The following is a 105,493-nucleotide window of genomic DNA, read 5'->3' as shown; positions in this document are numbered from 1 at the left end:
CATAGTTAAACACTATTATTTTGATATAATGCAGACTGATGGCTTCGACAGAATCAAATACCATCGATTAACAACCTCGTAGCTCACAGAAGGTCTGTCTTTAAAGGTTTATAAGTTCTCCCTGTGGAGAAAATTAATGGAGTTTTTACTTCCGGAACCCGACTGCATCACTCTATTATGAAATATGAACTATATATATATATATATGAAGAGTTCAGATGCAAAAGCCTCTAAGTGCCATCGGAAATTTTCTTCTTGAATGATCATTTTTATCAAGCTCGTATATTTAAGTTCAGTAATTTCACTTAAATGACAATTAATAGGTCATTTTCATTGCTATTTAAGTGAAATTACTGAACTTAAATATACGAGCTTGATAAAAATGATCATTCTAGAAGAAAATTTCCGATGGCACTTAGAGGCTTTTGCATCTGAACTCTTCATATCTATATATATATATTCAGTCACAACTGAAGTACATTTGAATACAAAGCGCTTTAGTCTTAAGGTGCTTTCACATAGAAAATATCTCCATTGTCTATTGTCAATACCGTAGCGATGTATGAACCGCTCACACAGAAGTCACTTAAATCAAGCAGATTTCTGTTTGTCAATGCGGCAAATCCATGTTGTTCAAAGTCTCTCGCCCTCATGCGAAATTCCCGATTGCATGGATTCCTATTGAAATGACTGGATTTCGCCCACAAAAATTTGCCAAACTATACAGTGGGATTTTTTTTTACTTCTACAGTACTTCCATCCATGTTTTATGTCCTTTAAAAGTGCACTCAGTGTGTTTTCCTCACTGCATTGCACTAAAGTGTCAGTATAAACCAAGACGACTGCCATATCAGCCAGCGCATTATACACAAAAAATGACTGAGTGCACCTTTAAATATTGCTATTGTGCCAAACTTTCTGACACAGACAGTGTGTAAACCAAAGGAAAACCATGCGTTACACTGACATAATGTAGTTTACATGGCAACACAAGTTATTTTTTTTTGACAGGCTAACCACTACCATAAAGTGATTCCACAATTTATACTATTAAACCCATATTTATTATTATTCCTAACACTGAGCAAACACATACTGGATAAAGTTGTGGCATGTTCGTTGTCACACACACAGATTCTGAATATTCACAAGCCGCAAACCAAAGATAGGAACAATCTCACTCGAAGCGGCCAGTACTCTTTACATTTCTGTACAGATTCAATCATGGACGGCCTTATTTTAAACATCTCGTTCACACTGTCCTTCTCTGATTTCATCATTCCTCCCTTTGTCCTCTCTGTACATTGTTACTGCAAATGCTGCCGAGTCAGATTACAGTGTTATCTTTATTTTGTATTTTTCCTGTGTTTTGTAATATGATGATGATATTATTATGGAGAATGTTAACAATAAAATACTGAATGCGAGTCACACCTGATGTGTTTGTCTGATTTCTCGGACATACTAAAGCTCATGTAAAGTTTTGGATTATAATTGTAACTCTGTTAGTGTTATTCCAAATAATTAATGTTCATATATTTTAAATGCACTACATTGCAATGTCATCAATTACATGTATATATATAAATAGCTACATGGCATACAAGGTTCAGTAGAAGTGACAAACTACATTCAGCTTAGCATTATGAAATGACATATAGAGTTGTACTTAAGTCCAACTAAAATTCAGCTAATTCAAATTCATTCATTTTAATTTAATTGCAATAACATTGCAATTAAAGTGATAGTTCACCCAAAACGGAAAATTCTATCATCAAATTCTGTTGGACACAAAAGAAGATATTTTGAAGAATGTCGATAACCAAACTATGGAAGCTTGTTTCCGCCAATGAATAATAAATAAATAATAATAATTGCGACTTTTTATCTCACAATTCTGACTCGTTTTCTCACAACTGCTATATAACAAGTCAGAATTGTGACTTTTTTCCTCACAATTGCGAGATATGAAGTCAGAATTGTGAAAAATAAAGTCGCAATTCTGAGAAATAAAGTCGCAATTGCACGATATAAAGTCAGAATTGCACGATATAAAGTCGTGCTTTATAACACGCAATTCTGACTTTATAACACGCAATTCTGACTTTATATCTCGCAATTCTGACTTTATAACACGCAATTGCAACTTTATTTCACGCAATTCTGACTTTATATCTCGCAATTCTGAGAAATAAAGCTTCCATACCAAACAGTTGATGCTTTCCATAGTATATATATTTTTTTCTACTATGGAAGTCAATGGCTGTCAACTATACCAACATAATTCAAATTGTCTTATTTTGTGTTCAGAAGAAAGAAATTAATTCAGGTTTGAAACAACTTGAGGGTGAGTAAATGATGGCAGATTTTTTTATTTTTGGGTGAACTATCCCTTTAAGTGCTCAAAAACATTACATGGTTCACAGTTTCTGTAAGCTACTCTTTTTCTAAGTATGCTAAAGTGTCATTATTTTTCACAACGGTCATAATTCGTGAAATCTGTCGTCTAGCTGTATTTAGCGTCGTAGGACATTTTAAATGTCAAGAGAACCACTGAAAACTGTCAAAGTCAAGTGAACTCGAGCCTCTGAATCGGAATGCAGCCCAAAAATTGCACGCGAAGAAATGTTCAATGAATGGAGGAAATGCCACTCGAGAGTCTCTTCCGTGGGGAGTCACGTGGCATCCAGAGGCTACTGCGATTGGTTACATTGTTTTATAAGTACTGTCACACTTACTTTGAAGTCAACATTGAAATCCGAGTGATTATATTTCCTCTCTTAATGCACGTTACTGTTTTATTTTGCATGCTTCGTCAGTGCACGTTAATCAAATAATAATAATACTTAAATCTTGCTCTGTTATCAAAATATAAAAATCTTTCAACACTTTTCAGCAGACGTCATCAGTCTTATCTAATTATTTAACCCCTTCCCTCCAACGAACTGTCGTAAGTCTGGGTACATCTATATCATAACGTGTTTACAGTATACATTTATAAGAAAACAAATAGCACATATAATGACTCCAATAACAAAATTCAAATCTCCACATGCATCAATCTTAAACATAAAATACTATAGGTCATGTTGAATGTTATACGCTGTTGTGTATGTTGTATTTTTATATATTTGGGATTTTTTTTGTATGTTTTACTACTACTCTGTAATTTCATTTTTTATTTTAGCGTACTTCATTTGATATTTTATTGAAATTATTGTTTTACAAACAATATTGGCAGAGCAATAAAGTGTCAGTAATAAAAATAAAAATAACGACATTCAATTAAATTAAATAGAATAAGATACTTTGAACAAGAAATGTAACCCTTTAGTACGGAAGCCCATTTCTCCCACATAAAAAAAAAAAAAAAAGAAAGAAAAGATTATGTAGGTCATAATCATGACATAAAAAGTCGAAATTTTGACTTGAAATCCATAATTATGACTTAGTGTGTCAAAAATGCGTCTTTTAATGATCGAGATTTACTAAAACATATATTCTTCTGGTGAAATGGGTCCGAAACGCCGCACGCTGGTGACGCCTCCTGGTCAGAACAGTGTAAATGCAACAAAAACTCAGGACAAACAAGCATAAAAACCCCTTTTACAAACACATTGCAGATGTTTTATTGAAAGTAAAATCTATCAAATGCAATTATCTAATCATATAATTAGATTAAATATCAAGTGTCTGTGTAATATGTGTTCTTTCATCTATTTTCATGGCTTGTTTTGTTTGTTTCATGGATGGTGCTCAGCTAAACAAGCCAATAAGGGACTATTAACTACTATTATTCTTTTTAATTTGACTAATGTCTAATTAAAACGTGTGCAAATACAAATGTATCAAACTGACCAGAGATTGAAATTACGAAACAGTTATGACGCAACGAAGCCTCGTTTACTGAAACCACGTGACTTTGGCAGTTTGATACACACTAATTGGAAACAAAAGATTTGTAAAGGTTTCGAAGTTTCATGAAACAGTGTTTCGAAATTCGCCCATTATCACTACCTCGACGCTCGTGTGTTTCAGTCTATTTGTTTCAGTGAATGGTTTTCAGCAAAGGCTGCTGTGGACGCAGAGTGGCGCGTCTAGCTCGAGCAGAGTCTCTAGTTTCCTCTTCTGACGCGTTTCTGCTGCTTACTGGAAGATTACGGGCGCCATCTTGGATCAAGGGAGGTTTTTAAACTGCAAAAAGTCAAAGAGCAGAAAAGAAAAACAACTATTATACGTCTGCAAACCCGTCCGTTCGGGCCTGCGGTGAGGATGACACTCGGTTTAAATTCATGACATCGGTTTTAAAGTACTTTTAAAGGACTCGAACGGAAGTAAAACCGCACTGGAAAAAGAAACAAACATTGGACAGGGAGATTTTTCTCTGCAGCTGGGAAAGTTGTTTTGTATTTGTTCGCTCGCAAGAGAACACATTTACCTCTAAGATATGACATCAGCTAATCCAGGTAATGTATAAAACACATTTTTACACGATTATGCTGTTAAATGTCTGAGTTGTGCTCGTTTTGCCCAATATAAGCAGTTGGACTGGTTAGCTCGAGCAGCTGTTAGCTCGACTGATGTGACGTTAGCTAATAACACAAGCTCATGCTGTAAATACTGGAATAGCATGTGCCGTTCAGGTGATTTGCTGTGAGAAAAGTAGCATAGAGCAACACAATTCAGTAGCAAAGAGCAACAAGATCGGTGACAGTTTGTTCTGACACTTGTAGCAGTGTGTGTGTGTGTGTGTGTGTGTGTGTGTGTGTGTGTGTGTGTGTGTTTATGTATGTGTGCTCGCGCTTCAGCTGTCATTCACACACAGGCCCCAAACAACATTCCCATGCTCATAATGGACTGAAGTACAGGGAGATTTATGTTGATCTTGATTCAGGTCAGCTTTACTTATTCAGAGATGTATTGATTTGTTCTACACAACAGCATCAGAGTGCTTTAAAAAAATGTGGGACGGTTAATTATGTTTTTGATAGTTAAATGACTTAGTTATTACTAATTACCAGAACGTTCAAAAGACCAACATTTATTAATAGATGAATAGGAATCTTTTGTAAAAGCATAAATCTTGTGATAAATTTAATGCATCCTGAATAAAATAATTTATTTAAAAAAATCTTACTGTTCTTTAATTGATCTGTCCTGCAGGTACAAGGGTTGGACAATGAAACTAATGCCTTGTTTCGACCTAGCGGTACAGTTCAGTACGGTACGCAATTTTTAGCCGTTTTCATTGTCAGAAGTTGTGAATGGTACCCTAATGCCGAACCGTACTTTTAAGTCCGGTACTAAAGGGTGGAGCTAGACTCACTGCAGAACTGTGATTGGTTGACAGAGTATCGTCACTTGCGCGGACTACAAGGGGATTGACAACACAAAAGGTGCCATTTTTTTAACACAGTTAACACAATACCCTTTCTTCTTGTGACTAACAGCCACACGCCGAGAAGCAAGAACAAGATCTGCTGTATGTTCTCCATTGTTATTCTCCTGTGTTGCTTTCTTCTTCTTCACGCAAGAATGACATCGATTGCTACTTTCGAGATGGTCCTCACTGCAGAACACGAAATCCAGGGGGAGGACTTGGATCCAGATCCAACTCCTCCTACCTTACATATACCTAAACCTACCAATCTCCACCCCCTGATCCCTAAACCCACCCCTAAACCTATCAAATCTCCACCCCTTATATCTGGATCCAACTCCGCCCCCTGGATCTCGTGTACTGCAGTGAGGTGCTGCTGCTACTTTCCGCCATACACCACGCCTGTAAGGGTACTGTTGGCGTTTGAAACACAAGCCGGATCAGAGTTTACCGTCCCAAATCGTACTGAACCGTACTGTATAGGGGTGCTTCGATCAGGATTTTTGGGGCCGATCGCTGGAAGCTGGATCACTCGATACCGATTATAGTCCATTTGAAGCCTTCTATTTATCATGTAGCATTATTTATTAAACTATATTTAACAACAGTGTACATTAAGTATTTCAATTAAGAGAAGACAACGTAGCATGAATTGACAACTGTGTATTTATTTGCAAGCAACATGTCCAACATATTAACTTAGCAGCCTGTGCTTGGTTATTGGGAACAGCTTAGGGCTTGACAAATACAACAAACTAACAATAAATACAAATAACTAACAACTTCCACATCTGTATCTATCTATAACTTTAACTCAGTTCTCAGGGCAGGCCTAACAGGGCAGGCCCATTGCAAGTTCACATCTCTTGGGATGTCAAGAAGAAATGCAGTTGACACTAACAGAACCACAGCTGGCTTTTGCATCATGAGTGAATTCTACATTCTGGAGTAGTTGCTTTTTTCTGGGATGCTCAGTCAGATTTTGTGGGCATTTAGACATGAGGCTGTCTTTGAAACGAGTGAGTTGCTGAACTGTCTCGCTCTCTCTTAGCGCTAGCTAACTTTGAGAACTGCTCATGTTCCTTTACGTGACTAACCTTCAAATGTCTGATGAGGTTGGTGGTGTTAAAATGTTTTGTGTGCTTTCCGCCTCGTGGGATTTGCTTGGTACACACGTTGCAGATTGCTAATGTATTGTCTTTTTCACAAATCTTGTAGAATTGCCAGACCGGTGAAGCCATTTTAGCAGCGCGAGTTTTGCGTCATCTGATCGGCTCTTCTGGATCGGCCTTTATAGAGATCGCCGATAAAACATCCTAAAGCGATTATCGGCCGAATGTGATCGGCGACCGATCAATCAGCACCCTCAGTACTGTACTGTACCGCTCGGTAGAAACGAGGTATAAGGGTGTTCACACCTGGCATGTTTGGTTTGATTAAAACGAACCCTGGTGCGATTGCTCTGTTAGGGTGTTTTCACCCCTGAGCGCAAGTTTCGGAACCTGGTGCGTTTCGGTACGTTTGGTACACGGTTTGGTACGCTTTGAAAGGTTGCCTTGTGAAAGCGAACCGAATCAAGAAAAAAATGCAACAACGCTCACATTCAAACCCTGGTGTCACCAAACAAGCGGACCAAGACCCCTGAAAAGATGGATCTCCCAAACCATCACTGATCCACCCTGCGCTTCACTCTGGGCAGCAACAGTCTGTGTGTTGAGCCACTTTGGGGCTTCTCCACACTGTGACTCCCATGGGTGTGGGGGAAAACAATGAAGATGGACTGATCAAGTCAAGTCACATTTATTTATATAGCGCTTTTCACAATACAGATTGTTTCAAAGCAGCTTTACAGAGATAACAGGAAAATAGTGCAAAATTTTTTGTTTCCAGATGAAAATAGTGTCATAGTCCAGCTTAAGTAAGTTCAGTGATGTTTCGTTTTTGTTTTTAAAAAGTTATTAATTTAGTTCATTTATATATATAGCTGCAATGGAGTACACCGTGATGTCATCGTCCAGCTCATTTCAGTTCTTGTGTAATAGTGTCAATGCAGGCAGATCAATATTATTGTTGAATATAAAATTAAATGTTCAATTTAATGTCCCCAACTAAGGCGACAGTAAAGGCAGAATGGATAAAAAAAAATGTTTCACATTTTCCACAGCCCAAGATGTAAACTGTCGGCACCATTGAAACCGACATTTGGCATTGGCACGAGTGACCAAATGTTTGGCTTTAGCTAATTTAGCTATTGATCTGCTAATTCAACCTTCACACTCTCTGCTCTTACTGATGGAATGTAGATTCAGTGACGATTGGCCACCAGGCCGCGTATATTATATAGATGTGAAACCTCCAAAAAAATTAATGTATAGATATACAGTGTTTTTTTTCTTGGAAATACATCTGAAAAATAGGGTCATCTTATATTTAGGGTGTATGTCAGTAATACACCTGCAACAATAGGGAGCGCCAAATGAGTGTTTCCGCCCAGGACTGATAAACGCAGCGGAGTCATTAAACAACTCTCATTAAGCAGCCAAGAAATACGATGTGTCAGCATGTAGTGTTAGTTAAAGAAAAGAAAAAACAGTCAAAGAAAAGCTTACCGTGGTCCTAAAAGCGGCCGCTTCGGGAGGTTGATGAGCTGTTGTGTTGGTACGAGGCCAAAGAAAGAAATGAGGGGCTGGCCATAACCAGACCCATTATCCAATCCAAGGCACTGGATAACGCCAAAGAGCTGAACATACCCACCAGCGAGGCCCATCATTTCTTGTTTTGGCTGCGCGCTTGCCTGTTAGTTTCTTAGAAGCAGACACCTTGAACAAGCCTTGCTCGGGGCTTTCCCTCCGACTTCAGGGAGAAACTGCTGTCTTTTCAGCGCTAGCCTACGTGATTGGCCTACGTTTTTTGATATGCCAACATCTGTCACTACATAAAAAAGATGAGAAATCTACTGGAAATGAAAACTACAGGTTATTTTTTATGGTATGCCATAAAGTGCTTATTTTTAAATGTGATTGTTGGTATATTTTACCAGTATTTACCATTCCTTCAAAATAAAATAAATAAAAATGAATATGAATATGAAAAATATGTATATAATAAAATACTTTAATTAAAAAAAAAGACAAGATTTGGCCCTCAAAAAGCCTTTTTTTTCAAAAGGTAACATCTTGAAAAAGGGGTGTCGTCTTATAATCAGGGTCATTTAAATTCGGAACAATACAGGTGTCTTCGACTTGAAGTGTTGTGCAGACTGATCGGTCTCAATGACATCAAAGTACCGCAAAAGTGATTAGAAAGATTAAAAGATTAGAAAGTCTGCTCTCTAATCGCTCTCACACTGCTTTGATGTCATCGGTCTGTGCAGCACCGCTTCAAGTCGAACACACCTTATGTATATGAACCTACCGTCCGTTAGGCCTAATATATATTAAAACAGATAGGCCTATACCACAAAAACATCATGGGACACCAAATTACCAACATTTTTTAATGCCTGCTAGATTTAAAAACTGACACTAATTAACTAGCCTGGCCAATATATGTCAGTGTAATTTTTCTACACATTGAGGATCTGGAGATAAAGGCACAATACACAACTTTCTTATCTTTACCCTATTTATATACAGTATATATATAATTGATAGTTATCAGTCCTGCTGTGTGTGTGCTGTATTTTAGATATGACTGAGGTCTCTTCACTGGCCATGGCCACACCAGCTGTGTCGAAGGCCAACAACAAGCGACAAGCCAGGTAAGTCTTAGACTGAGCCCGTCTCTTTAAAAGATATAAAAGTACTAATCATTATTAAATTATGTTCATGTTCAGTTGATCTCCGCTGTCAAAAGGATCATTCTGTTGCCATTTTCAGATTTCTTACTTTGGAGCTCATTTCCTTTGATTGATTTAGAGAACCTTGAACATTTCTCATAACATGTTCTTGAAGGGTTTCACTGTGGAAAGAATGTCATAGGGGTTTGGATGATTACTGCCCCTTAATATGCTTCATATGTGAACGTAACAGTGGCTTTCCAGAGGCAAATTCACAGGAATGACATTTTGGTTTTGGCCAACAACAGTGTGCTTGTTAATTCAGTGTCTGTGGTCGATGATTCAGTCGTCAGTGTGTTTTGTTCTGGCCGTTGATCCGTCTGTCGAGTGGGTGGAGAAATATGGGAATGTTTGAATGCCTTTGCAGTTGTGCAATATTACTGACTAATGTGAATTTCCCTGTTTTCCAGCTCTGACTTTGAAGACGATGAGGGAAGTAAATTGTTCAGGTTAGTCATGATCTGTGACTCAAGGGTTCGACTTAGCTTGAACTTGTGATTGTGTTTAACAATTTCTCTTTTCTTTTGGTCTGGCTTCTCTTTCTTCAGGTGTGATGATGACGGAGGTGGATCGAATGACAAGGAGAGATTTGCCAGGTATTAACTGATTGAAATCAGTGTGCATGAGAAGTACAAATATGGTAATCTGATTTTCTGTAGATTCTCAAGAATCTCTTTAGGCTAATCTCTGTTATTGCTCAAAGTTGACTGGAATTGCCTAGATATGCTGGTCAAGTTTCCAAACCTATTTTTTTGGCCAATCAGAGATAGTCCTGTGATTTGTCTTCTTTCAGACTAGTGGAAAGAGAACCTCCAGATGCACATTTAAAGGGGCTTTCGCACCGGAGGAGCCTTTTCATAGTTCCTAGAACTATTGGAGGAAGTACCCGTTTTTTGTTCGCACTGCAGGAACTAGGAACTATTTTAGCTCTAGGAACTCTTTTGGAGGAACTAATGAAGCTCCTTCTTCAGAGTCGGGTCTAAACCAGCACTTATAGGAACTACCAGTGACGTTAGTGACGCTGATTGGTCGAAATCACGCGAAACACCAGCACCCGCCATTTTTTAAAAAGCTCTGTAAACACACAGATTATAGCCTATTTACTCCAGAAACTAACTCTATGAACATGGGAAACAGTGATAGATGGGGCTCTTAACCTTTACACGGAGGAGAAAATCCAACGCAACTCTGAGGGGACCAAGAGAAACATGATTATGTATTTCTGCTCAGCTAGCAACACTGGACATCAACCACACGGCATATGCTAATACCTTTTCATATACTGTCTTTCTATTCTACTGACGGCGCGAATGAAACCAGGAAAAGTTCTCGGTTCCTAGAGCTGCCCGGAGCGAAAGCCCCTATTGTGTTTATTTTATTTAGCTATTTGTGTCTGTAGATTTCAGTTAAAGGTGTTTTTTTCACACTGTACACGTTTAGCACTGCAATGCAGGGTTAAAATTGCAAAAGAGATGCTAACCCGGGGTTTCATAACTCCGGGTAAAAAGCAGTGCTTACCCCGCTTATGAATTGCAAGTGTGGAATAAGACCCAGGGTTAAAAGCGGGGTTTAGAACGACGATAACCTTGAAATCTACAGACACAAACAGATAAAGTGTAATAGAATAAACACAAATGTGTATTTTATTGTTTTCTTTCCACTAGTCTGAAAGAAGACAAATTAAAAGTAAAATAGCCCAAAATAGTAACTGACAACCAATCATGTGGCTCTTATACATGTGCTTTGGACAGTCACAGAAACATTGTATAAACAGTATTTCAGCGTTTCAGGGGGGAAAATGTCATATGGTGATGGAAAATGTGACAATTTGAGTGAAGAGGAGATTTTCATTTACCTTTTATAGCCTGAAAACTCCATTCAGGATAAACTTGGTTGATAGTACAGTCGGCAATATATAAAATGAGGATGCACAATGCTAGAGCCTTTATGTAAACTGGTTGCGTGCTGCATTAGCCCAAACAATGACACTGACACCGCAAATATGCAAATAAGGATACTAACCCAGGGTTTGGGAATGCATCGCAGGAACTAGGAATGATTTTAGTTCTAGGAACTCCTTTTGGAGGAACTAATGTAGCTCCTACTTCAGAGTCGGGTCTAAACCAGCACTTATAGGACCTACCAGTGACGTTAGTGATGCTGATTGGCTGAAAGCACGCAAAACACCAGCACCCGCCATTTCTAAAAAGCTGTGTAAACGCACAGATTATAGCCTATATATTTACTCCACAAACTAACTCTACGAACATGGGAAACGGTGATAGATGGACCTCTTAACCTTTAAGCTAAGGAGAAAATCCAACGCAACTTTGAGGGGACCAAGAGAAACATGATTATGTATTTCTCGATTATGCATTAGTCCAAACACTGACACTGCAAATATGCAAATAAGGATATTAACCCAGTGTTTGGGAATGTGCAGTGTGAAACGTCATTTTATGAATACCCTGGATTAATTGTTAACCCCGGGTAAATTATGACCATTGTGAAACGTGAAGAAAGATTACCCAGGATTCTGTTTACCCGGGGTTTAGATTGACCCAGGGTTAACTATTTCAAGTTTGAAAGGCCCTAATGAGTCCGAAATCGCCACTTTAGTAGAACTTACATACACCAAACTTTACGCTTTATTCCTATCTATATTCTGAGAGTTATTACAGAGTTTGTTCATATAACATTCGTCTGATTTGTATAATACTTTAAAAAAAAATGGTAAACATGTTTTTTTTTTTCTCCCTGTTGAATGTATTTTCTTACAAAAAGGTAATGTAGTATGATTACTCAGCTAGGGAAAGTGTGGTGATATCTAATTAGCTTTTACACTGTTCACATTAGTGGAGCGGCTAAGTGCTTATGTTTGGCAGAATCGTTCAGTTTATGATACAAGCGTGAAAATTGGCATGAGCAGTCTCCATGGGTCACTTGACAAGAAAATTGTCCGAGCCACTTGAAATTTCAAGATGGCGGCCATTTTTCAAGATGGCCGACACCTTAGTGGAGCAGTTAAGTGATATAGTGGTTTATTTGGTGATACAAGCATGAAAATTGGCATGAGCAGTCTCTGTGGGTCACTTGTTACCTTGTCGTGGTAAGGGAGCTTGTGTACCTCAATGAACCCTGAGAGCTATGCCGGTGGGAGGCAACTCCTGACAGGCTTTACCAAACTGGACAGGTCATGGGTGAGAAGTCAGACAAAACACAGTCAAACTACCTCTCTTGACAGAGTCTTTTGAGGAACCCAATATATTTCTATGAGAAAATGTATCATTTAAAGATCCACATGGCGGGCGGCAGTAATCCTGAAAAATTGCCGCCATCTTGAAATTTTATGTTGCTGTGGGTGGTTTCTTGTCAAATGACCCTTTGAGACAGCTCATGGCAATTTTCATGCTTGTATCACCAAGTAAATGATTTCTTAAGCCTAAGTGCTCCACTGGTGGTGGCCATCTTGAAAAATGGCCGCCATCTTGAAATTTCAAGTAGCTGTGGGTGGCTTATTGTCTAGTGACCATCAGAGACTGCTCATGCCAATTTTCATGCTTGTATCACCAAATAAACCACTATATCATTTAACTGCTCCACTAAGGTGTCGGCCATCGGCCATCTTGAAAAATCTTGAAATTTCAAGTGGCTCGGACAATTTTCTTGTCAAGTGACCCATGGAGACTGCTCATGCCAATTTTCACGCTTGTATCATAAACTGAACGATTATATCACTTAGCTGCTCCACTACATGTAGTGTCTTGACTTAAAGCCCTGATACATTTTAAGTGAAATCAAAGAACAAATATGTGTGATGTTATTTTTAACAAAATCTGGCCAAACTGAAAGTGTTTTGGAGTTTGTTTCGCTGGGTTACTTTAAACAGCTCTCCAGCATGAACTTTCCACCTTTGAACTGCAACTGGTCCATGATGATTGAACTTCGACCTTCCTTTTACCCCAGATCTTTGCAGAGTATATTTGAGCTGCATACTGTTTTACTCAGTATAAAGTATACACTGTGTAGTATGCAGTAAGTTGTTATCTAGTATTTAATTCTGAACGCAGCCCATGAGTCTGTCAGTGTCTTACACTTTATTTCAGGTGTTTTTTCTATCCCTCTCTTCTTTTCTCAGGCCGTTTGAAGAGGCTTTTTCTTTCAGCTTTCATGAGATCGTTCATACACATTTGTTTATCATGGAGATGCGAGTGTCGTCTCATTTGAGAAGCACATTGATGCAGTCTTTATTTGCTTATTCATCCATCTCTCTTTCTCTTTCTCCTCCTCGTTTGCTTGTTGTTGCTTTCTCTCGACCTTTCTCTGTTCCTGCTCTCTTCTCCCCACGCTTCCATGCCCTGCCCATCTCTCATACTCCTGCTCTGACCTCCTGACCCCAGGGAGAATCACAGCGAGATTGAGCGGAGGCGGAGAAATAAGATGACCGCTTACATCACAGAGCTGTCAGACATGGTGCCCACCTGCAGCGCGCTGGCACGCAAACCAGACAAGCTCACCATCCTGCGCATGGCTGTGTCACACATGAAGTCTCTCAGAGGGAGCGGCAACACCAGCACCGATGGAGCCTATAAACCATCCTTTCTCTCAGACCAGGTCCGATATGATCAATGTAGATTCCTCTTTGTATATACAAGTAAGAACCAGGTGTCGGATTCACAAAACATTTTTAAGAGCAACTGCTATTTTTCTTGAAGAGACTTTCAACCAGTATAACAAAAAGTGTTTATTAAAAAAAAAGCCTGCCCTTCCTTTAAAGGGGTGGTATAATGCCTTTTTCACAAGATGTAAAATAAGTCTTTGATGTCCCCAGAGTGTGTATGTGAAGTTTAACTCAAAATACCCCACAGATATTTTTATATAGCATGTTAAAATTGTCACTTTTTAAGGGTGAGCAAAAACGCACCGCTTTTGTGTCTGTCCCTTTAAATGCAAATGAGCTGCTGCTCCCGGCACAGAGGGCGGAGCTTCAAGAGCTCGTGTCCTTTTACCTCACACAGACACACACTGAAAATGTCAAAAACTTTTAGCCTTTTATGTTCAAACCGGAGTCAGACAATGATGGAGAGACTCAAGAAGAAGTGACAACATGTAGAATGCAACAGGACATTTCTGAATGGTTAGTTGATGAATTTATTTAGTTTACTTAGAAAAGTGAAATCATAATCAACCACCCCTTTAAAAGAAGTATTACAACTTTTTAATTCGCTTATTTAACCGCAAAAACGCATTCTGTGTGAATGCCCTCTTAAGAATGTTCTTATCTTTTTCTTTTACTTGAAAAGAATCATCTTAAACATCATTGTAAATAACCTCTTAACCCCTTAAGTGTCTGTGGGATGGTTGCCCATATATATTTAGAACAATAATATCTTAGTAAAAACCTAAAGTAATATTGACAAACTATATATCACTTGAAAGCTTACAATCTCTAGTTTTCATATTTGGTGGCTGTTTTTAAAAAATAAATTACAGAGGAGCAGTAATTTATCAATTTGCAACAAGAATATTTCATATTCATTAGGTGTGTTTAGGCCTTTATTTTGAAATAGAAATAAACATGACAAATCATGAAAGATTGGTAGAAGCCTCAGTTTGTTTTCATGCCAAGAGTTCAAAAGATAACACCAATTACATTTTATGAGAAAAAAAGGTCTGAAAATGTTTTGAATATAAAGAATAATATTATGGATTCTCGATTTGTGATGCGGCAGCGAGCTATAACGCACATATGTGCTCTTTTTATGTTTATTAGAGGTTGAAATCAAATAAAATACTGCCAAAACACCCATACTATTTCTGAATAGGATGTATACTTCATAAATTGTATGAAATTATGGAATTACATGGTTCAAATCACTCAAAACATATATGAAAATGGAGACGCCCTTATATGGTCAGTAAGGAAGCTTTTAACAGACAGTTAAAGGGTTAAAGCTTGTCTTTAATTTCCTATGCAGCCCCTAATGCAGGGTTGTCCACTCCTGCTCCTGGAGGGCCACTGTCCTACAGAGTTTAGCTCCAACCCCAATTAAAGGAGAACTCCGGTCAATTTTAACATTGAGCTCATTTTTTGGTAAATTTGGAGTGCTGTCAATACAGAGAACAACAACAAAAATCGGTGTTGCCTACAACGTGTTATCCTCTTTTTAAAATTTGCACCCTGTTGACTTCAATGGGGCAAGTTTTAAACCTGCTTTTAGCCTCTTAACATCCTTGATGTGTCATTACAAGTGCACAGCTAATGTGAGTGATTCCTTCAGAGTGATCACGGGTGAATCTGACTGCAGTAGATGTGAAAGATATTAATAAAAATGATGTTATTTCAGCCAGCGCACATACCTGTATTTACATCCTGTTTTCGGTCGAAGTCCATAGTAATCGATTGTCGAGTTCACGCGCGTGATCATAGGTACTAAACCTATGCGTGTGAACTCGACAATCGATTACTGTGGACTTCGACCTCTGTATTCTGTATTGACAGCACTCCAAATTTACAAAAAAATTAACTCAATGTTAAAATTGACCGGAGTTCTCCTTTAAACACACCTGAACCAGCTAATCAAGGTCTTATTAGGCATACTATACTAGAAACTTCCAGGGAGGTGTGTTGAGGCAAGCTGGAGCTAAGCTCTGCAGGACAGTGGCCTTTCAGGACTGATCAGGACACCTCTGCCCTAAATGGACACGGTGAAGGAAAAAATATGTCAATGCTTTTGCGTCCTCTCACAAATGTTTTGCGTTCCCCGAGAGCTTTGCATTCACTCGCAAAAAAACTGAAAGTTTTGCGATGGTTTCTTGGGGAAACGCAAAAAAGTTTTGTTAGAGAATGCAAAGATTTGGGACCTTGCAAAACTTTTTTTTGTTCCCCTGAGAAAGTTTTGAAATATATGTTTTCCTCCCATCTCATATTTTTTCCACCACCATGTCTCTTTAGGGTCTCCGTAAAGTCCTATAGGTACGATGTTTAATGATTTTAAGGGGTTGTTTTAAATATTAAGCATTACATTTTAAATTCTGTTAAGGGTTTCTCTGCCACCAAATATTTATGTAGCTTTCTTTCTGTAGGAGCTGAAGCACCTGATTTTAGAGGCAGCTGATGGTTTCCTGTTTGTTGTGTCATGTGAGACCGGACGCGTCGTCTATGTTTCGGACTCGGTCACACCGGTTCTGAACCAGTCACAAAAGGATTGGCTTGGATCATCACTGTACGACCAGCTTCATCCAGACGACACAGAGAAATTCCGAGAGCAGCTTTCCACCAGTGAGAACAACAACAGCGGTAAGAAACGGCTCGACTTCTTGCATCTTTCCTGTTGTCAGTCTTTCACAGTTTAAATGGTCCTCCTCTTTTCTGACTTTAGGCCGAATGTTGGACATGAAAACAGGCACGGTGAAGAAAGAGGGTGGTCAGACATCTGTGAGGATGAGTATGGGTGCACGTCGCTCCTTCATCTGCAGGATGAGGTGATGCATAGGGAGAACAGACAGACCTCTTTTAACCCTATAAAGCCTACTGTATCATATTTGATGCACATATTTCTAAGCCCTCTAAATTATAAACATGATCAAAATTTTGCTGCAAAACCTGTTGCACACAATCTACTACATGCCTTCTTTCATCTGATTGAAAGTTTATACTTTTTAAGCAAGTAAAAGGCCTTTTAGTGTAACAACACTTGCTGGAGTGAAGCAACTTTACTTGATTATACATGCATCATTTTTTTGAAGGATGTTAAAATGTGAGTATCAAATATGATCCATCAGGCTTTTGAGGAGTTTATTTGTTCATCTCTCAATCATCACTGTATTGCATTGCATTATATGTTTTAAAACTAAGCATTCAAAAATAATCTCACTTGGACATATTATTGGGCGATATAGAGTGATGACTGATATTGGTATCTGCTATAATGATTTACAGTTAAAGCTATCAGAATTTCATCTTATTTTTTTAGTTTTTTTGCAAGAAATTGCAAAGTTTGGGCCTCTGAATAAAATTGAAGTGTTTTTTTTCTCCTGATATATGAGCTCCATATTCTAACTGTATCATCCTATACGAGCCATAAAAGCCTGATTTATCAGATATGTCACAAAACATATTACACATATGCAAACTTTTTTTAATTATAATTTTTTTGTTCCATTTAAGGCGAGACACTACAGGTGAATAGGGTAAAAAATGTATCTAGCAGATCTCACCATGAAACTTTCCCAGTTGATTACCTACATTAAGATGAGAAAAAAATGTATTACAAGTTTTCTGTAATTTAATGTTTAAATATGCAAATCAGGCAATATCTAATCAAATATGCACTAATTTGCATATATTTTAAAAAACGAAATCTGAGTATTGGATAAAGCCAGGTTAAAAATTTGTTTTTCATTGTGTTCACATATTAGATGGGAAAAAAATTACAGAGGGATTTATGGATATCTACTTTTGTTATCCTGTAAATCAGAAAATACTGTCAATAGCCTTAAAAAAATAATTTTCGCCATGTTTTTTGGAATAAAATGTTATATAAATCAGGCTAGGAATAATATATTTACAAATCCCTCTGTAAATGTCATATAACTAGGTACAAGTCTGGAAAGTTTGGTGTATATAGGTGCTACTGAAGTGGAGATTTAGGACTTGGAGTTTGAGAGAAAAGTCATTTTGAGAAAACGGGCTTTAAAGATTTTTCATCAGCCAATGAGATTCAGCCCTTTTACTTTCACGATTGGTTGCTGATAAAAAGGAAATGACCATATTTGGATCCGACAGGATTGTACACAAGAGAGAGAGCTTCCTAGCGGTGCATGTGATGACAGGCTGATGGCAGAGATCACGGAGCAGCACGTTGATTAAGAACGGGAACTTTTGTTGAATTTATGAGAAATCTACAGACGCAAACAGACAAAGTGTAATAAAATAAAGACCTAAATGTGTGTTTCGGACTTTTTTTCAACACAAGTCTGAAAGAAGACATGTTACTGAAGACAAATATCCAAAAATCTCAAAATTGACCAGTAAAAAAAAAAATATGTTTTTGCCTGCCGTGTCTCGCCTTAAAAAAAAGAAATATCTTCCTGACTATTTCATAAGTTTCATCAAGTTATATGTCGTTTGCATGCACGAGAAACAAGTATATTTTTTGGAAAAAGTATTAAATCTTATTATCAAAATTTCTCAAATGCTACATTGATTGTAATGTGTGTGTTCAGATGTGGAGTGTGTCCAGTAGAACCAGTATCCATGAACAGACTCCACTTCCTGAGAAGCAGAAACAGGTAAAGCATCTCTCTGTCTGTAGATCTCAGTCCACAAACAGACATAGATGATGAAGATCATCTCTTCTTCTGCAGGAATGGATTGGGTCCTGCTAAGGACGGTGAACCGCAGTATGTGGTTGTGCACTGCACAGGCTTCATCAAATCCTGGCCTCCTGCAGGTAACACAATACACAGCACGATACACAGGAAGACCCTATTGTTCACTGTTATTACCAGAGTTCAGTCAGAAAACAGCTGGAACTGATATTGTCCTTTGAACTCTTTCTCTTTCTTTCAGGAGTGACTCTCGCTGAAGAGGAGGCTGATAATAATCAGGGAAATCGTTATTGTTTAGTCGCCATTGGAAGGCTACAGGTACTCTTTCCCTTCCATTTTATTTCAACTTCCAATGAATTAGTCTCGTCACATTCGAAGGAATAATTCTGTCGTCATTTACTCAAAACTTACCTCATATCTTCCTAAAAAGGGGAAGTTTAGCAGACCGTTCATGCTGCTTTCTCTTCACTTTGTATGTAAGAGAGTAACATCAGCATTCTACTAAACATCTACCTTTGTGTTCAAAAAGGTTTTGTATCCACCCTTGTGCCCATCTTTAAAACACATGAAACAAATTAAATGTAACTAAATTCAATGAAACCTGAGAGATTTCTGTCTCAAGTCAAGTCAAGTCACCTTTATTTATACGGCGCCTTTGACAATACAGATTGTATCAAAGCAGCTTCACAGTGGTAAGATGAAAATAATACAACAAAGTTTGTTTCTAGAAGAAAATTGCGTCATCGTCCACCTTAAGTAAGGCAGGTCAATAATATTGTTGAATATTAAATGTCCCCCAACTAAGCAAGCCAAAAGCCAAGGTAACAGTGGCAACACTTTCAATTGAAAGTCCATTCCACCAAAACTTGGGCTTTTATCCACTCAAACATTGATCAAAGCACATACATAGAGCTCATAAAATATGGAAACCGTAAGCGCAAATAAGCTTGCTTGACGAGCGAGAATCAATGCGGTTTGTCTTTGCGTTTGAGCTTCCATTACCATATTTGATAATCAATGTTTGAATGTGAATAAAAGCCAATAATCTGTTCAACATCTGAACAGACGCGGTCGCTTTATAAGACTTGGTTTAGACCAACTGATGCATATTTTAGTGTTTTTATGAACGTTTTAACTCGTCAAGTCTCGTTTGTGTGGACTTACGATGTTGGGACAGAAATCTCTCTGATTTAATTTTTAAAGGAGTCCTATTATGCTTTTCCACTTTTTTTTTATGTTGTTGTTTGAGCATAAAAAAGATCTGCAAGGTTACAAAGCTCAAAGTCCACTCCAACGGGAGATATTTTATTTAACAGATTCCACTTTCCATGAACTACAACGAACGACTTGTTTGGACTACAACGCTATATTTTCAGATCTTATGAAGTCACAGTGTTACTCATTTAAATAATATGCAGAAAGTGGACGAGGCCTGGTTGAGCTGCTGCTATGTCAGAGAGACCGTTTTTTTCCACAACGTTTTCAAAATTCATTTGTTTGACCTTCCTAAGGCTGATGAACTTACGAGTGGTTCATTTATATTAAACACTGTTCCTGAACGTTTATCTGTGCGCTTCACATTTTATGGAGAACAGCTTGTTTTCTGTAGCTTTTGTAAGCTCTCGCTTTTGTAAGACTGTTCACTGCTCCACAGGAAAATTAAACATGGCTTTGTGATCGACTACTGTTTCTATTACCTTAGTTTTGCGGCAAATATCACGATTAAATGGTGGATGACATTGTATCTATAATGTATAAGAAAATTACAAAAAACATATTACTCTGAAACGTCCTGTGAAATCCGTTCTGGACGATCCTCTTGTTTGTTAACATTGTCAGGGTCTGAATCAAGCTCGAATTGGTCTGAAATTTACGCCATTGTTAATATTTACACTAGAGTAAACCTCTGTTATGGAGGGGCGTAACATTTCCCGAACACGCGCTAAGCGGTCCCAATCACAACACACTGGGCCAGCTGACCAATCACAGCACATTTTGTATTTCGGAAGGAGGGGCTTCATCGAAATCGGCATGTTTAAGCCAGACTGGGGAGAGTGGTGCTGTAATAATGTAAATTATGTGAAAAATAATGCATTTTTTTGTGAACAATCAAGCATGAAAACATAGTCTAGTACACCCCAAAAACAAAATCAAGACTTCATAAAAGGGCATAACAGGACCCCTGTAATATGTGTTTCAAAGATGAATGAAAGTCTTATGGGTTTGGAATGAAATGAAGGTGAGTAAATAATGACAAAATGTGTGAACTATCCCTTGTAGTTCCTCTCTGACCTCTGTTTTTCATGCAGGTCACCTGTTGCCCAGGCGACAAAAACATAAATAACATCAGTGTTCCAGTGGAATTTATTTCCCGCCACAACTGCCAGGGCATGTACACCTTTGTGGATCACCGCTGTGTAGCAACAGTGGGCTACCAACCTCAGGTGAGTCAGGCTGGACCTCATGGCTCAAAGGAAGTCATTTCTGAAGAGCAGGGTGTTAAGATGCCTCTGCATTTCTGGAGTATAGCTGATCAGCTTCAGGTTTTCATTGCCTGTACTGAACATATTAAAATATCTATAAAATGGTTTTGGAGGGCCGAAATCATTGACTGAAACTGTGACACTTAATTAGCGCTTCTCCAATGCCGAGTTTTGACGGTGTCAGTGTCTATTTCATGCATGCAACGTGGATTTACTGCAACAAGTAAACATGCCAGCCGTGTGGACGCCAGGCCTGGGTTGACAAGAACGATTTCTAGTTTTTCATTTTGATGAACCGAGCTCTTTTAGTCTATTCTGTTTTCTGCCATCCAATAATATATGCACTATATGACATTGTATTTTTAATTAACATGTCTTCATTATTTAAGGAAGCAAGTTACAGCCACCTTTTAAATGGTTACATTTCATGACATGGAAAAGAAATATAATTATATAATTGAAACGTTGATATAAAAACTTCTTTATGTAAATTTTAAATGTTTATATATACAGTTTTTATTTGGGCGTTGATTATTAAATAAATTGGATGAATTAGTTGATTACTTCGGTTTCAGCTGAATGAAAAAGCTTTAATTTTGGTTTGGTGTTTCAGTCAACTATTCATTTCATTCACTAGTGTTTTGTGTTGTCATGTGACACAGGAGTTACTGGGGAAGAACGTTCTGGAGTTTGCACACCCAGAAGACCATGGCTTAGTGCGAGACAGCCTTCAGCAGGTGTGTGGGTGTGCGTGGGACATCACGCTGAAATATTCAACACGTTACAACACTGTAGAAAATTGTATGATCATTGTTATGACAGCGTGATTTCACAATGCTCATCAAAATGAGTTAAGCAATTTTCAACTTTTTTTCATTATTCATATAAGATTCAACAAATTTTGAATAAGAATAAGAAACAATATCAAGACTATAAAACTCGTCAAAAAACGCGCACACACTCAAACCACCTGACTGCACATCACATTTTTTACTTTATTGATTCTGCTTTTATTCGTAATGCAATGGACCGGTCAACGGGACATAAATGAATCCTTGAAGGATGGGACTTTATGGGACATTTGCACAAAAAGAATAAATAACTTACCGTAGCCTATTTTATAAGTCGCTCCGGAGTTGCATATCAGTCAAAAAATGCGCCACGAGGAAGAAAAAAACATGTATAGCCTAAAGGCCTGTTTACACCGGGACGAATTTCGCGCGCGATATTCGCCGACGTTTAACGCCTCGTGACTAAACAAAGGGCGCCAATGTGAGTGTGCACACCGGCGCGAAAAACGGCACGCGTAAAAGCGGCATTTTTTTAAAAACGCCTCGGGTTCGTTTTTTTGGTTTGACGCGCCGCGTCAAAAACTATCCGACCAATGAGATTGGCGCTTTTGCTCACGTGTCTGGAGCTTCTGAAGTTACAGTAAAACACAACTTGGGGGCGCTCAAACACAAACGGTCTTGCCGTGCACACGTACGTAACGGCGAAGAAGATATACACCAAGTAGCGTCTACACTGCCGGGAAGAAATAAGACGAGGAAGATGCAAGGCAAGATGAGTGTAGAGCTGCTGGTCTCGTTGGTGTCGGAACATAAAGAACTATATGACAAACGCGACAGCGACTACAAAAATCTTGATAAAAGAGAATTGTTATGGAGTGGTTTCTGTTTTACATTAAGCGCCATCTAATGTCAGGGAATGAATTTGCATGTTCACTCGGCTCATCGTCAGCGAAAATCGCTTGGGTGTGAACACAAAAAACGCATTGAAAAACGCTGGCGAATAACGCGCGCCGATATTCGTCCCGGTGTGTAGGGCCCTTAAGTCGCACTGGACTAAAGCGAATTTTTTTTAGAAATTTATTTCACAAAAAAAAAATAATGTTACGGACGTGAGCGCTCTAAAGCGGCACTAAAAGAATGTTTTAAAACTTTCACAGAGACCTCAAACTGAAAGCACAAAGCCTGTCTTTAAATTTAATTTAGTTTTGTATTAATTGTATCTTAATTTTAATCGATGTTTCATCAACCAATTGTCTGGATTTAATAAATAAGAAGTAAATATAGGCTATTAGAAAATAGAAAATCAGGACACGGAGGCGCTGGCGAACCTGGAGCTCGTCTCATAAATGAACCGAAACTCAGCGTAGGCCTATAAGGTAGCCTATTGCCTCACAGACCTGAGACATATAGATAGCTTGAAATGTCTACTTTTAAGCAGAACAATTCAAAACGAAAGAAAACAGACTGCGCTGCTTATGTAATTCGTATGAAATGTGCATTTCTCTCTGGCGCTGCGAAGATCGCGAGTCGTCAACTTCATTTGTCTATCCGACACTGACATAAAAAATAACTGTTTTATTAGTAAACAATTAAAATGTATCCTGCTATATTTAACATATTTGCCTGTTACTTACAAAACACTGACAGTGGGGTTTTTGACTTTTTTTTTTTTTTTTTTTTTTTTTTTGAGCAGCTGCGGACAAATTCTTTCGACACACACACTCAATATTACATAACACTCCGCGCTTATGTTTTAAAAAGATAATTTAACTTATAAATAACAATTTGTAAATAGCCCACTTAAAGAGTTTATTACAAATAAATGACTAAATGCTAAAAATTAATACATTTTAATGAACAAACATATGCGTTGCATTTACAATTCCGCGGCCCTGGCAGTTTTTTTTTTACAGTGAAGTTATTGTAATTAATATATTGTATTTTATGTGCATGGCTAGACATTTTTGCTTTTATAAAATGGCAGCTATAGCATACACCAATGTTCAATACATAATTAAATGTATTATTAATAACAATCAACACAATATGGTGTTTGACATGTAAATTGGCAAATTGACAAAATTCAGTTAATGTGCAATTAAAGATGTGCATGTATTGGCCATTAGATCTGAACATATTCTTTTCACAACACACTGTAGCTTTAAGGCCGGTCACTCTAAGGATGATAGCTATAACGGTAAAGATAATTCTGAAAATCACGTTCAGAACGATTATTTCCAGCTGATGAATGATGAAAACTTCGGTTTAAAAATACTGACAGCCAGTCAGAATCCACCCTTGCTGTCTCAAGAGCTTGAGCATTTAAAGCCACAGACGACAAAACTGCAGCGCACGCTTACGACTGGCGTGGACGCTAATATAGTTATTGTTATCTTTATAGTTATAGATCTTGATTTTAATGCTGGTCCTTATGTGTAAATGACCTTTGACCCTCGATGTAGGTGGTGAAACTGCGAGGTCAGGTGCTTTCGGTGATGTTCCGGTTCCAGTCTAAATCCCGTGAGTGGATCTGGCTGAGAATGAGCTCATTCACCTTCCAGAATCCTTTCTCTGAAGAGATCGAGTACATCATCTCCACCAACGCCAATGTCAAGTTAGTATTGAAATGCATCACGTAAACACACACACACACACACATATGAAGGTGATTAATTACACTTGTGTGAACTGACTTTATTGCAGAAGTTGTTTGCTGATATTATGTGCTATGATGATGCTGTGTACATCGTGACCTAAGTTTTGAAAGGTTTTTGGGGCCACTGTTTAAGTGCCGTGACATGCCAAGCCAACAGCAAATCTGTCGGGTCAGTCGGCTGTAGTCGGGGTCACACCTGGGGTGGCAACTCACCCGATCCAGCGTGTTTTATCTGCACTGCTGAGAGAGATCACTCTAAATTGGCTGATCAGTTTAGCGAAAGAACCAGTGCAGAAGCGAGCAAGTCAAGATGACTGTTCTGGTTTTACTTTGTCTTCCCTGAGCATCCCAATATGCAGATATTTTCATAACAGCCGCCTGGAATGAAGAAAGAGATGAGCGTGACTGATTTGTTTGACTTTGTTTAAGTCCTAGTTTCGGTTTTCCTTTTCGAAGGACAAATATAGACTATTGATGCCTGCTGATATAGACAGGTATTTCCTCACACGCATGCTAGCGGACAGTCGCCCGACGTGGTCACAACAACAGTCTTTTGTAGCCGTTAGTTCTTTGCCGCCGGCTCGGCTTGATGTGTCACGGTCTTAACGCTTTCAGATTGTTTTAGCCTCATGTTATTCAGTGTTGTCTAATGCAGAATGACTTCATACAATGTATAAAAGTGTTTTTAAGATCCAAGGTTAATTCCTGTTGAGGTAATCAAATGTAAATGTATCAGTTTGTTTGAAGGCATGTGTTCATGTCTGGGTCTTATTTCACCCCAAAATAATAATAAAGACACATAGATAATAGAATTTTTCTATAAAAGACAAATAATATATAAATAAAGAAAATTGTGCTGCTTTTATGTATTATGACATCGTGAAATGTGACATTTCGTGACAGTTAAGCATATTTACCTCCTCCCCAATTCTCCTTAATGTAATGCAGAAATATATTTGTTATATCAGTTATTAACACTACCGCGGGAATATTTGGGGTCGGTACGTTTTTGTAAAAGTCTTTTAGGTTCACCAAGGCTGCATTTGTTTGATAAAAAATACAGTAAAAACAGGAATATTGTCAAATATTATTACAACAAAATAACTCTTTTCTATGAGAATAATGTACTTTTACAGTGCAGACTGTAATTTAAAATGTAATTTATTCCTGTGATCAAAGCTGAATTTTCAGCATCATTACTCCAGTCTTCAGAGTCACATGATCCTTCAGAAGTCAGTCTAATATGATGATTTGATGCTTAACAAATATTTCTTAATATTTTCAATGTTGTGGTGCTTCATATTTTTGTGGAAACCATAATACTTTTTTTTTCTCAAAATTATTGGATTAGAAAATTCAAAAGAACAACACTCATTTAAATATAAATCTTTTGTAACATTATACATGTTTTTACTGTCAATTTTGGTTAAATTAACTTACTCAATAAAAGTATTAATTAAAAAAAATTCCATTTCCATTGTGAGTTACAAACAAAAATTAACATGAAAATTATGTTTATTAAAGGGGTCATATGATGTGATTTCTTGTTGTCCTTTTTCTTTAGTGTGTTATGTGGCTGTTAGTGCAAGTATAAGATCCGCATATTTACAAAGCTCGACGTCTCAAACCCACAGAGATATTCTTTATAAAGAATAAGGCTCAGCCACGCCGTCCTAAAACGCTTCGTTCAAACACGCCTCCACAAATCTACGTCAGAACACCGCCCAAATGCATATGCAAAGAAAGAAGCCGGAACTTCTTTTCTCGCTGTATTATTATTATTATTTTTTTATCCAACGCTAATAAAATTTAGCAAAAAAAACAAATTTATAAAGAACAAAAAACAAACATGTCAGAGTGTTCAAATTGATTAATTGATCAAAAAAACTGTATATTCATTAAAGGGTTAGTTCACCCAAAAATGAAGATTCTGTCAGTAATTCACCTTTGGCTAAGCCCCGCCCCCCTTAGTTACTGTTGCTACGTCCGACAACTTCATCTGGGCAACAAGGTGGCGGTAACGTTAGTCACCACAACAGCGTGTCTGTAACATTAACGTTAGGTGTTTGTATCTTGAATAACAAAGTTAGCTAACATCCAGCCTCTAGTCAAAACATACAATCCTGACTTACGTGATAACTAAACTATCGCTAAGCTTGCTTGCTAGCACCTTGATTCTTCATTAATTAGGGTAGAGAACCGAAATCATAACCTAAAACAGCATAAAACTGTCTAACTAGTATAACTTCACAGTAAGGTTAAAAGCTAAATTTACCACAAAAGTGTACTTGTTGATCCTTGAGGGGTTTAGCTGACTGTGAGGACGTCCACACAGTTTAATCCAAAGAAGGCACTTGTCAGGATTTGACTTCGGTTTTGGGAAGGGAAAAAAACGGACACCCCCCTCCAACCTCTCTGGGAAACGCGTATCTGTGTTACAAATGCCCCAGGCACAACGTTTAACCATATTTTTGATTAAACTACGACGGTAATAGCCTGCCGAGACCAAAAGTATGAGACGCCTGTGTTAAAGTCATTGGAGCGCTGTGAAAAAGTGTCGGACCTCTGTGGGAGCTCGTTCTTGGCTGCGCTGTGATTGGTCAATCTACATTCTAGGGTGTGGCTTAGCCAAAGGCGAATTACTCACCCTCATGGTGCTCCAACCCCGTAAGACCTTCATTCATCTTCAGAACACAAATTAAGATATTTTCGATAGGCTTCTATCAACAACAAAAAACCCACTTCATTCAACTACTCCTCTTCTTCTGTGTGGGCCTCTGACGCGAGTTCACGAGAGGTTTCGCATGCGTGAAAACTGAGAAGCTTAAATACTAGCATCCAAGCTTGTTTATGGAAGTTAGCTAAGTTCACAGGTAGTTTATCAATTTTAAAATCACATCTCAACAAAAGATTTATACCACCCAACATATCAAACACATGTTTTGGAGCTGTATTATTGTTCCCGCCGGAGACGCCATGTCGCGGAGATTTCACCTTGCATTAAACCAAACACACCTTTTAGAACCATCATATGACCCTTTTAGAATTAAACACCTGGACACCGTTATGAAGACAATTTTAGGAAAATGTGCTTAATTTTAAAACGCTGACACTTTTTTTTATGCAAAACATATTTTCACATTTGTTTTTGATTTTTCGGGGTGAACCATGATTCAGACATGCTCTGCCTAGATTGAGCCGTATGTGTCTGAGAGCGAGCGTGTTAATTCAGCTCCACTCTCTGTCTTCCACCAATCCCTCTGGTTTTGCGTGACAGTAGAGGTCCGAATCAGGATTCCCTGTCCCCCCTTTCCTCCCCGGGGGGGTCACTGCCCCCTTCACTGGGGCAGAGCAGTCCTAACTGCCCCTCCACACCCAGCCCAGGTCAAGTCACAGCCAGGTGAGAGCAGTGGGACTCTCTCTCTCTCTCTCTCTCCGTGTGTCTCGGGTGACCCTGTCGGTGGTAGATTAACCAGCATGCTCTCTCTCTGGTGTTGGCCGGTGGTGGGTCTGATGGTCATGGCGGTAGGACTGCACTGACGTCAGTGTTGTCTCTCTTCTTCAGGCAGTTGCAGCAGCAGCAGGAGATAGACGGAGGGATCGGCAGAGATGCAGCCTATGAAACCAGTCAGGTGTCTCTTCCTCAGGTGAACACACTCTCCTTCTGCACCAGTGGTTCTCCAACTCGGCTCTGTGTTGTCAGAATGTGTGTTGTTTCATGAAAGCACCAGTTGACTGATTATTCAATTCACAAGTTTAAAAAAAAATGGTCACACCTCGGTTGTTCGTAGTCTTTTTTGTTGTTGGTCACACATTTATATTAGTTTTTAACTACTGTGTACTTACATTAAAATACAGTTGTTAGATACAGTGTACTTATTATGTTGATGTTCGTTCTGCTATTGAGGAGGATGCGGTTACCCAGTTAGAGACCGGTTTGATGGTATGGGTAGGTTTAGGGTTGGTTAAGATGTAAGAGAACGGGATTACACTTTATTTTAAGGTGTTATTGTTACAGTGTAATTATATATTTAAATACTGAGTAATATTAAGCAACTACATGCACCACAAGGTTAGGGTAGGATTAGGGTTTGGTTGAGGGTTAGTTGCGTGTAATTATGCATAATTTACTGTTATAAGTACATGTAACAAGGACACTGTAAAATAAAGTGTTACCGAGAACGGTCAACAGTGTAATTACAGACATTAATTACAGCTGTAATTACATACAGGTATTTTTTTCAATATAAGTACAATGTAAAAACATGTATGTACACAATAAGTGCCTTGTATCAAATTATTAATTTAAATGTTAGTACATAGTAGTTAGAGGCTTAATATAAAGTGGGATCTTGTTGTTTAAAGAAATGTTATAACACTAACTTCCTTGAGGTTGTAACAATAAAATTATGCACTCGTGAGAATTTGTGAAATGGTTCAGAAATGGCCGAACCGCCTAAGAGGGTGAACTAATTACAAAACATTAATTTATGATGTGAACTGTTTCTGCTGTCTCACTTCAGTAACAGAAGTCTACTCAAAATGTTAGTCAGTTTCTTCACTAAAAAAATCATATTACTTTTTCATGATCATCATCCTCTCATAATTTCCACTCTCTCTCTTTAACCCTAAAATGAAATGGCCTTTTTTTGTTACAGTACCTTTAAGATTGTATGTAAATGGTGAGCACTATCAGATTTGCTAACCTGTTCACATAGTGAAGCGAGTTAACAACACAACCTAATGACTGTCTCCATCTGTGTTTCTCTCAGGTTCCAGTGCAGACTGTAGGAGTAGTCAGTGCTGATCACAGTAAGACACAAACACACACGCACACACACACACACACACACACGCGCACGCACACACACACACACACGCGCGCGCACACACACACACACACACACACACACACACACACACACACACACATTACTGGGGCCCGTTCTTCTTACCTCGCTTAATACATCTGAGATGATTTGACAGATGCCAGATCTTCTAACCGTGATAACTATCTCTGGCTAATTTGGTTCTGCAAACGAATGTGCAGATTTGATTAAAATGTCTGGATTAAGTTGTCTGAGATTACTGCCCGTTCTTGTGTTCATTGGAAAGGGTGGATATATGGATACTCAAAAACATGATCAGCAATGCAGCGATTGGCTGACGGCAAGACAGCAACGTAATGGCATCATATTATAAAAGAACATCACACACCTGTGACAGAAAACTTGATCAATTTCAGGACCTAAATCTCTCAATGAGTAAAACTGACTGTTGCTTATATTATGATAGACTACACAACATTATAATATCATTATTATTATTTTAAGTTATTATCGTCCCTGGTTCATTAGCTACTCTTGTAAGAAAGTTGCAGTGGCTGGGACAGACATTTAAAGTATAAACTCCGCTTAAAAAGATGCAATCTGGTCCAGTTTACATGAAATAAGATTTGAGTTTACAATACAAAAACAGGTTTGAGTTTATGGACCTGTTGCCATGACAGCAACTCCGGGATGAGCTTCGAAGAACCTAACAATCAGACGTCAACCGTAAAATCCAGATAACGGAGTAATCCATGTATGAAGAACAGACACACATTCAGAATCAATGGAAACATAATTTGTTTACAAGTAAACTCTACAGAATAAGCTACTTTTTAATTTGCCCCATAAAATACTTTAAAATAATAAAATTAGATACATAAATGTATTATATTGTATTATTATTATATTACTTTATTACTTTGAGTGTGAACAGCACAAATCTTGTGAAATCTGATTCTGATTTGGGTCACTTCCATATGTGGTACTACATCAGATACAGGTCTGATGTTTTGCAGACTTTTACATCACCCTATTTCAACATTTGTCACAATTCTGCGCTTGATGGGAGCCACTCCAAAGATCTTACATACCGGTGGTTCTTTGGTCACTCTGTAAATATGGAAGGCGGCAGTGAAGTTAGTCAGTGGCGAGATGGTGAGCTGTTATTCTCATAAGCGTTACAGTGACAGCTCTATAAAAGCAAAACGTTGCTCTTTCTCCTGATCCTCGTCTGCGTCCTCAAACAAATTCGCTGGCTATAACCTTAACTTAAATGAGCGTGTAAATGCTGACGTTAGTAATCTCTGTTTAGTTGCGTATGATTTTGTGCTGCGTGCCGACTTTGTTGTTCTTCTGCACATGTGGGTTAGTTCAGGATCTGTTCCAACTCAAATTTTATATTAGCCACGTTTAGAAAATAATGTGAAATGCCAAACAAATAAATTGGATCTGAGTAATAAATCAGAATTGAGCTCTTTGACTTTTTAGTGACACACATCAAAAATGACTCAAAAGTTTGGTTTCGATAGTGTTTTTTTTTATTTCTAGCCCAGTCTCAATTCAGCGTCAGTGATTTAACACGTCTCTCTCTGTCTCCCTCAGACTCTAAGGCCGTGTCATCCAGTGCCTCCAGCGGACAGCAGGTTTACCCACCAGCGTCTTTCCCCAGTACTGCATGTCCCAGCGAGCCCTTCAGGTACCACACACACACCTCATCATTATCCTGCTGTTGGCATGGTCTTGCTCGCGCTCCTCTGACTGTGCTCTTCTCTGTTCTCAGGTCAGCAGCGATGGCCCAGCAGATGGTGCCGGTGTCTCATTCAGCGGGTCAGATGCTGGCGCAGATGTCCCGTCAGAGCACGCCCTCTGGAGTCCCCGTCAGCAACAACAGCCCCATCCAGGCCCCGGCGGGACCCTCTGCGCCCCCGGGAGTCTGGTCTGCCGCACGACCTTCCTTCAACACACAGGTAGACATTTCATGCCTGTAGGGCAGACCTGGGCATTGTATGGTTGTATCACATCAGGCCCTCTGGCTATCCTTGACCGGCCCGCCTGAAGTATTTGGTAAATTAGAGCTGGAGTCCATAATTTTTATTTTTTTTTAATTTACAAAAATGATATATTGAGCGAGAACATCATGAATACATTTTCCAATCATGAATAACTATGGTACACCTATAATCAGTGTTTATATTCGGCCTATTTTAGGCCGGTCGGGTTAACCGCTGCAGAGTAGCCCAGTGCCTGCGTGACTCGTCATAGACATGAGAGAAGTGGCTCCGGCTGCAATGTTCTTCCGCAAGACGCATGCAGTTCTGTTTATTAACCACTAGAGTGCCAAAAGTTATGGGCTGCTGCTTTAAAAGTCAAGGCAACTGATTTTTCTACATAAATGCCAACACTGGGGCTTTTTTTTTATATATATATATATATATATAGTTAATGTGATGCTGGTCTTTGAAATACTTGCTTTTTTGTTGATGCTAGATTTTGAAACAGAGCAAAAACAGCCTTTTGAAAACTGTTTTTGTGAATGTTCATTAAATAGTGATAATTGTGTGCTCCACATTTTCATTTCATTCATTTCCTGTTTTTTTTATAAAGAGAAATAATATATTGGGAAGAACTGAGTTAAGTGTATTGGTCCGTCCCGCTACAACCGCCCAAGTTTCTATGTGGCCTCTTGGGTAAATTAATTGCCCACCCCTGCTATAGGGGGTGCGAAGATACTGCAGGAAAAAGAAAAAGAAAAACAGCCGTTGCATCGGCGTTCAAGTGTGTGTGAATAGCGGTTAGCTATAAAAAAAAACGTTGTTTTTATTGGCGCCAGATTTTTTTAAAGGTTTGAAAACCACTGCTATAGGGAGAGCGTTTTTTTTGTTTTTGTCCAGTTACTGTATTTTTGACTGTATACTGTTTTATGCTTGGTAAAAAAAACAAAACAAAAAAATAATTATTCCAAACTTTTGCCTGGTAATGTATATTATTGATTCCTTCACTGTACGTAGAGTGTTAATGCCCATTTTGTTGTAAATACTCTTTGTCCAGCAGGTGGCAGGTCAAGTTGGGAAAAGTCAGTCATCTCAGTTTAACATGGGTGGTTTCAGCTCCGCCCCAACATCTTCCACTTCCTCTTCCTTTGGCCAGATGGGCGGAGCTTCTGCTTCAATGGCAAACGCATCAAGTTACCAACAAATAAACAATCACACCAACCCCTCAACTAATGGATATGGTAAATATTTTGCAGCATATTTATAAAAATAAACCGTTGTCCCTGTTCCAGCTCTCAGTTTTGCTCTTGCTCTTTCGTTTAGGTGACGTTAGTCAGATGGCAGCGCAGTTCAGCTCCAGGCCAGCAGAGGGAGTTGCAGGGTGGCAGCAGTGGCAAAACCAGCCACACACGCAAGGCACTGCAGACACACACCCGCAGTCTCAAAACAACCAGCCAGAGATGTTTCAAGTGAGTGAGGAACACACCCAAGTTGAATCATTTACTGTACGCTTTACCTGTTCGCCACAGCTCTCAAATCGCATTCACACTTGGACATATTCAAACAGGTTTGATGTCAGAAACAGAAAAAAACACTGAAGCAAGGGTCACATGACTTAGCCAGGGAGGTTTTAAAATCAGGTTTATAAAATGGAAGGTCATATAGTGTTCATAATTAAAAGACCTGCATTGTGGCACTTTCATTGTATGTGTAAGAGCAGCATGAACATTCTGCTAAACGTCACTGACAAAATAAACCCCTACATGTTTGGACCACGAGTAAACGATGACGGGATGGTCATTCTGCACGGTTCATTCCTTTAACATCCCTCCCTCTTTCTCTTCTTCAGGATGTTCTCTCCATATTGGATCAGACCGGCAGCTTCGGGAACGACGACTTCGGAGAGATGCCCATGTTTCCTCCTTTCCCCGAGTGATCCCTCTTTTCTCCGTCAGTTCCTTCACTCACTGTTGCTCTCTTATGTGCCATTTCTTACTCTTTTAACCAAATGGACAGCAGGGTCGGACAGAATGGAGGCACAGGGGGATCTAGAGAAAGAGACGGATGTGTTGTGAGAACGGAAGTTATAAGCCATAATGTGAGGATACAGGAGGGAGACAGAGACGGCGTAGCACACAGACAGACAGACAGGCGTTGTTGAAATGTGTTCACTTTGAAACCACGCACACTTGCACACTTCTAGCACAAGCGGTCCCAACACTGTCTCTGCCGTACACGCACATACTTAAGATTTTTTGCTGGCGATGAGGAGGGTTAGTTTGCCCTATAAACACACACACACACACACACACACACACACACACACACACACGTGCACACAAAGGCAGTCTCGTCTGTCTGTCTCTGACTGTGATTGTGTACTGATTGCACTGCCTCTTTTCTAATGCCATGTGACATTTTGATCCCGATGATAAAATGTGTCAGTAAGTCGTTCAGAAATGCGTCCAGATCAGATGTGTTGGTCGGGTTCGTCGTTGTCTGGAAAGCAGAAGCCGAGGCATTTTTTTCTTCTTTTTTTTTTTTTCTTGTTTTTTAAGAGCTGCTTTTGTTGAAGAACGGGCTCCCTTTCAGTTGATGACTTGGAATTTGAATTGAATTGGCCTGACAGGATGTTGAATCGGAAAGACAGGAAGATTAAATAAATTTTTACTGAATTGGAATTTTGCACATTAAAGGCTGGCATTTACTCACCTTTATGAGCGTCTGTCTTCTGCTGAAGATAGTTTGAAGAACGTCGGTAACCAGACAAGTTGATGGACCCCACCTGACATGCATATGCAAGTCATTTGAGACCAGAAACTGTTTGGTTATGAAAACACTCTTCAAAATATCTTCAACAAATACAGGTTTGGAACAACATGAGGGTGAGTAAATCCTATCCCTTTAAATCCAAATCTCTATAAACATTGATTTTTTTTAATATCAACTAATGTTTCTGGAAATACTTTTTGTGTATGATGTTTATAGGCAATACATCCTGCAGAATGAAATATGTACAACTACTTGAAATTGTATTGCATTTTAAATGTTACTTCTCTAAATGTAGCTCGCTATTCTGCATCCTGTTTGCTACCTCAATTCAGATGGAGCATTTAAAGTCATGTTGGTGCAGTATAACAGACGCTGATGCAGTAAGACTCCTCAGATGTTCTGCAGCTTTAAAGTGGACAGACGCACTTCTGTCCGACCGCGTGTTTGGCCTGTGCCGAAGAGCTTTCACTCAGGCCTGTTTTTGTAAAATGCAATGGAAAAAGATAGAAATCAAGCAATAATCTGTCTCGTCCCAAGCCATCTTTATTGCTATCCTAAGTATTGTTATCATAATGTTGTGTTTTAATACGGAAAAGAAGAAACCTATCATGCTTAATCTGGACTGTCCATGTTTTGCTGTTGGGATCCATTTGGAAGTCGCTATTCCGAATTGGTTTTGTAGAAATATTCCAGAACTTCTTTTGGCAGGTTTGATTATTGAATTGTTTATTTTCTTTTGATCTTTTTAATGACATGTTTGCTCTTGAATGTGGGTGTCTTTTTCAGTAGTTTTGTGCATCAAAATCAGAAAACAGATCCCCCCCCCCCCCCCCATCTCCCATCTTTTTTTTCATCCAGATTTTCACAAAGTTCTGTACAACATATATAAAAACAAATATATAATGTATGTATATGAAATATTAAAGAGAACTGTTTGGGTTTTTGTATTAAAATGCTATTATCAAAAAATCATTTGTTGGTGCTTTCATTTTAACTCATTGGTCACTTTTTTGACAAGTCATAGACGTTATAAAAACGAACAAGCACAGGACGTATTATTTCGTGTTTTTATCACATTAAAAGAGATAATGCTATAAACAGCCAAAATTGTGTTTCGTAATAGCAGAAGGATCAGATATTTAAGCAAATCACAAGTTTTATTTTTCAAAATGTATCACTGTCTAAGTAGATAATGCCTATGAATAATACTTTCATTATATTAATGTCCAAATATTGCTTCCCAGATAATGTGGTATATAATTCTTGATATAGACAAGGTTTGAACAAAATCTGAGACACCCTGTAACTCCATTTTAACCCAGAAGACTCTGACAGTGCACAGGCACCTGCCTGATAAAAAGCCTATATTAATTGAAATAAAATAAAAATATTTCATTGCCAAGACATATACATTTATATACTGGAATAGAGCAGTGTAAATATTGCATAAGGCCATCCTCAACCTTCAGTGTCTCCCACACATAGACTCATTCGTGGCGGTGCGCCACAGAAACAACACCGGCCGCCACATAATGCGTTTCGTAATAATAATAAAAAATTATGTCTGATGTAGATGACTGCTGCGCTTGCGATAGGGCGCATATTACTGAGAGAACGAGCAGAGAGAGAGAGAGGCCCGGTCGCGCGCACACCCTCACCGTCTTCAAACTGTCTTGCTCTCTCTCGCTCCCTCGCGCATATTAATCAAAATCAATTGAGAATTGACACGATGGTAAAAGATCGGAAGACCGAAATTTCACGTGGAGCATTCGGATATTTTTTTCCTGAATTACCGGCACTGGGTGTGAATTGTGCTTAAAAAAAAACAAAAAAAAAAAACACTTTCAATAAACAAAATAAAACCTGTTTTCTGTTTTGACAACTCTTGTGCGATGTCCTAACTGCCGGGATAATCACACAACGCTATAAGTCCGCTAATGACACGTCCGATTTGCGAACTAATGACTCCTTTGAACCGATTCCATTAAATGAATGGTTAAAACAACTGATCTGTCCAACACTGAATCGGTGTATAACAAATCAGTAACACTTTACAATAATAATAATTTTTTATTAATATTCAATATAATCTGTGGGAAACACTGACCTTACAGTAGGCTACTTGTATGACACTCCATCTGACATGATTTCTGTTCAACAATAATGATTGTTGTTATGCACTGGGCTAACGTTTGCAGGTTTTAATTTGCAGGTAGTTAACGTTACAGTTACTGTGCTGTAACTCTGGCTATGTTCACATATTCCACAAATGAACGTGCCATAACGGACATATGCAATACTAACATTATATTATCACCGCTGTGCTATGACACGCGTTTATTTCAATGGCTTGCGCCGCGTGAGGACGTTTTGTTGCTGCGTCGACCATTGGCGAGCTTGCATGCATGCCGCGGTCAAAGTTAAAAATAGTTCAACTTTTGCCGCTGCGCTGTGACGATTACCCGCGCGGCCAATAAAAACGGGGCATCCAAAAAACGCGGAAATCAAAATTAAAACTCCGCCTACTTTTGCTCTGGCAAGCGTAGCGCAAACCGCTCTATCTACATATCTACAAGGGCTACATTTTATTTCTCCATTTAATAAACGTATTTGTTGTGAAAGAAATACAGTTACATTTTCAAGCATTTTATCCAAAATTTAAGCACTTTTCAAACTTTGAAAACACAACATCAAAATTCAAGCATTTTCAAGGATTTCAAGCACCTGTACGAACCCTACATTAAGAATAATAATGAACCCAACATTCAAGCAAATGCTGCCTGCGAGTTGGCACGAAAGTAAAATTAGAAGAATGTGGACCATCGAAATAAAGTGTAACCCTTTTAAGAACTGATCACTGAAAGGTTCTTTAGGGAACCCAAAACTGTTCTTCTATGGCATCACTGTGAAGAAAAAAATACCTTTATAATATAAAGGATTGATCCATGACCTACACTATATGCAGGTAAATATAGTTCATGGATCAATCCTTGTAGATTTAAAGCTTTCAGTTGCCAGCGACATCCATTTGATCTCCATCAATCATTGTCCTGACGCAGTGTGTCATTTCCTGCGGTCTGAAATCGGTCAGTGTCCAGTTCTTCATCATCACCTGTTGCCGGAAACACGTGGAGCGGAATCTAGCGTTTCTGACGTTTTAATGCCATATAAGGCCTGATCGTTACCAAACTCCTGTTTAACTATTCATCGAGGACACAGGTGCCAAGTGTTGGTGTGTATGTCTCTCAGACCAAAGGAAGACATGCTAATACCGGAGATAAGAGAACACGTATCCCTGACCAACGGCTGCGGGGTGAGCCACCGACACGATCAGCCATCACCACCCATCAAGGTATTTCTTTTAAACGTGTTCGTGTTGCATTGGTCGCGTATAACATTTCGAGATCGAATGCAATTCAGCAGCTTGATTTACTTTCCAACGTGTTGTTATGAAAAGTCCCCCAAATGGATGAAGAAAAGACTGTTGTGTGCGGGAATGTGAGACGCATCTGATACAGAACTGACTAGCAACTGTTCGACACCAACAGAAGCACAACACGACCGACTAGGGTTGCTTTGGACAGGAACAAGAGGGAATTTATGTGGACAGCATTTCAAAGGCATGACCACATCAGCCTCATGTCTTGTGAGTTTGTGCTTTTCACTCTGACTTACTAATAGAGTGGATTCCTCAATCATGGACCTTCCTCCTCCGATGTCTCAGCTGGACGTTGATGTGGATTTGGGCTTCGCTCTCTTCTTCTTGGTCCTGCTGTGTGTGTTTCTGCTGGTTACGATGGTGCGTTGCGCTCAGATGGTTCTGGATCCGTACAGCTCCATCTCTGCGTCAACCTATCAGGAAGAGATGGAAGAGGAGGGATGAAGGTTCAATCAATGGATGCATTAAACTTGTGATGGAGGACAATTGGATTGTAGCAAAGCTATACACACACAATCTAACCCTCTTGGATTTCTCTTGGAGCTCAGCCTGGAAAAGGGATCGGAGATGCATTCTGCCAATCATCGGGCGCAACTAAATAAATAAAACTGATGTGGTTGGCTGACAGGGGAAACATGGCAGTGGCTCACTGAATATTATTTTATTTGTGGTTCAGTGAGTCTTAACTGTGTGAACTGTTGTGCCGTGAAACTCAAAACCACACGGTGTGGATCTTGTTACACTTTTCCAGGTGATCACATGGCAATAATGAAACCGTGAGCTTTCCTCACATAACTAAATGTGAAATACTTTGAATAGAGTTTGAATAAGTGTTTTAATTAGTTAATGTGCTTATAGTACATGCTTTTATTTTTGCATGTTGACTGGCAGCACAATAATAAAAATGTTTTATTAAAAGAAAAGGTGTTATTCAGTATTTTTAAGGAGAGGTATTATGATGAATACAGTCTTTTCCTTTTCTTTAATCAAAATCAAACTACAATATATTATGATGCACATATACAAATATGATCAATTAGAAAAAAATCATTTATATATATATATGAAGACTTCAGATGCAAACGCCATGACTAAGTGCCATCTGAAATTTCCTTCTAGAATGATCATTTTTATCAAGCTTGTATGTTTATGTTCACTTATTTCACTTAAATAGCAATGAAAATTACCTATTAATTGTCATTAAAGTGAAATTATTGAACTTAAATATACGAGCTTGATAAAAAATGATCAAAAATTAAAATTTCAGAGGCTTTTGCATCTGAACTCTTCATATATACACATATACATACACACACCGGATATAGTTAATTGTTTACACATATTTAAAAGGACAATATGTAACATTTTTGGATTTGTTATACATTTTGTTGATTTGTGTACGTACTTTATCCCAAATGTTTCCACCAATGTTTAAATCCCGAGAAATCTGCTTCTTTAACCAGTGCCATTGCGTCGCCAGTCGATTACCAGGGAAACACTAAAGATGCTTTAATATATTATGTTCTTTATTAGGTGAGCAAGTGTTTGGACACATTTTATGGAAAGGTTAGATTTTTGCGAATTTTTTGAAGGAAAGATCAAAAGGATAAACAATGCAGATTTATTTTTTACAGCCATTTTTTATCATATTTATCAGGGGTGCCATCAATTTTGACCACCACTGTAGCTCAACACTGTTTGGTCGACGATATTGGATTTTTGATGGCCGATATCTTAGAGAGCAGGGTGGCCGATATAAAGCACATATATGTGTATGCATTTATGTAAAAATGAATGCGTTTACACACGCGATTAATTTCAGTTTAACGCTTTAAAAACATTTAACGCAATCAACGCAGTATCCGTTTTTTCCCGTCATCCTTTGGCTAGCATTAATATATGATCACGCTCTTATTCAAGCAAATAAATGAAATGAAGTCTTAAATGTACGTAAAGATTTGTGAAATAGGATGTGCGTCAGGTCTTAAAGTGACCTAATTAAACCCGCTGCTGTAATGTGTCATTAAGGATAACCACGAACAAAAGACGGAAAAGCACTCGCTGCTCTTGACTGAATAACATTTGTAGCTTTAAGAAGGGTTCATCTATATTTAAATTATAATTTATGCAGTGAAGACTGTAAAGTTTTTGATAACTTTCTGTATATATCCTGCAAATACTATGAGATCTAAACATCATTGGTTCTAGTGTGTCAAACACTGTAGCCTTGTGTTATTTAAACGATATGATCTTATGTATGCGTGTTGATCAGTGTTAAGAAAATAAATGTCTAAATTGGACCGTTTGAAGGAAGCACTCACCCGTCCATCTCGTAATGGCTTTTACAAGTCAGGATGGGCAAGTGACGGATGCTTGGCCAGGTTTGATGGTTCTTCATCAGTTTTATAAGCAAAATAATTCCACATTTCACTTCTACTGCCCTCTTTATTAAATAGTTTCGGTCGTGCTGAGTGAGATTCAAACTCCTTCATCCATTTTGTTCCTTTTAAACTAGGGACGGGATTTAAACTAGGGACGATAATGAATTAAAACACTAGGATAACTGGGCTGGGTATCATTTAGGGCTGTGCCGGTGAACTTGTGGCTGAGTAGCACCGGTGGCGGTCCGCCAAAACCAATTTTTTTTGTACGTGAATGATGTTTTACGTGAATATTATGACACAAGTGAAGCACAAAGCTTTGTTTACAAAATAAATAATTATAGGTTAGCATTTAAATGTTACATTGCAGCCATGGAAACATTTGGATTCGTGCCGAATGAGAGATACGTCACATGAGCCCGTATATTAACGCTTGGTCGGTTTTGTATTAGATTCAGATTATTTTATTTAGTGCCATGTCAGCATTCAAGGCTATTTTCATGGCAAAATACAAATATCATATAACTACAATAAAAAAAACAAACAAACAAAAACAGCAAGATTTATTATACAAGATTTTTAAAATTAACATATGATAAAAAAATCGAAAACCTTCAGGCATAATCTTACTAAATAAGTCCTTAAAGGTACAATATGTAAGAATTTTGCATTAAAATATCCCATAATCCCAAGGCCAGTGTTATATATTTTGTTAAGTTGATTACTTACAATATCCCAAATGTTTCCAACTATTTTTAAATCGTGAGAAAATTGTGATTTTAACCAAGGAAACGGGGCGTTAGAGCAGGGGTGACTTGCGTCACATCCGCGTTACCCTCGGTTTCCGCTCGTACTGCGTGGAGTCCTGGACAAATGCGGAAGTTGTAGTTGTAGCGTCTATCAAGCAACAAACGTTAGCTTGTTTCGTGCAGTCGTTATGGAACACAATTATTCTTTACCGATTGCAGCTGGTTCTGTTGACAAAGCATGCTTAATTTTATATTTTCCAAATGTAGCATTCGGTAATAGTTATGTTTATGTAAGGAAAGTATTATTGCTTTAGGTTTGTGTTTAGTTTATTGACATTGTTTATCACGTCTGGTGTTTATGGCCATGTAAATAAATATAGCATGTGTTATACATAAAGATTAATCAGTATTTTGGCAAATGATGTGGGTATGTTCGAATGTACTTTTACAAAAATTGTTTAGAACACGTAAAACTGCGCCGCGTTATCACAACAATGAATTCGACATACAGTAACATCTATGATAACCAATTTAGTATTAAACCTTACTTTTCTTGCGGTTAATTCATTTTAATGAAATAAAAGTGTGATGAGGTTTAAGAGTCAGGAAGGAAGAAGACAGGGGTCGGCGAGACTGGGACTCGTACTTTATTAAAATAAAGCAAAACAAACAAAAGTCGTGCACAACGCGCATTCACCGTGGCAACCGCGACGTCACAAAACAGTTCAAAAATGAGAGCTCGGATCCACCGCTTTTCTTTCTCTGCGTCCAATTTTCTCTCCAGTCTCTCGTTCCAGCGCGCGGCTTATAAGCGGTCTCTCCGCCGATCACAGCAATAAGACACAGGTGTTCGTCACTTGCACTTGACCTACTTGCGGGACGCTCGTCTCTTCTCTCTCCCATTACAGACCGCGCTGAACCACGCCCCCCTCGCCACAAAAAGCATGTCATTATAAAAATAAAACTTAACCTCATCCATGAACATGATTTTTCGATTCCCGTCTGACTGATTTACATCCACGGTGGAGTTTAAAATGACAGTTCCCATCATTCCACGCTCCTTCACATCGTCATCAAGCTACGCCGTTGTTGTTGTTTGGAATGTAGCGCCCTCTAGCGGCAAAAAATTATTGCATATTGTACCTTTAAGTGAGGTAACTTCATAAAAGAGCATTCTGCTTGTATTAAGTCCAGGACAATCTAATAAAATATACAGATAAGGGAATCTTACAAAACATGCCGGTTGCCGGAGCCCTGCTGGAGCAGCTCTAAATATTCACTGTGCTATTAAATTAAAGATAAAATATGATAGAGCAATATTATGACCAGTGAAAGTAACAGTAGCTCCTACAATACATTATAACAGGCACATGAAAATAACCGAAGGAACTGTCTATTTGCTAAGTCAACTAATTTGATTCATATTCTTTTGGTTTCAATGCCTAATATTTAAAAAGATTAAAAATGAAATGAAAATACAAGTATCGATAATCTGTATCGGCAAGTAAAAATAAAAGTATCGGTATCACTCGTTCTGAAAAAAGTGGTATCGGTGCATCCCTAATTTAAACTTTATCAGCTGGAGACCCAAGTTTGGTTTGAAGAGGAAAAACGTACCAAGCACAATACACTCTCACCATTCCTGATTTCTAACACACACTCACAGTGTTTGGCTGATCAGAGCAGAAACTAAAGCTGATGCTCTCCGTATGTTTTTCCATCGTCTTCGGGCGTGTTCATATGCAAATTGCGTGAGCTTATTTTGTCCTTTAGATCAAAAGATCTGAAAAACACATACGTTTACCCGCCCATAGACCCTCCCCTCGGAGAAATCAGGACAGAAGTGATCGGAAGTGGACAAAAGAGACGGATTAAAAGTTAAACACCAGGTGTGAACGGGAATGTGTCTCCCTCGTCTACTTGTGATCCGATCGACCAAAAACGCATCTTAGCACCAGGTGTAAACAGAGCCAAAGATGCCCTGACATTTTTCAACATGTCTGAAGTTTTTGAGTGTTTACATCCAAGTAAAACTAATCTCTACCAAATACAGACTTACTTTTCTGTCCTCTTGAGTGATATCAGGCTCATAGGTGTCATCTGACGATTGTTTTTGAGGTTCATGTTGAGCTGTCACTGTCTTCCATGCGTGGCCTTTTAATTGGTGTTGACGTGAGACGTGGAGGTTCGACACTTGTGCCGACATTATCGGCGTAACAAGCGATGCCAATAGAGCGGCCTAAAGGCTTCACTTGAACCGCTGGAATTTTCAACACACACATTTGACAATCAAACCCATGAAACAGCACAAGAATACGATTCCCAGCTAATGCAATGAAGATAAACATAGCTAGAAGCATGTAACTTTACCTTTACTCCGTCTTTTCAGCTTTTGTGTTACTGTTTGGATCGAGGCACTCTTCTTCAAAGATGGAGCGTCACATTGACAGGCCACATCTCTGGTTAGGAGCTGTATAACAGGAATGGTATTACAGTATGATATGGGTACAATGCCACAATAGATGATGTGCAGGTCTGCCAACTTTTGAGTTCAACTTGTGAGTGAGAGTTATTCCTAAGTGGTGGGGTTTACCGGTTTTAGAAACAGAGCTTACGATTCGATTTCAAACTTGATTCAATTATCGATTTATTTGGATATATACATATAAATTTTTTTCAAGGAAATAAATCTCTCAACTAATTTTGGAAACTATACAGGGAACCCTGTTGGAACATTATTATTAAAGGTCATTAATAATTGGTTTATATGTGCGTGTGTGTATTCAATTGTAGGCCCCTTTTTTATAACAACATTGTAATAGTAACATTTTAAATGTAAAATATATGTAATATAATGCATATAATTAACAAAATACTCGTCTTTACATTGTTCTCGATAACTATCGAGTTTATGGTAATGTAATGGCTTTTCTGAGGTAAATATAACGTGAATATTGTTGCTTTTTTCTTTTTTGCTTCATTCCGCGGATGAAACAATAATTGAGCGATTTGAGATATGATTGAGAAATGTAAGTTGTACTGTATTTTTTAAACACACCCTCCAAAAAAAATCATAGTTTATTGACATGAAGTTCTGTTGGCAGCCCTGTAAGACGATGTTCAACGTCTGAGGAGCGGGGTTGTTGGGTAGTTTCACTTACCGTCGAACTTTGTGGGGAACCAACTGTGTAGACTGACGGGACAGCCGTGTCTGTTAATGACAGATATCTCACAAAACCCATTTCGTGTTGTGTCCAGTTTCTGAAGCATTCGCGCGTGAAGTGCTTTGAACACAGCCGCGACCTCTCTGATATCGCTCCTTCCTCGAAATGCAAAAACTCTAGCCATCGGGACCGCAACCAGGGGGTTTTAGGGATTGGGAAAAGTGTTTCGGGAGAGCCACAACCAAAAACGCATCTCCTCGACATCATCTCCGCTTGACGTCATGCTTCGTTTTTCGCGCGCTCGCCCGTAAAACTGACTGACGTCACCAGAGCACCAGAGGGGAAGTGCATTTTCAGATTTTGATTAAAGATTACGAAAACAAACAAAATGTCGGTTGACTTGCATGGATGATTTGTTTAGTACAAAACTAGGCTGCGTTCCAGTACAAAGTGTCATGCCCTTCACTCGCTAACTTCATAGAGAGCCTAAGTCCCTCCCCTCCGCTTCCGGCTCATGGGACCTTACTTCGGAAAAAATATGGTAGTCTTGTGTCTTGGCGAGAGACAACTTATCTTTTTATTCCGTCTGATCTGTGCCCTGAATTACACATATGATGTTTGTCAATTTAAAAGATAATTATGAAAGTCAAGAAAGTCGCAGTTTGTCATAAAACAGAAGAGTAACATTTAGTTTTATGTGAAAATCGCTCAATGAACTACATCTCTCGTCTCGCACTATATGTACGTCACAAGTGTGCAGTCTGGTACAAAACACTCAGGCATGACGGCGTAACGTCAGAGAATGTAGACGGGCTCTGGTAACGTTACGATTATAAGGTAAGACTATAGAAAAAATGACAGACGTTAGCTTCAGTATTCATTGAGAGAAAAGGTATGACGTCACATGTGCGCCTTTTGGGTTTGTAGTCTTTGTAATTACGTATTTTCACAGTCTTATACCTCAACAGTTTTACATCAAACTGCGACTTTCTTGACTTTAAAATGTGTCTTTTAAATTGATAAACATCATATGTGTAATTCAGGGCACAATTCAAACGAGATCAACATAATTTGTTGTCTCGCGCCATTGACTACCATACAATATTTTCCGAAGTAAGGTCCCATGGTGGTCTCTCTAGAGCCTAAGTCCCTCCCCTTCCGGTAGACCACCATGGGACCTTACTTCGGAAAAATATTGTATGGCAGTGGGACGTCCTGACCATAGACTGTAAAAAAAGATGGACGACGCCCCTTCCATTGGTCCTGACCTCTATGGTCCTGACTTATGGTCCTGACCTGGTCCATAATCACCATAATTGGCCCTTGATCACTTGGAATCAGCCATGGAGTTGATTTATTATTTCAATAAAAAAAAAAAATCCCTTTAAGAATTTAATGCAGTATCATTATTACACTTAAAAGAATTGCATACAATTTAGTTAGGCATGGACAAGATTTGCCCGATGCAGAATCCCTCTTTTACCATTTGAAACATTCTGGATCAGTGGTACGAAGTGGTATGAAGATGGAAGAAGTGCAAACATAAAGGGAACGATGAAAATTCATCAAGTGGTGAGTGCTGAACCCAGCTGTCTAAAATACAGAGACATACCGGTAAGCTGTTTCTGCCAGGCTGAAAAGGGTGTGTATGATTACCCATGTTGTGCACTCCAAGAGGCATCTCTTTGCATGAATTTTTTTTTTTAAATCTTGCAACAACTGAACAATTGTCATTTGATTGTTCACTTCGTCCAGAGGTCATAGAGAGTAAACACATTGGACAGTGGTGTGTTCTTAATTACGATGAACAGCCACCCTGGTATCATTCAGGAAGTGGAGAACCACAACATCAAAATCAAATGTATGCACAGGAACAGCATAAACACGTTTTTTTGGCCAAGCCCCAGAGATGTCATAAATTGGTACAGTGATGATCAGGTGATTTGTTTCGTCCCAGTGCCACTACCGGTCAACAAAAGGTCTGTTCAGATCAACCATGACATTTGGGAATACCTTCAAGAACACTGAAATCTAAAACAAAAAAATGGTGATAGGCCCAGCCCTTGAGCTGTTTTGAATGTTTTGTGTTAAACAGCATCAATTTGATAAATATTATAACCTTAGTGTGTCAGAAATATGGGGGGAACAGAATCCGACGGCAAAAAAAAACAGCTGTCGAAATCCGTTCCCCCACTCCCATGATGAGAGGTGTTGATGTAATGGCTTAAAAAATGCTGATTTTATTTTTGTGTGTGGATGGAGCTTAACTTGCATCAGTTTAAAGAATATCTATTTTTGCCTTTTATTATGATAGGACAGTATAGTATCAAGAAAGTTTGACGAACTGGGACTTGATCTCGGGTCGTAATAAGCTGAAAAACAGTGAATGCCAGTGCAGAGGGTACTGACCACTAGGCTAATGAGACTAATAATTTGCTGTAATTTGATAAGTCTTAGAACCTTACTGTGTAAGAAACATAGGGGGAACAGAATCCGACGGCAAATAGTTCAGCTGTCGAAATCCGTTCCCCCACCCCAGTGATGAGAGGTGTTGATGTATCGGCTTAAAATATGCTTATTCTATTCTGTAGCAAACAGCATCAATTTGATAAATGTCATGTAGTGCGTGCTCCACACTCCGCACAAACACTTAATAATAGCGAACATTTATCTAGGTTAACGTTAGAGCGAGTTAACTTAACTTAACTTAACTGTTAAGTCCTCTTCATGTTTAACAAATCAAATTCTGTTGCATTTTATTGCACCAGTTTGAAAAGGGCGGCTGAAACACAGATAAACGCCCAACGCTTGTGGTTTTCTTAAATAAATTTGTTTAAGCTTTAAAATAAATATTGTTTGTGGGCTAATTAATGCCACAATTTGTTTATTTTATTGGCTACTTATATTTTTCATTTTTGTTTTGTATTGAATACCATTTAAAGGATTTGCTGTGCACCATCCTCCCATAGAAAGACACGTTAAGAGCCACCTTTATTTTCTTTATAATAAAGGGTTTCTATGGGAGGAAAACGCTTAATGTGTAATTAAATGCATTGCGTTCATATTCTGGGCTCATCTGCTTTTCTGTAGGATAGTATGGTTTTATGGTTTATCAATAAGGTGTGTACACCATTTGATCTTTATCACTGAAGTATAGCCTATTAAGCCACATTAAGCTTTTTCTTTATTATAAGGGTTTTCCTATTATAGAAGATTTATTAAAGGGTTTGCTGAGATTGCTCGCCCTGAATTAGTTTGGATTCAAAACAAAGCTCGTAAACGCTCGTGTGCCCTAAGTTGCAGAGATGATTTAAGGGGCCATTTAAAATCTTAGAAAGGGTGTCGGATCATGTGCTGTATAGAGTACAGCTATCAGAGGGGGGTTCTGAGAGTGTTGTGCATTTCAATCAAATAAAACCTTATGTTGCTTGTTCTGTTTCAGAATCTATGGGGCAGGATGACCAAATTACTCCTGTGGACCGGACTGCTGAACGACACCCGGAGGTCCAAAGCCGTGCAGAAGAACATGATTTTGTATGGAGGTATCATCAACCTGCTGCTCCAGGACCTGAGGCTGTCCAGACAAGAGAGAAGGCTGCTGCATCTAGCATATAAAGAAATCCACTATTAAAGTCTTCTGTGGAAGGTGGTCTTTCCAGTGGAAATTTAAATCCTGCTCCTGTGACACCGGTCTAGGTGAGATGCAGGAGGAGAGTGGGGACCAGAGGATGGAAGTTGGAGGCTCCCTTCCAGAGCCATGTCCACAAAGGATGCAGCCAGCTCATTCTCGGAGACCACCAGCTTGGTCCAAGGATTATAATTTGATGTGACTTGAGGACAGGTCTTGTCAACCCGAGGGGAGGGGATAGTGTGATGAATGCTGGGGATTTATCTTTTTGTTTGGCTTTGATTCTGCCCATCTGAACCTTTCTGCACCTTTCTGCATGTTGTAGTTTTGAGTTTTAGAAGTTATATGGATATTATACTTTGGGTACGCTGGACTGGGGACGTGCTGATTTTCCCACTTGATAAACTGATTGCTGTTTGATCACGATTTCTATTGTGCCGTGCGGGGCTGAGGATAACCACTGGAGCGCAGTGTAGTGACGTTTTGGAGTTTCACTTGTATATCGCCGTTTGTCCTAGTGGGAGCGTACTAAATAAAAGTTTGTTAAACTTCTTTAAATGCTGCTTTACATAATGGGTATATTTTTCTAAATTAACTTGTCAATAAAGTGATTTTTCCATAAAGTCCGGCGTGTGATGTACCCTCTGTGCTCCATAAAATTTGGTTAAACCTCTTTAAAGAAACAGAAAGGTTTACTACAGTATGATAAAGATGATTGGCTATCAATTATATGTGGATAAAGGCATATTTTGTACATGACTACACATGTCCTTATAAGGCCAAGAAAATATGTCGTTGTAACGACATAGCATCTCGTTATTACGAGAAAAAGATGTCGTTAAAACAACATAACATCTCGTTATTACGACATAAGGTCTCGTTATTACGAGAAAAAAGTCGTTTTAACGACATAAGATCTCGTTATTACGAGAAAATATGTCGTTTTAATGACATAATTGAGTGGAAAAAATATGTATGTGGCAGCGATGCGTCACGTAATTGTTAAACCTTTTAGGCAGTATTACGTCTGTGTTACATTACGTCTGTGGTGTTACTTCAAAACGTATCTGAAATTTCTTTCCTTCAGAGCCATTTAATCTTAAATGTAATGTTTTTTTTTAGACTGTAAATTGGTTTTAATATTTTAGAATAAAGACTATAAAGGTAGCACAGACCATTTTTCCTGCCTTTTTTGTACACATTTAAAAAAAAAAAAAAAAATTTCTTTGGCAAAAATAGGGGCCTTTTTTTATTATATATTTTTTAAATGAAATCTAAATGATCAATGAAACTGAGTCCTTAAAGTAATTTATGTATTTATTGATTATTACCTAAAGTTGCATGTCCCTGCCCATTTTAGAACAAACCAAAATTGTACTTCAAATATTGGTAACACCATCGACATAAGTGGTTGTCTCACCAGTGTTTGATTCAAATTATTTTAAAATCTAAATGTTATTAAGCTTCAATTTTAATGGATATAGAATATTAAACTAATTTTAAATGCATAGCAATACATTTTATTAAAAGAAAACAAACAAACATTTTTACATTTTCTGCCTCATGTTAATGTTTAATACAGAGGTTATATATTTTCAAAAACTTGCTAGTGGAGGTTGAAAAATATTATAGAAAGTCGAATTTACATACAATCAAACTCATTACTTACGTCTGTGGTGATTATCATAAACAACAACAAAAATATTATTCATAAAAAATTGGACTTTTATTATGAAAGACGTTAAATGGCTGCTGTGGTAGAGTGTACACATGGATAACACACCAGTATCACTAGATTTACCTGGAGGATTTCCGAAGTTTTAAAGTATTTAGCAGCATCCAACTGTGGTTTGAAACACTTTGTAACTTCCAACGCGGATTCTCTGAAGGTAAAGCGCGTTTAAAGACAGATTGAGTTGAGCACGCGACAGGATCTAATGTCACTGTGCTCGCGACTGAAGGTCATGATTAGAAGAGCTTCATGAACTCATTTATCACACTATCATTGATGTAGATGTAATGCTTGAGAGTAAATCTGCGTTGTAAATGGTTTTGCAGCATGTCTGTGTTTGGAGGACTGTTGAGTCGCGCGGGGACTTTCTGCGCGAGACACTTCAGCACAGGTGTGTGTGTGTGTGTGTGTGTGTGTGTGTTTTCTCCTTTCATTATTAAATCTGATCGATTGTGCATATTGTCCTCTTGTTTAATATGAGTAACATGATGCATGTCCTGTATCACACAGGCACTTGTGCTAGAATACGAATGCACGCCATTCCCAAACTGAAAGAGGTGGATCGATGGACGGAGAAGAGAAGCATGTTTGGAGTCCATGACAACATTGGGATATTGGGTGAGTGACTTATTTACACATATACAGTTAACCCTTAATTCATTGCTATTTATTAAATGGTGTTCATCTTTGTATTTCTATAAGAAATGTGTTGTGGTCCTTAGTAAAGTTCAGTTTTATAAAATTGGTTTTATAAATCCTCATCCAGTATTCATGAACTACTGTAAAAATGTGGTGTAGGAACACTAGAACTTACTTTCACCATTTCGCCAATATTCAGTGTGTATCTTAATGTCTTAGTAGTTGCTCTCAATTTGATTAGATCAAAATTTGTAATAAAATATATATATTTTTTAAAAGAACACAAACAAAAAAGAACAATTAAAAGAATTTTTGAATTAAATGCATGCACCAAAATAACAATGCACAGCAAAATAAAAAAATATTATTTATTTATTAAATAATTGTGAATAAATAATCTGTATATATATATATATATTAACAGATTATTTGTTCACAATTATTTAATATAACCTTCTTAATAAGAGTGTAAAATGCCACACAAGAAGTTCTGTAAACTAGGAATGATGCAAATTAATCATTGTATTCTAATGGGTCTCATTTAGCTATCAAGGTTTAAATCGGAGACGCGATTAAAATATTTGTCTTATCTTTTTTAACTCCGTTGTGAAAAGGATTGAACCCAAAAGGATGGAAAACACAACACATGGACAAATATTGCATTAAAATCATCACAATGTTAAAATAACCATTTTCGAATTCTTCTATGTAAACCGCCCCGTCCTAGGCTGGATTGTATAGGCCAGGGGTTTTCAATCTTTTAGATGCCACAGATCCCCAAATATGATCATCCTCGTATGAGGGACCCCTTCCTTAAATTTAAAAGGCAGCTAATTTTCATGTATGGATACCAAATTTATACTGTGAAAAGCAATATTATAAATGTGTAAAAAAAAAAGTGTTTCTATTGTAACATTAAATCTTTTCTACTCACTATATTACTGTGCTGTAAATGTTGATGTATTTAGATGTATTGATTTATTTATCTTAATGTTTCATTTTATTCAATGTATTTTTGAGAGATTAAATTTGCCTGGATTATTTGACATAATAGGCCTAAAGGTTTTTATACCATTAAAGCATCCTGCAAGTTTCAGAACTTAAAACATCCTCCTTATTATATGCATTTATTTAATCAGGCTTCAAAAACAGCTCGTTTTGATAATGGAGGATCTGTGACGAATACTGTGAAATGTATTTGCATATGAAATCCTCCAGAGCAAGACATTGAGGAATAGTTATACATCATCACACCATAGGCCCCGCCCACTGGCGTTCAGTCACTTAAAGAGATAGTTCACCCAAAAATGAAAATTATCCCATAATTGACTCACGTTCAAGCCATCCTAGGTGTATATGACTTAGGTCTTCTTTCAGCCAAACACAATCGGAGTTATATTAAAAAATGTCCTGCTCTTCCAAGCTTTATAATGGGAGTGAATAGAGCCTGAGTTTTTGAAGCTCCAAAAAGCACATCAATCCATCGTAAAAGTAATCAATACGACTCCAGGGGGTTAATAAAGGCCTTCTGAAGCGAACTGCAACGCTGTATTCGTTGTGTACACATAAGACATGAGGTCCAATGAGCCGGGACAGCAGGGGGCGGAGCGTCCTCGGTACGCCATGAGTATCGCGATTCGTATCGTGGGTGGTGTATCGCGGTTTTTCGGTTCGGTTCGAATATCGTTACACCCCTACCTGTGTGTCGTCATGGGTCAGAATGAATGTTGGAAATATTTTTTTTGCACAAAAAACAATATACGGAAAAACTATTATTAACATTATAAGTGAACATATTATAATAATTGGTAACACTTTACAATACGGTTCATTAACTAATGTATTAATTAACAGGAACTAACAATACATTTGTTACAGCATTTATTAATCTTTGTTAAAGTAAGTTATTAGAAATACAGCTGTTCATTGTGTGTTCGTGTTAGTTCCCAGTGCATTAACTAATGTTAACAACTACAATCTTTGATTTTAATAACGTATTAGTAAATGTTGAAATGAATATGAACTAAGATTAATAAACGCTGTAAAAGTATTGTTCATTCTTAGTTCTTGTTAACTAAGGTAGTTAACTATTGAACCTTATAGTAAAGTGTTGCCAAATAATTTTAAAAGATTCATGTCAGGACTCTTTTAATCTTATTTTACACTATTTGTCTTTCTACTTTTGGACCAGGGGACTGCTGTATTGTTTCGTGTAACGCTGTGCTGACTGTGTTTGACTGCAGGTGATTTTAAAGCCCACCCTAAAGACCTGATCAGAGGGCCCGTGTGGCTCCGAGGCTTCAGGGGAATAGAGCTTCAGCGTCTCATCAGGAAGAAGAGGATGGTCGGAGACCGGATGATGACAGAGGACAAGCACATCCTGGACAAGAGGATCAGCTTCCTGTACCGCCGGTTCAACAGATACGGCAAACACAGATAGACTGAGCGACAGCTGGTGTGCGTGTGTGTGTGTCTCCTTCATTTGTATCCATGTGAAGTTCATTTTGTGTCAAAAGCTGCAGCTCTGTTTATTAAACCGTAAAAAAAAAACATTTGTCACAATGTCTTCATCATTACAAAAGATCAACGATTGAGATCAAATGTATGGAAGCTTGTTTCTGCCAAGGAATACATTTTTTATCTCACAATTCTGAGGGAAAAAAAGTTTGTATTGTGAGATATAAACTCAGATTTTTTTGTGAGTTATAAATGTGGAACTGTGAGCGAAAAAAAAGAAAGAAAAAAAAGAAGAGAATTAGGAGATTAAAAGGTTGCAATTACCTTTTATATTTGTAAATTTATAGCTCACCGTTCTGACTTTTTTTTACTTGCATAATCTCACAATTTATTACTTGCATTTCCAAGTCTGTATATCACAATTCAGAGGGGAAAAAAATCTGAATTGTAGGAAATAAACTCTGAATTCCACTCAGAATTGCTAGGAAAAAAATTGCAATAATATTTCTTTTAATCCTGTGGTGAAAACAAGCTCACATAAAAATGCTCTACACTAATTTACTTAAAAAAATAAAACATTTCTCATTCAGCCCCCCCCCCAAAAAAAAAAAACAGTTGAGTGATTTCCTGTAAGTGTGGAGGTTCTGCTCTGGGATCAGTGAGAGAGGGAACTGGGACTGGGGAATCCGGTGAACGGACCCTCTGTAATGACCGGCGTCTCCGACTCCATCTGTGGGGGAAAACACAACAACACGCATCTTAATATTGTCGCTATAACGGTGTTTGCTAAGGCAAGCTGATCATAGTTGAGGTCGTGGTTCTGCAGAGTTTGTGTCTTCAGGAAGGTGTGATGTTTTAAAAAAGAAGAGTTATCGGAGATGTACGTCCCCTTTCTAAAGTGACATTGATTCCCTCTAGAGTGTAATATTACCTGCATACACTACTAGTGAAATATTTGTGATCAGTATGATTTTTTTTATTTTTATTAATTCTCAGCAAGGATGCAATTGATCAAAAGTGACAGTAAAGACATTTATAATGTTACAAAAAATTCCATTTCACATAAAAGTTCTTTTGAACTTCATATTCATTAAAGAATTGGTGAAACATTAAATAAATCATGGTTTCCACAAAATTAAAAAAAAAATGAAGCACAACAAACAACTGTTTCCAACATTATAATAATTAGACTGATTTCTGAAGGATCATGTGACACTGAAGACTGAAAAGTCAGCTTTGCATCACAGAAATTAATGACATTTTAAAATATATTCACATAGAAAACAGCTGTTTTAAATAGTAATAATATTTCACAATATTCGTGTTTTTACTGTATTTTTTAATCAAATAAATGCAGCCTTGGTGAGCAGAAGAGACTTCTTTCTTACCGACTCAAACTGTAATCTGTCCCAGGATTATATTCTTTAAAAAGATCATGGCCTGGTCTTTTATACCTGTGCGTCTCTCTCTCGGTCCTTGGGAACGCGATGCCTCTTTCTCTTGGGTCCACCTGCGGACTGAAGAGCAAACGCTGGAGAAGAGCCGTCTTCGTCACCGGCGAGAGCGGGATCTAAAGCCTTTCCTTCATCCTGTGTCAACACATCAAGCGTGTTTAGTGTAGTTACGACAAATAGAGTTGAATTACTTTCAAATAAATCCGATTTAATCCGCATTGGGTGTGAACACAGCTTCATGTTAAAGCAGTTTTTGTTCCTCACCTCTAGTGGGATGGTGAGCTGTGCCGTCCTGTAATCATCTCCATACGAGTCCAGAGTCTTCATCAGAAACCTGGGGACACATCAGCAGATGTTACGCTGTGTTATGACTATGTTATATTGTAATATTAAGACACTACCAAGTGAGAGGGTTCTCTTTACACCATTCGTTAGGAGAGATTTCTTAAATAATACCTGAAAATATAAAAGGGATCCTATCATGCCCTTTTACGAAGTCTTGATTTTGTTTTTGGGGTGTAGGCCTACTAGACTATATTTTCATGCTTGACTGTTCAAAAAACACATTATATTTCACATTATTACAGCACCTCTCTCCCCAGTCTGGCTCGAACACTGATTTCGATGAAGCCCCTCCTTCCGAAATATGAAATGTGCTGTGATTGGTCAGTGTGTTGTGACTGACAGTGCATGATGTTCGGGAAATGTCCCGCCCCTCCGTAACTGAGAGCTCTCCTCTAGTGTAAATTTTAACGATGGCGTCAATTTCAAATCAATTAGAGCTCGATTCAGACAATGATAACGAACAAGAGGACAGTGCGGATTCCGCAGGACGTTTCAGAGTGGTATGATTGTTTTAGGTCATTTTCTTATAGGCCTACATTATAGATATGATGTTATCCACCATTTAATTGTGATATTTGTTAAAAGAAAACTAAAGTTCGTAAGCCTTAGGAAGGTCAAACAAATGAGTTTTGGAAAAGGAGTGGAAAAAACTCTCTTTGACATCGCAGCAGCTCAACCAGGCCTCGTCCACTTTCTACGATTCCACGAGCGGGGATTATTTAAATGAGGAGCACTGAAGGAACGCTTGAAGTTTTAAATATTTGGCTTGTTCTCTCTTGTTTTTGCATGTTCATATTCATGGCAAACTCAGGAGTGATAACGTTTAAAATAACCATCACTAGTGTTTCTTTCTAAAAAAAAGTGCATGTACCTTCTTTCCTTCCTCAGTCGGCGTGTCAGTCTTTGGACCTGGTGAAGGCGTCCCAAAATCTTCTCATTTACCTGAGAACGGGTTCATAGGACTTTTAGTCAAGAAGCCTTTTACTTACATTTATAGATCAGCCAAATATTAGAAATCCATTACCATTTACACATTATTTAAGTTTGTCCATGGAACACAAAAAGTGAATTTATTATAATATTATAAATCTAAAATTTGTTTCAATTAAGTTGCATTACATATATATATTCTACTCACTGTACTGTAAATTTATTCTACTCAATAAATAAAATCACCAACTTTTTATAAATGTAATTCAAAATTCATTTTTATTTATTCATTTATTTGAATCTAATTTATTTATTTACAGTTTTTCTCGTCTTTTACCCCAGTTTGAAACCCCTGGCCTGCTCTAACACCACCGTTTAGGGCAAATGCAAAAGCGGTTCACCTGTTCAATCTCTTTGCACCTCTTGCTGAGAGCTTGATACTTGCTTTTGTCCAGCTCTCTCCTCTCGTCTTCCCCGTCCTGTGCGGGGCCGGCAGGGGCCCCATCATCCTCCAGGAGCTCACTGCCGCTGGGGCCCAGCTCCACTCCACCCGTCTCCAGCTCCGCTTCCAGGATGTGACCCCCAAACAGTGGAGGTAAAGCCAGACCTGAGAAATCCTCCATCATCTGAAGCACAGGAACAAACACAACGATCACTACACAAGAAGTGATGTTCAACAGTTCATCATGAGTGCACCTTCTCACCCAATATTCAGTTTGGACAGTTACATTACAGATAATGTTGGAAATAATATTACTGACCAAGCATAATCTAAACATGCTTTTCTATGACCTCACATGGGTCGTTTCTGTTCATCAGCAGTAGCCTATGATATGCTTGTGAATAAGCTAATGTAATTTACATTATTAAAAACTGTAAGTTTTTTTAGCAGTTTTACTGATTGGGTTAGATTCAGCTCTGTACTCACCTTTAGTTAGAGATGTTATAAAGAGCCGCACATGATGTCCGTTTATTGTAAATACTAAAGGTATCTTTTGTACTCCTCATCCGTTCCGTCTAACGTTACATATAATTTAATCGATGCATCCAACCAAAGCATGTATTAGCCTATGTTATATAATAAAATAAAACTAAAAACCTTCATTTTTAGCTACATTACAGCTCTCAAAACAATGCGATCTAACATAAGACGCGTTTTAAACACGTAATTGACCGTTGAGCCAATCCAGAGCGAATGCGTCACCAACATTATTTTTATTAAACTACATTTCCCATGATGCCTGAAGCACAGGAGGACTACAGAAGCAAACATGGCGGGCAGTAAGTACATTTTGCGTGTTAGCCGCTTGAAACATGACATGTTTTATTGTAGTTCAGTTCGATTGTGTTGTACAATAACAGAATTAATAGGGAGCTGAGGAGAGGTATATAAAATATTCGTGTAGTAAAAAACAATGAATGTATAATGTGCGAACACGAGAATGACCTTGGTCTCATACTAGCTGTGTTTTTCTTTGCTGTGTTTTAAACATGAATTTATGATTTATATCGATATGAGAACTTACATTTGTTGTGCACCTATGACTCCTTCAGAAACATGACAAAATGTTTTTGTGTTTTGTTTTCGATACCACGGTATTCTCAAAATATATTGCCATAATTCAGCACTACTGTCTGTTGCATTTACACTACTGGTCAAAATTGGGAATAATTAATGTTTTTTTATAGGTCTAACAATAATTTTTAAATGTTTTTGAAAGAAGTCTCTCCAAGGCTGCATTTATTTGATAATAATACAATAATAATAATACTATATAACAATAATACTGTGAAATATTACAATTTAACAGCTGTGCTGATTCATATTTTGTGGAAACCGTGATACATTTTATTTTTCAGGATTCTTTAAGGAATAGAAAGTTCAAAGTACAGCAGTTATTTAAAAAATAAATCTTTTGTGACATTAATCTCTTTACTGTCACTTTTGATCTATTTAATGCGTATCAATTGCCTTTAAAAAAAACAAAACCCTTTTGAATGGTGGTGTATCACAGTTTCTAACAGTCCTTAAAACATTGTAATGCACAATATTACTGTTTTTGATCAAATACTGCAGCCTTGATGACCAGAAGAGACTTCTTTCAAAAAAATAATTATTCCAAGTGTTTAACCTGTAATGTATATCAAGTACCACAGTATTTTCATATAATGTCATTACTGTGCCATGTCAAGTCAAGCACTGTAATAAAATGACTTTGAGCACGCTGCTTGGCCCGGTTGTGTCTGCTATGGCAGATCTGTGCATTTACTCTTTCTTTCTTTAGTTGGCAGGTTTTTGAAGAATGCTTGGAATAAAGAGCCTGTGATTACGGTTTCCTGTGGACTCGGACTGCTGGGTGAGTGTGAGATTAATGCACATGATCGCATTATCAGTGTTCGTCTTCCTGCTTTATGAATCTAACGTATATTTTTGTGTTTCACTCAGCTTGTATTCTGCCGGCTGTGAGCCCTTTAACAAAGTACACAGGAATGATGAACAAAGCTGTTCCGTTTAATTATCCAGGTATGTTATTCTTCTACACGATGTCTAAATAGTTCAGGTCAGTTCTATGTGGGTGTTTCTTCAATTAGAGGAACGTTTTGATATATTTCAGATATTGTAAACAACAAAGTAATGTTGTTATTTGGTTATTATCAAAGAAATGAGAAGAAGAGGACATCTCTTCCACTTCTTTAGGAATCCCCATTTATTTAGCAATAACTGTATGTTAAATATATGCTGTATGTGATTCTGTCATCTGTGTTGAAAATCTTAAGCTCATGCATATGCAGTTAGCTAGTTTACCTGTTAGTTTGATCTTTTTAATCATGTTTGTCTTCAGTCCCGGTTCGAGATGATGGGAACATGCCAGACGTCCCAGCGCACCCTTGTGACCCACAGGGGAGAAGCCTGGATTGGCTAAAAAACCTGTGAAAAACCCTTCAGAATCCTGTGCAATCCTGAATCCAAACCCTCCTTTACTTCTGTCTCACTAGATGAATAAAAGCTCTTTATTTAATTATCTTGTTGTTTTTTATTGATATTTTAGCCTTTACAAAATAGGCCATATCTGGTATAATGCTACAGTTTTGAAATGCTTATTGGCTTTTTAGCATCATTGTTAGTATACAGAGATTGACACCTAAAACAACAGAGATTAACTTTGTTTATTGAAGTACATTTAAAAAACAAAAGTCTATAGAGTTATCATGATGTTAAAACATTCAATAGTCCAAAATATATGACTGATCCATAGAGACATCATAGAGACTGATCCGAAAACATCTAGGGCAAGTAGTCATGTGTCTGTCAGGTGGCTTCATAACACATACGCATTCAAATAATAATCAAAATAGTACAGCAAAGCATCCAGACTGACTTGTACAGTAAAGTCCTGCTTTAAATGCCAGTGTTCAGTCGCAGGAGTCTCTGGGATATTTAATAAAAGCACAATGTCAGCAGGGATCAAACCTGCTCAGCCGTGATTACATCAGTTCGGAAATTAAAATTACAAACTAATACAGGCTAACATGCAGTGGAGTCCAAAAGTCTGAGCAGTGTCTGGGATAACTTGAGTTACGTAATCAGATTACTAGTAAAGTAATGCGTTACTTTTTCAAATAAGTAACTCAAGTAATCCACATTTCCTTGAGCCTGAGGCTTCAGGTCACTTTTGGTGTGAAAAGGGCCTTTACATTTGCCAAAAATAGAACTTTGTTTGTTATTAAAAAACAAGCAAGCCCAGCCCAGGTGTGAAAAGTAATGCAAAAGTACTTTTACTTTACTGTAACACATTACTTTTAAAAGTAACGTTCCCCAACACTGAGTCTGAGATGCTTTTCATTTCAACTCAGAAATACGTCCTAGGATTTCAATGAATGAGAAATGAACATGGCATTCCAGATTGTGCACTATTTGTAGATCTCGCGTAAACATTGATCATGTGACTCACGGTCAGATCTTCTTCCATTGAAGCTCAAGGTGCTCTTTGGATTGTCTCAAATCATGCAGAGACACATCAAATATTAAAACTATGATCATTTTTCAATGAATCTTACTGAAATTGTTATGCTGATGCATTAAGAAAACATTCGTATTACATATTTCAATATTCTCAGACTTTTGGACATCACTGTATTACAGTAGACAGTTATATTTACATATATAAGGTTGGAGATTAACCTTTTTTTTTTTTGCATTATTCAGTTTAAGATATCCTTATAATAGAAAAAGTTAATAAAAGAAGGCATCAGAACAAACACCCTGGAGTGGAGAAAAAAAATTATAATGTTTATGAACAAAGTTAGCATCAGTTATAAGGTCTCAATGTACAATCTTTTAAGACAACAGACCTTTAGTCAGGTTAGATGCCGTATTGAATTGAACGCGGATGAAAACGAGGCTGTGAGGGATAGACGTACAGTCTTTACAATGGCACAATGCTTTAAACGTCCTAGATCACGTCATTTCCACAACGCGCATTTAAAGTTGTGGAGTTTTTGTCTTCAGAAAGACGTTTCATCAGCTGAACAATGTATGTTGTTAAACAACAGTACAATCCATTCAACACACTGTAATTTTGCAGCCTCGCGTTCATTCCTGTCAAAAATGTAATGTGGCGCTACCCTGACCAACATCTGTTCAGAAACAATTTACTTAAAACACAAATTCACAACTGAATCATATATTTTTAGGTTAATTTAAGCCAATGGACATAGACATCTCCTCTGTCCCAAGATTATGGCAAAAACATGGGGAAGAAAGAGTTTGGTAACACTTTATTTTAAGGTGACGTAGTTACACATGTACCAGTAAATTATGCATAATCATAAGTAACTAACCCTAACTCTATAGGAAGTACATGTAGTTAATTAATATTACTCAGTACTTATACGAGTAATTACAATGTCACTACGTCACCTTAAAAAGAGTAACAGAGAGTGTTTCATGTCTTTTATTTTTAAATTCAACAGCACTTGACCACAGTCACATCCTCCAACACGTCTACACTTTCCAGACCTTTCTTTCACATCTTCAGATCTCCTCTCTGCACACAGCCTTCACATCCCTCACCTGGAATCTGCTGCAACTCATGACTACAAGCTTTAGTTTGGGAGATTTGGGGTTTAAAAAAATACTTGAGACAGATGGCGGGGTCAAGAGACGAGAGCTGAGAACATCTTCACGGCAGACTTGCACAAACACAACGCTCTTCCAAAATCCTTTCCAACTCTTTCAAAGTCCTTCTGTAATTATACTCCATTTTCCATTCGATTTATTCCCTCCTTTTGACACCAACAGCCTGAATACCTACTCATCCTAGAAAGTTCCAGGATGCCTTGTCTTTATTTAATGAAAACTTCAAAAGTTTTTTTCTGAGAAAGTATCTTATATCATGTGTGTATCAGTATTGTACAGAAAAGAGTAAAAATAAACAATTATTCAGTGCTCAACAGAAGAAGAAAAAATACAGCATATGTGGAATGACATGGCAGCGAGTAAACAATGACAGAATTTACATTTAGATGAACTATTCCTTTATATATATTAAGGGTTGCACAGACTAGTCGACTTTGACGCACTGCCATGACGCTTTAAAGCAATAGTTGACTTAAAAATGAACATTTACTCGTCCTCAAGTTATTTCAAACCTGTATGAATTTCTTCTGCTGAACACAAAGGAAGATATTTTGAAGAATGTGGGTAACCAGACAGTTGATGGACCCCATTGACTTCCATAGTATTTTTTTCCTACTATGTAAGTCAATGCGGTCCATCAAGTGTTTGATTACTGACATTCTTCAAAATATCTTCCTTTGTGTTCATACAGGTTTGAAATAACTTGAGGGTGAGTAAATGACAGAATTTTCATTTTTAAGTCAACTAATGCTTTAAGCTTGATCATGGCCTATAAGGGCAACAGGATAAGAAATATTTGAAGTCTACTTTTACGCTCAGTTTCTAACAGTTAAAATGACTAAAAATAAATGCATACTCTGAGAGCGCTCCACAAGATATGTTTGATAACAGAGCATCTAGATGCTCAATATTGATCGAGTGAATGCAGGTTTTAAACAGCTTATTGTAAACGTAAGTTAATCGCTGTCCTAAACTAATGTGCTGCCGTATTGTAACGCACACATATAAAAAGACATGAAGGAGCAATAGCCTTGCAATATGAATTCAAATGTTATAGGTCAGATTTTCCCCTCTCTATTCCATGTGCACTCATGCGAAATACATAAAAAACCCTTGAAATATTTCATTATCTGATAATGTAATACATATATAACATACATTTGATGTACTGAATGCTAATTGATAATTTATCTGCGCTTTAATCCTATTGGTTACTGTCTAAATGTGTTTCTGTTGGCAAAAGTGTAAATCAAAATTTGCATATCAAAGGTTCAAAGCATTAGTGCATTCGGCATTGAGCATTAGTGACCTTATTCCAGTCAGCATCTGTGGTTGTCGATCAAAGGCTCTACTCTATTACTGGGGCGGAGCGATCATTGGTCACCGTCTTCCTGAGTCGAATATGGGCGAAGGGATTGATCCTGTGAAGAGGTAAAGTTTAAATCAACTAAGCCATCAGACATGGAGCGTCTTAACATGCACTTCGAAACAGAGGTGACTAGCTGTACCTGGTGGGTGATGGAGGTGGAGAGGTGAAATCACTGGACATCTGAGGAACATGAAAACTGTGTCAGTGGAATATATGCCAATATACTCTAAATCCTAGCATGATTTAGTAAGACAGAGAAAAAAGAGAACATCTACATCTACCATAACAAAATTGATAATAATCTTAATATAGTGTATAGTGTATACTGTGTTGAATTTTTTTTTTTTAATGTTGTTTATATGTGTATGTGGTGTTTTTAATATGCTTTAAGACAAACCATGTGCAAATTCATAAGTCGACACCATTACTGAGTATTTCCTCCTTAAAACTCCAGTGAACCAAAGACAGTCTCAAAAACACGCTTTGAAATCGCTGGTGTTTCTGACGTCACAAACTACCTTGTAACCAATCAGATCAACCTGTCGCCAACGTGTGGATCTCTGAGCTGTGTGGGTGAGTGGAGGCGGGGCTAATTTGCATATTCATAGAACTGCATACTAAATGAGGCAAGGGTGTAGAGTTACATTCAAGCTATTTTAAGGCATTAAAAAAAAAAACCTTAAATATATAATTTTGGTGATCAAAGATGAGTTTTAAAGGAATACAGTTGTTTTTCATGCACTGGCCAAATTTGAGATTTTGGTTCCATAACTTGTAACTTTTTTGTTCAAAATTAATTTACAAATTTAAATAACGAGTCAAGACATCATTAATCCTTCTTCCAAAACATGTTGTAGAGCTGACAGGATGCTTTTCACGGGAAAATGCTTACATGCGCCTGTGTTTCTCGTCATATCCGGAAATAAAGAAAAGTTGTTCCGGCTACTTTGACGTGTGTCTGGTGTGGGAGTGGCAGGGGTTAGTCTCATAACGAGTGAGAAAGGTTGACATGGAGTATCTAAATCTCAAACCTATGGGGAACAGAGGAGAGTCTGCGAGAAGGACCTGGCTGTAGCCAGAGCGCGACAGAGCTCGTAATAAAACAAGAATCAACATGGGCTTGGCTTTTCAGAGATGGTGCATATTTAAATAGGTAATGCCTCATTTGCATAACATTTCAGAAAGCTGGTAATATGAAAAAAGTGTCTTAATGCACTGTGATTAGTGTACAGTGATAACTATTACTAATAATGTTTTACCCTATTCGCATGCAGTGTCTTGCCTTATGTAGTATTACAGTCAGAAGAGACAGTCATGATGATGGTGTGTTTTCTGACCCTGTCCTTCAGGCGCAGTCGTGGGCTCATCCTGCTGGTTTCGGGGTTCATCATGCTGTAGGGTCGTGGCCTGAAGGTGCTGACCCGCTGAGATAAGACACTCCTCTCGTCCTCTGAATCCGGAGAGACCTGCTGTAGCTGACCAGCGGGAGGAAGCCTGTCCAGCTGCCCCATGCTGGTGCTGTTCACCTTCGACAGGGGAGGAGGGCTGGAGGAAGAGGGATGAAGAGAAAAACAGAGAATGCGTATGGGAATGCAGAGACAACGTTTTATTTAAAAATCGGCTTGATTATTTTAACATGTTTGGGGTTTTGTTTTCCATACAGACCTGACATCTTGTCCGGGGGTGTTTGGATAAGTCTGTGTGTAGGAGACGGGAAACCAGCCTTTTCTATGAAGGAGAGTTTAGATCATTAGTATACATAACAATGAGCATTTGAATATCTTGAGACTTCTGAGCTGGATTCGTTCAGGCATAACTATACAGTAGCTCTCATAAGCTTGTTTTTAACTCTTTCCCGCCATTGAAGGCAATTTCTACCATTTATGAGATAACGCTTCCCTGCCGTTGACGAAAATTTCTGGCTTTCCCCGTTTTCACTGTTATACGGTAGGGGGCGCTATTACACATCTTCTGAAAGAGTACTGAATCTCCTGATCAAAAAGCATGTGAAGAAGCAGAAACAAGCGATAGCATATGTAAGCAGATGCATATGTAAAATAACACGATCATCAATATTAAACAGCATATACATCAAAACTGCCTAATGTTACTGAATGAACTACAGGACTGTGAGGCTTTAGGGGTGTTGATGGACTCGATCTACTCCATCTGTGTTTCGATCATTGTTCTGAATCTAATCTGGATGTAGTCTTTGACATGAAAAACATGATTTTCTCAGCTTTTTGCTCAAAATGCTGCTTTTTTTATGAAACTTGCCCACATTCAAGTGTTGATAAAAAAAGAATGTATGAAGCTGGAATAAAACAGGTTTTTTTGTTTTAAAGCAGAGGCTCTGTTCTTCATTTTGATATATTGCATGTTCAGATATTCATAAACAAAATATTATGGGGGCCATGAAAATTTTGTGAAAATGATCAAAAATGCTGGCGGTGGCTTGCGACTTTTAAATAATAAAAAAACTCTTGCGTGGAAAGAGTTACAGGCCTGTTTGTACTAAGGAAAGACTGAACATTATTGCTGATTAAGGACAATTATGTTCACTTCACACCAACTGAAATGAAATGCACTCAAGTTATTCTAGGTTTATACCAAGTCATCATTATAAAGCGGCCATGTTTTAAGAACAGGCCATATTGCTGATAGAATGACAAACTTAAATAGTTATTTAGTCCTGCACCATAAATAAGCACACATAGCTAATGTTTTATTGCCCTTGTTTTGTTAACTGATGATTGATGGTCAGATACCGTCCAGTTCGCTCGTTCTGGCCGTAGTGCCAGCCGTCTCTGGGTTCACTGATCAGCAGGGAAAGAGTGTCTCCGGGCAGGAAGGACAGCAGACATGAAGCTCCTCCCTTCTCTCCCTCTGAGGAGTCTGTGGAGTGAGGGAACAGAGCCTCCACACGGGACGGCCCACAGAGAGGCAGCACACGGGGAAGAGTGGAGCCTGGAGAACCACAACCATTGGAAGAGGATGCGTTTAATACAATTGTGAGATTGTGATAGAAAGGATTGTTCTAAATTCAACTAGATTAAAATGTTCATCAAGACAAATTTGTTGGCTTGAGAAAGCAGTTTATCAAGTAGTTTTAAAAGCTCTGAAGTTTTTAAGTCTCAGATTCCTGGAAATTCTGGGTGGTAGAGGGTGTTGCTATGCAGTTAGGATGATGTTCTGGCTGGTTGCAAGGGTGTTGTTGGGCAGTTTACTAGGGTGTTCTGAATGGTTGCTAAGTGGGTGCTTGGGTGTTACTGGGCAGCTGTTAGGATGTTCTGGATGGTTGTTAGGGTGTTGCTAGGCGGATGCTAGGGTGTTCTGGGTGGTTACTATGGTGTTCTGAATGGTTGCTATGTGGGTGCTTGGATATTACTGGGCAGCTGTTAGGATGTTCTGAGTGTTCTGGATGGTTGTTAGGTGGCTGCTGGACAGTTTCTAGGGTGTTCTGTATGGTTGCTAGGGTGTTGCTGGGCAGTTACTAGAGTGCTCTGGATGGTTGCTAGGGTGCTTTTTAAAAATAAACTCCTTTAATGAAACAAATCAGAATTAAGAACAGATAGACATTATTATGATGCTGTAAACAAAAATGTGGACATTTGAAACATTTCTGACTATAATAATATCAGGAAAATTGTCAAAAAAATGTCCATAATATTTCATCTAAAAATAAAATTATATTGAACAAAATCAAGAAAATCAAGCCTACTTTTTTTACACCTTCTTTTTGGATTTTGACATTTTAATGAAAAATGTAATTATTTTTCCTGTAATGCAATACAAATATTTTTATATTACTTAAATTGAAAAGTACAATACCAGTCAAAAGTTTGGAAACACTACTATTTTTAATGCTTTTGAAAGAAGTCTCTTATGCTCATCAAGCCTGCAGTTAAAAAAAAAAAAAAAAAAAAAAAAAACAGTAATATTATGAAATATTATTACAATTTAAAATAATGGTTCTCTTTTTTAATATACTTTAAAATGTAATTTATTTTTGTGATGCAAAGCTGAATTTTCATCAGAAAGTGCTCCAGTCTTTGGTGTCTTATGATCCTTCAGAAATCATTCTAATATGCTGATTTATGATCAATGTTGGAAACAGTTGTGCTGCTTAATATTTTTTTATAACCTGAGATACTTTTTTCAGGATTATTTGATGAATAAAAAGTTAAAAAGAACTGTATTTATTTAGAATAGAAATCTTTTGTAACAATATACACTACCGTTCAAAAGTTTGGGAACAATAACTTTTAAAAAAAAAAGAAATTAGTACTTTAATTCAACAAGAATGCGTTAAATTGATAAAAGGTGATGGTAACGATTTATATTGTTAGAAATGTTTTTATTTTTGAATAAATGCTGTTTTTATGAATAAATGCTGTTAACGTTTTACTCATCAATGAATCCTGAAAAAAGTATTCCAAAAAAATATATTAAACAGCACAACTGTTTCCATCATTGATAATAACTGAGTATCAAATTATCATATTAGAATGATTTCTGAAGGATCATAAGACACCAAAGACTGGAGTACTTGCTGATGAAAATTCAGCTTTGCATCACAAAAATAAATTACATTTTAAAGTATATTAAAAAAGAGAACCATTATTTTAAATTGTAATAATATTTCATAATATTACTGTTTTTTTTTTTTTTTTTTTTTTTTTTTAACTGCAGGCTTGATGAGCATAAGAGACTTCTTGCAAAAGCATTAAAAATAGTAATGTTTCCAAACTTTTGACTGGTACTGTACATCTGTAAAAAATCATTATGGCACTTTTTGCTGTAGTTATTTATCATTTTTAAATTATTAAAAATATCCTGATTATTTATATTACTGTTCATGTTACAGTAACCAGGGAGGGTTAGGTGTCAAGAAAATATTTGAATGCTCCTCAAACAGATTTCATTCCCTAAAGTAAAAATATAGCTTCTTATTTTTATCTTTTGATTTTTCGGCTGAAATATGACCCGGACATAAATGACTCAAAAATGGCAAAAACAAAATCAGACGCACCCAAGAATCCCGTCCGAGCGTCGCTCGTCTGTCTCCTCGGCAGTGGCAGTGTGGATGTGGCGTAGAGCTCTGGCCCCTTCAGCACATTAAGAGCAGTGGGAGAGCTGGACACTGCGTGATGGGCTGTGGACAGGACAGGTGTGAGTGCGCGGGACATAGGGGCGCTGTGGGGGAGCGGAGGGCTGTGGGGGGCCGTTAGGGGTGGAGTCAGGCCCTGCAGGGAACCGTGGGAGGATGTGGAGGTGTGGCTAACCGAGAGAGAAGACTGTAACCCGGCCACGCTCACTGCTGGCTGGGAGGGGGTAAGGCTAGTGGAAGAACTGGAGTGTGCATTTCCATTCTGCTGAGACGTGTTGCTGAGTGAAAGGCCAATGAGAGACTGGGAGAGAACGTCAGACTGGGACGACCGCTGCTGTTGCTGAGAACGGCTGCTGCTGTCCCCGTTCAAGAGAGGTGGGACTTCCTGAATAGACAGCCTCTGAGAGAGGAGAGGGACATGAAGCATCATTAGTACTATATCTTGATTAATTACAGGGGAATTCAGTGGATTGATGATTTGTGTGGGAATATTTATATTGAAAATGTTGATGTTTTAAATCACCAATGTAGCAATAAGGTTAAAATAAATGCTCTTTGTTCTGATCTTTTTCTTGCATTATTTATTTATTTATTTATTTAGTAATATCTGTAAGAAAGCATGGAAAATTCTAAACAAATTTAGTTAAATAACAAAATTAATAGGAGTGTCCTAAAAATACTACATAGGATTTTTCCAATTAAAGCATGTTTTGTAAATGTAATATACATAGGGTAATATGTATTGCGGACTGGAAAAAGATACAATGGTGCATTTGTTTAATTATTATATTTACTCAAGATTATTTTGGAAGGATTTATAAACTTATATAAGGGAATTATGGTATGATGTATGATAGGAATCAGTGTATTAGATTTGATTATTTTCAGAATTACATTTTGAAAAGTAAAGAACAATATATTATACAATTATTTATTGTATTAGGAAAATACCATATACATAAAAAGAAGTGGGCACTCTGCAAACCAAGTTTTTACATTTGATAAATGAGATTGAATTATACATAAACCTTTTGGAACTAACTAAAAACAAAAAAGTTTTTTTTCCTTTCTTTTTTTTCCTGCCAGCTAATGTTATTTAAAATGTGACTTTGTAATACGCTGGTTACTGGCGTAATCGTGGTTCTTTGATGGAAGACCACCAGAGACTGTCAGTACATGGTGGAAGGAGTTGTGTCTCGCTCATCACATCAAGAAATCTCGTATTAATTCAGTCACACGTGACTTTAACCAATGACGTGTCGGAAGCGATATCAGTTCTAACTACGTCATGGTCGATCTCCTAGTTATTTTTAATCCAAGTGACCAGAGATTCTGGCGGTCTTCCACCATTCATATAACCACGGTTCCTCCAGTAACCACCTTTCTATTTCACTGTTCCAGACCTCCGGAGATGGTCAGTACATGATGGAAGATCAATACAGCCAAGTCACATGGATGTCACAGGATATGATAGCTTAAACGCTATCTGGCAGCACATTGGAGCTAATCAAAGGAATAGGAGCCACATTAAGCCTACAAAATCTCCGAAAGGGGCACAGCACGCAATACTGCCCAAGAAGGGGCCACCACCCGAATCGAACGAGCAACCATTGTACTGCCTGTCGAACGATATGCCTCAACAATAGTGTCCACCACCCAGTGAGCGAGTCTTTGTATCGACAAGGGTGCACCTCTTCTACCGGGCCCAAAACAGACGAATAGCTGGTCCGTGGTACAACATGAGGCAGTCCTTACCACATACTGCCTCAATGCACAAACTGGACATAGGGCAGCTTGGAAAGCCTTGTCCTCCTTCCTAAATGCCGCCAGCTGAATAGGCTGATTTGTGAACTGAGCTGACAATACCTTGGGCTGGAAAGCTGGGTCCGGCCAAAGTGTAACCTAATTGCTCTCTGGCCCCCACCTAAGACACTGCAGACTGAGAAAGCATGTAACTCGCTGACCCTTCTGGTTGATGTTATAGCTAAAAAGAAAGCAGTGTTCATGAAAAGATTTCTAATATCTGCTTGCTCCATCTGCTCATGGGCCAGACACACAGTTTCAACCTGTCTGGAGAAGGATGCCACAGTGCCCCGTCCATCTGTGACAGCAGATCTTTCCGAACTGGCAGTGGCTGAGGTGGACAGGTTGTGAGAGTTAATAGGAGGCTGAACCAAGGTATCACTGGCCAACAGGGGGCCACTAGAATAAATCTGAGATGCTTCTCCTGTACCCATCTCAGGCCGGACCAGAGGAGCGTAATGGAGGGAAAGGCATAGAGAAGGAGGTCTGGTCATTCGTGGCCAGAGCATCCTGGCCTAGCGAACCTTTTTCCTCTTGCACCGAGAACCACAACGGGCAAAGAGGCTGCTGTTCCATAAATCCTCCATTCTTCGGCCCCGTATGGGAAAGTTAGTCCACACTGTTGCAGCAACTTGGAATGTGTGCTCTGACTAACAGGAAGTGCTTGTTTGCCCACAATAGAACCACTTTTGTCAAATGGATACAGGGTAGGGACCTTGTGCCTAACTGGTGGTTGTTTAAAAATACCACTGTGGTATTGTCTATCCTTACCAGAATCTGTCCCCCTGAGAGTTCCTGCCTGAAATGTCTCAGGGTGAAGAGTACTGCCCACAGGAGGTTGATATGAGATGCCCCCAACTGTGGGTGCCAACTGCCCCGTATACCATGGTGTTGCCATGTCCAACTGGGGGAAGTGTCAGTGGTTACTACCTCCCTGCGTTCTGGAGGCGGCTCAATTGGTACACCTCTTTGAAGAAATGTATCCCCCCTCCAGAGTCTCAGAGAGGCAACACAGCTGGTTATGACCCGAACCAGTGTGCGATGATTGTGAATCGGTGAAAGATGTCTGGCTATCAACCAGTGTTGGAACAGACAAAGTTATCCTGGCTGGATAACTGATGAGGCCGCTGTGAGAAGAGGCAGTTTGCAATGAACCTGGAACCGTGCTAAGGTCCTCTGCAATACCTCTATTCTGCAATATGTGAGGGGTGGAATAGAGTCAAAACTCTATCCAGCTGGGAGCAATGGATTCCTTCAACAGAGAAGAAGGACTTTGAGAGCAGAGTAAAGCAGTTAAAAGTACAAAATAATAGAGTTGTTTCAAGAAACAGTTTGTTTATTACTGAACATAATGCTGAAAGAAATTCCTACTCCTACTCCTACTTCCTACTCCAGTGTGTATGGTATGGAACAGCAGTCAGAAATTTAAGGAGTGAGTATGAATGATCTTCTTCTGAAGGGCCCAGATGTTCTTAATCCGATCAGAGCTGTCCTTCTAAGGTTTAGGAGAGGAGTTTATGCTGTCCTAGGAGATATCAGGAAGATGTATAACTCTGTAAGGCTAGAGGAGAGAGAAATGCATTTACATAGGTTTCTGTGGAGAGACTTTCAGAGTGAATAGGAGAATATGCAATCACCAGAGTTAACATTGGGTGCATTGCACAGTTAGCAGGAAACTGCAAAACTGACAAAGTTCTTTCATCTTCTTGAGGAGTGCAAAGTTATTGGAGAGGATAGATACGTAGATGATATTCTAACTTCCCACAATAATCAGAAAAATCTGGAAAAAATAACCAAAGGTGCTAAGGAGATCCTAAGCTGAAGGGTTTTTCTTGAAGCACTGGGATCGGTCAGAACAAAGTTGGAAGCCTGGTGATGGTGAGCCAGTAGAGTCAACAGTAGAAGACAGAATCCTGAAACTTCCGAACCATTTGAGGGATAAAGACAACAAGGCTCTTAGAGTTGGGTATCTGATGGAAGAGGATAAACTTTACATCATGACATCAATAATTTTTCCAAGTGGAAAAAGAAAATGAGAGTGGGACAAAACCTTCTTAAAGAGGTCATGGCTGAAATGTGTGGTGCAGTTTATGCAGCCAGGCTTAGAAAATACATTGACCAATTGACCAATGGTTTCATCTGGTGGACAGACAAACTTGTTTGGAGCTTTGTATTGCAAATAGAATTAGAGAGATCCAGAGAACTACGCATGTTAAAGACTGGTGGTTGATCCCACGTAGCTTAAAACATTGCGGATACAAGGGGAGGTAGTCCAGAAGGCCTAAAAGAAGATTCTGCATGGCAGAGAGGGCCAGTGTTCTTGAAGTGGCCAATGGAGGATTGGCCAATACAGTCAGCTGCTGAGCTTGCAACTTCTGCAAGAGAAAGTATTAACAAACTCCAGAGGTAAAGCATTCTCTGCAGTACTAACTAGAGGTTTGGCTAAGAAAAAGAAAGACTCAGTCCTCAGAAGAAACTTAAAGTGAGAGTTCATGAGGATGGAGGAATACACAAGTCCAAACTCTCTAATGGGATGTACTGGAAAAAGAGGGGATCAAGAAAGTTTTGAGTTTGAAGGCTATCCATAAAAAATCCAGGAAGAAGTCAACAAGTTCTGAAGAAGATGGTGTCAGCCCAATGTCTCTTGTCTAGCTTTGTTCATGTAACATGCTGTTGATAAAGTGTTGTCAGGTCTATGTCAAGTCTGCTCAAGTCAAGTTTAAATTTTTGGTTTTGTTTATTTGTATTTGATTTCTAAACTGCACATGGGTTCTCAACATCGGCTGAGATTTTGTATCACCTATCATCAGGAGAAAAAAAAATGCTGGGATCGAATCTTGTCCAATGATTTTATGCCTAATCACAGGATAAATCATCAAAATATGACATTATGATCCTATATTCAAAAATGTAGAAACACTTAATATTAAATTTTTTTCATCATAGAGAATATCAGAAAAATTGAGAAATGTCCTTGTTATTTCACCTAAAATCAAAAGGTAGGAAAACATTTTTTACATAAAGTAAATTAATCCTGTTTTTAAGACCATTACGTTTACATTTTTTTAATCATTGTGACATTTTTATGACAATTAAGCCCCTGTAATGTGGGAGTATTTGTCCCTCACTTGTTCTCCAGGTTGAGAGATTCCCAGTTTCGCGTTCCGCAGGACCTCCGCCAGTCCAGCTCCTCCAGAGCTCTGGGGGGCAGTGTGACGCAACAGGTTCAGGGCTCGTTCTGGTAGTTTGGTTGGCTGGGCACATGACTGTTGCCATGATGCCAGCTTCTGAGACAACAGCTCTCTCACCTATCAAACAACATTTCTGTCAAATGCTATATACACCGCAAATTTTCATAACTACACTCTTGTTTCTTGTTTTAAAGTTAAGATAAAAACACATTTGCTAAAGCAGTTATGACTTTTTAGTTTGGTTCTTTTTTTTATCACGTTTAATGGGACTTTGCATCACAAGTGCACTGCTGTACCAGGTGAGTAAGTTTACTATGACTGAAAAGCCAAACATATGCAAACATCAAATTGCATTAGTTTATAAATGCACTTTAAGAGTTTTGAGGTCATAAAATAGTAACGTGTAAGGAACTGCACAAAAATAAGATAACCTGCCTCATTATCATTATTTGTGTGAAAAGACATTAAAGTTGTTGGTGTTTTACTGACTCTAGTGTTCATTTTAGCAGGAAACTAAACTAAACGGGAAGTGAATTACATGTATAGATTTTTAGATTATGTTTATTTTTATTATGTTTTTGGAGTAAAAAAACAAAAATTAGGTAGAGACTTGTTTTTCCAGTGAACTTGTTATGTTTGCTAGTCCTCTACAGCCTGAGTTAGTTGGTCAAAGCTTCATTGTGAGCTCATATCTGTAGTGTTACCTTGCAGTGGTAGTTGACGAGGATCTTGGTGACTGAACATTGACGGTCCACCAGAAAGCAATAGCGCCGCCTTTCTTCTGTCAGAGCAGAGCGGTAACCAACGGCAACTAAAGAGTCCAACTCTCCCTGCCGGCGACTCATCAGCTCCACATACTGTTACAGAGAGAGACTTTTAATTCATTCATCTTTACATAGAATATGACAAATGTACACCAATACTGGCATCTAAGGCAAACAACTAAAGTTCAGAATCCTTAAAGCAAAGATTTACATTGATGAACATCTTTGATTTTTAAATGAGAAGAAAAAAAACTAATACGAGGGTGGACTAGAACCAAGAGCCTCTGACAAGCTTAACAAAGTCTACCACCAGACCATAAGGGCACACAAGAATTTAAAGCAGATTATGTATTTATTAATTGACGTGAAGAATCTATCACGTTAAACATGACTTATATGTGGATAAATTAAACTCAATGTACTATTGAAATTGAACATTAATTATTGTACATGATAACTTTGATATAAAGCATTGTATTTAACCCACACACACATACACACACACACTCCTGTCCCATCCACCTATATAATTAAATATTTGCTTTCATCAACCCCCGTTTTTTTGGAAAACCCTGTTTTAAAGGACCAGTTCACCCAAAAATGAAAACGCTGTCACCATCATGTTGTTCTAAACGTTCTTTTAAGTGACATGTTCATTTTAACAATATCTCTGAATTTTCCTTTCCTTTCCTCATCTTTCAAACTGTGGTCCTGTTTTACTTCATCATTCCCCCTCTCTCGTTCCTTTGTTTTTTCTCTGTCCCATTGTTGGTGTTTTTCTGGCCCCAAATCAGTTGTTCCGGATATCTGCTTAATCTTAAACTAAATGACTCGTTCTTCTTTCTGATCCAAAATCACGCTTGGAGTAATGCTTCTGATAGCATAGCTTAGGCCTACACAAACAAAGATAGACCCACTCCTGAAAAAACACGTGCTGGAGGATACACATGCTCAAATAAACAAACACTTGTTCACACACGGATAAAAAGTCTTCCACTCACAAATCAGCTTTAATATGTAGGACACTGGCTCGCACAAACGGCCCTCACTGAGCTCAATTGGTCATTATGAGTCACACAAACTACAAATGACTGGCAGTACATGACATTCTACACTAAGCCTTCAGTAATGAACACAGCAAGTCAAAGAACTGGCAAACAACACAATTACTCAGTTCTTTAGCAGGCGCTTTAATCAAAAGTGACTTACTGTTCATTTATTGCAGTGCCAATCACTCTGAAGTGAATGTGGCTTAAGAGCTTCGCTGGAAGGTGATTGTGACCAAGTGGGATCAAATTAACTGCTTTAAAGTTGAGGCACATTACAAAATATTATTACTATAAAAAAAAAAAGAAAAAAAAAATTTGCATGCCAAATCAAATATCAGGGTGTTACTAACAACTTGCAGGAATATGCATTTTGTTGTCGTGTGACAAGAAAACCATAAAGCAGGAACTTACTTATACTACACCCTAAAAGTATGTAGGCCTACTGTTTTTGTGAAGAAAAAGTAAATAATTTTGGGTGTATAGCACACGAGGCAAACTGTGGGACAACATACCACATCATAATTACGCTCTGTTGCATAGTTATGTCTGTCACCATAAACCGGCCTGTCAATCATTCTGTCACAGTTAGAATCCTCACATACACGCTCTATAATTAATTCAGTTTATACTACTAAAACAATTCTTCCCACAGTATTGGAGAGAAAACAAGTATGCAGAGAACTATGATAATGTTATTTAAAGTCCCCCTGTAGTCAATAATTTTATCCCATAAAACTCATCTTTGATCACCAAAATTACATATTTAAACATTTTTCTTTGAAAAAAAATTCTTCATTCCTTAAAATAGCTTGAATGTAACTCTACACCCTTGCCTCATTTAGTATACGCGGTTCTATGAATATGCAAATGAGCCCCGCCTCCACTCACTCACTCCAGCTCAGAGATCCACTCGTTGACGATCACACGTTGATCTGATTGGTTACAAGGTAGTTTGTGACGTCAGAAACACCAGCGATTTCAAAGCGTGTTTTTGAGACTGTCTTTGGTTCACTGCAGTTTTAAGGAGAAAATACTCAGCAATGGTGTCGACTTATGAATTTACACATGGTTTGTCTTAAAGCATATTAAAAACACCACAAAAACTTGATTTTCACCACAGGGGCACTTTAAATTATGATGCATTTAATAGTAGCCAAACGTATCTGTTTTGCTATTGTGCTATATCTTATTAAAGTTCACAATGTTGTTGCAGATGTATTATAACATTGATAACATGAAAGGAATATTATTTCATCAGGTTAGATATTGATTATGAATAAATCAAACCACTTTCAGGGCTTCTGTATTTTATCGTTGGTCTCACACACATCCGCCATTTTTGTAGTTCTAATCTAAATAAATGTAAATCAATGAGGTCTTTTTTTGATCAGTATATCAAATACTTATATAAAATGCAAAAAAATATTAGTTGTCACTCTATATCTCCCAATAATATGTCTTAGTAAGATGATATTATAATGCTTAGTTTTATGATCAAAGCTCTGCTGTTTTAAACATATAATGCAAATGCAATAGAATGATGATTGAGAGATGAACAAATAAACATTCCTCAAAAGCCTGATGGATCATATTTGATGCTCACAGTTTAACATGATTTTTCTAAAAAAATATATATATATTCAAGTAAACCTAAGCTGCTTCAGGCCAGTAAGTGTTCATCTTGAAATATTACTAACAATATAAAAGTTATATTGATTTAGATTTCACAACAAAAAGACACGTGAACCATGAGCTGAAGGTGGAAGGTTTTACAATTACAATAAAGGCTTTTAACATATAAACTATCAATCAGACAACAGAAGGCCATGTAGTAGTAGTGTGCAACAGCTTTTTCAGCAGTTTTGATAACATTGTGATCACTTAGAGGCCTTAGAAATTTGCAAATCCTATATGATACCTTTCATCATCATCATTCATTGGACCTAATTTGTCCTTATTGGTCACTCATTAACTCATTAACACACTCTTGCTACAACCAATTACTCCAACAAACACAGTCCAGCTAATAAACATACAATGGGCCCTATCTTGCACCCAGCGCAATTGACTTTGTACACCGACGCATGTATCATTCCTATTTTGCACCTGCGCACAGCGGACTTGTCCCGCCACAGACGCACATCGGTTAACTAAGAAATACACTTGCGCTTCCCGGGGCGGTTCAGTGCGAAGAGGAGGCGTGTTCCGGCGCAAACGTTCCCTCATGCTATTTTACAGGTTTAGAAAACAATTGCGCCACTGACCGAAAAAACCTAGTTTAAAGTCAGTGGCGCGTTGCGCATGTTATTCATATGCTATTTTAAGGGCGCATGCTTAGCCATAATCAATGTAGCGTGTGCACAACGCGCATACACTTTGATTCTCTCATCTACACAGAAGCAGCAGTTTTCATTTTTGCAAATCATACATTATTACGATAGATAGATAGATAGATAGATAGATAGATAGATAGTTTATTATAAAGGCATACATCTAGCTTACACATTTACCCAAATTATCATACGCCTGTTTAACCGAAGTTAATTTGGGTGTGTTTCTCCATCCCCAACGTCACTTCTCTGTGTTTTACGGCCCTGACGAGAACGTCGGTCTCCTCTGCCTTGAACTGCTCCTGTCGTGCGCCTGGCAAATCCGCCGTTATAATAGGAATCCGCTATAGCAGTGGTTTTCAAACTGTGGGTCGCGACCCACTTGTGGGTCACGCAGTGAGAGAAGGTGGGTCGCGCAAAGGCACTTAGCTGCAGCTAAATTTGTTACGATGAGTGGAACAAAACCAGTCCGATTAATGACCAAACGACTTTTATGTGAGTTTTAGCGCCCGCCAAAGTGAATTTTTGTCCCGCCAAAGTCTTATTTGATCGGTGAGTAGCCTAGATGAACTGCTGCGCGTGTGACAGAGTCACACAGTGCATGTTTAACTGAAAGAACGAGCAGAGAGAGAGAGGTCGCGCGCGCTCTCTCTCTCGGAGCCAGGCGAAAAAGTAAACAAGACTTCACCATCTCCAAACTAGGCGCTGTCTTCCTCTCTCTCCCTCGCACATATTAATCAAAATAAATTGACACGGTGGTAAAAAGTCGGAAATGTTTTCTGTGTTGACACAAATCTTGGATGTCCATGTCCTAACTGCTGGGATAATCACACAACGCGCACACGTCCAATTCGCGAACTAATGACTCATTTGAACGATTCATTTTAATGAATGGTTAAAACAACTGATCTTTCCAACAGTGAACTCAGGAGACGTCTGAATCGGTGTATAACTAATCAGTAACACTTTACAATAAGGCTCTATTTATTACATAAATTACATAAAAGTACAGTTTGCTTACTCAAGCTTTAAAATATTATTATTTTTTTTATTTTTTTTGAAAAGCATATGACCACATTTTTCCACACAGTGCTATTAAGAATCGATAAGAGAATCGTTAAAGAATCGGATCGATAAGCAGAATCGTCAGTGGCATTTTTATTATTGATAAAATCTTATCATTTCCCATCCCTATGTGAAGACGGTAAAATTATAATCAAACATTAAAGAACATACATGTTTTTTTTTTTTTTTAAGAGTTAACAGTTAAAAATATTTTGCTAACATGAAGTCTTGTCACTGTCAGTCTTTTTACATCAGTGAAAAACTAGGGTATGCAGATTAAGACCATCAGCATGCATTGATTAATCCCATGGCATGTAGCAAAAAAAAAAAAAAAAGGTGCGACCAAATCATGCTGGTGCGACCAACTGAGAAAGTTGGTAGCACCAGTGCAAGTGGGTCTTGAGATTGATTATACTTGTCTAGGTGGGTCCTAGAATGAAAAAGTTTGGGAACCCCTGCGCTATAGAACAAGCGCGCCTGCTCTTAAAGGGAATGTGAGATGACGCTCTGATTGGTTTATTTCACGTTACGCCCAAACCACACCTATGAATAATGAAGCTACTTCAGACCAACCCATTTTAGATTTGCGTCGGGCGCAAGAGTCATTATCCCAGGCGGTATCATAGCAACAGCGCCCAAGACCCGCCCACAAAGTTACTTGCGTTTCGCGCTTGATACTTGCGTTTCAGATCGTTAAAATAGGGCCCAATGAGTTGGTTTCAGTTCAATTATTTTTAGCTTGGGCTCAATGCATACTGATTAAAGTCTCAAGATTGTCATATGTCGTGCCATACACGTAAAAGCAGTGAATTATATGCAAGGTACCTGCATCTCTCTGTCTCCATACTTGTTGGGATGGCGACTAGCTTGACTCTTCCTCCGCAGTTTCTTGAGCTGTGATTGGCAGCGCTCGATGGACTCCACCTTTGACTTCCTCTCACTCTGGTACTTCTTCAGCGTTGACTGGAAAAAGTTTTCATACAGTATATTACGTTTCTGGTACAATAGTGACAGTTCAGGAGGAGGAGTTAATTTCCATATAAATCTTTTCTATCCCACCTCAAAAGCAGCAAAAGCATTTGCAATACAACATGAACACAGTAAGTACTTTTTACTTAACTTTTTTATGTAAGTACATACAGTATTAGATAAAGACACCTAATATAAAGTGTGTCTGAAAACCCTGTGTTGATTTGTTTGAGCTCCCTAATTTAGTCATTTTAGTATGTTGTTTAGTTAAATAGTCATTTACACTCACGGTGAGATATTTGATGTCTAACTCCAGTTTCTGCTCCAGTTGAGACAGCAGCTCTGAATGAAACAGCTTCAGCTGCAGACAGACAGAAAATGTGGCATTCAGTCAAATACAGTGATTATGGAAGCGCACTGGTCTTAGATTAACAGTGTCTACAAAGACTATGGATATAGAAAGACGGTTCACTCCTATTACTTATGAATGGGAGAAACTGCAACGCGCAATATGGCGGAATACTCCCTTTTCCCATCACAAATCAGATCGGAAAGGCATTTATTTTCAATAAAAATTAAGAAAATATTAGAAATGGGAAATTTATTTAGTATAAATAAAGTGTCTAACATGTGTTTAATAATAAAGTGTTTATTGGTTAGGGGTACGTATAGGACAGGCTTTATTGTCCTAATAAGGCGGAATCCATTTAATAATTTTAATAAACATAATCCTTTACGCTCTATGTTATTATTGCATACCGTTATATTTACCCACTATTTACTATATCACTGTATACTATGCTGTATAAATGGCATCTAACTGCTATTTACACTTATTGCAAAGAAAATACTGCTATTTTTACAGAGTATAAATAGAATCTATTGCTATTTGCACTTAGTGCCAAGATTATTCACTGCAGCCTCTAAAAATTGCACTAAACTAAAATGGAGACATCAACAGTAGGTTTTAGGAATGTGTTCCTATTGGCACTTTAAAATGCTCTCTTATTTCTCAAATTTGTTCTGCATGACTATCATTCCTTTTCACACTCCGATGTTTTATCTCACGCTCTTAAAACTAAAGGTTCTTTATTAAAGGCACACTATGCAGTTTTCGTTTTTGTCAAACAGCGACCCCTAGAGTCACTGTGGAGTACTTGTATTTAACGTTACTGTCGTAAATACCACTCACGCAGAGCCGTCTCTGCACTCTTCCGACCGCGCTTTCTTCGTTTTCTTCGTCGACTCGGTCATGATTCACATCTGAACTGCGTGCTAGTGTCTTCCATAGAGGCTGCTTCATATGCTGTTGATGATATGCTCTTCATGTGCCATAAAGCAAGTTGCGATTCTCGCAAGATTTGGAGGGGCGTCCCCCCCCTGCTTTGCGATCGGGATGATTCGCCCTACTACGAGTTCGTTTACCATCGAAATGACTTTGAAGCTGTTATATTAAGGTACAAATCTTGCACAGCGTGCCTTTAAAGTTTCCATGAAGAACTTTTAGCATCTATGGAATATTTCCAATGCACAAAGGTTCTTTATAGTGGAAGAGGGTGCTTCAGATTATTAAAATGTTCATCACACAAAGAAAAACATGGTTCTTTAAAGAACTGTTCTCTGAAAGTTTCTTTAGGGCAGTGTTTCTCAACTGGTAGGTCATGGAGACCTTTTTAAGTGGGTTGCGGAGTATGTAGCCACGACAACAAAAAAATGTAATTAAAAATGTTTTTCTGATGCGCGAGACTTTTCTTTTGAAAGACATGCATGAAAGCTGTTGACCCTTCCGCAAAGACTTTGCTCTTCTGTCATACAGATCTCGCTTTCCCATTCCACTGCTCTACTTTTCCTTTGTTTCTGTGGTGAACTGCACATTCCAGGGCCCAGTTTATGGCCGGGCCCCTCTCTTACTGCAACAGTGGAGAAAGGTTTGCAACATTTTGATTGGATCTTGGTGGACTAACACAAACAAATGTCCAACACCATTAGATAAGGATGCTAGCACAACTGACAGACACCTTAAGCATGAGAAGGACAGGACTTCTCATTGGTCCACAGGCAGTTTCTGCCCTAATCCCTAAGGTTTAAGACAACCACCATAAAAAGTTTTAAGGACTTTTTGGATGCAAGAGCAATGGCTGCAACAAAAGGAGGCCACAATGATCCACACAAATCCATTCATTACTATGTTTGGGAACCTTAAAACTGGTGAAAACTGCACACATCCATTTCATACTTATTCAGAGAAATAAATACGTTTTCTCGGTGACGGCTATTTGTAATGCAACATCTTACACAAATTCAGCTGTTAATATACAAATGAACGCATGCATGACAGTTCAATCTTTTCCCATCTTGTTTGGACTCTATTTGTTAAGAATATTGCCAAAAGTATTCTGGTGGTGGTTATGGAAAGTGAGAAATGCATCGGTAAAATAAACTTTAAAGGGTTCTAACTGTGTGCCTTATGCAAATGAGTTCCATAGGGAAAATAAAAGTGTTTCACTGTGTCAGCAGCCAATCACAGCACTAAAGTGGAGAAGCGCCAAATTGCACTATCCTCATTGGAAAGGGATAAAGGTGTCCTTTCAACAGACACTCCTAGTTCTGAGCCTCCCATCGGGCGAGACATAACAGATATACTCTTCTGAGTCTGTCCTGTAAGGGGAGAGACAGAAACAGATCATCAGAGTTCTGAGTCTCCCATCAGGTGAGACCTAACAGATACGCCGTCCTGCGTCTCCAGCCTGCAAAGGTGAGACAGAAACAGGCTCCATGCTCTGAGTCTACAGCTTGTGAGGCAGCAACAGATACGACACCGTTCTGAGCCTCCAGTCTGTGAGGAAAGAGACAGTAACAAACACATTCAGAGTCCTTATCCAGCGAGACAATAACAGATGCACCACGTTACAAGTCTCCATGCCAGAGAGACAAAAATGGATTGACCAAGTCTCTGGCCCAAAGAGGCAGAAGACAAACAGATATTTGCAACAAGGTTAAGCTCAGGAGAGCAAACCTTCACTTCAAGATACGTTCCTCTGCGTGTTCCAGATTCAGGAGATCAGCATCCCACAGAGCTTTGTGTTCAAGGCTGTTGAAACGGATTCTGACTCCTTTCCCCACTCCTTTCCCCACCGCCAGCGGACTGCTCACTCAGTCATGAGGAACGTAAATATCACTTTACCAAACCTCTTTCCAGAGATCTTGGCATTAGCCGCTTTCCGACTGGAGGAACCTTTTCACAGTTCCTAGAACTATTGGCTAAAGTACCCGTATGTTCCTGCGGTGCGAACACGCCGACTAGGAATGACTTTAGTTCTAGGAACTCCATTTGGAGGAAATAATTTTACTTCAGAGTAGGGTCTAAACCAGCACTATAGGATCTACTCATGACGTTAGTGTACGCTGATGACCGAACGCAGGCGGAACACCAGCACCTGCCATTTTTAAAACAGCTATATGTAAACACACAGATTATAGCCTATATATTTACTCCAGAAACTAGATACAAACATGGAAAACAGTGATAGATGGGTCTCTAAACCTTTATGCTGAAGAGAAAATCCAACGCAACTTTGAGGGGACCAAGTCAAACATGATTATGTATTTCTGCTCAGCTAGCAACACTGGACATCAAACACACGGCATAGGCTAATAACTTTTTTTTCATATACTGTGTACTTTCTATAACAATTCTATCTAATAACATGTTAAACAGTACTGTTAGACAGATCGCTAACTAATGAACACAGAGAATGCGAGCATTGTTTGCTCTGGCGTTCTCAGCGCCGTCAAAATAAAGGTCCGTCGCTCCGTCAAAATAGGAGTCGTGCTTGCGTCACTCCCTTACCCCTCCTACCAGTTCCTATGGCCACTTGGCCAGTGCGAACGCAAACAGCAAAACCGAGTTTGGGGGAGAGTAGTTCATAGAACTGTTTAGAAGTGGACAGTTCCTATAACTAAGTTCCTGTAACTACTTGGTCGGAAAGCGGCTATTGTTGTATATTATCAGTATATGTGATGCTGGATCACAAAACCAGTCGCACAACAATACAAGGGCATGGGTCAAAATTTTAGATTTTTCTTTTATGCCAAAAATCATTAGGATATTAAGTAAAGATCATGTTCCATGAAGATATTTTGTATATATAAAACATTTATTTTTGTGAGTGAATGCAGCACAATCGCTAACATAAATGGACAACTTTAAAGGCGATTTTGTCAATTTTTTTGCACCCTCAGATTCCAGATTTTCAAATAGTTGTATCTCGGCCAAATATTGTCATATCCTAACAATCCATACATCAATGGAAAGCGTATTTATTCAGCATGTGTTCATGTATACATCTAAAAAAAAATTGTAATTATAATTATAATTGAAATAATATTTCATTTATTTGTTTGATGCATAATAAGGTTCTTCACCTTATTAGTTTCATAGAAGATAAACAACAGTTTATCTTTCCATAAGATAATAACACTCTTCCATATAACCACACTCAACTTAATCACTTGTATTTTATGAGAGCACCCGCCATGGTGATGTTTGGCTTGTTGTAGGCTGTCTGTCAGCATCCGCCGTGGGGCTTTTTTCAGTTTGAAAGATGGCCTGTTTGCACGGTTAGGCGAATATGCTTTGTGTATGTGTTCAATTATGTATCTGTCTGATCGTATTTGCTGTAGATGGATGGTTAAATTAATGTCACACGATCGGTCATACTGTAGGCTCTCATTTGCAAGTGCACTGATTGCGTGCCAGTCTCCGATAGGCTATACCTGGCATTTATTCAGTTGATTGCTCTTGTAAGTGCGCCAGATTGGTGCCAATTATTGTCATGTCTGCATTGTAATGCACAACTTTGCCTCTCCTTGTTATAAAACAGCGTGCATCCAAACAACTTTAGCCAACGCAAACTCTGTCAGTGTTGCTTTACGAATACTATAGCATATCGGATTATATTAAGTGTGTGCGTGTTGTCATGTAGGCTATAGACTGATTGTCTTGGCTTGCATCCATGAAATATTGTGATGTTATAGGCCTACCGCATATTGAGAAAATTTAGAACGGTATTGCGCAACAATCGGGAGATGGGACGCCCATGAATATTGATGGGTATTTTGCACACTGGCGATGCCACTTTGTAAAGAAACACTACGCATCTATACACAGAACACATAACATGCATGTTCATGACGTCACTGTTTTCCCAAATTTGCTTTTTTTTTGTTTACATGGAGAAACGTTTTTTTAAAAGTTTGCGTTTTCAGATCCCTAAAACGCCATTGTCATGTAAATGAATAGTCAAAACGCATAAAAAGTTTTTTTGTTGAAAACAGTCATGAAATTAAGTAACAATAAATTGCGTAACTAGTATGTAGCTTTGAGGGATTCGCATGCAGGTATGATGTTCATTCTATTCATCAGGATCAGTGTCCATATATTTTATTAACAGTTCATGTTAGTATTGTGTATTTACCATCGTAACTGTAGTTCCCGTAACCTTTAGCACTACCTGCTACAGGAATTATTACTTGTCATACTGCATATTAAATGTCACTTTGGTATGTATGAAAGAATGTTCAAGAAAAACTGAATTATTTTGCAGAAGACCACCACGTCCTCTACTTACCACATCCTCTAGTTGGACCTGGATCTGCCGATGAACCTCTGCCATCTGGAATAATGTGTCACCTGAATCAGTAGGAAATAATGAGAAGACGTGTCAAAGACTTTGTGCGCAATCAGAAAAACTCAAAGCATGAGATCTATATCAAATGTATTATCAAACATACTATCATACACAACCTGATAATGACATCTAATATTCATCTGACTCACATCGTACATGACTCCATTAAGGTCACATTTGCTAATTTTAAGGCTAGATTTTAAAGGGATCGGTCACCCAAAAATAAATTCTGTCATCATTTACTCACCCTCAAGTTGTTCTTAACCTGTATGAGTTTCATTGATCAGTGGAACTAAGGAATTTTGACGAATGTGGGCAACCAAACAGTTTCTGGTCCCCATTTACTTCCAAAGTATTTTTTTTTTTAGTAAGTCAATGGGTTCCAGCAACTGTTTGGTTACCCACGTCGAAGTTCAGCAGAAGAAAGAAATTCATACAGGTTTAGAGGGTGAGTAAATGATGACAGAAAGTTCATGTTTGGGTGAACGATCCCTCTAATGTAATGTAACAACTTCATGCTATTGGATGAGAAGAAACCTTGGGTCGACCTGAATGACGACACTATTGCCTTGTGTAGAGATGCTTATAGCTGAATTAAGTTTGTTTCATAATTTGATCAACTTGATTAAACTAAACTGAATGAACCCTAAACGGCCTTGAGCTCAATAATGATCTTGTGTAGAGCGGCTGTATAGTTGAATTGAGTTCACTTCAGAACTTTGCAACTTTGACACAATCAATTAACTAAATTTAATCAACATTGAACTAAACTGAGCTGAATAATGACACTATTCTCTTCTCTCAGCTGAAATTGTATTTGTTTCATAATTGAAGAACTTTGCTAAATTAATAGTTAATTACTGTGAAGCTGCTTTGAAACAATCTGTATTGTACAAAGCGCATTACTCATACATGTGACTTGACTCTCTGACCTATTCAGTAAACAGATGCTGTAAATGCACCATTATGCAGGTAAATAGCCTGTTTCTCCTTTGACAGACATTCAAATGCAGGCATGCACATTTTTTTACAGAGATTTTATCATATTAAAGCAGATGTGTTCATCACCGGTGCCTGATTTAAACAGCATGTTTTTTTCTTTTTCTTTTCAGGGGGAAAGCTCTTGGAAAGCTAACAGACTGCTTTCTCCAGCTATACTGGACCAGCTTGGACTTGACCTGTCAAAACATCTTCATATGTTGGAATAATCTTGAAATTCCATAAACTATAGGATCATAAAAAAAAAGAAAGAAAGTTCTTTATTGGCATCAATGGTTCCATGAAGAAACTTTAACATCTACAGAACTTTTCCATTCCACAAAAGGTGGAAAAACGTTATTTAGCTTATTAAAATGTTCTTCACACTAAAACATTGTTCTTTTAAGAACTGTTGACTTAAAGGTTCTTTGGGGAACCAAATATGGTTTATCAATGCATCGCCCCTTTTGAAACCTTTATCTTTAAGAAAACATTTGTCAGAACAGAATTGAAGAGAGTAATTTCTTCCTTTAGAGGATGTGATACTCGTGGCAATGTCTGTCCATTCTTAAGTTTCATTGAAGGTGAAAATTTGTGGCGTGTTTTGTTGTTGGTTCCAGTGGGCCGAGCTGTGGATGTTGGCCTTCTTTATCCCCTACTGAGCAACTGTGTGTGTGAAACTTGGCATCTCTCCTTCGCTGCCTCCCTCCCTCCCTCTCATCCACCCCCGCTGTGTTCAGCAGTACAATGAGATCATGTGGTGTTGTTAATCTTTCAACAAAGGCCCCTCTCTCTCTCTCTTTTGCCCCTCTCTCGCTTTCTCTTAGTTTCTTCATCTCCATTTTATTGTACAGGCTTGCCTCTTCATTTTCTTCTGCTGCAGTCATTTGTTTCCACGCTTTCGTTTCCTGTAAACTCTGATGTACCGTGAACTTAAAACAATGTAGTTATATTTACTTGCATATTCACAATAAGTTCTCACCACTGACTTTACTCTGCCGGACATGTCCCTCCAGAAACAGATCTGAATAGCCCTGATCTAAAAAGGGTTACTAAAGTTAACTAAAAACTATAATGTAAAAAAAAAAAAAAAAAAAAAAAAAGTTCATTGAAAGAAAACAAAATATAAAAATATATAATAAAAACTATATAGAAATATTTAGAGAACACCAAAAACTACTAAAACTGACAAAAACACAACAAAAATATCAAAACTACAGTAACTGAAATGAAAATGAAAACAGAAAATATTAATAAAAACTATAAAAGTAGCTCAATAATACTAAAATAACACTGGATCTAAATCATGGGGACTGGTGTAATTTAGAATCAATTGCTCCATGTATTTTTTTAGGCAATTATTATTACATGTAGTGATGCAACTAGTTATAATCCTATAACGTAATATATTTGAACACTATTTGCTCTTTTATTGAAACAACAGTCTTAATAGCAGCTTGTTTCTGATTACAAACTCTGCTCCTGAAGGCCACAGTCTTACAGATTTTAGCTCCAAATCACCTGCCTGGACGTTCCTAGTGATCCTGAAGACTTGGGCCGAAATCGCCCCTTATATCCTTAAATAGGACACTATTTGAGGGGACAGCCATTTGTAGTGGTGTCTGAAACCATAGTGGACATTATCTTGTGCACTCAGTCAATCCCACAATGCACCACAACAGCGAGTGTACAACTGATGTACGCTCAATGGCTCAAACCAAAAGACTCCATCCATCCATTTTCCAAACCGCCGGTCCAATGTGGATACAGCGTAATATCATACAAGTATAAATTCCATTTGAATTGATTATTAAATTGTTTAATTAAGGTTTATACATGCCATAGAGTTCAAGATAAATATTTTCATTACTACTAGAGCTGCCAGTTTGCTAAGTCTCAAATGGTAAATGGACTGCATTTATATAGCGCTTTCACAGACCCAATGGCCACCAAAGCGCTTTACAATATTGCCTCACATTCACCCATTGCCTCACATTCACCCATTCACTCACTCATTCATACACCGACGGCGGTGTCAGCCATGCAAGGCGATCCAGCTCGTCGGGAGCAGCTGGGGTTAGGTGTCTTGCTCAAGGACACCTCGACACTTGGTCAGGTGGAACCGGGGATTGAACCACCAACCTTCCGGTTTGTAGACAATCTACATGAACCACTGAGCCACTGCCGCCCCGTGAATGATTATTGAACCGCAAGCACAAGCTATGCAAAAGCGACAGCAGCTTCTGGTGCACTCAGTGTCAATTCACTCACTCGTTTTCATTCGCTCCTTCATCAAGTGGACTATAGCAGTGCAGTAATGTAGGGAAAAGCTATTTTGGACACAGCTCTTGATTCAGGTGTGTTACATTAGTAATGAGTTTGACAACCCTGGACCACAGACTCCAATCATCACCACCTCAAAAAATCCCTCGTAACAGTCACTAAAAGCTCTCTCTCTCTGTTACTTATCTTTCTCGAAAACACATAAAATAACAGTTCAAATTCTAACATAAACTCTTGCCATCCAGTCACACACAAAACATGCAGTGAGCTGAAAATCCACTGCCTAATCTCTTGACATTATTAAAGGGATACTTCATAGATTAGCATTAAGCTTTGTACCAGTAGAAACACGGTAGTATTTTCGAGTGACCGTGCTTCCCTCCCTCATGTCCCCCTGAGACGAGAGATTTCTGTATTGTGTGTCTGGAAAAAAACCTCTGATGTCGCAAAAATCGTCATTTAGCTCATCAGAGGCTTTTTTGTCCAGAGGCGAGAGACTCCAGCCAGTAGGAGGAGCTCGTTCCGCATTTTTTCAACCCGCCCATAGGGGGATCTCACCATAAAACGGCGTCTTTTCAGTTTCGAGTCGACTAGTAGCCTAGTTGTATCATTTCTTCCGATACTGCCCTCTGTAACCGGTAGGCGTGGCTTGGGAGTGGCCTCGTAGGGCAGCGGAGCAAGTGCATTCTGGGAGTTGTTGTCTTTCATCCACATGAGCATTTTCTGGATTTTCTCAGTCTAGAAGGCACCAACTTCTAAAATAATTTCACATTTCTACTACATAAAATACACATTCATCTTTCCAGCGGTGAAATATCCCTTTAAGTGGAAATAGTTTAATTGTAAATGTACTGTAAATATACTGCTCTTGCATTCACTTACCCAGTTCTTTTGAGCCCTGGCTGTCACTGGCCAGCTCTCCTAGTTTGACCAGAGCGTCAAAGTATCCTTTAGCTGCGACTGTGACGCCTGTAGAGCAGTCAGAGAGACAGAGACAGAGAGTCAGGGATTTCAGTCCGTGACACTGATTTCCTGTGGACTTTAACCCACAAAAAAGTGAACTATTGAAGTGTCTGACCCGTCAGAGCCTTTTCATAGTGTTTCCCCATCGTGACAAAATTCTTCAGACTGGGGTTGAACTGGTCCAGAATGCCCTGAACACAGAATCAGCAATAACTGACGTTAGGACACAACTGTACACATTTTGATCTGTAATTAATTACAGTACTGAAACAGAAGGATGCAAGAAACGGATAAATACCCATTTTGGCCGCACTGAAAAAATGGTAGCCTAAAAAATTTGCTTCATGTGTTAACATCTAAATTAATAGATTTTATTCAAAAGAAAATTATTTAACATGACTGAATCAAACTAAATATAATAGGTTACACCAACAAAACCAAATTTAAGGGATTCAATTACTAATAATTTAACAGGATAAAGTAATGCATGAAGAGGGATATTGTAAAACCATCTGTGTAAGTGTCAATGTTGTGAAGCAAATGTTTTGTTCAAAGCTAGTTTATTTAAAATGTTCATATAAAAATACAATTCATACAGACAAAGACTGGAATATGCATTTAGAATTAATGTTTTGCGGCATTTAAAGGTAAAAATGTCTACCCAGCTAACAAAAATATGTTCTAAGAATATTTTACAAACGTTACTGTGAAAAAGTTTTCAGAACATTCAAAACATCCAGTTATTTAGATGTAATAAAATGTATTTTTCTTGGTTATGTGAACATTAGATAAAACATAAAGTTTTGTCTTTTTTATTATTTTGCAAATATTATGTGAATGCTACTTTTGCATGTTCTCTGAACCATCTGAAAAAAGTAGTAAGTTTTAAAGTTTAATAAACCTTAGACTAATGTCAAACTAAAATGTTTCCAAAAAAAGTGTCCCATGAATGATGTATAAATAACATTTATGTGCTAATGTTTTGATAACGTTATTAAAGACTATAACTGAGTGAACGTTTTATTAATGTTACTGGAAGAACGTTTGTTCATAATTTTGAGAGAACCTCATAATGAGAGAGAACATATATATATATATATATATATATGTTTTGTTTTTTTACACATAAAACATACAACAAATAAAAGATTACATTTCTATGAACTTGGCATGTGTTTAACGTTTTATAGATATCTCCTTTTATCGTCTTCAATAGTCTTTTCATTGTCTCCTTTAGTCTTACCTTGTAGACATTTTCTGTCATCTTGTTGACCTCATCTGAGCGTGACATTGTGCTTCTCTCTCCAGCTTCAGTTCACCTTTCTTTTACACGTAAATCACAGCACAACTGGCTACATGGAGAGAAGGAGAGCAAGAAAGTGAGATGAATCGGGATCATTTCATTTGCTTTTTTATTTGCAGAGATCTGCCTTGATTTTGGCATGGTATGAGGGAACATCATAATGATTTCAACCACAGTATAAACTATTCATCAATAATAACTGGTAACAAATTCTAATGGAAAATTAAGCAATTGTAACTAGAATATTTAGATGTTCTAAAACACTGTAATTATTGTGAAGTTGAGATAACAACCCCAGACGTCTGAGGAATGCGTCTGAGGAACATTGCTGAAGGGATTTGCTTCTATTCAATCACAAGAGCATTAGAGAGGTCAGGCATTGTGTGATTGTGTGTTTAGTCCAGGCTCGCAGTCACTGGCCCAGTTTGGACTCGGCCAAGATGACAAACCATTTTGGCATGGATGTGCACGGAGATATTGACGTTCAAAAACAGGAAACCAAAGTCACAATCTTGGAAGAAAAGAATCGTCTAAAATATCACTGTGTCACCAAAAGACCCAACACATATAAAAGCCCCAGATATTTAAACCAAACCATCAACAGGAAGGACATTTTATGCAGGAATATAACTGTCATATTTAAGCAAAAGTGCATTAGGCGTGCAGAAGCATTGCTTTTATCAAGTCAAATCTATTTGTATTTATAGCACTTTTCACAATACACATTGTTTCAAAGCAGCTTTACGGAAAACAGAATATCTTCATGCCTTATGGTTGCATTTAACAGATTAGAGATGTGCAATATTATAGTTTACATTTTGAGACGATACAAGGAATCAAGCCGTTGAGATTTGCTATATATAGCATGTACCGCTCTACGTATGTATACTGATAAAGTTGGACATACTTATGTATTCAACTTTATACAAAGAGCTGCGCGATAATGTTCAGTTCAGTTGAGATTTTCTGTAGGCTATATATGGCTTCATGTGAGTGTACTGTTTGTTTGCAGGTAAAATAATAGGATGTCCTTAATATACATCTTTTAAAATGTCGCTAAACTGTCACTATATTAACCCTTTAACTGTCAACTACCGGGCGCTTGGTGCTCTCTTTTTTATTGTCTTTGTTTTTTCCTATCACATATTTTGAGACTCAAGGTTCCATATTTGGCGACTGTTTTGTGATAGAAGTGATATTGTGAAAGAAAATTATTAATTTGTCACAGTAAAACTCAATGGAATGTGTGTGTCATCCGGTGGCTATTTATGGTATTATGCTTAAACAAACCTCAATTTTTGTGATATCAACTTTAAATTTGGAACACAACTTGATTAGACATACAATATGTCTTTGATTTTATAGCAATTTTATAGCAATTTTATAGTAAAAATTATTTAGTCAAATATATATTTTCTATCAAATAAAAAATGTTTAGTACAGTACTTTTTTTTTACATTAAACTTAAACTTCTATAACTTTTTTACACTTTCATTTTTTGAAGTGTATGTCTGCAATAATCTGCCGAGTGTCTTCTTGAAAGGGAGACCAAACTGAGGACTGTACTCCAAAGCATTAATTACATCCATTTAAGTTTGGATAGTGCATTTTCATATTTTTGCTCAAAAAGGGGGTTACGGTAAAGGGTTTAATGGGTTTAATAAAGTCATTAATGGCACACATTTTCATTAAAGCATTATTTTATTAATGAAATTCTGCTAGAAGATCTAATCTCTGATATACAGAACATGCCCCCAAAAATGATTTGCTGTCAGAAACCTGAAGTAGTCCGGCTGACTTAAGTCATAATATTTCTACCTGAATAATTATGTTAGATGGCACCACATGACGCATGTTATAGGTTATTTGACATCTTATGGAACTGTTACCTTGTAAGCATTTTTTATTTTGTGAATTTCAAAATAAAGACCACCCCTGTCAGTGAACCTCAAGAGATTTCATTGTCTGAGTCTGGCCAGAGCCACCCTAAGACACTGTTATTGCATGTCTTAAGGTTATGAAATTGAGTCTGATATGCCATAGTGCCCTGGAGGAGAGCAATTCTTCCCCAGTCCAAGTGCAAGAGTCACGCCGCTGAACAAACACTGCGCTTTCCCTTTCTGGAAAGATCCCGAATAAAAGATTCCAGTCAGGATTACCCATCACATAAAGCTTCAGCTCTGAAGGCCAGTGTTTACACCAGGTCAGCGCTCTCATGCGTGTTATTAGAGAAAGATTAGGAGGAAGAATTTGACCTAAATGATCAAGTGAGACAAAAAAATAACATTCTCATCATATGACACTTCCATTTCCCATTATTCTCGTTTTTCTTTGATTCACACTAGCTCTGTTTCCATCCGAAGTTGCTCATTATTTTGCGCAAAATTGGAATATCACATAAAACATTTGCCAATAAAGCACCTTTTCCATTCCATGTGTTCAAGAGAACAAAATCACTTTTCAAAATATCTGATGTAATAAAGATGGAAGTTTGCTGCAGTCGGGGAAGCCAATGTGTCTCTTTTTTACTACATCCAAAATTCCCATAAAAATAGCTGGATGGAAACAAAGCTAATGAGAGCAGATGATTGACTAATAGTTCAGTGATTCACCCACAATTCACAGCATCCATGTTGTACTTTTATGCCTGCTACAGACTGTGTGATTTCAGCAATCCTATAAGATCACCACAAATCACAATGTACGACATGGATCTAATAAACTTGGGTACGACATGATGTTTTATTAACAAAGTTCGGGAGGAGCAGGTTCAGATAATAAACCAAATTATGCACAGCTGGAGATTAATCAGTAATCAACTCAATGACAGAGTATAAATTCACAGCAGACCTATCTCTGTTCATTGAAAGTTGTCAGCATCCCTCCTCCACCCCATTTCCTCACTTCCAGTTCCATCTACACTTACCAACTGGGAGTACTCTGGGTTCGGGCCTAACTCCGAGCTCGGAGCCCTCTCGCCGGACAGCACGCCAAATACGCATAAACTTATTGTACTAATTATATGTAGATGTGAACTCGTGAAATGTATTAAGATTGTATGATGATGACACTTATTGAATCATAGTCTACGACGCAGGTTAGTATAGAAGAATAAAAGGTCTTCAGCCTGCGCTAGTGGTGAACAAATACAGCAAGATGAATCAACATTTGACAATTGTGGTTTTTATGTGCGCTGAAAAAAAGAGGAGAATATGGACATGGTCATGGCTTGGGAAAAGAGGCCAACTTAGCATGCAAATCTTGCAAATGGAGCTTGAGGTAAGAAGTTTTAAGTTTTAGCACCATATCACATTGATCAATACACCATTTCATGTTGAATTTTGATTGGCTAGTCAGTAGACGTGGGTCGTAGTATCAAACACACTGTGGGATGATCATGCTAAAGTTCTGACACTGTCAGAAAATGATCGCAGGCTATCTTTGGGTCATCTTTGAACCTCTCTCACTGGACGACGTAGGAGTAGGACCACCGTTTACGAGCCACGACTACAGAAATCACCACGATTCTTTCATCTTTCGTCTGGGACAGCCCAAAATTGTACAATGTGTACTGGCCATTAGGGGTACAACAGCTCGTCACTAGGGCAGTTTCCTTAAAGGGACAACTTTGTGCCTTATATTTACCCCAAAAAGTACATTAGAGTAGTAATATATAGCCATAAGGCATTACTATGAACCTTTTAGGGTAAATAAGATACAAAGATGTCACTTTAGGACATCCCTTTTTGTAAAGAGTCAGTAAGTTTTAGTTTACATTACAGCCATGAACCATGGTTTGCTATTTGAAATTCAGTTAAAAGCAAGTGGTTTTGGGGGAGGGACATTCTTGCATTTGAATGAACAAAAATGTGTAAGCAGCCCTGAGTGCAACAAGAGTCATCCGTATTTCTGTCCATTTCCCTTTAAGAGAAAGACTGTACATTTTAAGTGAATTCATATGCTCAAAGTTAATTTTCTCAGTGTTTAGGAGAACATTAGCAGATAACTTCAAAACTAACACGCATAGATTTTGGAAAATGAATCTTTAAGACCAACACCACACAAAAACAGATTGTATTTCTACTTGATCAAACTTTAGTCTTCACTGAAGATGTAATTGTATCACTGCATGTTTCTGTATATTGCCACATTCCATAATATCATAAATATATAGCATTCATTTTTATATCGACATTTTTTATGTAGCCTACATAAAATTTGTTGTCTCTAATGTTTTCACATATTTCATATAGGCTACTTCTCTCATTGTTGACACCTGTTCCCTAATAGGGCTGGTGTTAAAGTTATGTAATTGCGATGAGATATTATATTGAGATTAAATATATGAGGTAAAAATGACGAGTAGATTCTGCTAATTTAACACACACTGAAAGACTGTAATGAAAACTTGTGTGAGCTGATATGAAAGTGACATTTTAGTAGAGCATTGCTGCTTAAATGCAATAGTTCACAAGGCTGAACAAAAATGATTCAAAGCTAAAAGAAAAAAAGCAATGCAACTTTATCAGCTCGTTGCCATTTACAATGCTAATCACGTTGACTAAACATTCGCATTTTTAATATTTGTTCACATGGCACTTGTTGCACTGAGAGTCATTTAGCAGATTGTTCGTTTAATGAATTGAAAGAACTACAGTGTTAGTGGTTATTCAGAGGTTTTGTAGCCTATCATATAGTAATTTTCCTACCTTTTCAGTGTTCATCGTTTCCTCACCGCTTTGTCTGGTGTTTTTTTCTTCTCGTCACTTTTCCTTCTATGACTTTCCGTTCAGTGGTGGGGGTAGTTTAGTTAGTTTGACCCAGTAAATCCCTCTTCCACCCCTCACCCCTCACCCTGTCTCTCCCAAACTCCTCACTGAATCCAGGTCAGAACACATTCAGTGCTCATTGTTCTTCAGATCACATGCACTCATGCTCACATCAAACTTTAATCTTCATTCCGCCTAAAATGTCCATTTGCTGTCGGTATGTAGATCTCGAGCGGCTCGTTCGTCGCTGTCTCTGTCTCTGTCCCGGACAATGTCGGTCTTCTTACTCTCTGTCAGTCTCTCTCACTGGGACTGAATGTCAATGAGGTAACGGGACTGAGCTGTGAATAGAGCCTCCGCTCATTACAGGACCAACACACACACACACACACACACACACACACACACACACACACACACACGCACAGACAGAGAGAGAAATCCCACTCTCATTCATAACCCGTTCTGTGTCCACGAACACTTTAAATTCCATAAGTAGAATATTAAAAGTGGAATGTGCAAAAAAATGTGGTTAAAATTAGGCCTACATGGGGCAGAATATAGGCTTCAAGAAACATCATAATTCTTAGCCTAAATGTAATTAACATTTAGCCTACTTTAAACTTAATATCAACAGAATTTTGGTTTATCAAAGCGTTGCTAAGCCAATAAGCCAATTAAATGATCTGACATCGCCTATTTTGACTATTTGATCAGCTTAATGCAATATCTTAACTATACTCAACAGGTCATTCTGAGGAAGCATGACAAGTTGCATGGAATTCACAGGGAACGCTATATCTAAACATTTGTCACAAGTTAGATGGCAACATAGTGTCGGCCCAGATCCGGCCCACATCTGGCATACGTGGAATCCACATATGTGGCCCGGATCTGTGTCTGGGTCAGCCGCTAATAAACTGCATTGTGAATGACTGATTGTTATGCATTGGCTATTACAGTTTTTATGAATTGCTGAAACACTAAATACCAATTTTCTGAACCAAATTCTCAATAGCCTAAACCACTTTAACACACATTGTTTTTGCCACAATAAATCACTCTTTCTGTAAAGTGAAATCTCATGCACTCTTTTTTGCTAATCTCTAAACACATTCTCACTCACTAAAACACATTTCGCACTGTGATGCACTTGTTTCAAAACGCTAAACACAGACAGGCAAAAGTTAAACACAACTACAACACAGTTGTCATCATTTACACACATCGACTCAAAATTGTTATTTCTTACAGTTTTTTATTTTTTTTTATTTTTTACACACTAAATAAAATGTGGAACTTGAGGCTCAGTCAGTGAAACCATTCACTCATCTTCTGATCAACTCATTATACGCTTTACACTCAGTTTGAAATTGGAAAACAAACTTTTTGCAAAACTTTGAACACAGTTCTCTACATGCCACACTCATTTATTGATGACCTACACCCTATGATCATGTGTGAAAACACCTATACATAAATTGATCACATAGAAATCAAAACTCAGTTTTTGGAAAGAAATAAAAAAAATGTACCCCCTTGAATTTCTGTTTATAGTGTAAATATATATATATGTAATGAGTGATTATAATCAAGGTATTAATCAATATTTTTCCTTCTAAATATCAAATGAGTTGAATGACTTCTCTGGAGATTTTACTTTGTTATAGAAGTTACCAGTGTGATCACTGAGATGTTCTTTTCATGTATTCCATCCTTGAGAGAAAGAACTTGTTATCTTGATGTTTTGAGACGAGACTCCTGTTTATAGTTAGAGCCTGGCCAAATCCAACCTTGGAAAAGCTGTGTGTCGGTCGGTGTGTGTGTTATTCTTCTTGGTTACAGGTTAAGGAGCCACTGGCATTATTGGAGATTGACTGAGTTGTTGTTTGGGACATGTTGGCACCCAGCAACCCAAATCTGCGACCTGGAAGGTCACGACGTGCCTAACTTCAGGGTCTGAGTGTCAGCTGCATAATCGATGTGTAGGGTATAACGTATGTCTGTGTGTGTAGGGTATAACTGCTGTGATCTTTATAACTGTAAGCGGGGCGGCCTATGAACCTTGAAGCTGACTTCTGCTGATGAAACTGCAAACTATCTTCAGTAAAACTTTTCTTCAATTTGTTATAATTCTGACTCCGGGTCTTCTTTCAAACATCTGGTCCCTGGGTCCTAAATTGTTAACCCCTAACAACAGTATGTATTTATATATATATATATATATATATATATATATATATATATATATATATATATATATATATATATATATATATATATATATATATATATATATATATATATATATATATATATACATATATGTATGTTTGTATGTATATATACTATATATATATACAGTATTATATATATATATATATATATATATATATATATATATATATATATATATATATATATAAACAATTTTTGGAAGAATTTAAATAGTTTTGAAGGATGTGTTTGCTTTTGCAAGAGATGTCTCTTTTGCATGTTGTGTTTTGTGGTATTGTGTGTAGAGTTTCAAGAAATTGAGCCATAGTTTCAGAAATGGTAAGCAATTTGAAAAAACGGTATTTCTAATGATGTGATCAAACCAACAACACCGTAAGCCAGCTCAGAGTGCACCGGTGAACTGAATGATGATACCAACAATAGATGGAACGATCTGAGAAGAAGAGGAGGAAGAGTAAGAGGTGGTAGACGAGGAGGAAGAGGATGAAGACGAGAAAGAGCAAGGTGTAGACAGTGTTGTCAAGGCCAGAGGGTTTTTTCCTTTGCCTGGCAAGAGACAACATTGCCTGTGATGTGGACAGAGTCCTCAGGCTGGCCAACATGAAGACGTCACGCTGAGGCAGAATCAATCTCTTGCTGACCTTGATTTTGCAGTTGCACAACTTACAGTATTTGAGTGTACTGTAACATGCTGTTTATTTAGAGTGTTTATTTAATTCTTTTTTTTGTGGCTTTTGCAGTTGTATTTTTTTTACAGTATATGCAAGTGCTGAATATACAGACATTCAATAGGCCTACTATACAGTATTCAGTACAATACTATATACTTGCAGTACAGTGTACAATTTATTTACCTTACTACTGTAAATTGGGATTACTATAATTTGTTGTAAGCATGCTTTGGATGCTGTGTTCTCCATTTTTTGATGTAGTGTCTAATGAATGATCTGTAGTGTTTATAATATTGACTCATGTGTGTCTGAAAGCATTGTTTGAGCACAGATTAAATGGTTTTGAGGCAAATGTTTGATTTTGCCAGAAGAGTCAGATGTTCTCTGAATGTTGTCTGAAGATTTGGTTTTGTGTTTAAGGTTTTGATAAAGTGAGTGATGGTTTTGAGAAATGTGTTTTAGCAATTCAGAAAAAACTGTAAGTTCATTTAGGCTAAGCTTTTGCTCTGGAATCATTCATGATGACTATAATTACATCAGTTCGGTGCCTTCAAAGCATACATTCATATCCATTTCCACCAACCTATCTATCTATCTATCTATCTATCTATCTATCTATCTATCTATCTATCTATCTATCTATCTATCTATCTATCTATCTATCTATCTATCTATCTATCTATCTATCTATCTATCTATCTATCTATCTATCTATCTATCTATCTATCTATCTATCTATCTATCTATCTATCTATCTATCTATCTATCTATCTATCTATCTATCTATCTATCTATCTATCTATCTATCTATCTATCTATCTATCTATCTATCTATCTATCTATCTATCTATCTATCTATCTATCTATCTATCTATCTATCTATCTATCTATCTATCTATCTATCTATCTATCTATCTATCTATCTATCTATCTATCTATCTATCTATCTATCTATCTATCTATCTATCTATCTATCTATCTATCTATCTATCTATCTATCTATCTATCTATCTATCTATCTATCTATCTATCTATCTATCTATCTATCTCATTCTTATTTAAAACCATCCTCTTAGCCTGTTTGTCTTGGTCACACAAAATTTGGTATCCATCACTTTGAGAGGCTACTCCTTACAAAAAGTCAATCAATGAACATTCATTTAATCGTTAAATTACAGATGGATATTTTGATATCTCAGACACTCTGGTCCATATTGACTAATTGGCTTGTTTCTTGTAAATACAATGTCCAAACTTCGCAACAACAAAAAAAAATAAATAAATAAAACATGTGCACATGACTCGAATAACAGGACAACCTGAGGAAACATTCAAAAAGTCATAAATAAATGATGCTGGCGGATTATGATCAGCCGTTTATATCAGTGTGAATGACAGAAGAAAGCTGTAATACTTGTCCACTTGTAATACTATAGGGCCAATAGACAGGATAAGAAATAGGCCTACTTTTCTCATACAAGTTTTTATATCTTATGGTTTGGCATCAGTGTAAATGATTCAATAGCTTCACATGTACAGTAACAAATGCATATATTCATTTTAAAAACCAAGGTACACTTACAGTACCTCCTGATAAAAAAAAAAAAAAAAAAATGCTTATTGATCCATGAACATTACCTTAATTTTTTTTATAAATATATTTACGATATTAAATACATATTTATCATTTGCCAGACAACACCTTTATATTTTTTGTTGTTGCTGAAGTGGTGTTAATAGTATTTAAAAAGCAATTTTGCTGACAGAGTTGACAGAAAAACAATGCTCTGCTGCCCTCTTGCGTTTGGAAACAAACTTTCGGCCTGAATATTTTTAATGCGATTAGCATGAAGTTGGCCAAGTTGAAAGCTGACGTGAAAAATTACAGAACAGAAACCGTAGATGCTAACTGTTTTACCTGTGATGTAAATATGTAAATACATAAAATAACCACTAACTTATGTTGAAATTAATTTTACTAATATAAACTATATAAACTTGAATATTGATCTTCTCTGTTCTTTGTTGTGCATGTCTCTTCCAGTGGCGCAAACAAATTGAATTATTAATGCAGGATTGGATGTAGGCTAATTGTTAAATAACCACTTAACAGTGATAATAATGTATTATTAGCCTACTGCTTAGCTAAAAATGGAAAATTCTGCATTTAAAGCATGCCAGGTTGGGCAATCGCCAATTTCCAAAGAAATCAGAATTTTTGGGCTAAATGGCGATGAATGGAATTTCAGTATTTACATATATATATATATATATATTTTTTTTTTTAAATGAAAAACTGTATAAAAATAAATAAAAATAACTATATTTAATTTAAAACATTTTTTTATTTCATATCTTGATCAATATTGTACTACAAACAATGTTCATATTGAAGGCTATGAAAACAAACATAGTGAATGTAACCTTGCAGTCTATATCTACCTTGCAGTCTATCCCAAAAAATCACATTACATTCTAACATTGCAACATTACAATCTAAAAACAAAATAATGCTTTTTAAAGAAGTAGTTAAATTTACTAAACTTAAAATTAAAATAAACTAGTGCAAAATGCCCGTGCAAAACAGTTTTTGTGTGTGTTTTTAGTAATTGTTGGTTTGGTGCCCATGAAAGAGACGCATTGAATTCAGGGAGCAGGCTAGGTTACTACAATTGATGGCCGTGAATAAAATATAATATCTAGAAGTAAACAGTATAGCTATGCTTGAGCAAACAGCTTGTGAATAGGCAACTACAAATGATGCCCGTGAAAGAGACTGTGAACGCATTGAATAGGATATGTTTAGTTGGTGAATAGCATAGGCTACTATTACACAGTAGCGATAACGTTAAGCGCACCAGAATCTATCTAGATAGAAGTAAACAGCATAGCTGACTTATAGATTCAGTTTACATCCACAAATGAATATGAATTACATCCACAATGAATTACATCCACATCCGTCGATCCAGGGAGCAGTGCAAAGTGCCCGTGCAAAATCAGTTTTTGTGTGTGTTTTTAGTAATTGTTGGTTTCTTGGTAAAGAAACAAAATCAGTTTTTGTGTGTGTTTTTAGTAATTGTTGGTTTCTTGGTTAAGAAAACGTCTCGGGTTGCGTATGTAACCCTCGTTCCCTGAGTAGGGAACGAGACGCTGCATCGATACTCGATACTTTGGGGAATGCCCTCGGCATGACGCGTCTGAAGTCTGTAATGGAACTATTCCAATCTTGATTGGTGCTGTGTCTTTCGTCACTCGTGACGTTGCATGTGACGGTGATCCGGAAGCTATAAAAGGACAACGGAACATAGCCGCGTCAGCTTTTAAAGGGTCGAAGCAAGTCGTTCTCAGGAGCGCGAAAAGTGTGGCCGAGGGATGCAGCGTCTCGTTCCCTACTCAGGGAACGAGGGTTACATACGTAACCCGAGATGTTCCCTTTCGTAAAGGGAACTCCCGCTGCATCGATACTCGATACTTTGGGGAACGAATACCCACGCCACCACACTGAGAGACCCTGCCCTGGTGTGAAGCAATCTGGCACACTCAAGACATGAGAACTTGTGAACCTGGTGTAGAGGGCAGATCCAGACTGTAATGTTTGATGAAGGTGTGTGGGGAGGCCCAGCCAGGGGCATCACAGACCTCTTGAAGAGAAACCCCTGCTAGCAAGGCTCTAGAGGATGCCACTCCTCTGGTTGAGTGAGCTTTTATCAGGAGAGGTGAAGGCAGATTGCGCACCTTGTAGGCTGAAGAAATAGCCTCTACTATCCACTTGCTAATAGTCTGTTTGGAGACCGGGGAGCCCTTCTTGGATAACCCAAAACACACAAACAGCTGGTCCGACTTCCTCCAGCCCGAGGTCCTATGTACATAGGCCTCAAGAGCTCGAACCGGGCATAACAAGTGTAATTTAGCTTGATCAGCCGACACATGCGGTGGAGGATGAAAGGCCGGAAGGATTATAGACCGTGCCACATTCGTGGGCACCTTAGGCACGTAGCCAGGTCTAGGGTGGAGAATGGCTCTCACTCTGCCAGGGGAGAACTCGAGGCAAGAGGGAGCCACAGATAGCGCCTGCAGGTCGCCAACTCGTTTCAGGGAAGTAATAGCGAGCAGGAAGGCTGCCTTAAAGGATAACAATTTCTCAGACACCTTATCAAGGGGTTCGAAGGGTGCCAGGGATAACCCTTCGAGGACCACTGCCAGGTCCCACGTGGGGACCCTAGGCTGGATGGCAGGCCTCATGCTCCTGGCTCCACGAAGGAAACGAATTATGAGTGGGTGTGTCCCCAGCGTGCCCAGCCTTAAAAGGCGTGTGGAAGGCTGATATAGCCGCCACATAGACCTTAAGCGTGGATGGGGAGAGCCCGTCAGAGAAACGATTCTGGAGGAACTCCAGTACTGAAGCCACTGGGCAGTTAACTGGGTCCAACTGACGTTCTCTGCACCATAAAATGAAAATTTTCCATTTAAATGCATAAAGTTTCCTCGTGGAGGGGGCTCTAGAGTTTAGAATGGTCTCAACAACCTCGGTTGAGAGACCAGAATTTATGAATTGGTCCCCCTCAGGGGCCAATCCAGCAGCTTCTTGGGCTACAGCCAAGGGTGAAATATCACGACCTTGGACTGAGGAGGGAGGACCATCCTGATCCGGATTTACCGCGGAAGGCCTGCCAGAAGGGCCCAGATGTTTGGAAGCCATATTTGGGCCAGTCAGTACGGGGCTACTAAGAGTAAGCTGATCCCGTACTGCCGAACCCTCTTGTACTCTAGAACCCCCGGGGGCAGAACAATATACACAGACATGGCCTCAACCATGTCTGTATCATGATATCCAGACCCAGCAGAGCTGGAAGAGCACGGGAGAGGTGGCGCAGAAGGTGGCCGTCCTCATGAAAGGGAAACAGGACCACCTCCGACACACCGACCTCCATCCCGGCTAAAGCCAACTTGGGGTGGAGTTTGAAATCCCCGGGCTGCAGCCCCTGCCTCGACAGGATGACTGCCCCCTCTTTGATCAGAGAGACCACCGATGTAGTGTCTGTCAAAAATAGTACCTGATGGCCTGTCTGAAGTTTCCTCAGACCCTGTGTTTCCAACACAGGTTCTAGGAGCAGAAACCATAACTTCCTCTCCATGATCAGAAAACGAGGGCATGTGCACGTAACTCTGGTCATGCGGAGTGGGTTCCCTCTCGGGAAAAACCCATTGGTCCTGAGCCACTACTACAGGGCCCCCACGTACAGCAGGCCAAAGAATAGTATGTTGAACACTTCTGCCAGCGAGCCCACTCTTTGATAAGGTCATATAGTGGTGGCCTGGCCTAGCTTGATATTCATGACTATGGTCAGGAAGGTGAATGTCTGAGCTGGAGACAATTGTGCCTGCATCGTGACTATAACCTACACCGCCCCCAGGAATCGGTTTCTCTGAAGAGGCACTGGTGATTTTTCCTAGACTCTGAGCCATATTCCCGAGCACCTCACGAGACTCAGAACAACACCTCGGTGTTGAACCGTCTGCTCTAGTAGTCAATGGACGGGAATGAGGATGCCTTGAAGACTCCATGGAGCTAGGACAGTGACCATGCATTCCGAGGAGGTGCGGGGATACAATACCAGGCCGAATGGAAGAATCCAGAACTGATGTGCTTTTCCCCCAAAAGCGGATCTCGGAAACTTCCTGTGATGGGGTTAGAAGGGAATGAGGAGTTAAGGAGCTTGTGGATCTATCACGACAGACCAGTCCTCGGAGCTGGTCTGACTGACAGTCGGAATCTTGAATCTTGAATCTGAACCCCCTCGGAGGTTGATCCAGTACCATGAGATCCGAAACAAGGCCTAACTCCCCTTCCCTCACAGGAACTATGAAGTACCAGCTGTAGAACCCGGGCTCCCGTAACCAAGGAAGAGCCCACCTTGAGGTTTCCTGTGTTAAGAGAGACTAGACTTCCTGTTCCAAGAACCGACCCTGCTCGGGGCTGGCCGACATGTGAACCACTCTTAGTAGATATTATTTGTATATTAGCTCCACTGTAAGCAGGACCCCCTAGGCTATGTTTTGAAGACCCCTCGGGGTGTCTAAATATGCCATTATGGGGACCAGTCCCTCGAGACTGGCCTCGGCTATAAATTTCCAAATGGTTTCGGTGACCTGAAGCAGCTAACTGGCAGGAACTAACCGAAATATGCTCTCTACAGACCTCCTGAGAGGCGGCGAACTCGACAGGGCCGCAACGTTTTCGGGCAGATACTGCGATTTGTGTTCGCTGGAAGCCGATGTGTCCCGAAGCGCCATCGGCGGCGGGAAGTAAACATCGATTTCCTAAGGGCTGTATAAGGGGGCGAGACTCCTGTACTCGCTCTCCTGGGGGAACGGCCATAAGGGTCTGCGTGTTACGACAAGACCTCTTAGTTGAAGCCATCTTAGCCCGAGAGACAGTCCTCAGACCTGTCTTCGATATAGAGGGCTTCATGCGAGAATGTTTCTTCTGGCCCCAAGCCTTATACGAGGGGGCACGAGAGGAAACCTTCTCAAAATATGAGGAACTGGCGGCTGTCCCATGAGGCTGCCCCCTGGCAGCAACCCCATGAGACCTGGACTGACAACTGGGGATAGCTGATTGTCGCTCTGCCTCCTGAAGCCTCTCGACAACGGTTCTTGCCGCGTCGCCAAAGAGGCCAGAAGGCGAAAGGGGGGCATCGAGAAGGAAAGCCCTGTCTTTTTCCCCGATCCCCAAGCGATTAAGCCATAAATGTCTCTCTGAGACGACTAGTGCTGCCATAGAACGGCCAATAGCACGGGCCGTCTCTTTAATAATACGGAGAGATAAGTCAGCTACTCTACGAAATTCAGTAATACCGTTGAGTATTATAACGCAAATGTCCTAAGAGAGAGGGCAGCAGTAATTACTGTGGTAAACCTGGGCATTGGATGAAAGAGTGTAGGAAAAACAAAAAGAACTTTAAAGACGTTAACAAGGTTCTGTCAGGTCCATTAAGTCAAGAACACACAGACAATAAAAATAAAGAATTTTCATTGAATAGATTGCAAACAAGTTGATGTTCCTGAATTGAAATTTGGCGGTATGGCTCTGTTCAGGGAGTCCTCTGACCTTTCATGAGCACCATGAAATAGCAGAGAGTCAGAGGACAGCAGCAGCAGCATTAGGGAACGCTCACACAGTTTAGGACTGTGAGAGCTAAAATATCCCCCCAAACAAAACCACACCTGGCAATCCTCTGAGATACAGAGGATGATTTTATTTTTACAATTATATGCTTAGTAATCTATGAATATACGGATAATTTGCAATATGTTATAATCAGATGAGTCCTGACCACCCATGAGTTAGTAGAATCAGGGGACAGCAGCAGCAGTATGTTCTGATCAGATGAGTCCCCTGACCATTCATGAATTAGCAGAAGTCAGGGGACAGCAGCAGTATGAGGAGATAGCAGCAGCATATAGAGACAGCATTATCAGCATGAGGGGATGCAGCAGCAGAATAAGGGCTCTCACATTATTTTGACTAGATGAGCTATTCCCCCCAAAACAGAAATTGAGTGTCTCAAACGGTGTCGTCTGAGCCACCCTAATTTAGCAATTTATATTATGGTAAAAATTAATTAATTACTGAAAAGACTATTCAAGACTGCAATAGCTAAAACATGCTGTTACCTAGAATTATCTGACTTTGAACTGTTTTGACAGTCTGCAGTGTAAGCGCTATGAAGAGATGACTAAACCATCTTCTGAGAAACAAGCTAGATGAAGGAATTAAACAACTTTTTACCAGCGTACAGATCAGCAGAAGCAAGCAGCAAGCATGTATGAGCAAACTGAATGTGCTTTAAATAGGGCGCCTTGTTTGAGCTTGGCCATTGAGCAGCGAGGGGAGTTAACGAGCTAATGCAGCTCAGCTGGAGCAGATCAGCTGATGGGACAGTGTTCTTAGCAAACAGCATTAGCAGCGTCTTGACTACCTGGCCTGCCAGAACTGACGCTGACGCTCAATTTACTCAGCTTCTGCTCAGCCTGCTTGTTACTCTGAAGCAGCCCCTCCCCTCCTCATTAAACTCGTGTGGCAACTTGATAAGGTGTGTTAACCATTTGGGCTGTGAGTGCTTAATTTCCCCAGAAACAACAACAAAGATGAAAGACTGATTTTTGTTTAATAGAACAAAAGGAAAGTGACTGTCTCAGCCTTCCTTTGGGGAACCCTGGTTAAGTAGACTCGCAGCCTTAAATGTTATACCTCAGAATATTCCAGTCAGACACCCATCCTCTATTATGATGTCTACTATGACTGATGTTTCACTGGAGAATGGAAATGTGCAAATTTTCTCACACTGTACAGTGTCCACACAACACAGGGACAGAATAGGACACACAGACCAGTGCGGAGCCCATGGAAGAACTGAAGTGCAACAGGCCTCGGGGGCTAACCATGTGGTGAAGATTTCGTCATAGGTTTCCCCCTCAGTAGTTTATCCCCACCTCACTGGTCCATAGTAGAGGATGGATACCCGACCCGAGCCCGACGACCCGCCAGTACCCGACGGCCCGGGCCGGGTTCGGACAGATATTTAGAAATTCTGTTCGGGTTCGGGTCGGGTTCGGTCACATTAGTGTGATAAGGCATTGAACATTTTAAATTTAAAACAGCTTATTATGTAGGTAGCCAATGTGCCTGATGCTTTCACTTGATGCAAACGTTTTTGTGATTAAAATACATGTAAAATATTACCATAACATCTGTCTTCCTGTGTGTGGAAATTTGTTTATGTAGCCGTGACAACGAAACACGTGCATGCG

The 105,493-nt window shown here is 38.5% G+C and overlaps 5 protein-coding genes and 1 long non-coding RNA gene across 9 annotated transcripts; 3 read left to right on the top strand and 3 right to left on the bottom strand.

The window, feature by feature from the left end:
- Nucleotides 1–4,159: 4,159 nt before the first annotated feature.
- On the top strand, nucleotides 4,160–35,036 carry arnt (aryl hydrocarbon receptor nuclear translocator). Of its 2 annotated transcripts, none has more exons than XM_084386089.1 (20): nucleotides 4,160–4,466; nucleotides 9,068–9,140; nucleotides 9,629–9,667; nucleotides 9,767–9,814; nucleotides 13,619–13,832; nucleotides 16,305–16,518; nucleotides 16,601–16,703; nucleotides 18,447–18,512; nucleotides 18,588–18,673; nucleotides 18,793–18,869; nucleotides 20,861–20,995; nucleotides 21,697–21,771; nucleotides 24,288–24,439; nucleotides 28,047–28,128; nucleotides 29,254–29,293; nucleotides 30,913–31,006; nucleotides 31,091–31,277; nucleotides 32,362–32,542; nucleotides 32,625–32,770; nucleotides 33,151–35,036. In XM_084386089.1, exons 1-20 carry the CDS (start codon nucleotides 4,448–4,450, stop codon nucleotides 33,235–33,237), a joined length of 2,118 nt encoding a protein of 705 aa, XP_084242215.1. In that variant the 5' UTR covers nucleotides 4,160–4,447; the 3' UTR covers nucleotides 33,238–35,036. The 2 variants fall into 2 exon arrangements, with proteins under 2 accessions (XP_084242215.1, XP_084242214.1); XM_084386088.1 differs by having other exon boundaries at nucleotides 32,359–32,542.
- On the bottom strand, nucleotides 32,789–44,335 carry LOC311276439. Its single transcript, XR_014625065.1, has 5 exons — nucleotides 43,804–44,335; nucleotides 43,013–43,112; nucleotides 42,702–42,902; nucleotides 37,749–37,925; nucleotides 32,789–33,349 (listed from the first exon to the last, which is right to left on the bottom strand). It is a non-coding gene; the product is annotated as an uncharacterized lncRNA (long non-coding RNA).
- A 4,819-nt stretch (nucleotides 44,336–49,154) lies between these two features.
- On the top strand, nucleotides 49,155–52,252 carry mrpl51 (mitochondrial ribosomal protein L51). The gene is made up of 4 exons (XM_084384783.1): nucleotides 49,155–49,323; nucleotides 49,493–49,557; nucleotides 49,677–49,784; nucleotides 52,049–52,252. The coding sequence occupies exons 2-4, from the start codon at nucleotides 49,494–49,496 to the stop codon at nucleotides 52,243–52,245; spliced, it is 369 nt and encodes a 122-aa protein (XP_084240909.1). The 5' UTR covers nucleotides 49,155–49,323; nucleotide 49,493; the 3' UTR covers nucleotides 52,246–52,252.
- A 260-nt stretch (nucleotides 52,253–52,512) lies between these two features.
- tfpt (TCF3 (E2A) fusion partner) lies at nucleotides 52,513–56,184 on the bottom strand. Its single transcript, XM_084384782.1, has 6 exons — nucleotides 55,920–56,184; nucleotides 55,393–55,617; nucleotides 54,933–55,003; nucleotides 53,981–54,050; nucleotides 53,717–53,851; nucleotides 52,513–52,992 (listed from the first exon to the last, which is right to left on the bottom strand). The coding sequence occupies exons 2-6, from the start codon at nucleotides 55,615–55,617 to the stop codon at nucleotides 52,918–52,920; spliced, it is 576 nt and encodes a 191-aa protein (XP_084240908.1). The 5' UTR covers nucleotides 55,920–56,184; the 3' UTR covers nucleotides 52,513–52,917.
- A 46-nt stretch (nucleotides 56,185–56,230) lies between these two features.
- ndufa3 (NADH:ubiquinone oxidoreductase subunit A3) lies at nucleotides 56,231–58,014 on the top strand. Its single transcript, XM_084385957.1, has 4 exons — nucleotides 56,231–56,272; nucleotides 57,277–57,348; nucleotides 57,438–57,515; nucleotides 57,835–58,014. Exons 1-4 carry the CDS (start codon nucleotides 56,263–56,265, stop codon nucleotides 57,924–57,926), a joined length of 252 nt encoding a protein of 83 aa, XP_084242083.1. The 5' UTR covers nucleotides 56,231–56,262; the 3' UTR covers nucleotides 57,927–58,014.
- Nucleotides 58,015–58,145: 131 nt separating this feature from the next.
- LOC311307010 (BAR/IMD domain-containing adapter protein 2) lies at nucleotides 58,146–94,072 on the bottom strand. Of its 3 annotated transcripts, none has more exons than XM_084435693.1 (15): nucleotides 93,708–94,072; nucleotides 88,939–89,047; nucleotides 87,811–87,886; nucleotides 87,615–87,701; nucleotides 83,412–83,473; nucleotides 78,071–78,142; nucleotides 77,638–77,775; nucleotides 72,309–72,461; nucleotides 71,542–71,721; nucleotides 66,533–67,010; nucleotides 64,269–64,467; nucleotides 63,166–63,228; nucleotides 62,838–63,045; nucleotides 61,640–61,680; nucleotides 58,146–61,552 (listed from the first exon to the last, which is right to left on the bottom strand). In XM_084435693.1, exons 2-15 carry the CDS (start codon nucleotides 88,984–88,986, stop codon nucleotides 61,480–61,482), a joined length of 1,878 nt encoding a protein of 625 aa, XP_084291819.1. In that variant the 5' UTR covers nucleotides 88,987–89,047; nucleotides 93,708–94,072; the 3' UTR covers nucleotides 58,146–61,479. The 3 variants fall into 3 exon arrangements, 2 of the variants coding, with proteins under 2 accessions (XP_084291819.1, XP_084291820.1); XR_014630251.1 differs by having other exon boundaries at nucleotides 61,462–61,552; nucleotides 62,760–63,045; XM_084435694.1 differs by having other exon boundaries at nucleotides 61,493–61,552; nucleotides 62,783–63,045.
- Nucleotides 94,073–105,493: the final 11,421 nt, after the last annotated feature.

The sequence above is a fragment of the Rutilus rutilus genome (assembly GCF_951802725.1).
Source record: "Rutilus rutilus genome assembly, chromosome: 17".
Taxonomy (NCBI): domain Eukaryota; kingdom Metazoa; phylum Chordata; class Actinopteri; order Cypriniformes; family Leuciscidae; genus Rutilus; species Rutilus rutilus.
The sequence above is the reverse complement of the archived record's forward strand: the minus strand, read 5'-3'. Positions and strand labels throughout refer to the sequence as shown.

What these genes read in the sequence shown, in the direction of transcription:
- arnt (XM_084386088.1), top strand. An exon ending in GAGGGAAGTAAATTGTTCAG is followed by an intron (nt 9,668 to 9,766) that starts GTTAGTCATGAT and finishes CTCTTTCTTCAG; the next exon opens with GTGTGATGATGACGGAGGTG. An exon ending in AGTAGTCAGTGCTGATCACA is followed by an intron (nt 29,294 to 30,912) that starts GTAAGACACAAA and finishes TGTCTCCCTCAG; the next exon opens with ACTCTAAGGCCGTGTCATCC.
- mrpl51 (XM_084384783.1), top strand. Translation starts at nt 49,494, where the DNA reads ATGTCTGTGTTTGGAGGACTGTTGAGTCGCGCGGGGACTTTCTGCGCG. An exon ending in CGCGAGACACTTCAGCACAG is followed by an intron (nt 49,558 to 49,676) that starts GTGTGTGTGTGT and finishes TGTATCACACAG; the next exon opens with GCACTTGTGCTAGAATACGA. An exon ending in TGACAACATTGGGATATTGG is followed by an intron (nt 49,785 to 52,048) that starts GTGAGTGACTTA and finishes GTTTGACTGCAG; the next exon opens with GTGATTTTAAAGCCCACCCT.
- tfpt (XM_084384782.1), bottom strand. Translation starts at nt 55,617, where the DNA reads ATGATGGAGGATTTCTCAGGTCTGGCTTTACCTCCACTGTTTGGGGGT. An exon ending in AGCTCACCATCCCACTAGAG is followed by an intron (nt 53,852 to 53,980) that starts GTGAGGAACAAA and finishes GTGTTGACACAG; the next exon opens with GATGAAGGAAAGGCTTTAGA. An exon ending in ACCGAGAGAGAGACGCACAG is followed by an intron (nt 52,993 to 53,716) that starts GTATAAAAGACC and finishes TTTCCCCCACAG; the next exon opens with ATGGAGTCGGAGACGCCGGT.
- ndufa3 (XM_084385957.1), top strand. An exon ending in CTGTGGACTCGGACTGCTGG is followed by an intron (nt 57,349 to 57,437) that starts GTGAGTGTGAGA and finishes TGTTTCACTCAG; the next exon opens with CTTGTATTCTGCCGGCTGTG. An exon ending in TGTTCCGTTTAATTATCCAG is followed by an intron (nt 57,516 to 57,834) that starts GTATGTTATTCT and finishes GTTTGTCTTCAG; the next exon opens with TCCCGGTTCGAGATGATGGG.
- LOC311307010 (XM_084435693.1), bottom strand. Translation starts at nt 88,986, where the DNA reads ATGTCACGCTCAGATGAGGTCAACAAGATGACAGAAAATGTCTACAAG. An exon ending in TGACAGAAAATGTCTACAAG is followed by an intron (nt 87,887 to 88,938) that starts GTAAGACTAAAG and finishes TTCTGTGTTCAG; the next exon opens with GGCATTCTGGACCAGTTCAA. An exon ending in CTATGAAAAGGCTCTGACGG is followed by an intron (nt 87,702 to 87,810) that starts GTCAGACACTTC and finishes ACTGCTCTACAG; the next exon opens with GCGTCACAGTCGCAGCTAAA.